Source organism: Macrotis lagotis, chromosome 3 (assembly GCF_037893015.1).
Source record: "Macrotis lagotis isolate mMagLag1 chromosome 3, bilby.v1.9.chrom.fasta, whole genome shotgun sequence".
NCBI classification, from domain to species: domain Eukaryota; kingdom Metazoa; phylum Chordata; class Mammalia; order Peramelemorphia; family Peramelidae; genus Macrotis; species Macrotis lagotis.
In genome coordinates, this window is record NC_133660.1 from 238,200,248 (window position 1) to 238,304,768 (window position 104,521).

General features: G+C 44.8%; 1 protein-coding gene across 1 annotated transcript; it reads right to left on the reverse strand.

The window, feature by feature from the left end:
- Positions 1–6,640: 6,640 nt before the first annotated feature.
- Positions 6,641–91,176, reverse strand: DENND5A (DENN domain containing 5A). Its single transcript, XM_074230274.1, is given in 24 exon segments — positions 6,641–7,906; positions 9,418–9,586; positions 11,157–11,280; positions 11,775–11,857; positions 12,455–12,636; positions 13,017–13,135; positions 13,973–14,118; positions 15,609–15,730; positions 17,888–18,016; positions 18,405–18,489; positions 19,440–19,524; positions 20,994–21,146; positions 22,254–22,385; positions 29,555–29,648; positions 30,611–30,761; positions 31,757–31,991; positions 33,534–33,749; positions 36,842–37,159; positions 43,563–43,750; positions 53,816–54,485; positions 58,522–58,631; positions 59,426–59,497; positions 91,061–91,158; positions 91,160–91,176. Coding segments are annotated over 24 exon segments (3,882 nt in total). The 3' UTR covers positions 6,641–7,722.
- Between the last annotated feature and the right edge of the window lie 13,345 nt (positions 91,177–104,521).

Genomic DNA, 104,521 nt, shown 5'->3' on the forward strand with positions numbered 1-104,521 from the left:
AAAGAAATAACTTGAAAATTACTGGACTATCTGAAAGCCACAACCAGGAGAAGAGCCTAGACTTCATTTTTCAAGAAATAATACAGCAAAATTGCCCCGAGATCCTAGAAGCTGAGGGTAAAATAGAAATTGAGAGAATTCATCAGTCACCCCCTGAAAGGGATCCCAAAAGAAAAACTTCCAGGAATATTATAGCCAAATTCCAAAACTCCCAAAGCAAAGAGAAAATTCTAAAAGCTGCCAGAAACAAACAATTCAACTACTGAGGCTCCATAGTCAGGATTACATAGGATCTGGCAGCAACTACATTAAGGGCTCGTAGGGACTGGAATATGACATTCCAGAAGGCAAAAGATCTTGGTTTACAACCGAGAATCAACTACCCAGCAAAACTGAACATCCTCTTTCAGGGAGGAAAAGATGGATTTTCACCGAAACTTTCAAACTTTCCTAACGAGACAACCAGAGCTGAACAGAAAGTTTGATCTCCAAGTACAGGACTCTGGTGAACCATAGGAGTGGAAGAGAGGGACTAACTATGAGGAACTTGATGATGTTGAACTGTTTGTATTCCTGCATAGGAAGAAGATATTGATAACTCATATGAACTTTCTCATTTATAAGAACTGTTAGAAGGAGCATATATAGACAGGGCACAGGAAGGAGCAGAATATAATGGTATGATGTGGTAAAGGGATGGAGTCACTGAGCGATGGGGGAAAGTACTGGGGAGGAAGGAAGGAGATGAAGAAGAAGCTGAGAGATTTCACATAAAAGTAAAAAAAAAAAGCTTTTTCAATGGAGTGGATGGGGGAAGGCAAGGGGGAATGAGTGTACCTTCATTCTCATTGGAAATGGCTCAGGGAGGAAATGACATACACACTTAATTGGGTGAGGAAATCTGTCTTGCCCTGGAGAAAGATGGGAGGAAAGGGATGGGATAAGGGGGAATGGGGGGAATAGGTGATAGAAGAGAGGGAAGATCGAGGGAGAGGGTACTCAGATACAACACAATTTTGGACAAGGCCAGGATGAAAGGAGACAGAGAATAGAATAAATAAGAGTGGGGAGTAATAGAGTGGAGGTACAGCTAGTAATAGCAACTGTGTGAAAAATATTGAAGCAACTTCTCTGGTGGACTTATGATAAAGAAAGCAACCCAGCCCAGAGACAGAGCCATTGGAATTCGAACACAGACTGAAGTACATTTTTTTCTCTATTCTTGAGGGTTTTTTCATCTTCTTTGGGGGGGAGGTATGTTTATTCTTATAACACATTCAATTTACATCAATGTATGTCAACGGAAACAATGTAAAGACTATCAGGCAGCCTTCTGGGGGGAGGGAAGAGGAGGGGAAATTGTAAAATTCAAAACCTTACAAAAAATGATAGGCACATATTTCTATTGCATATAATTGAAAAATAAATAAAATGTTAACAACAAAAAAAAGAAATGATAAGTGGCTTGGTTTTGCCCCCACAGTTCTAATTCTGCTTTCACATCATGACTAATATGTAAACATGATTTTACATATGTGTGTGTGTGTGTGTGTGTGTGTATCCTCCTTTATCAAATTGTTTGCTGCCAGGAAGGGGGAGAGGGAGAGGGAGAGTGGTAGAAAAATGTGGAACTCTAAAAGCTTGCAAAATGATGAATGTTGAAAACTATCTTTACATGTAATTGGAAAAAAATAAGATGAAATACAATTTAAAAAACAAATTTATGAGCTGACAGACCAGAAAAGCCTGGAAAGACTTGCATGAATGGATGCTGAATGAAGTGAGCAGAATCAGGGAAACATTATACAAATAACAGCAATGTTGTGTGATGATCAACTGTGATGGACTCAGATTCTCTCAGCAGTTCAGTGATCAAAGACAATTATTAAAGACTTGTAATGGAAAATGACATCTGCATCCAGAGAAAAAACTAGAGTCTCATGCAGACCAAAGCAAATTCTTTTCACTTTTTAAAATTTGCTTTATGTTTTAAAAAAAATAAAAGATGGGAGGAATTCAACAAGAGAAAATGGAAAAGCAGAGCAAAAGGAAGAGTCTAAAACAAAAAGTGTGAGAGCACAGAGAGCATGCTTGGAGCCAGGGATTCCATTTTGACTGGGAGCCCAGAGAATATGGAAGAAGAGGGTTAAGATGAGACTATACTTGAAAGGTCCAGGGACAAATCAATGATTTGGGGCCATGTATGCCAAGTAAAGGTATCTCAACTTTATTCAAGAAGTAATAGGAAAAATAAAGTAATAGGAAAAGGATTTTTGAAGGAAAAGAGGGACATGACCCAGATTGATGTATCAGAAAGGTATATTGAGAGTGATATAAAGGATTGGGTTGGAAAGGTCAAGGGCAAAAGAGAAGAAAATCTATTAGGACACAATTACAAGAGCCAAGGGATAACAAAGGTCCAAATTTAAGGTAGTGGCAATGAGAATTTGAGAGATGGTTTGATATTGAAAATTTACATATTACAGTATACAAAAGAAGAGTCAAAGGTACCAGAGACACAAGTAAATTCCAACTAATACACATAGTTTGGGATGTATTCAGCTTGAAGTGCAGGTAGGTAAGTGGGAGCAGGGAATAAAGGGTTGGAGATCAGAAATTAGGACTAGAATAAAAGATCTGGAAGATTATTGGGAAAAAAGTGGGAGCTGAAATCCTACACATGAATGAGCTTGATAAAGGATTGAGTGTTTTTTATGTTATCCAGTTTGAGCCTCACAATTTGTAGGATAGGTCCTAGAGGTATTCTCATTCCCAATTTTTAGATGAGGCTGGATTCACACCCAGGTCTTTCTAATTCCAAGTCCAACACTCTATATACATGGCTAGGTGGTATGGAGAGAGTTAAGAGCTGGAGCCAAGATGACCTAAAACTGCTTCCTGTGTGACCCTGGGAAAGTCACTCAACCTTTGTCTGCCTCAGTTTCCTTAACTGTAAACTAGGGATAATAGCAGCTCCTACCTTGCAGGGTTGGAAAGTGCTTAGCATTGTACTTAGTACTTGTTTAAGAAATGCTTATTCCACTATCGCTGTCTATGAAATCATGAGCAGGTAGACTTAAGAAAAAACTGGAAAGACTTACATGAAATGATGCTGAGTGAAGTGAGCAGAACCAGGAAAACAATGTTCACAGTAATAGCAACACTGTGTAGTAATCAACTATGATGTTCCTCTCAGCCAGTGCAGCCATCCCAAAGACAATTCTAAAAGATTTGTCATGGAAAATACTACCCACATCCAGAGAAATAAGTATGGAGTCTGAATGCAGATCAAAGTATGTATCTCTACCTTTTAAAATTTGTTTTTTCCCTTTTGTTCTGATTCTTCTTTCACAACATGACTAATGTTGGAATATGTTTAACATAACTTTATATGTATAACCTGTATCGGGGGGAGGGGAGGGAATAGAGGGAGGGAAAAAATACAGAATTCAAAATCTTACAAAAAATGAATGTTGAAAACTATTTTTACATGTAATTAGAAAAAATAGCAAAAAATGCCTATTCTTTCCCCCTACATGCTATTCAGCACTGTAATTATCTCCATCTTGGGGCAGCTAAGTGGCATGGGGATAAAAAAAAAAAACCGGCCCTGGAGACAAGAGGTCCTGAGCACTTAATCCCAATTGCCTCAAAAAAAATTATATCCATCTTACAAAATGAGGAAACCGCCTAAACTGGAGTCCTAGCTCCATCACTTTTTGGAACCTGAACAATCTTATTTCCCCTCTCTGAGAACCTGTTTCTTCATTTGTAATATGAAAATAAGATTTGACCTACCTCCATCCTCAAAGAATGTAACCTTGAACAATTTACTTGAACTCCTTGGGCTTCAAATTTCTTCATCTAAAAAATGTTTGGCTCATTTGGTGTCTATAAAACCTCTTTCAACTCACACTTCTTTGATCTCTTCCTTTGTAATAGTGATGATGATGATGATAACAATTACTAGCATTTATAGAAATAAATGCTTTAAGGTTCACAAAGTACTTTTCATATATTATCTCATGCCCTATTAAGGAATATCGCCTTTTTACACATAAAAAAACTGAAACAGAAATTAAGAACATCTGTTTTAGTTGGCCAATTTGACTAGAATGAAGTGTGCATGAAGGTGAATAATATTAAATTGGAGAAGTTGCGAGGCACAATGGAAAGACCGCAAGATTTAGAATTGGGGCCTGGGTTCAAATTTGATTCACCACTTATAAGTGACCTTAAAAAAATTAATTCATCTTTTTGGGAAAGACCTGGGTTCAATCTCTATTTATTAGCTATATGACCTTGAACTTGGAGCCTAGGGCCCAAGATTTAAATCCCATCTTTATCATCTATTAGATGTATAACCCAGGTCTTTCCCAAAAAGAGGAATTAATTTTTTAAGGTCATAGAATGAATCAGTATGTGATCCTGAAGCTGGTTCAGTTAAGTCCTTTTTTTTTGGTCTTCATCATCTCCAGATCCTGAAGTCCAAGACTTTCCTGCTAGGCTCCTAGCCTCCCGTTCTTACTCAGTTCCTTCCATCCTCTTTCAGACTCCTGGTCTTAAGCCCTGCCTGCTTCTCAGTGACTTCTCATTAACTGATCTTTCCACCACACCCTTCTTCCCTTTTTCCTCAACCATTCCTAGAGCATGTCTGTTTATTAACACAAATGAATCTCCAATTGGAAGAATTTCAAACATAGGAAGGGAGATTTGGGAAGCATTGAAGTCTCTTCTTTAATTCTATCATTCACCCTACTCAAATGAGGTGTTGTGGAAACAAAGAGCAGAAAGGATCATTTGGAAACCCTCAACAACTTCCTTCCAAGGTGGACATTTTCACAAGCTGTTTTTGTTCCTGCCATCTTGGAAAAAATGACCTCATCCATTTGAGCTCCTCAGTTTTGTGATCCGTAAATCAAGATTAATCCTTTCTATGCCTCCCCCCGAGGGTCATTTTAAAGATTAAAAAAACAACTTAGCAATGTGTGTCTCAATCTATGTAAATGTGAGGTATGAGGGAACATTTATGAAAATAAAATAGATGAAGCAAGCTAGGCTCCTGTACTGTTCCAAGGGGTGATCAAGGCTCACCTGACTTTCTTTGGTCCTTTCCAGCTCTGCCATCCATCCTGTGTTTTTACAAGACCCAGAGCAACCTTGAAGATTATCCTGTACATCCTTTATTTTATAGAAGATGAAACTGAAGATCAAAGGAAGAGAGTGACCTGCCCATAGTGCTAAGTACCAAAACCAGAATTTGAACTTGGGTCCTTTGACCCCAAAGGACAGTTAGGTGGCATGGTGGATACAGCCCCAGGGCTTCCCCTGCCTGGAGTTAGGACTCATGTTCATGAGTACAAATCTTTTACCCCCCCCTTTGGTTTTTTCCAAGGTCCAAATCCAGATTTGAACTCAGGTCCTCCTGACTCTAGGGCCCATGCTCTAGCCACTGTACCACCTAGCTTCCCCCATCTGACCTCAGATAGCTACTAGTTGTGTGACCTTGGGCAAGTCACTTAACCCTGTCTACTTTAGTTTCCTCATCAGTAAAATGAGTTGGAGAAGAAAAGGGCAAATCACTCTAGTATCCCAAAACAGATTACAAAGAATTGGTCATACTGAACAACTGAGTAAACCCTCTGACTCCCAATCCTTTGTTCTTTTGAACATTATGCCCAAGAAGGCCCCTTTCTAAGCTAGGAATCCTACATCCTTGATCCACCTATGACCTTCTATCAATGGGGTCCTAGATATGGAGCCAGAAGAGATGCATAGGGCACCTAGGTTATCCCTCTCATTCTAAGGATAAGGAAGCAGGACAATAAGTGATGTGCCCCGGTTATTGGAAAAAGCAGTCAAAATTTTGACCCAGACCTTTAAACTCTAATTTCAGCCCTATCTTCAAGTTTTAAGGTTCCTCTGAGATCATAAGTTCCATAGCCTGTGCCCTAAATGACTATCCCTGGCCAAAAATGTTAAGTTGCACAACTGAAGTTAAAAGGCCAGTCTTGTCTTAGAGCAGGTCCAATGGTCCTACCCCAGAACAAGCTAGCCTCTAGCCAGGCTCTGCTGCCTTCTGCTGTCAATACTGAAGCCTGTAGCATCCTCAATACCAAGAAGAGCCTTCTCAGTCCTTCAAAGAAGGTAAGATTCACCCACCCTTTAGCCTGCTCTGTGGGAAGGACAAGTCCAGCTCCATTGCCCCTCCCCCCCCCAGGCAGAGAAGACCCTTCTCAGACCCATGCACCTCTGACTTGTGTACATTTATCACATTTTAACTCCTCTCATCCCTCTATCTCCGGACATTTCAATCCTCTATGGCTGCTAATAACAAGTCATTTCTATAATGCTTTAAAGTTGCAGAGTAGTTATTTTTTTTTTCTTTACAGCAACCTATAAAAATAGGCAATGCAAAATCTATTATCTATTTCACAGATGAAGTAACTGAGTCCAGTTGAACCTATCTGCGTCTGACTCCAAAACTCCAAGGCTCTTCCCACTACTCTGCATTAACTTTCTGGGCTCCAAGGTTCCCATGGGTGAAGTCTTTCTCTTTTTCTCAGCCTTGGGCAGCAAAGAAAGTAAAGTAGATCCTGGTCACAGCGGCCTCCCACCTCCCTGCCTCCCCCACCCCTCTCCAACAAGCTCAAGGCGTGCAGGCAGGGTGAGTTTCCAGGTGTTTTATTGATGTGGGCTGTATGACCACTGGTTTCTAAAACTGCCCAAAACAACAGAAATGGCACAGTTGCTAATAAACACTAACAGAGCAGTTAGACTGTAAGAGGCCTCACCTCTTTTAAAAAAAAAAAAAGACGACTTACAAAACACACAACGGGAGGTTAAATAAATAAAATTAAAAACTAGAGACAATGACACAGCGGTCCAAACCCATGCTTGGTTTTCTCCTGAGCAGGCATGATGGTGCACCAGAAGAAACTCTGCTTCACGCTCTGTCCCAAGTCCTAGGGCCAAGCTTTCCTTCCTCCTCAAATAATACTGATAACCAAAAGGAAAGGAAAAAAAGGGGCTGAGGTGACTGAAAACAAAACCCAGCGGGGCCAGGGCACTCCCCAGCCAGCTCGCCAAGGGTGGGTGGGCTCCATCCACGCACAAGTTGATAATGGTATGAATAGAGAAAACAGGAGAACCACAGAATTCCAGAATGTGGGGCTGGAAGGGACCTTAGAGATCATTTAGTCCAGCCCCTCATTTGACAGATGAATGAAGAAACTGAGGCCTACACAGAAGAAATGACTTGGCCAGGGTCACACCAGTCCATGGCAGAGCCAGGACCAGAAGGCAAACGTCCTTGCAGATACCAGCCATGGGATGCAGCCGCTGAGTTTTCTGACCCAAAGGCCCCACTGAAGGCCAAGTTCCAAGGACACCAAAAAGGGTCACTGAACATATGGAAAATACCACAGCTTGAAAATAAGCTGCTCAAGACTCATCTCTTCCTTCGCTCTCTTTCACATGAAAGTGTGAAAGCAATTCTGCAAATAGACTCTAAAATAGATTATTTATTCCAAAATCCTTTTTTTTTCTTTTTTACATTGAGGTTACACCTCCTATCCATTTCCTGCACTATGCTGGAGTCTCTTCCAGGTTGCAAAGTCCAAGTTCTTTGCAGGTCCCCCAGCCTCTGGGGGAGGCTATGCCAGGCAGGGTCCTTGGGTCCCGAGGCTCCCAACAATGACCCTCCCTCACCCCTGGATGGGGTCAGATGTCAATCCCTTTGACCAGGGATGTCTCCAGCGTGATATTGAACTCCTGCAAAGTCTGCAGTACCCGGATCAAGGAATTCACAAGCGTGTGGTCCTTAAGGAGCGCCACATCCTCGTACATCTGTGCTGTGATGGGACAGTCTGCGAGCAAGGCAATCCAGTGGTGTAAGAGGTGATCTCTGCCCAAACCCAGAACAAGCATGGAAAAAAATGGAGAGGGAGAAAATCATAAGAATTAAGAGTCACATAGTCAGGCTCACAGTGCAACTCATGGTGTCAGGACTTCCTGGGCACAAGATGAAGCATCCCACAAGACGGTCAGTTGGTTTTTTGGTTTTTGGTTGTTTGGGGGTTTTTTTGGGCAGAGGGCAGAGGGCAGGGAGGAGGCAGAGCAGGAGACTAGTGAATACTTATTTGCAAAGCTGTATTAACCATTCCTTCCCTTTAGGTTCTACTCTGTAACTCAGGGTTCTAAACAACTATGTCAATGGAGTATAAAAAGCTGAGAAAAGATCCTACCCAGACCCTGCCAGGCTGGAAAGAACCAGCAATGATGTCTGTCAATCAAAAGTTAGCCTAATTAAATTGGGAGAGGGTCATCACTCCATTTGATGGTAACAATAATTCACAGACATAAAGGGGCTGTGGTCTGTACCCATGTCCATGAAATCACAGATCCTTAGAGTAACTAAAGTCTATGCCCCCTACCACAAGGAAAGCTGTAGCAAGAGACAGCAAGGGAAGAAGACAAGGCTCAGAAAAAGAGCTCTTACTCAAATCCCCACACTGGGAAAAAAGTTCTAAAGGGTTAGATATCACTCAAATTATGGACAGCCCAAGGTGTGGTCTTTTAGTATTTCTATCTTAAATGGAACTGCAGATAGATGGTGAGACGGGTCCAGATGAACAGGAAATAGGAATCAAGCTGGGTGGCATCTGGGAAATCACACAGGTTCTCAAGGATCCTCAGCTGCTCCTAGCATCACCCTTTTTAAACGCAAATGGTTTTCTAGTGTCATTCAATGGCCACAAATCATGGGACCCCATGGTCTCAGTAAAATCAAAATGGCAGGGTGCCAAAGGGCACTGGTAGATGCATCAGTCAATAGGTAAAAGTATAACAGCAATAACTCATGTGCAAAAAATAATAGAGAAGACAGCATCATGGGCATATTGGACCAAAAAAAAGTGAGAGAAAATGGATGGACCAGCTGGGTGCTGGCCTGGTATCCATAATATGCCATAAGAATCAGAGGAAGGCTTCTAGTCTTAGGAATGATTTATCTTATGGAAGATTTATAAACCAATAGAGATAAGGAACATATAGAATAAGAAGGCGTGAATGGCCCAAGACAGGTATAATCCAGTAAGACTACAACCCCACCTATGTATATAAGGAAGTTATTCTGCTCTCCCCTCACTTCACCAATGGGGGGGGGGGTCTTTTCCAATATGAAAAACCAATAACAAACTCTTAGACACTCAGGGGAAATATGTACTGCCTGAAAAAGATCCTTTAGTTTGCCTGTCTCTGATAGCTATTTTTCCTGGCATCTATAGGATATGTGTTATGACAGCCAGGTCATAGTCACAATTTTAAATAGCTATCTTTGTGCTTTGGCTATAGTTACAAAGCAGTACTATGGAGAATATGGTGGAGGGGGGCATGCATGGTTGGTCAAAGGCATACCTGGCTCCCAGACACACCAACATCTGGAACTTGCCATCTTTGCCGATGTTGCGTGGGGTGTTATTGATGGCGGTGACAAAGCGGCAGAAGTTTCGGGCCCTCGTCTGCCAGTTCTCCTCAGGGACGAGATCACTCTGGTCAAGGGTCTCATAGTAGGTTTGTGCTTTTTCTTTAAAGAAGATAAGAAGGTTTTGCCCTCAGCACAGACATTCCTCAGTGATACAAGGTTCCTGGGCTGTCTGGCAAGAGGCTAATGACTAGTCTCCCTACAACCTGGGGCCACCTGTCAGACAGAAACCTCCAGGCAGTCCATCTCTGAACCTTCTACCCAACTCCTGAGCACCTTTCTCCTAAATGAATAGAATGCAGTACTGATTTTTTAAAATGATCATCATTGCTGTGGTATGGTTTAAACATTAGCATTTTTGCTCTCTTGAAATGATTTCATTTTACCTTGAGGATGCTCTAATGTTTAGCAGACATAAGTTGGACCTCCATCTCTCCCAACCCTAAGAACAATGTAAGCTTCTCAAGGACAAGATTGTTACTGACTTTTTATCTCCAGGGTTAACACACACTAGGAGCCTGAAAACTGCTGAATAGGTGGATGGTATGCAGAGCTGGGGTCACAGCTAGTGCGTAATAACTATTTATTTGACTTTAAATAGTTTTGGGTCTCCTGTTCTTAATTTTAAAAGCTAAAGGAAACAAACACTTTCTATTTAAAAGAACCATGAAATGTTAGCACTGGAAGTCTCTCCCAATCCCTTCATCTTACAGCAGAAGAAACTGAGGCTTAGGGAAAAGAAGGAAACTGCCCAGGGTTGCCCTGTGAAGAGAGTGCCAGGGAAAGTGTTCTCCTTCTTGTAGGATGAAGGGAGGGGAGAACTAAGTAAAATAGAAAAAAACCCAAAAATGTTACTTTTTCAATTCAATTAAACTACCAACACTGATTAGGAGCCTGCCTGACTAGGCAGACAAGAACCCTGGGGATGAGGTGGTGGACTCCTGTGGCTCTCAACAAGGGAACTCTGCTACATGTTGGGTTATGAATCAACAATATACTGCTTTCAAGAACTTGTTCTTTTTTAATGCTATTTCCCTAACCCTGTTCATTTTTTTCCTATGGATCTGTAACTCTAAGGAAAAAAGATTTGACTCCTCCCCATTCCCAACACTTCTCCTAAATAAAGCAAACAAACACCCTCAGACAAAAATACCCAATTAAACGGAGCCAAACTTGGGATATTCTCCCTGATGCTCCATCTTCATGGGGGACCTACCTACTGCTCTACCTTAAACCACCAGTTGGTTCCTGGGTTTTAGTATCAGTCTGGGGGCAGCTGAGTACATCCCATCCTGCGGCTTAGTACCCATCAGTCCTCATGTCTCCAAGACGGAGGAAACTAAGAAGGCATCTAGCTACCACCTCCATGAGAATCTTTCCTACAGTGTGTCCAATACTTGACCATGTACAGTGTGAAGGAGCTTACTACCTTCCTAGGAGCCTGTTTCATTGTAAAATATGTGCAGTTAAAACTGCTTCCTCTCAGTAATCCCTCTTCCTCCCACCTTCCCTAAAATGGTCTTATTTCTGGACTTTGGGGTCCACAACATAGAAGATGCCACAGACACTGGTTAAGTGGGAATAGTTTACCAAGGAGGCAGCGGTCTCACCCCAAATGAGTACCCCTGTACCCTCTCTTCTATGTCCCCCCACCACTCTCAACTCAACTCACCCAGAAAATCCCAAATGAAGACATTTTTGAAGAGCCGGGGTGACTTAAATCCATGCTGAAAGACTTGCTCCAGGGCAGATACCAGGCCACACTCGCCACAGAGCAGGAGTGTCAAACTGCCACGCTGCAAAACAACCACAAAGCTCTTGGGTCCCAGGGATGCCCATCTTCTTGGGGGCTGGGTGGCAGCAAGGCCCAGAGCCACAGCTCCGCTCGACTGTGGCCTCCAAGAGTTGACAAGGCCATCCCCCGGGGAAGGTGGGTAAATGAATGGATTTCTAGCTGGGGCTGAGAGGGAGGGGGCCAGAGGCAGAGGAGCAGCTGGGCCTCCCTGGACTTTGAGGTCATGTTTCCTTCTGGGGGAGTACAATGAGACACTATGACTACTGAAGTCCCAGTAACAACAACTTCCATTATTGGATTGTCTTTGCATCATCCCATAAGGTAGAGGAGGATGCAGGTTATGTATCTCATTTTATAAAGGAGGAAACGTAAACGCAGGAAAGTGAAGTCAATTTGTCCACCCTGGCCCAGGACAAAGTCAGGCCTCCTTCCCCTGTCCAGCTGCCTCCACCAATGCTGCTCCCGTAGTGCCCGGGTCACCCAGGGGAGTCTCACCTCTTTCTCTGGCTTATGGAAGTGCTTAACAATGCCGTTGACGGCCTCCCCGATGGACTCCTGGATTTGGCCCGTGTTTAACTCTGCATATGATAGACCCAAACCCAAGGTTTGTCCTGGTCATTCTCACAGCCCCATGGGTTAGCCCCTCTGCTCCACCCATTCCCCCAACAGAGGACCCCAGGGCTGCAGTCATCCAAGATGGAGCCGCCCCATCCAAGGGAGGCCACTGCTTCAGCAAAGGGGGGAAGGTCCAGGGTCGAGAAGGTTCATCTCATCCAGCCCCCTGCCATTAGCCAGACCCAGCCCAAGGTGCCACTCAGCAGCCTTGTAGGGGTCAGCTCAGAGGGTCAACTGGTCCCACCCTGTCACCTCCAAATCCCCCTCAGCTCTGGGCCTCCACTTCTAGGCCTTAGGCAAGACAGGCCTCCTCAGCAAAAGTATCAAAAGAGTTTAGGCTGGAGGGCGAGAGAGGGCAAAGCAGGACTTGTCTGGGAGTACAGAGTGGGCTGAGGGGAAGCAGCTCTGGGACTCTAATACCTGTGGGTTGGGGGGAGGGAGGTGAGGACCAGGCTGAAAGACCCTCTGGGGGGACCTGAAAGTTCTTGCAGGGCAAGGCTCAGCACCTGCCGGTAATCCATCTTGGCCAGCTGGGTCAAAGTTCCTCCCTTCCCACTTACTTGGCTTGTTACTGGGAGAGATGGTGACAAGCCTCCGGATCATGCTGGGAGACGGCTGCAAGGGAGGGGTCCGGCACTGCCTCTCATCAGCTTCCGGGTGAGAAGTGAGCAGTTCCCCAACTAGTATCCTCTCCAGGCTCCCGTCGTCCATCCCTTTACCCAGCCACCTACCACAGGGGAACCTGCAGGGCAGCCAAGCCACACCTGAGTCACCAAGGAGATCTCACACCTACACACAGACCCAGACACCCACACCATACCTACACACACACACCTATACACACACACCTATACACACATACACACACACACACACACACACATACACACCCAGGCCCGGCTGCTCCCCAGGGTCCCTCCCACAACCCTAAACAGCCCCCAGAAGTCTCCGGTCTTCCTCAGTCACCAGAGAACCACTTCAACATGGTGATTTAAGGCTTACAAAGCACTTCTGATACCCGGGTGAGGCAAGGACCACGAAGATGACTGTCTCCTTGTCCCCTCACCGCCTCCAGGTTAGATGGGGTCAGCCCACCAGGTCAGGGGCTGGGAACATGCTTACTTATAGGTGTGTCCTGTGATCTCATTTCTGACCATCACATGCTCCACGAGCCACTTGGCATACAACCCCGAGTTATCGTGGCCGATCTGAACAGTGGTGAGCTTTCCCAGGTTCTGGTACTGCCGAGTCCAAACGAGAGGCGTGGGTAGGGACAGAGAATGCAGCAATGTAATAGGAACCCGAGAGAAATAGGCCTCAGAACAAGGGGCTTCCCCAACCAGCCCACCAACTGTGCCAGAGCAACTTTTCACCAAAGTTTGTGGGGACCTCTGAGTTGGTGTGCACCCCCACTAGCAGCCATCCCTGCCCAAGTCCACCTCCTGAGCCAAATGCCTAATGAGCTTTCTGGATCACCAATACTATAAAAAGCATGTGAGATTATACATGTGCATACATATGTGCATATTTACACATGTGCATACATGTACCTATACAAGGGCGGCTGTGGTGTATCCATGAAAATGTGTGCACATGTATGCTGAGCTGTCACCTATCTTATTTGCTCGTGATGCTGCAGTATGTCGTGTTGTAATGTGTCGTGTTATGTTATGTATTGTGAATCCTGACTTACACAGAAAGAAATTTTGTGAATCATCAACTGAGGGGAAACTATTTTTCTCTCCATCTTAGATACTGTGGGGTTAGGGAGGTGGGGGTGGAGTGGCAAAGAGATTCAGTGGGGGGCAGCTAGGTGGCGCAGTGGAGACAATAACTGCCTAGCTGTGTGACCTTAGGCAAGTCACTTAACCCCACTGCCTTAAATAAATTTTTTAAAAAAAGAGATTCAGTGGACGCATGGGAAGAGATGTAAGCTTGTAAAAGATCCACAAACTCCTTAGGCTTAGCACATTCACAACTTGGGTCTTGGTGTCTATCGGAGGAGACTGGACTTAAGAATCTCTAGGGTCACTTTGGAGTTCTTACAGGGCGACAATCACCCTGGGGTGAAAACATACCTCAAAGGTCATCTCCAAGACGTTCCTGGGGACCTGCAGGATCTGTGTCTCCCCCAACTCTCCCGAGATACAAATCCAAGGATTGGCTGTGAACATGGAGCCGCCCAACTTCTTGCTGGGAACAATCAGGATGTGGTATGGGATCACTGCACAGGGAGAACCCACAGAGGCCCTTGAAGCCAGGCTGAAGCGAGGCCCGGGGACACTCAGGTCCCAGGCAGCTGTTCCCAGCCAGGCATCAATGACAATGGTGATGAGCCCATTTTTATGTCACTTGATGGTTCCTCTACAACTACCTATGAGGGCTTCAGCCCTAGTGTCTGTCCACACCAGCATCCTTGGTGCCTCTCAGGTGCCCCAGGAGGTTCCCACCCATGGACAGGAAGGGGACTCAAAGCGCCCCCACTAGTGGCTCTCAGAGTTGTGGGAGCTCAGTGGAGCTCACCCTCAGCTACCATGGCCCAAACTCAGAACTGAGAAGCTAAGGAACTGTTCTGTCTTGGGAATCTGACAAATCTGCAGCACAGCAGACAGTTCATGGGCTACGGCACCTCTGACTTTCCCCAGTTTCACACTGGGCAGAGTGGTGAGAGACTGTGTGTAAGGGACAGAAGACTGGGCCAGGGGCCAGGAAGACCTGTGTCTAAATCCTGCTTCTGATTGAATGCTGTCTGAACCTAGACAAGCCATATGATTCCTTAACTGTAACACAGGGGTGATTCAGAGCATCACCTTCCAGAGTTGGTGTGAGGATCAAATAAGGCAATTCCCAGAGCCTGGGGATCTGCATTCATTCCCTTCTGATACTACCTGTGCAACCTCAGGCTTAACCGAACTTTGCCTGGTCTCAGTTTTTCCATCTGTACAACGAAGAGGCTGGACTAGATGCCCTCTGAAGTCCTTTCCAAGGACACAATTTAGATCCTAGAATCCTAAGAACCACATGGTTTTTATTTAAAACATCATGTAGGAATTTAGAAGTCCCCCCAAGGACACTCCTGGACCCCAGAGCTCCTGAGCTCCCAAAATGAGTCAGGGGCCAAGCAACATCCAGGACCCACAAGGAGCTTCCTTGCAGGGAACAGGGTAGAAAAGGTGGAAGTCTGCTGGTCCAGAGTCTGAAGGGTACTCTAGGCAGAGACTGAGGGAAATTGTCACCTGGACTCCCAGGTGAAACAACTAGGGTCACCCTGGTGGCATGTGGCCCCCAAGGGCTGCAATGCCAACCCACAACAATGACAAGTCAAAGAGCCTCAGGGACAATGGGCTGCCCCCACCTACAAATGCACATGTGCACATGTACACCCCCACACCCACACAAACTCACACACTCACAATACAGGTGAATGAGCATACACAGACATCCACATCTACATGCACATGCTTGCTTCATGCAACATGCATCCTCATGCTCATACACACCCCGTAAAGACATCTGCACAGACACAATGTCTTCACATATATACATACTGGCACACACACAATACACATAGACCCACAAAGATTCAAAAGATCAACAAACAAGTCAACAGAAAATAGGCTGCCTTTGTCTTAGAAAAAGGAAAAAAAATGAGAGATGTCTCCAAAAAGTTCACCTGAGAAAGTAGGGCAGGGATGGGAGGAGAGAGTTACTCACTGATTGTCGTGAAGACATTGGTGAAACAGAAGTAGTCCACAGCATTGAAGGACAGGAGGTGATAAAGGAACTGCTCCTTCTCATCATCACAGCGCAGGAAGGCGTAGCGCTTGTACAATTTCCTGCCAAGGAAAGGCCACACGTGAGCCTCCGGGAGACAGCGGGGCCAAGAGGAAGAAGGGCTGCAGTCTTCTGAAGGGTAAGACTGGGCAGGACTGGGCTCAGCTGCTGCCTGTCCTCATTAAGGACGAGGGAAGTAGGTTCACATTGGAGCATCCCAGAACCCAGAGTGGGAAAGGACATTGGGGATTTGTAGTCCAGTGCCCTCACTTTACAGAAAAGGAAACAGAGTCGGAGTGCCTAAGAGATTTGTCCAGATTCTCCCAGATAGCAGTTATCAGGTCAGGTTACATAGAAGGATCCTGGCTTCGCATATCTGTGAGGCCCTTTCCACCATCCACATAAATTGTCAGACCACTGAGAAGGTAGCCGTGCCTTCCCAGGGTTCTCTTCTAGAAGCTAAACATTTTCCAAATCCTGGAGGTCTAAGAGACCCTGGAGGCTGCCTTCCCACCCCTGACCAGAACCCATCTCATTCTACTCACCAAGGGACAGCCCAATCTTTGCTGGAGGAGCTCGCTGCCTTGGACGGCTCTAAATGTTCTAAAGTATTGACCTGGAATAATCTAAATCCTTTTCCCAACTTTCACCACTGCTGATAGCTCTGCCATCTGGAGTCTGGCAGAGCAAACCCAAATCCTCTCCCTCTTCCATAATAAAGACTTCAACCTCCCCTACTTCCAAAGCTTCCCTTCTCCAAGCTAAATATTTCCAGTTCAATCAAATCATCCTTATATTTAGAACTCGAAAGTCCTTCACCATTCTAGTTGCCCTCCTCTGAACAACCTCTTTAAAATGCCATCAATATAACTGACCACAATATCCCAGAGGCGGTCTGACCAAGGAGGAGTATGGTGAGGCTGGGTCTCCTGGGTCTTGAAGACCAAACTTCTCTTAAGGCAGTTGAAGACAACACCCCCAGCCATCTTGGCTACTATATTCCACTGTTGACTTGTAGTGTTCGTCTGGGACACTAAAATCCCTCATCCTTTTTCAAATGTTGTCAAGTAATATCTCCACCATCTTGACTTGAAGTTGAAAGGATATTTTTTAGTTCAAGTGAAGATTTTACACTTCTCTGTGTTAAATTTCATCTTCTCAGATTTGGCCCCAAGTTCTGGCCTGGGATGAACTTTTAACATCATCGTATGGTTGGATCACTCACATTCCTCTCTCAATAGCCTTTAGTCACCTTTATGTTTTATTTCATAACTTCTGCCTCCTTTGAGGGCTTTATTGTGGAGGACAGAGAAGGGTTGGATTTGTTCTTCAAGGCTCTCAATGGCAAAATGAGCAGTTACAATGGATGAAAAAGTCAAATTAGGTTTGTTCTAAGACGATACTTCTCAACACTCAGAAAGACTCAGGCAGAATGCGGCACTTGGGGGTGGGAGGGGCCGTGGGTTCCCCCTTCACTGGAGAGCACCAAGCAAAGATTGGATTGTCATTTGATGAGTAGGATGTAAAATTGCTTCTAACCTCAACAGTTCATAGTCCCAGAAATGCCCACCCCTCCCCCCAAAAATTCAAGAATTTAAAACAGATTTTTGATAGTTCATTTTCCAAGAATGAGATTTTCAATGCCATGTGTCCTGAGCACTTGGTAAATATGAATTTAAAGAACTGACAATTTTTACCTGGCTTTGATAAAAACCTACCAAACCAGGGGCAGCTAGGTGATGCAGTAAATAGATGACAGGCCCTGGAGTCAGGAGGAACTAAGTTCAAATATGACCTCAGACACATAATACTTACCTAGCTGTGTGACCTTGGGCAAGTCACTTAACCCCACTGCTTTGCAAAAAACAAAAAAATTAATAAAAATATACCAAACTAGGTTGTTCTTAATTCTTAAAGATCAATCTAATGATTTACAGAGTATTCCTGTGAAAAGTCAGGGTTTCCTATGACAAACAGCTCTGAATCTCTATCTGGACAAGGTGGGGAGAACTTAATAAAAAGCCAGATTCTATGGCAGAATTCACTGGAAGGGGATATGGAAGGAAAGGAGGGGACATCGCGAAACCAATACCCCGAGTAAATGCAACAGCAGATTCTGCACAGTCCCAGATGAAAAGCTCACCCACTCGCTTGCAAGCACATCCCTCCCGTTCTCTGACTCTCCCTCACACCCATCATCCGCCTTCCCTTCCTCTTACTTGGTGAGCTCATGATCTGAAAGCAACTGCTTCAGGTGCCGGGAAAGTAATTTCTTCTCCATGCTCAGTCGAACCCAGGCCCTGGCCTTCCCAACATCGGTTTTGATCTCCCCGATGTTCTGGATGTGCCTAGAAGGAAGGGAAACCTGCATTAGCGATCAGCCGAGGGAGGGAAGGAAGCAGCTGCCGACAGAGCCCAGCTGGCCTTCCCCCTCTTTCCAGGTCCTCTGTATCTACAGGGCCAGGAGACCCCAGATGCAGAGACTGTAGGGATGAGAGTCCCCTCCTGTACCCAAGGACTTGTTTCAGCAGCTCAAAGCTGCTCCTAAGGGCCACTGTGGGTCCTTATAGCACAAAGATAAAACAAAAACCTCCCAAATAGCTGAAGGACCCAACAACCAGCTCATAAAAAAAAAAAAAATAGTGATGGAGAAAATATCAGGGATGGATCTGAACCCCACCCAATCAAGAGAAAGTGAAGTATCTGACAGAAAACCCTTTGGGAACAGAAACAGACCTCATGTCCTGGATGAGGGAGACCCTGAGGGGAGGCATGGCAGAGCTGGCATCCGACTTCCTCCGCTCTGAATCCAACAGTATTCCTAAAAATAAGGAGAAGAAGATGACAACTGAGCATTTCTCAAGAGCTTTGACTAGTCACTGATCCAAAGAGGAATGTGCACAAATCTGTATACACATGCACAGAGATGTCTCCCCAGATGCTTGGAAATGTGCCAGTGTGTCAGGATGGGGTCCTACACCCCCTCCTCACTGGCTGTGCCTCCGTCTCTCCTCCCCTCAGTCTATCTTGTCCCAAAGTGCTCAGCTCACCTTGGGTCACACATCAACAAATCCCTCAGTTGGGCACTGAGCCCTTTGCTCTCTGACTCCACTTTTCCATTCTCATTTCCCATTTTTTCTCCTCTTCACACCTTCTTTGTTCCATCCAAACAGGCCTCAGCTCCTTCACCAGTCCCTGATCTACCTTCTACCTACCTGGGAAGGTGGTCTGCACTGGCTCTGCCTGCTGGCATCTTCCAGCTCAGGTGACCCTTCTCCAAAAAACCTTCCCCTCATCCTGTCTCCCAGCTACAAGGTCCTCTCCATCCTCAAATTCTCTAGGCAATTATTCTCTGTCCGGAGGACAAATCTTGCAGACAAATCATGCACTCTCCCATATTCTTATACACACACACACATATGTATATATTCTTACATATATATATATATATATATATACAAATATATGTGTTCTTATATATATATTAGATAGATAGATAGATAGATAGATATAGATATAGATATATCTCCCCTACCCTACCTTAGTAATGATAACAGCAGCAGTAGTACCAGCTAGCATTTATATAGAACTTGAAGTTTTATAAAGTATTTTATAAATGGTATTTCATTTAATCTTCACAACAACCCTGGGAGGGAGGCGCTGTTGTCATCCCCATTTTGCAGATGAGGAAACTGGGGCTCAGGGAGGTTAAGGGGCTTGTCAAATAGCTAGCAAAAGGCAGGTTCTCCCCAGAAAGAAAATTCCCCTTACCAGAGGTACTCAAGCTTCCAGATGTCAGCTTTCTCTGTCGGTTTTCCTGATAATGCAATAGGTGTGACCACAAGGCAGATTTCCCCTGAAGGACAATAAAAGGAGTGGAGACAATAGCTTGAATTCCAAACCACCAAGAATGAGAAAGGGACAGAGAACTACCCCAGAACTGTGAGTGGGGATCTGCATGCCAAGATGTGCAGTCCCACCCTGATCCTGGCCAAAGGAAAGGCCTTCCAGCCTGGCCTGACCATGGACAGGGGCTCCCACTTCCCCCTCAGGCCAGCCAGAGGCCCCTTCCAGCTCCAAAAAGCCAGTGCCTCTGGCAACAACTGGTCAGGGAAGTGACAGGAGCCTGGGCCAATCTTTCTTTTTACTCCTTAGAATGGGAATGAAAAGAGCTGAGAGAGTCTGGTAAAGGGGCGAGGCCTCCTGCAGGGGTTTCTCTCTGTCTCTCTCTTGCTCTCTGTCTCTGTCTCTCTCTCTGTGTCTCTGTCTGTCTCTCTCTCTCTCTCTCCCCTCCCCCCAAGCTTCTTTTGGGCCCCAGTAGAGCAGGGAGTGGAGGCTGGGCTCCTCTCCCAGGACACAGCTCCAAGGCCTAGCCCAGAAAGCATAATCACAGACTCTTAGGAGAAGAGACTGAAGCTGGGAGGGGATGATCCAAACCACAACTTGGAAGACAAACCCTGGTGTCCCAAGAGATCTGAAATTCCAGCCTGGTCAGAACTTAATCTCACTTAACATGCTAGGAACAGGAAAACTTTCTGGAGGCTGAAAGGTAAGAAACTGAGATCTGCCTGCAAGACTTAGGTCCTTAAAAAAAATAAAATAAAATAAAATAAAATAAAATAAAATAAATAAATATATATATATATATATATATATATATATATATATATATATATATATATCTGGTCCTACCCTCACCTTAATTCAACTCAACAGACATGGCCCAGGTTAGCTCAGCCCTGGGTCCCCCCCCAGCCCAAGAGTATCCAGGGCCAGCCTTCCCCCTAGGGAAAGGATTGTGTAGGCACTGGATGGAACTTTCAGCTGCTCCCTAGGGCAGAGACAAATGACTAACAGGGAATCTCCAGAGGCAAGCCTCATTTTTCCCATTTTTAAAAGGGGGAATAATACTTAAATTAGTCACCTCATAGAAATGTGATGAAATCAAACTATAATGTGAAATCACCAGGCAAACCCAGAAGAGGAATGCCACAGAGGATCACAATAGCTTTCTCAATTTTTTTCCTACTTCTTTAATGCCTCTAAGTCCTCAGAAGAGATGCCGGCAGAGCCTGAGAAGAGGAAGGTGCTTGACTGGGCCAGACATGGGACTTGAACCCAGATCTTTTTGAAAGAGAAGTTGGCCCTTTATCCGCTGCCTCTCAGGAAAATCCTACTTTTCCTTAAAAGACCAACTCATTCTCCATCTCCTCTAGAAGGTGTCCCTTGAGCCCCTCACCTAGTAATAATTATCCCTCTTACAAACACTGTGTAACTTTCAAAGTCACTTTGACTATCACCATACTTCCTGGGCTGCTTTTTCACCTGTTTGACCTGCAGCCCATGGCTCCAGATCCTTTCCAGTAGATCGCAGAGGCTGGCAATCAAGGTATTCTCTTCCACCCCGGTGATGTTGACTTCTCCATGGCCCAGCTCCACAGCCTCTCGGCCCATCTTCTCCACCAGCATTCTCTTGGTCTATAGGGCAGAGGAACACTGGAGTCAGCAAATTCAAGGCGCCCAGAAATAACCCTTTACCTGGAGCACCCAGCATCTAGGAAGGGAAGCAGCTGGGAAGACACACAACAACTGTAGCCTGCAAGCACATTTTCTAAGTAATGAGTTCCCAAAAAGACAGTGAAAAGAAAGGCTGTCAGCTACTTTTCCTACAATGTCTTTTCAAAGAAAACTGGGTGCCAGTATTTTCTTTAATTACCAATTGGCCAGGTACCTGGAGTAAATCACTACTGGGTGAAATCACTTACTTTGGGTCTTTTCAAGGGCCCTCCCCCGACACTGGGAACCCATCCCTCCTTACCCCTTCTAATCACTTATTTCCTTCAAGCCTCAATTTAGATGCCAAGAAAGAATGTTCCTCATCACCCTCGCTGCTAGTGCTCTCTTCCTCCTCAAATGATCTTGGACTAACTTACCTGCCCATAAAACAAATGCTCACTCATTGATTGATACTGTACCTCCCCCCTCCACAGAAGGGTAGCATTCCTGAGTGACCCAACCATGCCTAGCCTAGAGTGGGTAATAGATGTTTATTTAATTGACTGAATCAGTGGAATGTAATCATGACCAAATTAGAAGTGTATCAAAAAAACTAGAGGGGCAGCCAGGTGGCCCAGTGAATAGAGCACTGGCCCTGAAGTCTGGAGTACCTGAGGTCAAATTTGGCCTCAGACACTTAATAATTACCCAGCTGTGTGGCCTTGGGCAAGCCACTTAACCCCATTGCCTTGCAAAAAAAGATTAATGTTAAAAAAAAAAAGAAACTAAAGAATTATATATCCCTCTTAGGCCATAACATTCTTGGAGGATGGGGATAATGGGGTCTTATTCATGTTGCAACAGACATAGGAGGGATGTCATACATGTTACCTGGACTGAATCTCATGGCTGCAATTTTAATTCTTCTCCCAGTAGACTGGCTATGGCAGGCAGCTAACATACACACACACACACTCTCTCTCTCTTTCTCTCTCTCTCTCTCTCTCTCTCTCTCTCTCTCTCTCTCTCTCTCATACACACACACACACACACACACACACACACTCATACCACTACCATGGGCCCTACCTTATTGCGACACTCCTTCAGTAAGCCCTCCACAAACTTCCAGTTGGTTTGGGCGATCACAGAGGGCGAGAGGTTGGACAGCTTGGGCTGCCGGATGGTGCTGCCCATGTTCCTGGCTTCCTGGATATACTTCTGCAGGGGTACAGGACATGGGGGTCAGTCAGGAGGAATCAGTCGACCTGATGTCGGTTCATGCTGGGGCCTGCAGAGGGCAGCATCCCCCCATCCCCAGGACCAGCAAGGGCAGGTCCAGGAGGGGGAAGGGAGGAAAGCTAGGCCCAGGGTTAAAAATGTCCCTGGTAGTTCAATCCAGTGATTGAGAGAACTGCAGGAGCCTGAAATCAGCACCCACAGAAGAGTCTCACTAGAGACTTGAAGTTTCAACAAGGATCCCAACCCAAAGCCACATCCCCACCCCAGCCCTATCCATCTAGACTATCCTGCCAAGAAGATGCAGAGGGCTCCTCCTGGGTCCTCTGGGGCATCAGGCCAGACTTCAGGGTCTCTTGTGGACCACTCTCTAGCCTGGCAGCCAAGGATCTCTACCACTCATTCTACCTCACTACAGCTGAGCTGCCCAACTCTGTCCCTCTAGGGCTCAGTGTCCTTGCTCAGAAGGGAACGTTGTCTGACCCCATACCCCTCCCAGGCTTTTGAAGCCCAACTTCATTGCCATCATCTCCATGAGGCCTTCCCTTCAGGCCTCCACTGGTCAGGAACCTTCCCAACCTGAACCTCACAAAGAACTTTGTGGCATCCCAAAGGAAGTGGGCCAGTGGAAAGAGCTCTAGCCCTCATGTCCAAGGACAAAAGTCCATCCCTGCATGACCCTGGGCAAGTCACAAACTTCCTGGAGCCTTCAAGCTATCAACTAAGAGCTGAGGACCTCAGAGGGCCTGTCCAGCTCCAAACATGATATAGTACATTAAATGTTGGTGTCTTATCCCATAAGTCCTCTCAAAAATACCCAACCCCAAATCCCCTCTCAGGTATAGCAGGTGTTTTGTGCACAGAGGGGTTTAATCAATATTCCTACCCACTCTCCCTTTCTCTCATTATGCTAGAAGAGTCAGGTGCTGAGATGAATAATTCACTTAAAAAACAAATTTCCAGGAGGAAGCAGACACTTCTGATAAATCAGAACAAACCCTTCCAGGATATAAAAACACTATAAAAACACCAGCCCTAATAGCCCCCACCTGGCCAGAATCTTTCTGTGCCCTTGGAACAGGTCTGAAGGGAGGGAAGGGGAAGGATTTGGGGTAAGAAGCAGTAACCTTGGTCACATCAGGTGGGATGGAATTCAAGAAGTTTCAGCAGCTTCCCCCTAAAGGTGATTATCACCTTCTTCCATTCTATTCAAGCCCTTCTGTACAGACTATTAGAAAAACAAAGATAGGTCCCTGTTCTGGAAGACTGTTCAGTCTCCTCCCTCCCCACTAACCACAACAGGGGCACCAGTTTCAGATAATGAAAGACCCTCCTGCTGACACTGCTCTGAAGGAAGCCCCAGACTTGAAGCTTCAGGGCAGAAAACAATAGGAAGGTTTGAGGGACCCAAGTGATCAGGCCTCAAGCCATGAAGGAGAATAATATATATACCAGGAAACAGAAAGAGAGGCCCAAGAGTCCAACTCAGGAGGGCAAATGACTTTTCAGTGTCTATGGCTTTAACATGCTAAGACCATGAAACAATTTTAAAAAGAAAAGAAAAAGCTCTTTTCTGAATCTGCACCGAAGGCTTGAACCATTAATAGCTGGTTCAGACAGACACCTTGGAGCCATCTTTGACTCACAATCATCAAAACTGATTGTAGAAAGAAAACTTCAGGGGACAAACAAATCCCTCAGACTTATAGATGAGGAAAATGAAGCCCCCAAAGAGGAAACAACTGAGTGGATCATGTTCTCTGACTCTCACAAAAACCCTGCACTTTTACCCATGAAGAAATGAGCCTGAAAGAGCCTCACCAACTTGCAGTGTCAGAGACAGGCTTTGAATTATGATATTCTATTCCTGACTCCATCACTCTGCCACAAAAAAGGTAACTTAAACCCAGAGACTAAACTGTCCAATATCAGATAGCCTGCTGATTGGCAGAACTTTTGGAATTTTATCTTGCAACAATCTTCACATTTTAAAAATTATTTTTCATTAAGAGACCTTTGCCAGTCATCTAGTCCAATTCTCTTTTCCTTCAAAGATGAGGAAACTAGGGGTGGCCTAGGTGGCGCAGTGGATAGTGCACCAGCCCTGGAGTCAGGAGTACCTGAGTGCAAATCCAGCCTCAGTCTAGCTATGTGACCTTGGCAAGTCACTTAACCCCATTGCCTTGCAAAAATAAAAGTAAAAAAATACAGATGAGGAAACTAGAGCACCAGCCCTGGGCTCAGGAGTACTTGAGTTTAAATCTAAGCTCAGATACTTAAAAGCGGCCTAACTGTGATCTTGGGCAAGTCACTTAACCCCACTGCCTTAAATAAATAAAATAATAATAAAATAAAAAATAAAGATGAGGAAACTGAGATAAAGAGAAATTAAAAGCCTTAATTCTGTCCTACTCCTAGCCATACAGCAAGCAAACGACAAGAGACTCAAACCCCAGACCTCCTGGCAGGCTGACCAGATCTTGCTTTTGCCCATCACAAGAGCCAATTGGACTTATTCAATCACCAAGAAACAGGAGATCCAAAGCTTTTTACTCACTGTCAAACTGAGACAACTAGCAGGATAGTGAGGTCTAGAGGCCCGCTCTGGAGCCAGGAAAACCTGAGTTAAAGTCCTGATTCTAATCTCCCCATGACCCAGAAAAGTCTCTGATCAATTAAGATTTTTGTAAAGCACTTAGCAGAGTGCCCAAAATGCAGTAGGGGCTTAATAAATTCTTGTCTCTATTCCCCAAAGACTAAATTACAAATAACTTGTAGCTTTACATTGGTGAAGGGAGTTTTCATATCAGAAATTTCCCATACCCATGAAATCTACCCTAAAAAGTAAACATACACACATATATGTATATATATATATATATATATATATTTATAATAACTACCTAGGAATTTATTCCACCAAGCTGAAATATGCTTAATATAAATTACATTTTTCCTTTAACCAGACTAATGAAAAACAATCCTGATGGAATATAATACCATATCATAAATGTTTCCATTCTGTTCATCCCCAAAGCATGATATGCCTAAAGCAAAATGTTCCTTCCTCATTCTTTCCTCTGAAACAGGTTTTTCTGTACTCCACACAAGTTTAAGACCAAGATCTATCTGGACTGAATTGAATTATCTACTGAGCACTGTTTCCTGAATTAAGATCCTGCCACTTCTCCAAACTGGCCTTCAAAGAAGTCAAGCTCAGGGAAAAAAAAAAGATGGAGGGAGGAGAAAGGTCCTGGCATAGACAAGGACATATTCTAAGAAACAACTGTTATTCAATGGAAGAAGAGATGATAAAACCTAACTTCAAAACTTAGATGTTAACTGGGTCATGAAATTTAGGCAGGATGCCTAGATCCTTTCACCAAAAAAAAAAGAAAAAGAAAAAATGGTAAGAATTCGAACTGATTCCATAATATTCCAAAGTAACTGAAAGGAAACATGATGTAATGGTTCTACAAATAAAGAAACTACCATGAAGGTAGTGTATAGTCCCTCTGCCTTCCAATGAGGAAACCCCTTCACCAATTCAAGATTTCACCTTTTCTATAACTCATAGTTGTAGAGAGAAAGAGAGAGTTGCCTGGAGAACTAGGGACTAAGTTTCCCAAAGAATGAACAGCCAGTAAGTGTCAGAGGTGGGATTTGAACCCAGATTTTCCAGTCCTGGGCTCTCCAACCACTACAACACAATGCCTCTCAGGAGAAGTTAGTGGGGGTTACAGTGGATAGAGTACCAATCCTGCAGTCAGGAGAACCTAAGTTCAAATCCAACCTCAGACACTTAAGATTTATATAGCTGTGTGACCTTGGGCAAGCCACTTAACCCCTTTACCTTGCTCTAAAAAAAAGAGAGAGAAAAATTAGCATTTAGACAAGGTAATGGATTCATCAAAGCCATGAAGTGCCCAAAGCAACTAAGGTCCAAGAAGATAACCATAAGAACTGTATCAACAGATGCAGAAGGAAGTCATCAAAATGAAGAGAGCAATGACTACAATAAAGTAAATGAACAGAGCAGTAAAGTGAAACTGAATATTAAATTATAATGAATGACCCAATTGGACCCTGGAGAAGTGATGAGAAAGATACTGAGTCTCTAACTGGAGAGGCAGGGGAAGGTGGGAGGAGAGTGTTATGGCCACAGTTCAACATTGTTGTTGTAATGGCTGGCTTTACATAACATTTTTGAGTTCTATTTTTTTGCAAGTTAAAGCTCACTGGATAAAGGAATCAGGGTTGAGATGTTAAAACAAAAAGCATCAATAAAGCTTTAAAAAAAATAAGATCATGACAGATTAAGCTCATTTCATATTTTGACATTAACTAAAATGGTTTCTAGGAAATGTTGGTAAGAGTTTCCTAAGGTTAAGCAAAGTATTTAAAAATATCTGAGAGGGGCGGCTAGGTGGTGCAGTGGATAGAGCCCCAGCCCTGGAGTCAGGAGTACCTGGGTTCAAATCCAATCCCAGACACTTAATAATTACCTAGCTGTGTGGCCTTGGGCAAGCCACTTAACCCCATTTGCCTTGCAAAAACCTAAAAAAAAAAATCTCTGAGAGCCCAAAAAAGATTTTGAAAATCAAGTAAGGGAGATAAAGGAAAAATTGGGAAGAGAAATGAGAGCATTGCAGGAAAATTATGAAAACCAAGTCAGCAGCTTGGTGAATGAGATACAAAAAAATACTGAAGAAAATAACATCTTAAAAACCATTTTAGGTCAAATGGAAAAAGCAGTCAAAAAAGGAGAAGAATGCCTTAAAAAAGCACAATTGGGGGGCAGCTAGGTGGCACAGAAGATAGAGCACCAGCCCTGGAGTCAGGAGTACTGGATTTCAAATCTAGTCTCAGACACTTAATAATTACCTAGCTGTGTGACCTTGGGCAAGTCACTTTAACCCCATTACCTTGCAGAAACCTAAAAAAAAATTGACCAGATGGAAAAAAAAAAAACTCTCTGAAGAAAATAATTGTTAAGGAGCTAAGGGAAACTGATGACTGTGTGATAAAGCAAGAAACAATAAAACAAAAGAATGAAAAACTAGAAGAAAATATGAAGTATCTCACTGGATAAATAACTGACCTGAAAAACAGATACAGGAGAGATAATTTAAAAATTAAAGTGTTACCAGAAAGTAATGACCAGAAAAAGAGCCTAGACTTGACTTTTCTTTTTTTCTTAGGTTTTTTTTGCAAGGCAAATGGGGTTAAGTGGCTTGCCCAAGGCCACACAGCTAGGTAATTATTAAGTGTCTGAGGCCAGATATGAACTCAGGTACTCCAGGGCCACCTAGCTGCCCCTTAAGACTTCATTTTTCAAGAAATTCTCCAGGAAAATTGCCCTATATTCTAGAAGCATAGGGTAAAATAAAAATTGAGGTAAATTTACCACATCTGGGTTAAATCTTCTCCTTCCCAACTTCTCCTTAAACATAAAGCGGAGGTAAGTAAATAGTTAAATCAAGACAGGTTTAGACAAACCTCAAGAGGAGTCCTTCATTCACTGATTGTTGTCAATTTGGAAAGGTCTCCACTGGAAGAGTTCCATCCTTGGCCCTGTGCTGTTTAACATTTTTATCAAGGTCTATCTTAGATAAACTCATCCAGAACATCCAAGTCTGATTCTCTATCGACCACATTGGGTGGGCTATCTCTCAAGATAAATGTCAACCAAAAAAGCTAAGTCAATTTTAAGCTGCCTTAAAAGACCTATGCTATTAAGTGGCTTGCCCAAGGCCACACAGCTAGGTAATTATTAAGTGTCTGAGACCAGATTCGAATTCAGGTCCTCCTGACTCCAGGGTCCACTGACCACACTATCCACACTATCCACAGTGCCACCTAGCTCACCTGACTATCTGTCTTTTGCCCTGTTCATCTTGACTATTATACATCTAGACATTGTACATTGACTCCATCTAGAGTACTGTGTTAGGTTCTGAAATCACACATTAAGGAGGACATTAACACACTGAAGAGCAACCAGAAGAGGCTGATCAGGATGCAAAGGAACTCAGGATCATGCCATAAGGCAACTGCTTAAGAGGAATGAAGATATAAAGGCTGGGGAAGATGATACTTGAAGGAGGTAGAATGGCCTTAAGAACTTGAAGGCTGAAGGAACAAGTTGCAAAGAGGTAAAACTAGGCTTGATGTAGGACAAACTTGCTAATAGAGCTACCCAAAATGAAATGGGATAGAAGAAGGTGGTGTCTCCCACAATCCAAGTCTTCAAGCAAATGCTGGATGACCACCTGTCAGGGTATTCCATGGATGGGTGGACCTTGGCAAGTGTGGAAGCAAAATATCAACTGGAGACCAATTGATAAAAGAGACTGAAATTGAGCAATACATTACCATAAAACTTAACTAGAAACTTATGAGTCCTCTAAATTTATAAGCTGGCACAAACAACATGTGAAACAAATTGTAGCCACCCTAAAAGGTATTAGAAGACACTACCACTTAAAGAATGTATGTGTATTAGATAGAATTCAGTTTATTATCACGAGACTATTATTGTTTGAATCTGTAATTTGTGCTACATTTCCTTCATTCTGAAAGTCATTATTATATAAATAATAATGAATGAGTTTAACATTTTATATATTAATAATACAATTTTATATTGTTTGACTGATAATACTGACATGAATAAGACCACAAAATGTAATTTTTATTTTTTTCCTTTCCTGTTTGATAAACCATTCCTAAGTTGTAACTTAAATGTACAACTCTCTAACATAAGATACTTTCTAGAGGATTATCAGACTATATTAAGCGCCAGACTTGAAGGGCACTTGGTTGATGGAGAGTAATGTCTGCCTAAAACAACCACCCTTCAAACAGCTATTTGATGACTAATAAAAATCCTGTTTCTAATAGATCTCATCCCCCTACTGCACATGGAGTGATTCCTTGGTTTGCATGAATCAACAAGAGGGATGAGTGGGACTCAAAGGGCTCTCCAGACTGGACTCAGCTGTGAAAAGCTTTGGTCCCAATCACACTGCTTAGGAACAATCTTCTGGCTTCCCAACCTCTCTCTAGACAAAAAATGGAGGTAAGCAGTATTTGCTCTGCTCCCCTCGGGGTGTTATACCTCTCCTCCCCTAGTTTCATGCAGTTCTCACCTCCCTCTGGTCATTATCCAGGCGTAGGTGCTCTGTGTGCTGCTTCTGTCTATCCTTTCGCCTCCACTGGGCAGGCGCATTCCTCTTGGTCCACCTGTCAGAAATAAGAGTATTGCCAGGCTCTCAGGCTGGCCTGAAGGGCTGGGAGAGGGAGGGGAGAGCAGAAATACATCTATCTGCAAAGGGAACTGCTGTTCTGGAGCAGAGGGATCAAGGCCGGAATGATTTCCTGGGTAAGGCTGAGGACACCTCCACTGATAAGTACTCTGGACAGAGAGTCGAGATCATTGATACTTGCAAAGACTTTCTCCCAGTCCTTTTCCATTTCCAACGATTGAGACAAATAGTACAACTCACTGCCATAACATCGTGAGCAAAATGCAGCAGTTCTGCCTACAAGTCAAAGCTTAGTTTCATTTGATTTTATAGTTTTTCAGGGATCTAATGTCCTTGGCTAAAGTAAAGAATTAGAGCAGATGGTTAATACTCTAGAAAAGATGGATGTCTTCACCTTTTGGGAATCATGGGCATCTTTGGCAATATGGTTAAACCTCATGGATCCCTTTTTGGAATAATATTTTTACATGTATATGACAAAATATATAGGAATACAAGGGAAACCAATTATATTGAAATAAAGTTATCATGATTGTGCATGTATAACCTAGAATGGATTACTTGCTATCTTAGGTAGGGGGATGGAGAAAATTGAATGTTGAATGTTGAAATGAATGAGGAAACCTATCTTTTCATAAAATTGGAAAAATAAATAATTTTAAAATTTTGTTCTAAATAAGAAAAACAGAAATAAAGTTATCAAATAACTAAAAGTTTAAAATTCAACGACCCTGTTATAGCATTAACATTTTCTTTGCCTCTCAGGTGAATGAACAAGGCCTTCTTTATCTTTAGTTTACCTAACTTAGAGACCTGGGAATTTGGAAACAAGGTACCATATGACCAATCCCCTGATCCCCTACACCAACCCCCCCACCCCGGCATATATAAGCTTGATTTACAGCATGCTTGGCCTGGACAGCCTCAAGGATTACTAACTTGTTGCTGGCTGGCCCAGTTGAAAGCACATCAGCCTGCAGTTTGGGGAAGAAGCCTGGCTCATACTTCCCCTGTCCAATCTTCATGTCCAGCAAGTGGGGGTGGATAGCAGTGTGGTCGATTTTTGCCAGCCTCAGCTCAATGGCTTTCTCTGCAAGGGATACAGACAAGAACAAAAACTAATGGTAGAGGCCCTCCTGAACATCTGGCCTGTCTCAAAAGCTGCAAAATAGCAACCATAGGCCTATGTGAAGCTAAACATCTTAACTCACTCAACTCATAGGTAAGAGACTCCCAAAAAGAAAAACCATTATCAGAGCATAACATTCCCTTGCTACTTTAAGTGAGCCACCTTCTCCTACTTTACCAGTTGGGCCTCTCCACAGATCAGGACTCCAGAGCTCAAGTAAGTAAGGTAGACATTCAGGGCCATCCCACTGACAATATCTGAGCCGGGCCACTGCCCATCCCCCAGCAGCCCAGATATTGTTCTAAACACTCTGTCTGCAGCTACCTCTTTCAAATGATCTGAAAAATGATTTTGTCTTATCTGCATTTTAGCCAAGTTAAAGGAGGTGGCCTCAAAGCCCGGCTCCATAACTTGTATGATTTGGAACAAGTCCCAGCCTCTCTGAGCTTTGATTTCTGTTTCTCCCAATCTAGATGACCTCAAAGACCCTTCTGGCTTTTGATCTATGACCCCTAGATGCTCACATGCCTGGGGATATTTGATAAATGAACAAGATCTCCCAGACACACCAAGGATGCCTCCACAGCACAGGAAAAACCCAAGAGCTGCCCATGAGCTAGCCCCAGAGTGTCATCAGGAATCTGAATGTTGACATACTTTGAAAGCATTATGGTCTGTGTTAAAGACAGGGCTTTGTGGAGAAATGTCATCTCAATGAAAGGCCTGTCATGGGAGCTGAAGTTTGAGGAGAGAGGCCTAGAGAAATGCATGAAGGGGACCAGATAAGTAGTCCAGGTGTCCTCTCCAGAAGCAGACACTCATTTCAGCTAAGGCACCTGGAGCTGGGCTATCCTCAGGTTGCCATGCCCAGGCCCACTGGCCTGTTACAGGTCCAAGAGAAGCAGGAGAGGAGGGCTGAGCCAGATGAAGGCACATGCCCAATGGGAATCTCTCACCTGCTTCATCCACCGTAGTGCACTTCTGGTACATGGATGTTCGCAGGGTTGGCGTCCTCACATTCAGTAACCTTATCTTGTCCACTCGAGCATCAAATACCCTCAGAACAGGGTCTTTGTCATCATCATCATGGCACATGATCTTATTGTCAACAAAAGATGCAAACATCTGGGTCTCCAGGAATCTTGAGAGGAAGGGCAGGTAGGGCTCAGGTTGGTCTGATAAAAAAGAGGCCTTCAAGACCCCCAGAAATAGGACAGGGAAGAAAGAGACAGAGACAGTACTTTAGACATGAGCAATAGCAAAACATACCAGGCCATTTCATCCCAAGAGGACTAGTAATCTAGGATTTCACTGGGCTTCCCCTTCTGTCCATCAGAGAATAGATTTGCTCCTTTTGGGGACTGTATACATTATTCATTATACATCACATATCTCTGACCTTTAGACCAACTAAAAGTTCCTAATTCCACATCTGTAACTGAGAAACAGAGACTATGAGCGAACTTTTAGGCATGTGATCCTGGCTGATCAGATGAGCCTCCTCAACAGGAAAGACAGGAGGAGGTCACAAAGCTACCAATTCAGTTCGGACATTCATGATCTGTCACCTAATTATTGTGACATCTCTTGAATGATCTCCCAGTTTCATCTTCCCTACTCTGGTCCATCTACATGTTGTTGCCAGAAGATATGACTGTGCAACTCCCTGACAGAATCATCCCCAATAGCTTCCTAATACCCCCAGAATAAAATATAAACTCTTCTGGTAAGCTTGTCCATCTCCCATCACTATGCTTTCTCACTGGTCACCCCTCCTGGGTGCAATGTCCTCCTCATCTGCCTCTGCTTCCTTTAAAAAACAAGTGAGGTGCCATCTTTTGCAGGAAGTCTTTTGTTATTGCCCCAATGAGTAGCACCCGCTTTCCAAATTCTCTTTAACTTCTTTGTAGATATATGTATGCATGTATGTATTTATTAACTCTACTTTTATTCCATATCAATAAATGGATATAGAGACAGAGAGATTACACAAACTTGTTATCTTCCCCACTACTGAGTAGAGATCCTTACAGTCCTGGCATCTCTCCAACAGCCTGTATATCATCAGTGCTTAATAAATGTTTCACCAGTCTGTATCTGCTGCCCTGCCTCACTTCCACACCATCAAACAAGACGCTCCCATGAGAGGCATCCCTTAGCTTCCCACCCTGGCTTTCCTGACTCTTTGTGTGTTGCCCCCCCCTTTAGATTGTAAACTTATTGAGAGCTGGGACTGTCTTTATTTTTGTTCATTGTAGCTTAGTATACTGCCTGGCATATTGTAGGCTAGGAACTTAATAAATGTTTACTGAATTAAATTGGATTTATTGATGGGTAAGAAGTGCCCATGCCAATTAATGGAAAAGACTTTGGGGGGGTTAATTTATTTATTTTGAATTTCACAATTTTTCCCCTAAACTCACTTCCCTCCCCCACCCCTCCAGAAGGCAGTCTGTTAGTCCTTACATTGTTTCCATGGTATACATTGATCTAAGTTGAATGTGATGAGAGAGAAATCAAATTCTTAAGGAAGAAAAATAAAATATAAGAGATGGCAGAATTACATAACAGACAAGACTTTTAAGGTTTAACCAATATGTCAGTAGGGCCACTAATGCTGACTTCCAGAGCACAGGTGGTACACCTTAGAGTTCCCTCAACTCAGAGCCAGACCTCTCCTTTACCAGGCTCCACTGGTCTGCCATGACACCTGCAACTGCTTTTTACACTCACCTTATCAAAGTTCTGCATCTGCTCCCTATTGGTGAACCAGGACTCCTTATCCTGGCTGGGCTGGATGACAAATACTTCATAGTCAGCAAACATCTGGGTGAAACGGTTGGCAAAGACTTCTCGGATCTGGATGTTCAGCTGATAAACCCTGAGCTCCTCTTCTTCACACTGAACTTTGAGATCTTTATTGCTGCTGCTCTCTTCACGCATGTCCAGCTGTGGAAAAGAACAACAGCTAGTTAAAGAATTCCTTTTATACCCCCACATACTAAAATATTTGTAGCAGCTCTCCTGTAGTGGCAAAGAACTGTAAAATGAAAGGATGCCCATCAACTGGGGAATGGCTGAACAAATTGCAGTATATGACTGTGATGGATACTATTGTTCTGTAAGAAACCATAAAGCAAGTGAAATTCAGAAAAACCTGGAAAAATCTAAATGAACTTTTGCTGAGTGAAGTGAACAGAACCAGGAGAACATTGCATGCATCAAAAACAACATTGTGATGATCAATTATAATGAATTTAGCTCCTCTTGGCAGTTCAATGATCAAAGACAATTCTCAAAGACTTTATGGAATAAGAAAACAGATCAAAACATTATTTTCACTTTTTTAAAAATTTGGGGTTTTATGTTTTTCCCTTTTTATATTGATTCTTCTTTCATAACATGACAATATAGAAAAATGTTTAATATGACTGAATATGCATAACCTATATCAGATCTGAGAAGAAAGGGAAGGAGGAAAGAAAAATGTGGAATTCAAAATCTTACAAAAAATGAATATTGAAAAACTAGATTTACATTTAATTGGAAAAAAATAAAATTTAAATATTAAAAAGGGGGGAAAAAAGAATGCTTTTTTCCCTCTTCTACCCAAAATGAGAAGAAACTTTCTTCATGACTCCTGAACAGAATCAGGGGGTCAGTAGCTGTACTGAGTACCCCCAATATAAGCCTAGGAAACCAGGACTTGTTAACAGAAGGAAACAACAGAGCAGGGATGTGGTGCCTAAATGCAGAGCCTTTAGCAACAGTGAGTATTTAGTCCAGTGATTCTCACCCTCATGGCTCACTTGCTCCAAATGGGGGGAGAGAAAAAAAGGAAAATTCTTTTCTACTCAAAGTTGTTGGAAGGCAGACAAGTAACACTAAAATCAATCTAAACTCAAGTTCTGGGTAATGAAAAGAACCCTGGATTCTAGAGTTAGGGTTCCTGGTTTCAAATCCCTGCTAATTGCTTTCAGTTATTCTTGGGGAAAATCCTTAACTCCCCTGGGCCTCAGTTTCCTCATCTATTAAAAAATGGGGGGAAGGGAGGATCAGACAGCTCTGTACAGTCAGGAATGTCCTTCCAGCTCTAGCCCTGGGATCCTATAATCCTGAACTGATTAAGAGAATAATCAAAAAGATGACTACAAAAATGTACAGAAAAAATAACCCTAATATACAAAAGTACTCAGATCAAAGGATTCAGTGAATTGGCCAGTCTTGACTCCAGAGAGTTAATGATGAGGAATAGGAGGGAGGGAGGGGGTAAGCCACAGGAACAAAATGAGACTACACTGTTAGACATAATGAATGTGCTGGCTTTGGTCTGCTACTTGTACTTCCTTGTCATGAGGATTCCAATGGGGAAAGAGGAATGTGGATTGGAAAATGATGCAATTGAAAACAGTTTTTAAAACACATTAAAAAAAAAAAAAAGGAAGCACATGATGTGGGCAGGGCCAGAGGACAAATTCAGAACCCCAGAGCAGTGACATCATCTGTCCCAAGTTGGAAAGGATCTTAGAGAACCCATCTTATCAAATGCCCTCTTTTTAAGGGTAGGTAAACTGAGGTTCCAAAGGGAAAGAACTTGGCCAATTTGACTCCTGCCAGTTGCCATTAAAGACAAAAACAAGACAACTTCCCAATGGCACTTTAATTCCAAAAGACTTTTTGTCTGGAGCAGCTAGGTGGCGCACTGGATAGAGCACTGGCCCTGGAGTCAGGAGGATCTGAGTTCAAATCCAGCCTCAGACACTTAATAATTACCTAGCTTTGTGGCCTTGGGCAAGTCACTTAACCCCATTGCCTTAAATAAATAAAGAAAAATTAAAAAAAAGAAAAATACAAAATAAATTTTGTTAAGTAAAAAAATAAAAAACTCAGAAGGCATAAGTAAACAATTATGCCACAAAAAAAAAAAATTTAAGGTCAATGGGTAAGAACTGATTTTGGTCTCAGGCCAAAAGGAGCCAAAATCCACCCCTTCATCTGGATCCAAGAAGAAGTCCTTGAGGCCCACTCAGGAATCTGCCAGTATCAGCCCTAGCCAGAGATGCAGAAACTCACAGCTGATTCCCAAAGCCAGCACCGCTGCCCAGAGCACCTACCAATCCCTAAGCAGCCCTAAGTTTCATGGGTGCTTCAGCCATTCTGGCTGCTGGTCACCTTTGAAAAAATGTTTAACGATTCTTTTTTTTTTTAATTCCTCACTATCACTTCCTAATGATTCCTCCCTTCGGCTCTACCCCCAACCCTCCTTTGTACAAGTTTAGTCAAGTAAAATCCAAGGGACTGGTTATACTGAAAAGTTATGCCTCCTTCCACAACCACAGTCCACCACATCCCTACCAGGAGGCCAGATTGGCAGCTCTTTCCACTGGCTCTTGTCAAGCATCCAAAGTGGGAAAATCCACTGAAATATGTCAGAAAAAGTGATGGATGTGTGGATGTCATGAAACACCACTGTGCTGACAGAAATGAGGAGAGGAACCATTTCAAAGTAACTTGGAAGACCTGGAAGAATTGATGAAGGAGGCAAAGAACAGAACCAAGGAAATTTTATATAATCAACATTTTAAAGACAAACACCTCTCTTGAAAACTCTGATTAATGAAATGATCAACTACAAGTCCAGAAGCCAGATGATGAAGCATGCTACCCACTTCCAGCAAGCAAGGGGAGGGACTTAAGGGGCAAAAGGAGATCAGGCCAATGCAAGATCTTGCTTTGCTTGACAATGAATTTTTTTTTTTTTTTTTTTGGTTTTTGCAAGGCAATGAGGCTAAGTAACTTGCCCAAGGAAACACAGCTAAGTATTAAATGTCTGAGGTCACATTTGAACTCAAGCTGTCCCAGAAAATGAATATTTATTACAAAGATTAATTTTTTCCAGTGAGGGGAAAGAGGGAGACACAAGAGATTTTGGATGATTAAAAAGATTTTAAAATGGCAGCACCAAAAGAATAAGCCAGGTTTTTGGCAACGCACCCCCACCCAGCTACCTCCGGGAGCCACAACCCTGGTACTAGGCTCACCTTTTCCAAGCTCACACCAGTCCTTTGGACCAGGGCTTGCAACCTGGCAATGGTCTCATTCTCCTTGAGGAGTTCATAAGTGTGTAGAGGGGAGCTGGCGATGTTCCCATTCCGTTTGTCGGAGGCGATGTCACAGGCCCTAAGGCTCTTCAGTTTGGAAGCACTCTCACTGCAGTGCAAGTTCCCTTCCGGGGGAATTCCAAAGGCCATGAGAATCTCAGAGATCTCCTGAACAAACTCTAGCTTGTTGGGAAACTGAGGCAGGTCCTCAGGCAGCTCAATGAAATGGTTGTCAATATCCACAAAGCAGAGATTGGCCTGTAATGGGCGACAAGGGGGTGATAGTGAAGAAAAGGAAATAAAGAGGAAGAAAAAAGAAAGAGAAGAAAGAGAGAAAAAGAAAGGAGGGGAGATAGAGAGGAGAGAAGTAGCATTCACAGGGAAGAGGGCTCAAGAAATGAATAAAAATAACTCTACTAATATATACATCTGTGGTGCTTTAAAGTTCACAAGATAAAACTTACCTTGTTACAACTCTGGAATGCATTGTGTAAATGATAATGCTCCCCATTTCAGAGAGGAGGAAACGAGACTCAGACTGAGGAGAAAATTTGCCCTAGTCGTGTGACTAGGTATGGTACACAAAATAGTTTGCAAATTTTAATAACTAGCTATTGTTATTATTGTTGTGGTGGTGATGGTGATGATGATGATGGTGGTGGTGGTGGTGGTGGTGGTGGTGGTGGTGGTGAAGATGAGGATAATGACTATCATTTCTGGCAGCCAAAATTTGGACTCACGTCTCCTGCCTCCAAACCCATGCCTTCTTCTCCACACAACCCCCGCCCCAAACTGGCTACTCCAAGAATGGGAGCTCCTTGGGCTCAAAGGTGATTGCCTATTTTTCCCTTTCAGCCTCTGCTGCTGGTATTAAGCAAATACCCGAGATCACAGATTTAGAGCCAGAAGACTTTGTGGCCGTTTTATCTGCTCTCCTCATTTTCTTTTTGAGCAAACTGAAGAAGACAGCCATTAAGAGACCTGACCACAGTCCCACAGCCAATTCCCCCCTGACTCCAAGGTCACCCCTGATGGATTAAGGAACAAGCGTTCACCCTTCACTGACAAAGTCAGGGAAGGATGCTCTCAGATTCTACTAGGGTGGTCTTGGAACTGCTGTGGGGACAAAAGAGAAGGGTGACAGAGGCCAGGAAGGGGCCAGCTGAGGAGTCTGGTTCGGGAGCAGGTACAAGGTCAAGTATTCAGCTATGAAAACCACCCCATCTGCAGCCCCAGGGCCACCAATCACTCAATTCTCTGAGGGCCTGGCAGCCAGGGCTTATGGTCACAGACACAACTGGGTGAATTCCATCTGGCCTCTTTTTTTTCCCAAATCAGCCAAAGTGGAGCACCACAGAAATGTAGGGGACCATCTCATGCTCTGGGGAAGATGGTGGTCAGGTTGGCTTCAGGCCCAAAACAACTGAGGATCTGAACAACAAAGTCTTGCCTTGCTAGTTCATAACAAACTTGTGGCAAAATAAAACCAACTGTTGGTATAAACACTCCCTTATTCCTGCAGAGCCAATGAGAGCCAAGAGAAGACTCACCCGCCCAAGGGACTTTAAAAGGCAGGACGTACTCACTAGGTAGGATAGCTACTGGCCCAGACTCCACCTGCAGAACACACTCATCTCGTGTCTCTGAGAAAATCTTTGTAGGAGCTGGCAATGAGAAGGGGCTTGTAGAGTAAAAGATTCAGGTTGCTCACTAAAAGAGCAGGGGGCTTTTGACTTCTTACCCAGAAATTCCCACGTGTGGACTTGGCAGATTTGGGGAAGGTCCTAAGAGAATTCTGGGAGCTAACCTATCCAGGCAGATCCATCCACTATTCCACACCAACAGTGACTGATGGAGCAGATGGGAGGGGGGGTCTTTTGGCTTGGTTTGTGGGTACTGATAGAAAACAGCCAGTATTCCTACACACCAACTCCCAAGCCATAGAAATTGTAGATCTTGAAATTAGGATCAAAAGAGATAAAAAGTGTCACAGTCAGGAGCCCCTCAAGAGCCAGCGAGCCAGAGAGCCACAAGGATGGTCAGGCGCCAGAAATATTTTCTCTCAGCACAAAGCTTTGCCAATGGCAGGTGCTGCTGGAACCTTTCTTGGCCACAGGACCTTTAAAAGTATCCAACACCTTGAGGATATAATTCTAACCCACTGTCCCTTAAATACTGCTTAGTTACCAACAATGCCACACCGGCATTCAAAAAAGCTACAAGTGTACAGATCTAAGTGCTGGAGCTGAGCGGTCCACCTTGGGTTTCCTCAGATAGACACAGGAACAATCGAAGCCTCCCAAAAATGACCCACCCGGAAGGACATGAAGCCACCAGCTTTCTACTTTGGGCTTGTGGGGAGGAGGAGGAGGAGGAGGAAATCACAGAAGGCTCAAAGAGCCCATTTCTCCAAGAGGAAACAAACAGGCAGCTAAAAATAGAGTGTATTCACTCAATAATGGCGGGCGGGCTTCTCCCCTGCCACTCCGAACCAAATATAGAAGGACAACTTGAAAGAATTTCATAAACTACAAACCCTGGATACACACGCTGCTGATGCCCTTGGACACAGTCAGATGGAAGGGGAAGCCAGTTACAGAGACCTGATCTATCCAAGCAGGACCGCGGGCCAGCAACTCTGCGAGGAAGGGGGCAATTCTGGAAAGGCAATGGGAGCAGCGGGGGAAGAGGCAAGAATAGATGTGGACTGAGAGGACAAAGATCACCATTCAGTGGCTGCTGAGGGGAAGGGGGAAGGGAGGATGGAGATGGGAGAGAGACCCAGGAATTAAAGCATCACTATACTCCATGTTACTGAGAGGAAAGGGAGAAAAGAGGAGTGAACTGAGGGTGAATGAGGGAGGAGAAAGGGCAGAGACGGGTCTAGAGTGTTAACAGGTCACTTGTGGGGGGAGGAATAACAGAGACAGAGTGGAAGAAAGGAGGGGGAGTGCGAGGATGAGGAAAGAAGGGAAGAGGGGATTCTGTAGTTTCCTAGTACGGAAGGGAGGAAAAGATGAAAAACTGCGGGGGAACAGGAGAGGAAGAGGAGAAGAGAGAAGCAAAGAGAAAGAGAAGGGATAGAGAGGACTACTATTTGACAGGGTACTGAACTCACCAAACACTCCCCCAACCTCCTCTCCAGAAACAGTCAGGGTCTGGGGCGGCTTGAGGCTCAACCCCTCGCTCCAGAAAACAGTGTAAATGACTAAATGCACCCCTTTGAGAAAAAAATCTCACCCCCCCACAACACCCCCCCTCAGTTTAAGGGTCTCACGGGGGGCTTGGAGGAAAAATGGGCCTCTCCTCCCTCTGGGGCAGCTTCCCCTCTGATAGCACTTGGCCTCATTCTCTCTAGACTCAAGGGAGGTCTAAATTTTCAATGGAAGTGACCATGCGGACTTCAGATCTAGCAGAGTCTGGCTCTCTTCCTGCAGAAGGCCCCAGTGCCTGCCCTGGGCCCTGCACACTGACCCGCTGCCAAACCACAGCTCATCAGGGGCCAGACAGAGGCTTGGCAAGCAAGGCAGGCCCAAATCAACAGACATTCAAGTGGTTGTCTTCAAAAAGGAGGGGATGGATCCCAGAGGAGGAGGCGTGACCCCTCCTGCCCTCCCCCTAAGGTGACCAGGTTTCCTGCTTCCTAGACTCAAATAACCCCAGCCCCCCCCCCCCCCGAGAGAACAAAAAAGCAATGCATAGCACCCAAAGGCAGACCAGGCCTCTGGACCCCATGGCCGGTGAAGAACCCACAAGAGGGGAAACCACTGACAAATTCTGATTTGGGCCAGGTGTACCATCCCCCATCTTTCTCAAGGGCTGTGCTCACGACACAGGTCTCTGGCAGAGCTATCTCTTGGCCCATTCCCTGCCCTGATGCCACCCATCTCAAAAGCTCTCACTGCTCAATCTTATTCCCACTACCTGAGCCACCCTAGACAAATCCCCTAGTCTCCTTGGGACTCAGTTTCCTTGTTTGTAAAATAAGGGATTGATTTGACGACAGTCTTTAGAACTGGAAAAGAAGTTACCTAGTGTAACCTCTTCATTTCAGGGACAAAGCAATGGAGGCCCCAGAAGATACATGACTTTCCCAAGGTCATACAGGTATTAAGTGGAGCCAAACCTATGTCTCTTGTTGCCATTGTTCTGGGTTGCCTTTGGATGATCTTGATGGGTCCCATCTGGTTCAGACATTCTATGGTTCTATGTGGGTAGGGGAGGAAGGGAAAAGGATCTGGGGAGATGAGGCAAAAGCCTTCCCTTAGGACAGATACCCTCCCCCTCCCCAGCCTGGCCAAGGGTAAAGAGGTTGGCAAGGACAAAGATGATACCTGCAAAGGTTGGCCCATAGGAGCACAGAGTACAAGGAAAGACAGAAGCAAGAGTGGGGGGCACACACAGCACAGGCCCCCACCACAGAGCTCCTTGGTCACCTACAGACACTCAGCCAGGGACACAGAGACTGGCCATTGTCCCTCTACGTCAGGTCCATGCTAGACTGTCTCTGCATCTGCAGGAGCTGAGACCCCAGGAGTCAGCAAGCTCTGGGCCAGTGCCCATCGTAGGCTGAAAACAGACTCCAAAGCCTGGATTTCTGTCCAGTGACCTCCTGACCCCAGCAGATCTTTCTGGAGTCAGAAGACTGGGTTCAAGTGTGGCTGTCTGTCCTACAGTCATGGAGGCTGGTGGTCACTTCACCTCCAAGGTCACAGCTTCTCATCCTTAAAAGGAGGGGATGGAGCTGGATGGTCTCCAAGCCCCTTTCTGCTCTGTCATTCCAGGCTTACCAAGGCCTTTTTCTTTCAGTGCAGGGTTTATAAGACTGATCAGGGGACCTGGCAGAGTTTATGTTACATTACTGGTGTCCTTTCAAACCACCAAGTTTTCTCTAGCCCTTGCCAGGTCCACTTCCTGCTTCAAAGCAAAGGAAAAGTCTATGAATGAATGTGCTCTCTCTCTCTCTCTCTCTCTCTCTCTCTCTCTCTCTCTCTCTCTCTCTCTCTCTCTCTCTCTCTCCTCCCCCCTTCCTTTCTCCCTGTCTTTCCCTCATTTCTTCCCTTGCTCTCTCCCTTCCTCCCTCTCCTGTTTCCCTACTCATTCTCCCTCTTCCCCTCCATCCTTCCCTCGTGCCCTTCTTCTTGTTCTGCCCCACCTCATCCAGCAAAGACCCCTCCTGATACAAATAAGAAAAGGGAGGACAGAAAGAAAAAGCTGCATGGACAGACATGTTGGTGTCTAAATTGAAGGGGAGGAAAGGAGAGCTACAGAGAGAGATGCATTTCTCTGCAATTAAGGACTCACAGGGTGGGCTAATTATCAGGGATGCTCATCAAGGCTGCTGATGACACCCGCGGCTCCCCAGATCCTCAGCCTGGGCCAGCTGAGGATCCAAGCACTTCCCCTCTTTTGCTATTCCTTCCCTCACTTCAGAGTGGCACCTGGAAACTCCCAATGTTCCTGGAGGGGAGGGGAAAGGGCTGCCCTGCAGGCAGGCCCCACTCCAACCCACGCCAGCTCCTGCATGGCTGTCACTTGGCCTGGCACTGCCACTTCCTACATGTCAGCACAGGGGGGGCAGGCCAGGAGTGAGCAGCCCCAGCTGGGGCCGCCAGCAATCCAAGTGACAACTGACCTCTGCATAGTTGTCCCGGTTCTAGCAAATGGAGCTAACCTGGGTATGGCGCCTCAAAGTCTGCAGAGCACTGTAAAGAATTTATCTCATGGGAGCTGATTCTCCCACCAACCTTAGAAGGGCAAAGGTCACAGCTCCATTTTCCAATGAAGGAATCTGATGAAGCAACTTGTCCAATCACTGACTCTATAGCAAGATTCAAATCCAGGTTCTCCTGTCTCCAAGGGTCACCCTCTATCACTATACCACCACCACCACCACCATTCTTCATCATCATCACCATTACCATCATCACTCATTGTCATCATCACCATCACATTTATTTAGCAATTTATGGTTTACAAATTACTTTATGAATCTTATTTAATCCTCCCAACAACCCCCTTAAAAGGTGGGAACTATGAATATCAATTCTCCATTTTACAGATAAAAGAACCAATGCTCTTGCTGCCCATGATGACACAGCCATTAAGTGCCAGGTCTCTCCTCATCAGCAGCTCTTTCCATGACCTGTTGCCTATCTTGGAGTATAAACAGAACAAGGGTCTACTCTCCCCACCTTCCCCCCCCCACTACAAATCAAAATTCCTAAAAGGCAGTAGAGCATGTAATTCCAAGAACATAAAACAGTGTCCAACCTAACCTCTAATTCTGCCTCCTGCTACAAAGCAACAGAATCAGAGAGGGAAGGACAGGTGGGAAAGCTGTCTTCTCAAATTAGGCAAGCCCACCCTGGTTGTTCCCAAAGGACGACACTGGTGTCCAGTGAGATGGTAGCCAGTTAGGGCAGCTAGGTGATGCAGTGGATAGATCACTGGCCCTGGAGTCAGGAGGATCTAAGTTCAAATCCAGCCTCAGACACTTAATAATTACCTAGCTGTGTGGCCTTGGGCAAGCCACTTAACCCCACTGCCTTTCAAAAACCTAAAAAATACTGTATGTTCAGAGATGGTAGCCAGCTGCTCTCAGGCCCAGGGTTCAGCTCTCCCCCTCCCACCAAGGTGACCCCCATCTTTCTCCTCTTACCTCCTGAGGCAACTCCAGTTTGGACCGATCGTCCAGACCATTGGAATGCAAGCCCATAAGATAGGGCACAGGAGCATCTAAGAAGTGCAGGAGAGAGGCAGGGAGAATGGGAACGTAGACATGCTGCCACTGGAAGGGAAACATGAGCGCCGTGATCGTCTCTGCCACAGTCATCAGTCTCTGGTAATCTGAACCAAAAACACAAACACACCATCAAAGAGAGGAACCTCCCCAGCCAAGGTACCACACTGAGTCCTTCCACTAACACCTTCCTAAGATCAAAAACAAACACTGACTCTGACTTTTGTAATTGAGTTCAGAAATTCCAGCCCCCCCCCCCAACATGTCCAGATTTTCATTTTGAATCCACAAGATTCAATGAACCAACTGTGGATGTACTGGGCCTGTGAGATGAACAACATACAGTCCTCACCCTCAAAGAACTTACAGTCTAGTTGAACAGGAGATGAGGAATGGGCAAGGACAACTAGAAGCCAAAGTGCTTAGAGAGATGCAAGGAGGGCAATAGCATCCAATGGTGAAATCAGGGAAGGCTTCACAGAGGTGAGTGGCTACTATTTTGGGAAGTATTTTCCAGCTAATTTCTAACGGTTTTTCAGCAGGAAGTGACATGGTCAGTTGGATTACTAAAGGAAGATAAACCTGGGCAGCAGCATAAAGATCTGGGGTTACTGGGAACTCAAAATTGAAATCTATTTACAAACAGAATTTTCTCCTTGGAACATCTAATTCCTAAAGTGCCATCAAAATACCCAGGAACGTCTTCCCCAAAGGGAGGGGGGGGAATGACAAGACAGGGAGGCTCTCCCCACAACTGGAATCACAAAGGACTCAGCTCCTACAAGGCAAGCCTAGTTGCCACTCAGGACCAAGCACAAATAGTATGTCTTTGTTCCGGCATCCACAATGGGCTGAGAAACCTGTCCTCGTCCCTCCTTCCCTCCACCTGCTGTGATGGCCAAGTCCTTCCAGCATTCCCCAGCACCCAGCCCCAGGCCATGCTCCCCTGATGGCCCCAAGCACAGGGAGGAAATCATAGGCCCAAGAGGGCCAACTTGTCCTGAGACTTTCTGGCTTCCCTCAAGAAGGCAATTCTAAGAGCAATCGTTTAAAAATGACTGAGAGAAAGCAGCAACACCTGCTGCTCCCCAGATCCTCAGCCTGGGCCAGATGAATGAAAAAGCCAGGTTTAGGAAACCAAATATTCTATGTAGAGTGAGAATGGTGGCTTCTAACTGTCTTCTAGCTTTGAATCTCTGACCTTGAGTCTATAATGACCAAGTTTGCTCCTGGGAAGAGATGACAAAATGTACTTCGCTCCCTTCCTTTGCAAAGGTGAGAGGCTATGGGTGAGAGAAATGGTGGGGAAAAAAAAAGAAATAGCATCCAATCTACCAGGTGAGGTTGATGTGATGGTTTTGCTGAATTGATGTTTTGTTTTGTTTCCCCTTTTTTCTTTTTTATTCTTTGTAAAAAGAGGGGTGAAGGTAAGAAGAAAGTGTTAAATTCAGAAATGAAGATTATGCAAAAGCCAAATACAGCAAGGTGAAGTTTTATCAAGTGATTCATCACTGAGCATACAGTGATTTCAGGTACACAAGACAACTTGAGCAAGACTGCTTCCTAGACCTGAGAACCATGAGAGGAGTTGGCAAAAATCCTTTCTGTGCAGACAGCTTTCACCAGAAAAGGATTCTGAGGATCAAGCGCTGACAAAGTCTCTCACAAACCACAGCCACAGTCAGAAGAGTGCTTCCACCAAGTCTGCCATTGGGAGAGTGAATAGCTCAGAGGCTGAAAACTTAGGTAGGAAATATGACCCAGCATCCTGGTTCTGAGCATTGGGTGAGGAAGCTTTGGCACCTGGTATGGCAGTGGGGCGTGTGGAGGGGCCAAAGGCACCTAAAAACACTGGGGCTGGGGACTGAGAAGGGGCCACAGGCTAGAGGGGTCTTGCTCTCCCACAGCTCCATGGCAGCTAGCCACACAGTCCAGGGAGTCATGGAGATTGTGAATGGCCAGCTTGGATGAGCCTTACAAACTCTTCTGGGCCAGGGACTATATGCTCATTTTCTTTTAACCTGGTTTTCTCTTAGGTCCTCATGAAGCCCTTTTGGAAAAACCTCCACCTCTCTTGGCATACAATGATGAAGGATGAGGGCATTGGCACTTAAGCAGGTGAAAACTAGAATCCAGGGGGGCTGGAGCTACAGAAGATCATCAACAGGGGCAGTTGTGGGGGGGGACGGGACCTGGCTGAGAAAGAAAGGCAGAAGAATAACAAGATGATCATGTTTCAGAGTGTTTTCCTCAGAATAATCCCATGAGGAAGGAAGAGAAAACCCCTAGGCCTGGCTTCCAAAGCCTACCTTCTTTCCGCCTTTCTACCTTCTTTCTACCTTCTTTTCTGTCTTTTCTTATGACTGTCAATTCCTATTCCTAATTATCCAGGGCCATCTCCAGTTGTCCTGATCCATATCTGGTCACTGGAGCCAATAGGCTCTGGAGAAGAGAGTGAGGCTGGTGCTGACCTTGCACAGCACCCCCTCATTTAAATTCAATTCATTTGCAAGTCATGACATCATCTTCCTGATGTCATGGTCCTCCTTGAGAAAGAAGGACAAACAGCATCCTGTCCCTACCAGGTCAAAGCAAGACACACTAGGGAGAAGAGAAATTACTCAGAACTTGTAATCCAAATAATCAATCATGAATGACTGGAATTTTGTCATCCCCCCCCAAAAAAAAGACAACAATCATAGGAATGACAAAATTGCTGACAAAATACTTTTAAGTTTGCAATGGATTAGCTCATTTAAGCTTCACAAGAACCCTTATTTTACAAATGAGGCAACAAAGGCTCAGAGACAAGAAGGAACAGTATTGCTCCTAAGGGTACATCCTGAGTACCTTGGGGGAAGGGGCAGATACTCCTGCATAGACAGTGTATGGCACAAGGACTCAGGTGGGGTCTGTCAACAGGGGAGAGGCTTTAGTGAGTGATTCAATTCAAGGACCAACTGTGAAGGGCCTATGGTCTACAGAGTCTTGAGCTAGGAAAAGGGAGAGGTGCAGAGTAGAGCCACTGTTCAGACTCAGTCTGAAGGAGGATGAACCACACAAGTATCTGGACAATGGGCTCCTTGAAGTCTAAGGAAAGAATTCTGTGACCCACAAGGTCCTGGGAAAGCATTACAGAGGAGGTTACAAGTGAACTGAGTTTTAAAGGATGGGCAGGAGTATGAGAGACAAAAAACAGGGAAAGAAAAGTCATGAAGAGCTGGGGAAAAAAGGCTAATAAAGGCTTGGCAGCAGGCTAGCCTAGGGTATGTTCAGGGGGCAGAGTAGAGTAGATGGAAAAAAATAATTAGAGATATATCTGGAAAGGCACAGTAGTATAAGACTATACTAAGCCTTGAATGCCGAGCAAGAGCCTAAACAATGTACATAGCTCACATCAGAGAGCCATGGAAGATTAGCCAGGAATAGAAAATTTGATAATGTTCCCAAATAAAACTGATGGGACAGGAGGGAGAAAGAATGAAAGTTGTTCCTAGTCATCAAAGGCTGATACAGGCTAGGTTGGGGTGTGAGCCATAGTCTACGTCATCTTTCATTTTGCCCAGATGGGTCAGATCCAGCCGAGAGAATTCTTTTAGCCCAGATTCCTCATTTGTCTCCTTATAGAAACCGAACCTAGTCTCCATCTGTGTCAAACCTAATTCCTTCTCTCTTCTTGTCCCTTCACTGAGAAGGCATGCCAATTAATAGTTATCTCAAAAATCTGAGTCATCTTAGGAATTTTCTTTTTTTGACTCTAAGATGAAGATGAATCAAAGAGAATTTCAAAAGCGTGGGAGAGTGAATGGGGGAGGAAGAGATCCTTCAACTGACATTTACAGCCAAATGCACAGTCATACTACACCCCAGCACTGGTTCACAAACACGTATTTAGTAAAAATCCCTGGCTGAAAAATCCCCCCAACTCCTGGCAAGCATGTACACCCCGGCTGGCATTGTAAAGAATGCCAGCCATCCATGTGGGGAGCTAAACCACACAAACAAGAAGGTCCCAGAGAGACCTTCGATCACTCTCCTGCACTAAATGACAATCAAGCTTAGAGGTAGAATCCTCTAGAAGCTGTGTGACCCCAAGCCAAGGCCTATTCTGCTCCGAGTCTCAGTTTCCTCATCTGTAAAAGGGGATAATACCAATATCTCTGTTCCTCCACAAGGAAATGCTCTGTAAACCTGTAGAAAGAGACAAGGACAATGAGAAATCCAAGCACTCTTTCCAACTTTGTCCTGGGCCCATAAATGGACACCCCAGAGAGGGGTGACACAACTAACAAGTTTATCTGCTACCAAAGAAACTATCCTGTGCTTAATGAGCTGAGACTGAGGATGACTCTGCCTTTACTTCTCTCTTGCCAGAGGTTTACAATGTTGACCTTCTGAGAGGTTGGTGACAAAAACTGAAGGGGGAGGGGGAGGGGAAGAAGAAGGAGGGGTTCCAAAAGCAACTATCACCTCACCAAAACAACCAAAAGACAGTCCAACATCCCCCAAAGAGGGACATTTCCTCTGCTTTGGAAAAAAAAGGTTTGCGCTTTACTCCCTCCTCCTGAGGATACTATTGGGCTCTGGAGCTCAGGTTGAGATTTCTCACAACCAAGAAAGGTATTTCCTTCAGCTTAGAAGCACTTGTGATGCTGGTGGGAGTGAGGATGAGATGGGGAGAAGCTTGGGATACAGTGAGAGGTCACAGGAAGCATCAAATAAGACTTAAGTAAATGATGTCTTTTGAGCAGTTTGGGTCAGTCAATGCCAGAGAATTCAATCTGTAAGACTTTTGAGTTGGAGCTGGAGGTTTATCTCCCCCCCCCAAAGAAAACCAAAAATCAAAATCATGGTAACAACAGTAGCAAAACTATTATTTGAAAGATCTAACAGGCTGTCCCTCTGAGGCCCGAGCTAGATCATCTGCCTGCAGTCACCCTCTCAGAGCTAACAGCTTCAGTGTGATGCCATCCTCAAGGGCAAGGCTGGAGCACCCAGACCAACAAACCCCAAGCATGCCACCTGCCCCATGATGGGCTCCCCGTGGCTAAAAGATGAACACAGTGAATAGATTGTGACTGAAGGTCATTTGCACTGAGGGCACTTAAACCAATCAAATTCAACTGCAGACACGTCAGCTCCTGGCAATGGGCTGGGTTTGCCCACGGCTCTCATGATGTTATAATGAGCAATTACTTCTGACAAACGGAGGCAGAGAAATGTTGGCATCCCAACCAACACCACCTTCATAGCCTGGGTGGGGGTGGGGAAGATCAGCATTTTTCATTTCTTTAAATAATTTATCTACAGGCAGAAAGACACAAGTCCACAGGGTAGTTGTCTCCACATACAAACTGGAACTAGGATCCCAATACAAAACTAACTCTAAAGTCAGTGGTCATGCTGTGTGAATGGATCGATAGGCCAAATACACGTGACTTTATGTTTTGAAAGATGTCACTTCAACACTATGAGGACTCCCTCCACCAACACGCATCATGGCCTTCCTGTCCATGGTCTCCTTGAGTAACCTAGAAATTCAGTGGATCCAGTGCTAAGCTTAGAAGTTTGAAGACCTCAATTCAAATCTTGTCTCAAGACATTTTCCAACTGAGACAGGTCATAAAAGGGGCCAAGTCCCTTCTTTCACCTTGGTTTCCTCCTCCTTAAAAACAGGGGAAGGGGGTATGTGGAATAATAGCATCTATCTCAAATGAGATTTACCAATGTATTTATCTAGGTGAAGAAGGAGTTTTGCAAACTTTCGAGCACCATTTAAATGTGTGCTGTCCTGGTGAATGTTGTCACCATAACCTTAGAGACCCCTCCCTACCCCCCCAAATACACACACACACACACACACACACACACACACACACACACAGAAAAAGTATCAAGTATCTCTAACTTGGCAGAATGGTCCAAAGCTGTCTCCAGCTCCAAAGAAGTCACAGGGGAAATCTCCATTAAACAAAAGGAAAGACAATGAGGCACAATGGTAGAGTTGGCCTTGGAGCCAGAAAGACCCCAGCTCAATTCCTGCCCCACCGTGTGACCTGCTTGACCTCTCAGTAATCTCTACAACTCTATACAGAGGTGATAATCTTTATAGGCATAAGGGGTTTCCTCTTCTGGGAGTTCCCTATAACAGTGAAATCACAGCTCCAAGACCCTGTCCCTGATGTAAACAAAGGAAACACCTCTTTCCTACCAAAGCCAGTCTCATCTTCTAAAGGATCAGATGTTTATATACCAGATCTCATCTTCTCAACCAACATGGAACAATGAAAGACCAAAGAATGGGGGCTCTAGAGGCCCAAATCTGATCTTGACTCTGCACCTAATTCTCTAGAGAACTTTCTGCAAGTTGAGGCTCCTTGGCCCCCCCCACGTACAGTTTTCTCATCTTATAAAATGAGGGAGTGAGCACAGATCGCCCCAAAGGACCTTCCTGGCCTCCTCCTTCTCTGTGTTCTACAAACAGTATGCTGCAGAGGGACTGCTTCTGTTTTGCTGCAGAGAGAAACGCCCTGGAAATGTCAACTTTTTTTTTTCAAGGCAATGGGGTTAAGTGGCTTGCACAAGGCCACACAGCTAGGTGATTATTAAGTGTCTGAGGCCGGCTTTGAACTCAGGTACTCCTGATTCCAAGGCCAGTGCCCTATCCACCGCTGCTAGAGCAGCCCCAGAAATGTCAACTCTTAAGAAAAGTATCTTTGAAAAATGTGCAAATTGTTCTTCCCGGCTTACTTTCCTTGCATCTGTTCATACAAGTCTTCCCAGATTTCACAAGAAAACGAGCCTGAATCATTCCAAGCACCTTATTCTTCAGGACAACATCTACCACAAAGCACTTTTCCTCACAATATGAAGTGAAAATATAATCCCCATTTTACAGAGGCCTCCGAAGTGTCAAGCCCAGGTCATGAGCCCAGGCCTCTTGATTCTGTCCCCAAAGCTCTTCCCACTCCACTAAGCTGGCTTTCCCAAAGGGAAATATGGCTCTCACCAGAGAGGGACTTTTGCTCTTGAATACTGAATCTCCTTTGGCAACAGAGACTTTGGGAAACACTCTCCCTCTCTCACGATGAACTGGATTTCCGGGTCAAAATTCAATTCTGAGCAGACACATTCTCAACTGTGTCCTCAACAAGGGGGACTCTCACTGCTGACCTTGTGTAGAAGAGGCACCTTGGATGATTCCATCCATTGCCTCTCTCCCCCTTTCCCTGCTCCCCTGGGACAAGGCAGCACCCTCATTTCTGATTCCCAATGCTCAACCCTGGGCAGCCCAGTCTGCCCCACTGAATTAAAGAGGCCCTAGAAAAGACAGGGTCTATCTCCTCTCCAATGGTATCTTGCCTGGCCTCCCCCAGCCCACCTTATAAAAGCAGCTTCCCATGTCTGGAAGATGCTCCCTCCTCATTGCCTGTGGAAATGTTCCTTTTCCTTCAAGACCCAAGGGTAAAAGCTAACATTTACAATACATGTAAAGGCTTCCAAAGGACTTTTTTACTTACTGTCTCATTTGATTCTTGACAACCCTGTAAAGCATTTTTACCACCATTTTGAAAATACTGAAATGAGAAACTGAAGCCTGGGGGAGGTTATGTGACTTGTTCAGGGTCATAGAATCAGGTAGTATCTTGGAAAGGTTCTGAAATGAGGACTTCTTGACTCCAAGTCTACCTTCTCCAAGAAGCCCTGCCTGATTCTCCCCAGACAAAAGTGATCTCTCCTCTTTCAAACTTCCTACAGCTTTTGTTTATTGTTTATTGCCCCCGCCCCAGCCCCACCATCTACTTTCCTTCTGAGAATAGCTCCCATTTACATAGTGAGCTTTAAGGTTAAGAGCACAGTCCTCAACACTCTTTCAGGGACAGAAAGTGGAAGGACTGGGACTTCCTTTGTCAAAAAAAGAAAATGAGGGGGGCAGCTAGGTGGCACAGTGGATAGAGCACCAGCCCTGGAGTCAGGAGTACCTGAGTTTAAATCCAGTCTCAGACACTTAATAATTACCTAGCTGTGTGGCCTTGGGCAAGCCACTTAACCCCATTGCCTGGCAAAAAAAAAAAAAAAAAAAGGAGGAATATCCTCCAGTTGTCACTCTCTCTCACCCCACACATCCAATCTGTTGTCAAGACCTCTCAATTTTAACCTTCATAATCTCTCCTGATTTCTAGATCCAAGGTTCTTTGCCTTCCATGATGATGACTTTCAAACACCACAAATACCAGATTCATTTGCTTCCTCATTATGCTACAGTTCCTAGACTGCAATCTCTCTGAAACCAGGATCTGTGTTTCTGCTTTGCCTATCTTTGCATCCTTACCCAGGACCAAGTTTCACTTACAATGTATGCTTAACAAATATTTGTTGTTGCCAGTCTAGGGAGATGATGCCATAACTTTCAAGTGAATTGGATTTTAATGAAGAGGTCTGTGCAAACTCACCAGCCTCATTCTCTCTACTGGAACCTTACAGGTCCAATGGTGAGATCAATGATCAATAGATCAGAACAAATGGAATTGCCCCAGATGAAGTGATGTTTTTTAAACTAAGATCTTTCCCAGGTCTCAGTTTGACTGAGGTAATGCCCACTCAGTGATTAACACTAGGTAAGAAATGAGACAAAATGGTCAAAATATAAACAAATGCTATTTACATTTACTCTGAGCCATCAAAATCCAATGATCAAGGAAGACTTGGGCTGGGACCTAATGCTGACCAAGTCAGTCAGAGTAATTTGGGTTTAAGGTGTGTCTTTTTTTAAATGATAGAAAAAATAAGTAGGGAAGAGAAAAAAAATCAAGCTCATAAACCCCAAGATATCTTGTGAGGTTTCAATGACCAAAATTTATATTCCTTTAGGCAGAGCACCCACAGATAAGAGTATGATACCTTATGTGAACAGAAGAAAAGTACAGAGAGGATGAAGAGAGGAGCAAGAGAGGGAGAAGAAGGCTGAAGGGAGAGAAGAGAGGGAGGGAAAGAAGAAAGGAAAGACAGAAGAAAAGGAAGGAAGGAAGAAGCATTGCCCAACTGAAACTGGCCATTTGGATCCCCAGAGGGACAGTTACTCCTCCTCTTCATAGATTATTGTCTGTCCTTCATTCTTGAAGAGGACAAATGACATTAGGTCTTTTTTTTTTTAAGTTTTTGGGGGTTTTTTTTGCAAGGCAGTGGAATGGGGTTAAGTGGCTTGCCCAAGGCCACACAGCTAGGTAATTATTATCTGAGGCCGAATTCGAACTCAGGTCCTCCGGACTCCAGGGCCGGTGCTCTATCCACTGTGCCACCTAGCCGCTGACAATAGGTCTTAATCACTGAATGGGTATGGTCTCAGACAAACTGAGCCCTGGGGAAGACTTAGCTCAAAAAGGCCACACTCTCCCACTGCATCCAGTCACCTCCAGTCATCCTGATCTCTATCTGGCCCCTGGGCCAGATGGCTTCAGAGAAGAGTGAAATTGGTGACTTAAATCCAATTCACCTGCAAGTCAAGACATCCCCTTCCTAATGTCCTTGGTCCTCTTGGAGAGCTGGAGTCCTCCTCGATGGAGCTAATCAGATTCCTTCTTTATACCCATGGAGAAACCCAAGGCAGAAGGGGAAGCTTCCTGTCCAAAATAGCTAGAGCTGGAACTGGGGGCTTGGACTCAGGTTTTGGGCCCGACATCCACAGCACTTCTCACCCTGCCTCTGGTCTTTTGCTTATCTCTTCTCTGCTTAAATCTCTTAGCCCAACTTTTTTTCTTCTTTGTTACTCTAACTAAAAGAGAAGTTTATCCTTCTTCATGCTCCCCCCCAAAACATAGGCAAACTCCGTGACTCTCCAAGTTACCAAACATGGTGCCAGTTCTGGCCCTTTCAACTCAAGCCAGAGCATATCTTGGTCCAGGACAGGATGAATGCAAAAGCCAACTCCTCAACTCCCAACTACTGCTGCCCTCAGCCCAGCCTTTCAGGAGTTAGTTAAGAGCAGAGGCCGGAAGACAGCATTCTTATAAATCAGCGCATCCAGCATGACCACAGTTGAACAGGGCCCATTCCCTTCACAAAAAGGTGGCCTTGGCCACCATCACCACCACCCGGATAGTTTGCTCCATCAGTGAGAGCCCCCAACCCGTAATATCCACAGTCTCCGGTGGTCCATAGAAGCCACGACTTACGCTGGGAATAGAGCAGGATCTGAAACTCCAGCAGGGCACACGTGAAAAGCTGGAGAACATTCTCCACCCCAAGCAGTTCAAAGACTTCCCTGACGGGGAAGTCAAAAAGTGGCAGCTCGCTGGTGCTGGGCCTCTGACAGACAATGGGGCCGTAGACCCCTGAGAACTTCAGCGACCTGCCCGGCGGGGGGAGGGGCACCTCATAGAGAATGTTGTAGATGTAGCTCTCGAGGGGCAATGGCGGGGGCTGGGGGGATGTGACCGCCTGGTGCAGCTGCTCCAGGGCCCGCCTGCACGCCTTCATGAAAGACATAGGCGTGATGAGGCAGATGCACTTGGAGACATAGAGTGTGTCGCGGCTGATGTCATATGAGTTAAAGCGCTGGAGCTTGGAGCCGGGGGTGCTGTCACAGCAGTCCTCAGGCCCACCGCTGCCGCCTCCCTCTCTGCCGTCGGTGGACGGTGTGTGTAGCACGTCATACTCTGCGTTGTGCATGTGGTACAGCGTCTGCATTGCGCTGCAGATCTGCTTGCTGGTCACCTCTTCATAAAAGGTGAGGGCAAACCCAAATGTCCGGGAGCCATCCTCTCGCGTGATGATGAAAGCATGAAACTGGGGGCTCCTGGGGTCGGCCTGGGTCTTGAATGCCAGCCCTTTGGGCATACACAACTGCAAAAAGAAAACAAGAGGTGAGCAAAGCAAAGCTGCCCCCCAGCTCCTGGCTGTGTTCAGAGTGGTATGGGCACACACGTGTGCAAGGGCCAACATACCAGAGAGAGGAGGCAAGACTATAAAGTGGCCTTGATGACTGAAGTCAGGAAGGAAAACTTTTGAGGGTAAAAGGTGGCTAAACCTCTGTGCCCCCCAACCTTAAGGGCTGGGCCAGCCCTGGCTTCTGGGCTTTACCGTAGATATTCCTGCAGTCATTCTCTGTAGCCTCCCCCTGCCTGCGGTCTAGCTTCCCACCAGCCGACCTTACTTCCTTCTAGGGTTTCTACAGCACTCATATCTTATCTTGGACAAATCATTTCATCCCTCACTTGTGGTTTTTAAAGAAAAAGCCTCTGTAACCCTTAAATCAATATAGAAATGGGAAGCATGATGATGATTACTGGCTGGAAATCATGAAGGTAAAGGAGTGTGCTCCAAGACAATTGTCTACGAGGATGACAGACATGTAGCTTTTGGGGCTTTATGTCTTATGACCCTTTCTATTCAATGTGCCAGTGGGTAGCTTTATGATGTCAACAAACATTTATTAAGCATCAGCTAGGCAAGGGACATTATACTTGGTCCTGAAAGACAAAGAAAGATGAGGGGGTGGAATGAGAAGGGGGAATGAGACACAGCCGCCAAAAACACATGAAGAAAGTGCTACGGGCAAAATGTACTAAGAAGTACAAGAATGGAATGTTCCTAGGCTAGAGGAATCACCAAACAAGAGGGAAGCACGAAAAGACTTATATGAACTGATGCAAAGGGAAGGAAGCAGGGTCAGGAAACAATATACAGAGCAACAACAACAACGTAAATTCAAAGACCAATTAGCACAAAACAACTGAAACAATGATAAAGAACAAACTTGGCCCTTTCAACTGGAGCCCAAAAAATGGAATATGAGAAGATTTCTCTCCTGGTACCTTTGCAGGAGTGGTGATCCATAAGTATGGAACACTGTACATAAAACTAGATTTTTCTGTCAATGCATTGATTAGTTTTAACGATTTTCTTTTTCCTCATGTTTCTTTTTTTTAAATCAATTTCTTTGTCACAGGATTGTATATACACATCTATGATTAAAAATGCATGAATGCATTGATGTATGTGTGTTTGTATGTTTATGTGCACATGTGCTGAACAAAAAGTCCAGGTGATCTGTGGCCCTTGAAGGACCCCACCAACACCCAGGGGGAAACATTCCCCTACTAGCAAGGCTCCTTGTCAGTCATCTATGTATCTAAGATGCATGTTGTGAAAGATGCCACAGGCCTTTGGGGTGTCTCTGGCAAGTAAATACCCTATCAAGGTCCACAGATTCAACCTGGGGCTGCCTGACCTAAAGTATCTTTCAAACTGAGATGCTGTCTTAAAAACAAAGCACAAAAACCTGAGAAGCCCCCTCCCCCAGCCCTCCCCATCTAAACCCAAAGCACTGGGGCCTGGGAGCCCAGACTCATTTAGTGCTGCCCTTTCCGCTCCAGGCTGAACGTCTGACATCACTCCCTGTGGTCTCCAGAGCATGTCCTGATCCTCAGTCCCACACTACCACCGCATCCCCCCCCCCCAAGCATCCTCACAAACAGGCCTCCCTTTCATTGAACACATCCGTCTTCGGTGGGGCCTCAGGCTAGCTGCCAAGGGCAGGATATAAATCCCCCTAAGCGGGCAGGTCTGAGAACACACCCCTCCTGTGGAGAGGTCCCTGGAGAAGAGGGGAGCAGCAGCCCCAGGGCCCCAGTGGAGCCAGGAAACCCTATCTCCAGCCCCCTCCCCTACCAGAATCCTTGTTTCCCTCAGGAGCTACAAAATGCTGCCACCAGATCACATGGGGGACAAGATGACATTCTCCCACAGTCTCTGGAAGGGAGCAGTCAGAAGAAGCAAGGGCAAGAGACAAAAAGGAGCCACAGCCCCATCAGAGATGGGCTGGGGCCAGCCTACTGACTGGGCTCTGGATGGTTTTTAAATTGTCAGTTAATTCTGTATAAAGCCACAAGATCACAGGCCAGGGAAGAGGAAAGCACTCCTCTATCTTCTCTGAAGGAAGCCCAGGGGTGACTAATGAGCCCCCAGACCCATGGCCAATTCCTCCCCTTTTCAACCCCACAAGACAAGGATTCAGAGCCTTCTAGGGGCTGGCATAGGCTATTTCTGAAAAACACAATGCCTTCAATAATCCCTGTTCCCAATGGCCCAGAATTTGGCTGTTGGAAGATTGGACGAGATAGGGCCTTGGTACACGGGATAGAGCCCTGAATAGGGGAGTCCTAGGACTGAAGGTCCTAGACCTTCAGACTGGATCCAGGGTCAGCTGCCTATTAACTGTTTAGGTTGGGGCTGCCTCAGTTTCCTCAACTGTGAAACAAAAGTTATAGTCTCTTGTACCACCAACCTCATGGGGCTAGCTGAAGAACCAGTCATAATATAGCTGAAGGGGGTCTATGGTTTAAACTCTCAGAGAGTGGCCACAAAGAACCCTGAGGGTGAGACTTGCCCAGGGTCACCCAACCAGAATGTTTCAGAGGTCTTCCCAATTATAAGACCAGCTTCCCATCAATTAGGCCACACTGCCTGTCAGGCTTATTCAAACATTTGATGTCAGTATTACATATCAGCCTTGAAAAGTCATCAAGAGTGTTGATAAGGCTAAGATTTCCATTTCAGCTGTTCCATGATGCATAAGACAAGGAGAAAGGGAGGAAAAATCCCCATGTGATCTTGGGTTCACCTGATCCAGTCAGAAAACATTATCTTAGAGAACTTAGGAAAGATCATAATCCACCCTCCAAATATCACAAAAATCATTATTTAGAAAATGACTTCTAATCTATGTCTCTAAAAACTTTTTTTAGTAAGTGAATTCTTTTATAATCCTGGGTATTTTGTTTTATGTGTTTAAAAACATGATTCTGAGGAGAGTTGGCAGGCTTCACCAGACTGCTCACTGGATTCAGGACATGAAAAGCAAAAGATCCCTTATGTAAAAAAGGGGTGGTTTCAGATCAGTAGAGGGAGGAACTTTCATAAACTCATAAATTTAGGAAAAAAAGTCAGGTCATCCAGTCCAATCTCCTTGGACCCAAAGTGGGGCCCCAAAGTCACCCAAAAGGGAGAACCAGGATTCTAACTTGGGTCCTGACCCCAAATCCAGTGCTCTCCCCACTGTGCTATAGTACTCTGGCAGTGGACAACAAGAGGATGAGGCATGAGTTCCAATTACAAGGGAGTGAGTTTCCCATCAGCACAAGTGTTCATACAGAAGTTAAATGAGCCCCTTTCCCAGGGGACAGTGTAGAATGGCTTTGTCCACTGGCAGGAAGTTGTGCTAGACAGCTTGTCAGGCCTCTGGCAGTCCTAGGAATGCATGCTAGACTTTATTCACACTTTAGTATTTGTGTGCTGTTCTGTTCCCCCCACCCCCACTAGTCTGTAAGACCCATCAGAGCAGGGCCTGGGCCTTATCCAGATCCGGCATCTCCCCCAGGATCTAGCACAGGTCACTGCACTCAGGAGGCACTTTCTGGACATCACTGTGATCCACAGGCATACTCTATTCTGGTTCGAGTCTGAACCCATGATTGCAGCAGGGTGGAAAACTCCCTCCACTAATGCAGAATAGCAAGTACGCTGTAGTGGATGGTCATGAAAGGGAAAGAGACTTGCCCAAGGTCATACAGTCAAGGCAAGACTTGAACCCAGGTCTTCCTGGCTCAAAGGCTGGTCCTCTAATCACTTAGCCAAACTACCTTTCAAAGCACTGCACAAAACTGTCTGCACGATGTATCTGGGTCAACACGTGTCAGCCATCAACAGATGTGGTCTGTGGTCAAAACACCACCACCACCACCACCACACCACCACCACCACCACCTCCTCCTCCTCCTCCTCCTCCTCCTCTGATTACTAAAACCAGATCAGCTTCCCCTAACCCTCAGTCCTCATCCTCCCCTCAGCATCTCCAGAGCTCTCCATGCTTGGTACTCACCATTCCCACGGCATCTTGGTCAAAAGGATTCCACTCTACATTCTCTGGGTATCGGGCAAGAACCTTAGATTTGAATGTGCGTCTCAGGGGTGTCTGCTCAAAATTTTCTCCTGAGGAGGGAAAAAAGGAAGGTGAAAATGTCTTGAGGATTCCCTTGGGGCCACCAGTTTGGCCTAGTCAAACCCCGGAAGGAAGGCAGGAGGGGGGTTAGTGGGCCAACATCGAGCCAAGAATAGGAGAGCAGCAAGGTGATTAGGGCAGTCAGGAAACGGAAATGTTTTAACAGTGGTGGTAGAGGACACCACTCTCTATCTGTCTGTGCTTTTCTCTATAGTAAGATGATTAATACAAACCTAGTAATTATTATTTTTTTTTTGGTGTGGAGGGGGTGGGGTGACAGAGATTGAAGGAAACCCAACCCCCAATGAACACACATTGCTTGAAGCTGGTTAAGTTTTGTTTGGTATTCCACTGGTGACAAGGCAAAACAATAAATTGCTTTGCATTCTAAATGCAATCTGCATTTCTAATATCTTTGAAAAGCACAAAGAGACAAAAAAGATACAAGAGTCATAGCAAAATAGGTTTTTGGTGTGCTGTCTTTTTTTTTTAATAAGCAAATCAAATGAGGCTTCTTGTCAGTTTAGAAACGTGAAATCCCACGAATTCCTCTTTTGTCCCCCCCTTTCTATTTGGGTTAGAGGTTTTTAAAACTTAAAAATTAATAAATAAATATGAAAATAGAGGAAAGAGGATTAGAGCACCCGCCACCTAGAGAGAGGCAGATGGACAATTCTCAGAGGAGCTGGAAAGTTAGAAGGTCAAAGGGCACAAGACATCACAGAGAGCTGCCTAGAAGAAGCACCAGAAAGCTCTGGTCATTCTGGGCCAAGGTGGTTTTTACCTTCTGCTGTACTGGCAATGAAAGGGCTGGTGCCATCCCTGGCTTTAGAAGCCCGTATGTACTGGCATAACGCTATGTGACAAATGAAACAACAGAACGTTACAAGAGAATGTAGGGTGAAGGCTGCACAGCCAGACCAACATCCACCTCCAGGACAGCCATGCTGTACGTAGCCTCATGCCTCTCTCCGGACAGGGCCTGGCTCTCCCTCCCCATCCTGAGGCACAGGATGGAGGCCCCTGGCTGACCCAACAGCTTTGCCTCATCCTACCATGCACACCATACATGGGGAGGAAAGTGAGGACTCGGTGGGCAGAGAAGAGCATAGTAGGCCAGGGAAATCCATAGATACCCTGGAGAGGAAAACACGGACCAAGACCTGGAGGTGACCCATAGGAAGCCAGGAGCTAGCCAAAGGAAGTCTCAGAGCAGAGTCCTGGTGTGGGGCAAAGCTGCCCTCTCACCCATGGGGACAGTCCTGATGGGGAGGAGCAGCTTCAGACCAGCTCAAGCAGACCTAGTGAGGGTATCCTTGGCTAACACCCTCCTCTGATACTCTTCATTGGAGCCTGGACGTGGCCCAGGCTCTCAAAGACAACACCAGAAGAATCTAAGGTTGATCCCATCCTCCCAATCTCAGAAGGCTGAGTGCTGGTCCAAGGAGACACAGCCAGCATCTGCTAACTGCAGCCTGGCACAAGTTGGAGCCCCGTGGGGAATGAAATTGGGCTTTGCCCCCCCCCGACTCAGCCAACTCCCCAAACCATCCTCTAAGACTCAGAGCGAGCAGCCCTCTCCAAGGTTAAGATCATGGATCGCCCTCTGCACCCCAGGCAAGGGCAAAGAGCCTTTGTAACAAAGAGAGGACCGTTATCCACAAGGCCACTGCTAGGCTGCGGATAGGCCTCCTGCAGGGAAACAGGGGTCACCAAAACCAGTGGTTACCTAGCCCAGAAACCAAAAAGGCTTATATGGGGAGATCCTGCTTTGATTGAACCCAAACCCTCCCCTTATTCTGCTCTCCATGAAGAAAAGAAAAAATAAACATCTCCCTCCTCACTATAACCCCCAGACTGCTTTCACAGATCAACTTCCGTAATTCCAAATGCTTTTTTATTATTTATTCTTTTTCCTTCTGCTTGAGTTCTTCTGAAATCTCCCATTTCAGGAAAATTTTATGCCTCAAAATAAACTTGGTATTCTTCCCTGCAGAGGATGGGTAAATGAGCACACAGCTGCTGACAGCTGTGGCAACAATGGAGCCAAATTACAGCAAACCAAGAGGGGACTCAGCCCTGGGTCACGTGGGGCCGGGCCCCAGGAGCAGGTCCCTGGGCTTTGAGGAACACCTGCAGCGTAGGCCAAGGCGCTCAGCCCCGCGGGGAACCACGTCCAGGGGGACAGTGACATCACCTGGATCTCAAAACATTTTGCCTTGGTTCAGAGGGAGGGCTGTGTGTGTGTGTGTGTGTGTGTGTGTGTGTGTGTGTGTGTGTGACAGAGAGACAGATTTAAGGGGGAAATTAAGGAAAAGAACAATACCCTTAACATACCCAAATAAGTCACAGGATATTGGGGACAAATAAATTTGTAGGTTTTATCAAAGTCTAGTTTAATTTTTAAAAAGACACTGAGAAATAAAACTCTAAAGTGAGCGAGCTTTTGAGCAGGTGCTGATCTGCAGTGATAAAAGGAGGAAATTCCCCAACCCCAGGAATCACAGGTTTGATTCCCCCCACCCAATGCAAATTCTGCCTCCTCCTAAACAAGGGTCCTGGGACTGCCTTCTGTGGGCACAGTGAGAGGAGAAGCAAGATTTTTATTTCATCAGTTAGCAGAGGCCTCCCTCCTGATGCTCCCAAAGAGACAACCTTGGCTTCCCTCATTCTCTAACCAACCACTCCAGTTGTCCAAAGGCCAGGCACAGGGAGGAGGGTTCATTTCCCAATTGTCTCCTTTCCTCTCAGCTCTCCTGCTTCTAATTCAATACAACTTGATAGAGATGGCAGAGAACTGGGGGAAGGGAGGGAGGAAAAGAACTGGGTTTCTCCGCTTGAGCAAGCTGACCCAGGATGGAAGCTAAGGTCCACAGTCCACTAGAAAAGCACAGGGGCGGGGAAAAAAGGATGTGGAAACTGGGAAAACCGAAGTTTATGAATCAAGTTGGCAGTGCAATTCAAGGAAGATGAAGCATCAGAACAATACCTAAAAACAAGAGGAAAGTTAAACTGGGGATTTCAAAGGCCAAGTTTGAGGAACTCCAGCCAAACTGATGATCCCAATAACCTGTAAGAGATTGTGACCTAAGACTGAAGTCAATGTACATGAGGTCACCTAGTGACCTACAGAACTAAGAGACAGCTAAAGGGTAGAGCAGAGACAGCATCAGGCCCAGAGGCAAGAAGATCTGAATTCAAGTTGGCCTCAGACACTCACTAGCTGGTGGCCCTAGGCCACTTCACCTTTCTCAGCCTCAGTTTCCTCATCTATTAAAATGGGGATAAAAAGCACCTACTTCACAAGGCTGTTGTGAGGGTCAAATGAGATAACCTGTGTAAAACCTCAAAGTGATACATGTGTGTAGCACTTTAATAATTGCGATTGCTCTTGGGTTGCCAGCAGTGTGGGTCTCCCTGACCAAGACCACTGCCCCTTCAGGACACCTTGTGCAGATACCAGCTCTGGAGACATGCCTATGGAGAATGTGTCATGTGTTCCTGTGCCATCCCCAGCTGGTCAATTCTCCATTGATAGGTAGCAGCCTGTCACAGAAAAGCACTAGACCTTAGAAACCATAGCACTTTCCATTTATAGAGGAGGGAAGTGATTTGGTCAAGACCACGCAGGTACTAAGGGGAACCGCAGGGCCTCTGAGCTCATCTCCCAACTCCACACCTGGTGCCCTTAACATTGCTCCACTCCCTCCCAATTTCTGGTCCCACATTTGCCACCAATGTCATCCATGGCCTTGGGCAAAATGGTTGCCTACTCTTGGCTCATTTCTCTCTCTGGAAAAATCAAAAGCCTGGGCAGCCACTTTCCAAAAGTCCTTTGTCTCAGATTTTAGATGATGAGGTCCTGTCCAACCCTCTTTCCACCTTGCTTTTCCTGAGGAGAGGAAGACCAAAAGTCTCCAAGATGCTTCTGGCATTGCCTGTCTCTGAAGGTTCCTCCCAACTCTAATATCTCCTCTTCTAAAACCCCTTCCAACTCTGACACTATCCATTCCATGCTGTCAAGCCCCTCCAGCTCTGCAACTGTACAGTCTGTGTTCTGTGACCCTCCCAGCTCTGCCATTGTACAGCCCATGTCCTAAGGCTCTGACAGTCTATAATACTAGCAGTCTAGGAATAGCTCAACCTGAACACACAGAGGATAGGCCCTCTGGCTGTGGTAGGACAGAATCTCAAGGGGCATCCTGGCAGGCTGGGACACTTGGCCAGTTTTGGGGGGAGGGGTGGTAAGGCAATGGTAAGGCAATGACTTGCCCAAGGTCACACAGCTAGGTAATTATTAAGCATCTGAGGCTGGATTTGAATTCTGCCCCCACCAGTTTTTACCATTTACTGTCTGGTCGAGGACTGGAAACAGAAATGAGCAAAGAGAAAGAAGTCTAAACAAGCCAAGTTCTGGAAGGCCTCGGAGACCTGCAGATTCAACATGGCGTACAATGACATCCCATAGACCTCCACCACTGCAAAAGGATGATGATACAAAAACATCTTCAGAATGTGCAGAAATTTTTTTATAAACCATCAAAGTCAACAAGTAGAAACATAAATTGCCTTCATTTAGGAGATGATGTAAAAGTTTTAGAAAGTACACAGGTGCATCTCACAGGCTATTACAGAACAGGAATTTTTATTCTAAATGACAAACTGGAGTGCGTCCAGAGGAAAATGAGTAGAATGGCAAAAAGACTGGAGACCAGCTCATATATAAGGATGCAGGAGAGAAACTGCATGTGTTTATCCTGGAGAAGAAAAGACTTAGGAGGTAACATGACCCCTGGTGAAGTAGTCTTTTTATGAAGGTCTATCAGGCTGAAGAGAAACTAGCCTGCCCCTATCTCTGGTTCTAAAGGGCTCACAGATTTCAATTCAATGAATTAAAAAAAAGCCTCATAATTTGTTGCCCAAAAATAGAATGGGTGATTTCAAGAAATAATGGGTTCTCTGGTCAAAACTAGACAAGTTCTCGCCTGGGTTGAGTGGCAGAAAGGCTCAGGAAGGAGGGGATGAAAAAGGAGACCTAAGTTGGACAAAGAAGTCCATTACCTGGTAGATTCCTATGTAACTCATTAATTTTATTAAATTGACATTAAGCTGTTTCTTCCCTGAAAAAGGACTGTATTATCAGCACCCTCTAAATTCAGTACCCCTGAGAAAAAGGTCAGATGACCCTGCCCAAGTTACAACTCTATGAAGTCCCTAGCACCAAAGTCTTCACATGGAGGCTGAATGGATGCTTGTCATACTGGAGAAGGATACACTGTCCAGTATGTACTGAACAGTATGTACTGAATTTTAGCTCTAACATTCTGTGATAGGAATAGATAATTCTGTTCCTAACTCTCAAGTTGTTATGAGTTTACACATTCAAGTACAGCAATGGAACTGTGAACAATAAAAATGAACTTCTACATCTTCATTGCTCATTGAGAAAATTAATCAGTCCTAAAGCAAAGACCCCCAGGGGTTTGTGGACCCAGTAAACCCTCTCCAGGAATTCCCTGGATCCCCAGAACTTAAGCGAAAGTTGTGTCCTCAAAACCACAGGTCCTTACTCTAAATTCAATTCAAGGACAGAATAACTGTGGGGGTGTCCTGACTCATGACCTACTCTTGGGTTTACATAACTTGTTCTTTTGTGGGAATCACACGTAACTTTGTTACTGGAATCCCTCTCAGAAGGAAGAACAAGAGGGAGAGAGGGGTGGAAAGGAGATAATGTAAACACCTAGCACCACCCACAGTCCAAGACAAGCCTTCCAATCAGTCTACCACACCATCCAATATAAAACAGAAGTCACAGTGATTGACCAGAGCAAGCAAAGGGTGAAGCTTTATCTAAGGTCTCCATGGTGACAGTGCCCATAAACAGACTTCCAAGACAGCAGGGTCAACACAATTGTTGGCCATGGCTTCTGTTGACTGGGCCATTGACTCAGGTAGTGCCACCTCCACCTGAAGCGAGATGGGGGTGGGGAGATAAAGTGGGGAGGACCTTTGGCAAAGTTTTGGAAAAACGTAAAGTCCAAGTTCCTACAGAATATTAGTTCTATGAGGGAGGCGACTCCTTTATCTATGCCTCATCCTCTCAGCTAGCACAGTGCTCAACACCCAACACTCCACAAATGTCTAGGGAATTTAAATAAGCTCTACTCCTCCAAAAGCTGGAAGATCTCTCGGATTCCTTTAAATAACTCACAAATCCCTTCACACTTTCCCCTATTCCTTGAGCTTTATTTAGAATGCCACAGAAAACCCTGTCAATACTGCAAAACTATAAAAATGGAGTCAGTTTATAAACATTAAAAATTGGAACAATAACTTTTTGTTTTGTGGACCTTAAAACACTCCACATTGGTATATGTATGTGATGGAATACTATTGTTCTAGTGGAAGCCAGGAAGGATGAGAATTCAAGGAAGCCTGGAAGGATTTGCATGAACTGATGCTGAGCGAGATGAGCAGAACCAGAAGAATACTGTACATCCTAACAGCAACATGGGGTGATGATCAACCTTGATGGACTCACTCATTCCATCAGTGCAACAACCAGGGACAATTTTGGGCTCTCTGCAATGGAGAATACCATCTGTATCCAGAGAAAGAACTGTGGAGTTTAAACAAAGACCAAAGACCATTACCTTCAATTTAAGAAAAAAACCAAAACCTGCTATCTTATTATGTAATCTTGCTATCTCTTATACTTTTCCTTAATGATATATTTTCTCTCTCACCACATTCAACTCAGATCAACATATACCATGGAAATAATGTGAAGACTAACAGTCTGCCTTCTGTGGGGTGGGGGGAGTGAGGTTAGTGGAAAAATTGTAAAATTCAAAATAAATAAATTAAATGTAAAAAAAAAAAAACTACTCCACATTGTGAAGAGGTGCTATTGCTGCTTGGAAAGGCATCATGGTAGTAGTAGGAAAAGGGTTGGATGTGAATTCTCAAAGATCTGACTAAGACATCCCCTTCAACCTCACTTATCAAATGGGGTTCATGATCACTGACCCACATCCCTTACAGAGCTGTTGGTGGTGGGGGAGTAACATCCAAAACTCCAGCTCCTTGAAATAAAGCTCTTCCTATGATTTATATAGCACTTTGTATTTACCAAAACATTTTTATACCCATGGTAGATCTGATCAGAGAAGCCTAAAGTTTCTGATTTCAGGGATTTACAAAGTGTTTTCAAAAGCATCCTGAGAGTTAAATTGGGGGTTCCATAATTGACCATTTTACAGATCAAGAAACTGAAGTTCAGAGAGGGGAAGGAATTTGGTCATAGTTCCCTCACTAGTGAGTGACTGAGCTGAGACTTGGGACCACCAATCTCATGATCTCTGAACTTCTCTGAGTCCCCTTCTCAGTTCAATTCAGGAGCAGAGCTTCTTACCCTGGAGGCCATGAACATGATTTTGTCAGCTTGTAATCCTGTATTTCAATATAGCTGGTTCCCTTTGTTATCCTATGTATTTTAGTCTATTCATTTAAAAAGCTGATTCTGAAGGGGGAGGTCTCCAGAGGCTTCACCAAGACATTACCAAAAGATGTCCACAAACCAGAACAGGAAGCTGACCACAGGCTGCCGAGAGACTGCTCCAGAAGCCAGAACCCAGTCAGGGCCTCGTGGAGAATAATAGCTCAGGCATCTCTTTCTCTGGATGTTTCACTAACCTGGAAAAGGCAACGTCCAACCTCGGGGAAGCTCCTTGAGCGCAAGGGGTCGGGTCCTCTCCCTCCCTCCATTCCCAGCACTTAAAAGAAGTCCTTCATAAACCTTTGTGGGAAAGAATGGACAAAAGACAGCCGCAGCTGTCTCCAGAGCCTCGGTCCCAGACGGGAGCTCCCAGGCCGCTGGTCACAAAGGGACCCCTCAGATCGGAGCAGCAGCCCTGAAAAGAAGGCTGATCTTCCAGAGCCGGCCTCTGGCCTCCAGCCACAAGGGTTCATTGTCTTCCCCAACCAGTCACCAGCTTCCCCAGTTCTCAGCAAGTCAACATGGTCAGAGGCGGGCCTCAGAGAGTGAGCTTCAGGGAGGGCTCGGGACCCCAAGCCGGCAAATCACACAGTAGTCTGGAAGTCCCATTGAGTCAGACCGGCCTGGAGGAGCTGGAGGCGACTCAGTTTGTCTCAATAAGCATGTTAGGGGTCCAGTTGTGTGCCAGGCCCTGTGTTGCGCTGAGGAGTGCGCGCACACACACACACACACACACACACACACACACACACACACAGTCTTCGAGGAGCTTTCATTTCATTGAGGAGAATTTGCTATTTCTCCTAGGATCTTAAAAGTCCATCATGGCCAACCCTGCTCATTTGACTCCAGAGTTTAAGGGGCTGCAGCAGGGTCCCCAGAGAAGCCCCGAGGGAGACCACTGGGGGTCCCACAGCTGGTAAGGGTCAGAGCTGACACTGAAAATTGTATTTTTCTTGGCAGACAAGCCGCAATAGCCGCCACAGTAATCGTGGTCCAAGGAGACAAGGGCAAACTCCTCTCTTCCCCTCCCTTCTCTCTACCCTGAGAGCCTGGAGATCATGGCAGGATCGAAGTAAAACTGTCCCCACTTAAGGCACGAGCCCCGCAGGTGCCTCTATCCTGTACTGAGCCCCAGGGAGTCACTGGAGATGAACAAAGCCAAGACAGCCCAAGCTGGGAGTATCCATTCTCATGGGAGCCAGGAGCAATGTCCCAAATACCATTTTACATGTCGTATCTCCTTTGACTTTCACAACCACCCTGGGAGTAGATGCCACAATTATGGCCATTTTAGAGATGAGGCACAGAGACAAAGAGAGGTGATATGACTTGCCCAGGTCACACAGCTAGGAAGGGTCCAAGGCCACAAGCAAAGTTAGGTCTTTCTGCCTCAAGACCAGGTCTCTATCTAGGAGTCACCCAGCTTTCCTAGAAGAAGGGACCTGGAGAAATGGACTCCCTATGGCTAGAGTTCTACCAGCAAGCCTTTGACTTCTTTTGGGAAAACAAAGACCCCAAGAGCCACAATCATTTATTAAGTCCCTTCAAGTACTACTGTTATCTCCCATTTTACAGATGAGGACACTTGAGTCTCAGAGAGGGCTGGTGGGCCTCCTGAAGCCATTCTATACTAATGGTTGAGCCACGACACATTCTTTCCCCTGGAGTTCTTCTGTTTGCATCCATCTAGTCTCTGCCAGCTCTACTATCTTATGGCCCCTTTTGAAGCACCCCCAGTCTGGTCTATTTGGCAGAACATGAAGAAAGCAGTCCAAGACTAACCAAAAGGACTCTGTCTCTGCTAAGAGGCCAATACCTTTTGCTTAAGGAATGGGGGTGGGGGGTTGGTGGCACAGTGGATAGATCACTAGCCCTGGAGTCAGGTAGACCTGAGTTCAAATCTGATCTCAGACACTTCATTATTACCTAGCTGTGTGACCTTGGACAAGTCACTTAACCCCATTGCCTTAAAAAGATTTAAAAAAAAAAAAGAACGGGGGGTATATATATATATATATATATATATATATATGTATGTATACTGGCTTAGTGAACAGAGAATTGATTCTGGAGTTCAGATGATTTGAATAAAAATCCTGCCCCAGACATTTATCATTTCTGTAACTTCGAAAAAGCTACTCTGACTCAATGTCCTCATATGTAAAATGAGAAATAACAACCTATCTCACTGGCTCTTGTGAGGTTCAATGAGGGACAGATATAAAGATACTTTAAAAAACCTTAATTACATATTTAGATGGCTCTATTATATAAATGCCTCAAGACTCCATGCTGCCTTCCCAAATTCCTTTTTCCTTCCCTTATAGATCTCTACCTCCAAAGACCAAAATGACCACAAGGAAGGATAGTGGGGGGGAAGCACTTTTTGTTCCTCTAACCTACCAGATAAAGAACTTTATTAATAATGGGAGATAAATAGGGCAGGGAAGAGTCTCAAGGTGTTGAGACTATTTAGCCTGGAGAAGAGATCCAAGAGTCATGATAAATTGTAATCAAGGGAAAAAAATTGTAATCAAGGGAATAGAAAAAGACCAGCAAGAATCTTAGATAAGCTAGACATCTTGGAAAGTGATATGCTGAACTGATTATAGGTTTGAAAAGAAAAGCAAACTACAAAATATGTTATTTCCCATGCAAATTTTTTTTCTCTTCTATTAGGTATTTAAAATAAATGCTCATTTTATTTAAAGTCAAGTTCAAAATAAAGAGAATTCATATATATGTATGTCTGTATGTCTGTATGTTTTCATTTCAGGTATTTGAAGAACTGCTAAGAGATTGACCTTCTTGTATTTGGCCTCCAATGATAAGACACAGAAGTTACTGAGAGGCAAATTCTGGCTTGATATTAAGGGAACACTTTCTAATGAGTAGAGCCATCCCCAAGTGTCTGAGACTGCCTTGAAGCAGCTAGCACCCTTTACTGGATGGAGATCTGTAAATGAAGGCCTAATGGCCACTGGAAGGGGATGGTCTAGGACCAGGGTGGCCTAAGAGGGCTCTGAGGTCCCTTCCAGCTAGGACATTCTATGAGACACAAAAAAAGGGAGTCTCCATAGTCATCACAAAAGGATAAAGTTTCTTTATGTTGGAAGTCTCCCTTTTTAAAAAAATTATTTTTGCTTAAGTTTTAAATTCATATACATTTTTTTGAAAAAAATTATAGTTTCAGCTTTATAAAAGACTGCCAGTAATTTTAGCTTTTAAAATCTGTATTTGGGCTAGAGTCAGTGTGGTAGAAAGAACAATGAGTTTGGAGGGAAAAAAATTACCTTGGAGCTCAAACTGTCTCTCTGACACTACTTTGATGACCTTGGACAAGTCCCTTTTTCTCTTTGGGTACTGCTTTTAAAATGAAGGGCCTGTGGCTGAACACCCTTTGACCCCTTTTCCCACCCCCTACCAGGTTAGGCCCCCCAACGTCCCCAGCCCAAGAGGCCCCCAAGAGGCACAAAGAGACAAGTCTAAGTCCAAGGCAAAGAGTCATCTGTATGTTCAATTCCAGTTTACTGGGATAAATGTAAAGAAGAGCTTCCGGCTCATGCCCACCTCTGGAGGTTTTGAAAGGCTTCTTTCTAGCAGTGTTTCCATTTCTATACTTGGCCAGAGTTCTGTGTGGCCGGCCTTAAAACCCCAGCGTCAGCTGAGATTTTTCTTTTTTAAGGCATGGCAGTTAACCAGAGAAAACTCACTTCCTGAGGAAACTTAATATAGTAAAGAGGCTCCACGGGATCATAGATTTCTAGAGAGAAAGGAAGTTTTTCTGGCCAAACCATCTCCTTTTACAAAGGGGAAACAGAGGCACAGAGAATTGAGGCCACATAATAGGACTGGTGAATCCAAGTCCCTTGACTAAATCTAGCGTTCTTTCCAATTTTTTTAAATTCCTAGGGCAGCTAGGTGACCCAAGGACAGCTAGGTGGCGCAGTAGAAAGAGCACCGGCCCTGGAGTCAGAAGGACCTGAGTTCAAATCCAGCCTCAGACACTTAATAATCACCTAGCTGTGTGGCCTTGGGCAAGCCACTTAACCCCATTGTCTTAAATAAATAAATAAATTTCCTTAGGAAAAAAAAGAACACCACCCCCTCCATCTCTAGCTCTCTTGGCAAAGCAGCATGCTCATCAGAACAGAGCTTTTTTCCCCACAAAGGATGTGCCAGCCTCCAAAGCAGGGCTGAACATAATTGGATTTAATAACCAATGAGTGAGTGCCTACTCTGAGCTAGGCACAGGGCAGGCACTAGAGACTTGCAAAGACAACACAGAACCCAGTCTGCCCTCAAAAAGCTTTCATTCCACTAGCCTCAACTAAGACAAAATAAATATAGAATGATGAAGATGGGGTGGGGCAAGATCAGGAAAGGTTGGTGAAGGGCACCACACTGGAGGGAGGGGCTGGGACTGGAGGCAGACATTCCAGGAGCAGGCACAGCTCGTGCCAATGCACCCCAGCAGGAGATGGGCTTGCAGAGAAGATCCAGTAGAGGCCAAAGGGGTGGGAGGGCAGAATGCATGCAGGAAAATAATATAAATATAAATAAATATAAATAAGAGGGAATCAGGAAGCTTCTGAAACAGGAGTAGGAACTCATAGATGAGAAAAGAGAGAGTCAAAAACAGGGAAATGAGGAAGAGACCACCACAAGAGCCCAGGTGAAAAGGGAGGAAGGACTGACCAGATAGGGGACTTAACAAGAAGGAAACAAATGGGGCAAAAGCTGTAGGACAGAATCCCTGGGGCCTGGTCTTTTACTCAGGAGGGAGGAGAGGGCCAGAGAGGGCCAGACTCAGGACCTCAAGGCTGGGCCACCTTCTGCTTATTCCAAAACTGAGTTCAAAAGGGCATGACAGAACCAAAGCACTCTTGCACAGACATCATTCACAAAAACACTCCCCCAAACCAAACCACAGTCTATAAAATGGTCTGTTTTCTCCTCCTATCCTGCCAAAAATACACACAGTCAGCATCATGTTTCCACCACAGTCCCACCATGGGATCTGCAGAAACCTCATTTTCCTCCATCAAGGGAGGAATGTGAAACAGGACACAAGGCTCCTGCCCTCCCTGAGCTGAGCTCACACAGCGCCTCGGTCAACCTGGCCTCTGGTCAAACATGGATTCCCATTCTGGTGAGTGCAAAAGAGACCTCCCAGTTCATCCCTCAATCTCTGGGAAGATGAGAGGGCAGAGAATGTCCAAGAGGTCAGATGTTCCCAAACCTTCTCAATTCAACCCTTTAGAAAAATCCCTCCAATCATAAATATCACACCCCTCCTCCCCACTCGAGGAGATGTTCAAGAGATGCTCAAGGCAAAAAAAAAAAAAATTTCCCTTTCATGGTCAGCCTCCCGATATGAGTCTCTCTTGTCTTCAACTGGTCTGCAGGTACCCTGCAATCCCAACTGGGTGGAAAGAGTTTGTACTCTGCTTACCCAGCTATCAAGGCCCAGGATGGTCACCCAAGGAAGTCAGGAAACTCCCAAAAAATGAACCCTCTACTCAAAGGTTTGGGATCACATCCTTGCCCAACTTATACATCAAAGATAAGATATAGAAAAATTTTAAGGGAAAAAAACATCCAACTGGCATGGCAGTCTAACGGATAGCCCCATCTCATTAGTTTGGAGCAAGTCCAGTTCCTGCACCTCCCACTCCCATTAATTCTGAAAGTCACAAATTGCTGCTTGAGTCAAGATAACCCAAACCTCCACATTCCAAAAGATCCATAAATCCAAGAGATCCTTTTACTTCTCTGCCCCCAAATCCTATCTTGCCCCTGCCAAGGAGACAACTACAGGAGCTTCCACCTGGTCCTTAAGTCTATCACACTCATCTCCAAAACCCCCTTAACTACCCCATTCCCTCCTGTCTCCTGCCCTTCACAAGCTCAACACGCCCGCTCAGACTTACCTGTTGGCTGGGCCCCATGTCCTTTCTCTCTTCCTGGTTTGGACCATTAGAGCACTGTTTGGCTATCTCTGGGGCTTGGACTATTTTCTTTCATTGCCTGTCCCTTGTCCCTTCAAAGCTCTCCCTGATCTCCAGTAAAGATGTCTCCTCCTCTTCTTCCTCCTCCCTCCCCTCCTCAGATTGCCCTGGGTGCACTGTGCCCTGATCCAGTCGACAGAGCACCAGGGCTGGAGGCAGGAAGACCTGGAGTTCAGGGCCAGGCTGGTACTAGGGTGAGCCTTGGCAAGTCACTCACCTAGCTCTACTGCAAAATGGAGACTAGCACCACTTCCCTCCCTGGGCTGTCCTGTGGCTCTAAGAAGATACAGACCTGAATGCCCCTGCCTTGCCCAACCCCATAATACAGTCAGCACCCCAGGGACATCACTACCACACAGTAACTCAGCACCTCACCTTACCTAACAGGGTGAGGATCGCCACCCCCATTGCACAGAGGAAAAAACTGAGAAGAGAAGTGATTGACTGAGACCCAGGCAGGTGGGAGACCAACAATCTAGCCTGAGCTTCAAAAATCTTGTGGAATGAGGGATTCCTAAAACTCAGAGCTGTCTTAACAGTGGCATGAACTCCTTCAAGAGGTAGTAAGGTCCCCATCCCCACAAGTCTCTGAGAGAAGAACAGATGACTTCTCCAAGAGACTGCGAAGTGGAGCCATGCCTCAGTTAAAGACTGGATCCCTTCCACTTGGTCTCTGGTCCTCCCAACTTGCTCGCCTGTCTTGGTCTGGATCACCCCCAAGGGTCTTCTCCCTGGACACTCTGGGAAGCCCGGTCTGGACTCTAAGTCTTCCCCAAGTCCAACAGCCTCCTGGAGCAAGCCTGAACAACTAAAATCTATACATCACAGAATGGAGGGAACATACGGATGACTTTACCCAGGAAACCTATTACAAAATCAATGTGGAATGGGCAAGAAAGGTCTACAAGTGTCCATCAGATCCTTATAGAGATTTCAAAGCCTGGGAGGTTGAATTCTTTGTCTCCTCCAAGGGCTTTAAAGAATGTTGACTGACCCATCAGTACCCAAGTCACCACATGGAGCCTCCATCAGAGCAGTGCAGAGCCTCAGCAGAGAGGGGTTTCCAGGCACCCACCATCTCCACTAGAAAACTTTTTTTCCCCAAACAACGGATGACTGAGGACTAGGTAGGTGGCTCAGTACATAGATTATGGGAGTCAGGAAGACCTGAGTTCAAATCTGGTCTCAGGCACAGATTAGCTGTGGGACTCAAGGCAAGTCACTTCATCTGTTTGCCTTAACTTCAGTGTCTTGCCAAGAAAGGACAAGATAACACAAAGAGTCAGAGAGGAGTGAACAACTACAGTGTTAGACTCACACAGGTGCGATGATTAAGATTCTGTTGAATTATAAAAACAATCATCAGACAGTTACAAAGCATCCTGAGCTCTGGCTTTAAAACAGTCCTCCTACTCTTGGGTCTGGGGAATGGGGCTATAGAACAAGAAAAATAACCAGAGTAATGATCACAATCCTTCACATAGGCTCCCCAGCCACACAGAGACAATCTCATCTTCTCAGAGGTTCTGCTAGCGGAGCTGAACAAGAATTCAATGGTTAACTGGAGCCCACGGTCAAGTTCCAATGGGCTCATCAACAACCTGGCCCCGGGGCTCAACATGCACATCAGCTCAGCAACTATGGAAGACCCTCACCCAGGCCCAAGCCCGCCTACAGTGTGTTGGTGGAGGGAATATTCCCCTAGTGAAATTAGGGGCAGCCTCACTCCTGCCCCTGGAGAGGCAAGAGACCCCAAATGTGGAGCATCACATATACCAACAGATCCAATGTTCTATCATGTTCCCAGCTTCACCCTGCTCTCCTCCCCACTTTCTGTCTTTTTGTAAGTACTATCTCAAACTTGTAAGCTCCTTGAGGGCAGAAGTTTACAACTGTACAAATTAATTATATCACCAGAGCTTAGCACAGTGCCTGATAGATAAGAGCTCAAAAAATGTATATTGGATTGGACTAATGTGCTCATTAATTTGGCTGGCCTGCTTTTATTTTTCTTCTCTTTACTTTTTGTCATGAAAATGGTTCAATGGAAAGGGAAATGGAATAAATATACTCATAAACTAATCCAATCTAAAACAAAAGATAGCAACAAAATTAAATTTCATTAAAAAAAAGAAAGATAAAGTAACAATAAAATTCTGGTTTCTACAGCACTTTATGCTTATGAAGTTTTCACACAATTTATCTTACTTAATCCTATAAGGAAACTGAGATGAGAAAGAATCTATCAAGAAAGAGGTCACATAGCTAATAAAAGTGATGGCAGAGACAGCTGGGTGGCACAGTGGATAGAGCACCGACCCTGGAGTCAGGAATACCTGAGTTCAAATCCAGCCTCAGACACTTAATAATTACCTAGCTCTGTGGCCTTGGGCAAGCCACTTAACCCCATTTGCCTTGCAAAAACCTAAAAAATATAAATATATAAAAAAGTGATGGTACCAGGAGCTGAACCCAGACCTCCTGACACCTTCCTTCTATCACAAAAAGATGATCTAATTTGAGCACCAGCCTAATGATCAGGAAACCCAGGGAATGTCCCCAAACCTGCCACTAATCCACTGAGGTCTGTACCTCAGTATCCCCAGCTGTAAAAATGAAGAGCTAGGTTAGTCCATTTTGCCTCTAAAATATGATTCTATGAACTAGGATGTTTTGTTTCATACATTGAGGAACCTCTACATATTTCATCAGAACAAACTATGTACAAAAATCAAAAGAAAGAATAAATAAGAACCTCAAGTGGCAGAGGAGGGGACTCTTTGTTGTATGCCTACCAAGTCTGAAAGGTTGCAGAGGGAAGGGATTTCTGCTCCAGGGAAGGCCTGGTTTGGATGTTCCCCAAGTCTCTTTCCATCCTGAGACTATGGGATTATTGTCACCTCCAGATATGATTGGAAAGCAAAGCAGCTGACAAAAGGGGGTCTCCCCATATTGCCTGGGCTGGGCATGCCTGTGGTGGTTTTGGGGGTTGGGTTTTTTCTTTTTTTTTTTGGTCTTGCACATCCTGGAATTAAGACTGGTCTCTGAATCATTTCCTCTTCTTGTTTCCTGTCTTTAAAAACTCTGAAAGGTCCCTTGTCACTTCCCTGATCCATGTTTCCTGGCACAGTTTCCTTTTATTCAAGAAGACACTAAGTCAGAAGCCCCACCTGCCTCCAGGCTGCAGCCTCTTGCACTGAATGAAGGAAGGAAGGGGCGGAAGGAAGAAAGAAAGAGGGCTCTTTAAGTCTGGTAGCAGCAAACCACAGTGTGAGTTTTCTTTCCATTTTCAAAGAAACTAGACCTCTGAGAAAAAACACGTCACCCCAAAAAGAACCACAGCAAAGGAAAAACTTATCAGCAACAAGTCCATGGATAATTGGGGGCACGAGTGAGAGGCAAATCCCTGATTCAAGTCAAATATTTATCTCCAGAATGACGGGGGGGGGGGGGGGGGGGGGGGGGAATTAACCACATTAGAAAAGAAGAGCTAATAATCAGGCTTCATCCCCCACATACATCGAGGTGGCAGAAAACCCAAGTTCAAATTCTGCCTTTAAACACTCATTCAATGTGAGCTCATGGACAAGATAATGAACTTCTTAGGCCCATTTTCCTCTTCATTAAAATGGAGATAAAAACTTCAGAACTGTTGTGAGGATCAAATAAGATGAACTGTACCTGGCAGATGAAAGGCTGAACAGCAATGCCCTCAAGGAGCTGCCCCTCCAACCCTTGGATCCTGAGCCAAAGTCCCCTTGACCTCAGAGTCAGTCTCTCCCCTCATCACTGCAGATCTGTGACAGGCATAATAGAATCAATGCACACTTAGTCCAGTGCATTTTACAAGAACCAGCAGAAGGCTTGAAAACCAGAGTCCCAGATGCCACTGCTACCAGCGGTGGGAGGCTAGGAAGGGAGAAACCTCGAATTCTAGTTCTTAAACTGCTCAACTCTAACTCCACCCAACCCAGGATGTCCAGTGTGCAGGTGAAACCACCCACTAAGCATGGGGTTGACACCAGGGACCCCATGTGTCCCAATCTCATTTGGGGAGCAATGAGGAGAGCTGAAGGATTCACCATCAAGAATTTTGGGCCACCAGGCCACATGACCAAGAGATACTAAAATACAAAACAGCTGAATAAACAGCTGACCTCAAATTTGCCCTATTTGAAGACTTTTAAGATCTTCAGACTGTTAAATCAAAACCTCTACCAGATTTTCAAATCATATCCAGAAACCACAGGTGGCTCTGGCAGCCACTGAGCCCCAGCTCCAGCTACTCAAGAGAGGGAAAACTCCCATCTCATGAACACATTTTATGTTCAGTGCACTCAAGAGATGCCCGTAAACGAAGAATGTTCACACCACTGCCAGGGCCTGGTAACAAGGATCACAATCCAACCTCTGACCTCCAGCTCACTAAGCCCAACCCAACATTTGAAGGGACCCTGAGAACTGGACCAGGACCTATGGCCACAACCACAGAATCACAGCTTAGAGCTGAAAGGGACAGAACAGGTCAACAAACCTCCATTTTACAGAAAGAAACTGAGAACCAGAAAAGAGAAGATCAGAACCAAAGTCACATCTTCTAGGAAAAACTTCTTACAAAAATAAACAAGTAAATGAAAGAAAACAACTTTCATGTCTGTAGCTCAGGAAGTTCCACAAAAGTTCTTCACTTAAAACAAGGCTGAACACATGTTGAATCCCAATTTTAAAAATGAGCAAACTGCAGCTCTGAAAGAGGAAGTGGCCACAAGCAGCTAAAGTACTAAAATCCAGAGCCTGGAATCAGGAAGACCTGAGTTCAAATCCAGTCTCAGGTCCTCACTCACTATCTGTCACCCTGAGCAAGTCACAGAACATCTCCCTCAGTTTCCTCAACTGTAAAGTGGGATAATAAAAGCACCAACCTGCCAGGTTGTTTTAAGAACCAAATGAAAAAATATGGGGATGAAGTGGATAAAGCACACAGGCCCTGGAGTTCAAGAGGACCTGAGTTCAAATCTCTCAGATACTTGATACTTACTAGTTGTATGACCCTGGGCAAGTCACTTAACCCCAATTGTTTCACAAAAAAAGAACAAAGGAAATAATATTTGTAAAGCCCCTGGCACAAAACTGATGCTTAATGGATATTTTTTTTTCCCCTCTCCCTTTCAAAAGAAAGTAAGAATCAGGGCCAAGATAATAAGGCTCTAAAACCTGAATCCTCTCCATTACACACAAGGTCAGGGGATGACCACAGGACAGTCGGGTGCTGGTCACTTGAGATTTTGATGTCTAGGTTCCAAGCAAAGTGTACGTGGTTTTTATTTTGGGATGGGTGGCAAAAGAGCTAAGTAACACTAAGCAGAGCCGGACCAAGTTTGATATAAGCATGAAATCAAGCCCAAATACCAGCTCCAAAACAAAACTCAATGACCTTCAAGCTGTCAGCTCAGCAAAGCCCTCACCACGCCCCAGGGATGACCACTGCAGTAAGATATTTCATGGGCCACACAATCCAAACAAGCTTGGAATGAAAACAAGCCTCATCCAGCTTCATGAGGACGCCTCTCAGCTCCCCAGAAGGCACTGGCATGGCTTCCCAAAGGCAAGGCCACAGTTTTGGATTTATCTTATAATCTCCTCCATTATTATCTATCAGCTAATTAGCTAACTGACTGCACAAAATCCCAAAAGTAGAAGGCTCTTGCATATCGGGTCCAATCTCTTTCCCCCCAATACAGAAATTCTTCTAGAGCAGGGATTCTTAACCTAGAAGGCATGGATAGATTTCAATGGATCTAGGAATTTGGGAAAATTACATCTTTATTTCAATAGGGTTGGTTTCCTTATTTATGTTAAATGCATAACCATTTTCTGAGAAGGGGATCTAAACAAAAATGTTATATATATATCAAAAAGTATGACGTATACATATGAAAGTATGAATTACAAAAATGACTACAAGGTAAAAAAAAATGATGATGATGATGATGTTTGTACATTCTTCTTGAAGACCATGACACCAGGGATCAGGATGGATGGAGATGGCCCTGGATGTGAGGCAATCAGGGTTAAGTGACTTGCCCAAGGTCACACAGCTAGTGCAAGCAAAGTATCTGAGGCCTGTCCTCCTGACTCCAAAACCAGTACTCTACCCACTGGACCACCTAGCTGCCACAAGCTAAGTTTCCAAATAGCTCCTTCCTTTCAATGTAAAGGTGTGAACTATAGGTGTAAAATGAGGCATACATGTTTTGTTTAAATGCATTTTGTTGTTGAATGGAGAGTTTTAGAGAGAATGGAGGAGAAGCCACTGGGAAGTGACAGCAATGTTTAAAAAAAAATCAATTAAGCTTTTTTAAAGAAAGAGACAAGAGACAGAAAAAGACAGAGACAGGGAGAGAAACAGACAAAGACAGAGAGGAGTGGGGGGTAGAGGGGAGGCGGGGAGGAGAGAGAGAGAGAGAGAGAGAGAGAGAGAGAGAGAGAGAGAGAGAAGAGAAAGAGGAGACAGAAAGAGGAGAGAGGGAGGGAGGAAAAAGATGCTTAATGGATATCAAACTCTTCTCAAAAGCAAAGTTGCCATTCAGGTTTCAGTTCTGTACAAATGTCTGGAGCCTTGAAAAGGTGAGCCAAGCTTGCCCAGGGTCCAGGAAGAACTAGAGTCAGGTCTTTTCAGGACAATTACTTGTGATTCCCCACCACACACTCCATCACTCCACATTCCAACCCAGCAGGACTTGGTACTGTCCCACATCCAGGTGCATCCCACCGCCTAGAGGACTCGCCCCTGATCTTCTACCTCTGGTTCACTGTCTCAATGTCATCCAATCCAGATTCTGGGGTCCCTGGTCATTCTCCTTCCTTCCTCAGGGAGTTTCCCTGATTCTACCATAACTCTGGTCTTCATTCTGTGGAACATCCTACCAAAAGACATTCTAATATCCCTGTAAACACCCTAAATTGAGTTTCCTTGATTCTCCTTGACCACCCCTTGTATGGCTTTTAAAACCCTTCACAACCTGCCTCCAACCTACCTTGCAACCCTGTTCTAGATAACTGCCCATCCACTATCCAGTCAAACTGGCCACCTTGCTGCTCCTCACAATGACGAGTCCGATCCTACCTCTCTGCCTTTACCCTATGCCCATGTCCCCCATGCCTGGAAAGCACGCCTTTCATCTTCTCTTAGGATCCTTTATATCCTTCGAAGCTCAGCTCAACCAGCAGTGACTCCTACATGAACTTTTTCCTGAGCCCCCAAGCTACTACTTCCCTCCTATGCAAAATTACATTGTATTTATTTAAAATATACTTATGGACATTTCCCCACAAGAATATAAGCTTTTTGAGGGCAAAGTCAAAGAAAAAAAGCTATAACACTGTACTATAGAACAATTTAGAACTATGCCCAGAAGACTATATAACTATCACTAGGTCTTATGCCCAAACAAATCAAAGGAAAAAGAAAAGTAAATTGTTTTAACATGTAATTGAGAAAAAAATTAAATATTATCTTAAAAAAGGAAAAAAGACCACATAAACAAAAAAATGTCTATAACAGTGGGAAAGAAATGGAAACTGAGGGAATGCCCATCAATTGGAGAATGACCAAACAAGTTGTGGTACGTAAACATGAAGGAATATTATTGTGCTATAAGATATGAAGAGGGGAATGGTTTTAGAAAAGCCTAGGAAGACTCAGATGAACAGATGCAAAGAAAAGTGAGCATAACCAGAACAATATACACAGTAATATCAATATTGTAACAATCATCAATTGTAGAAAACTTAACTACTCTGATCAGGAAAATAATCCATAATTCCAAAAAACGCTATCAACCTTCAGAGAGAAAACTAATGGACTCTAAGTACAATAAAGCATACTTTTTTCCCCTGCTTTATTCTTCTTGCACTTTTTTTCTTAAGCACAACTAATGAGGAAATACAGTTAAATTACTTCATGTGCAAAAATGGGTATCCTGTTTCTTGTCTTCTTAAAAGGTGAGGAGGGATTGAGAAAGAGGGAGAAAAACTCTGGAACTAAAAAATAATTTTAAAAAACTACTGTACTCTGCCATTTTAGATGAACTGTCAGAAATTATTTTTATTAATTTAGCATTTTAAATCCAAGAATTTCTCACTGAGAAAAAAAATCCAAATGGGCAATGTCTTCCCATGCCTTTGGCATTTCTCTAAAACATAAGGAAAAGATCTATTCTATCTAACAGAACAAGAGTCACTTAATCTTTTCCTAAAACTACTCAATTCCTCCTTAGACCACCTCTTTCAAGTGTACTCCAGAGATAATCAAAAGGACCCACTCTCTACAATCAATACCCTAATCCCTTCAGAATGGGAAAAGAGGATCTGAACATCACTCTCACTCTTTCCCTAGAAGGGGAAGGCAATGATCATAACTAAGAGTTACCTCTAGTTCTGTACTGAGACATCACCCTTAATCCATTTTCCCCTTGTCTTGGTATTTGACCTTTTAACACACTTTAGACTAGAATAATATATATTTATCAATACTTTCAAAGTAAATAGGGTACTGAACTTAGAAGTCAAGAAGACAGGTTCAAACAGTGGATGGTTCTTGCTATGTGACCCTAATCAAGTCACTGCCTGCTCTGATCCTCAGTCATAAAGATCCCAGTAGTACTTAATCTCAAAGTTATGGTAAGGAACAAAATCGATACTATATTAAAGTGCTCTGCAGACCCCATAGCGACTAGAGGGATAGACAGGAAAAGGTACTGGACCTTGGGTTAGCTGAGACAGATAACTCCCAGATGAGGAAATTCCATCTACCAATGTAGGCTGGCATCTTCTCCACAATGTGCCAGTCTTGGAGGGTATCCTAGAGTACTAGGCAGTTAAAGGCCTGTCCTGAGATTAGTATGTGCCAGAGGCATGACATGAAACAAGGTCTTCCCATCTCAGAGCTTGAGCTCTCTATTTGATATACCAGGCTGCCTTTAAAGTACCAAGTAACTGTCTATTATTGGTATTATTATCACTCCCACCTTACCTGAAGGAGGAGGTGGTTGTGAAGAGCAAACAAGTAAATCTAAGCCAAAGGGCTCTGCAAATGTTAGCTATTATCAGTACAGACACAAGTGCCCTCAGAGGGTAATGAAAACTCTATGAGAGACTTGGGGTCTAGAAGTCTGACTGGAGCACTCTATGAGAGCACCTACATCAAGGAGGAAGGCTGGGCCACAGACTTTACTCCCTAGACAGATGCAATGCCTGTCAGGATGTTTAACACAGAGAAGAATTTTTTTAAATTATTTTTCATCAGGGGAAGCTAAGTAGCACAGTGGATAGAGCACTGGCCCTGGAGTCAGGAGGACCTGAGCTCAAATACAACCTCAGACACGTAATAATTACCTAGCTGTGTGACTTTGGGTAAGTCACTGAACCCCATTGCCTCAAATAAATAAAATTTTAAAAAACAATTATTTTTCATCTTTAAGTTCAACATTTATATTCAAATACTTTTGGTTAAGAGTTCTTAACAACAACAAAAAAAACCCTCTAAATATGGCTTCAGTTTAAGATATAACAAACACAAAAACATCCCAGTCATATCTTCCATCACTACTTTAAGGAAAGCCATTTATAAACCTTTAGGCACTACATTTAAGTATTATTGTTTTAGAGTTGAGCTCTTTAACCTGGGATCTGTGAACCTGTTTAACAGCTTTGATAATAGTGTTTCAATATAAGATTCCTTTGTAATTCCATGTTTTAAAATTCACTTAACTATTATATTCATCACAGATGACTAATGATCCACCCTTCACAGCAGGAGCTTCTTCTTCAGTAGAAGGGAAAAAAAAAAAATTAAACCAATTCAGGAGAAGAAAAACTTTCTAAATTAAGAAATCATTTGGGAACTAAAAAGGCAAGAAAGCTCTTCTTTTCGTTCATTCTGAGAAAAAAAAACCAGGAAATTATCTAAAGAATAACTATATCCCTTAGCTGTAGTGTGTGTAATGATGAGTTTCATCATGCAGAATCAGACTGCAATACTGTGGTGTTTTAAAGAATCATTTCAGGTTTGTAATTAAAATTGTTAAAAAAAAATTTCAATCTATATGTGTTCATTCTATTAAAAACAGTTATCAGGATAACATGGTGAAATGAACATCAGATTCTGGAGTAAGAAAATCTGAGTTTGACTATCAATTCTGTTTCTTCCAAAATGTTTGACCTTGAACAAGCTGCTAAATCTCCCCTCAGCTTCCTCCTGTGCAAAAAGAATGGGTTAGACCAGATGATCTCTGTGGCCTGTCCCTCTCCTATCAGTCTAAAAACTATCACGAAGAAGTTAACAAACAAAACCAGAGACCACTCTGTGTCCAAAACAGGAGAATTATATTCAGAAAATGCAAATGTTGGAATTGGCACCATTTTAACTGGCTATATAGTCCTGAGCAAGTCAATTAATTAACCTCTTAGTGACTTGTGCCACTTTCTAGGGCAATAAATGGGAGAAGAGTTGCCAATCTGCAATGATAGAAAGGTTTATCTCATCTCAATTCATATCAAAAATTAAAAAAAACTCCTAATAGAGCTGATTAGAATAAATTACTGATTTCATTAATACCTACTATATCAAAAATCAGTCACGTTTACTTCCCAATGACTTAATAAATACTTAAATTAGTATGTAAGTAGTAGGAGTAGAGTCTGGTTCAAGACCCCTTATTAAAGCTGTGTGACTTTGGAGAAGTCACTTAACTTCTCTGAGATTTCATAAAAAAGCAAAGTCTTGGGGCGGCTAGGTGGTGCAGTGGATAAAGCACCGGCCCTGGAGTCAGGAGTACCTGGGTTCAAATCCGGTCTCAGACACTTAATAATTACCTAGCTGTGTGGCCTTGGGCGAGCCACTTAACCCCATTTGCCTTGCAAAAACCTTAAAAAAAAAAGTCTTTGAGTTACCAACCTCAAAATATTACTGTTGATTAAATGAATGAACCATTTGTGAACATATTTTATAACTATAAAATCAACAAATTGATTAATTTTCCCTTAATAATCATTCAAGTGATCTGAAAATATATCCTATAACACTTATGATTTCTATCTCTAGTCTAAACCTGTGATTTCACTGATAATTTGAGACTCCCAAGAAGTAAACACATTCCACCAATGAAGACTGTGACAAATACTAAGCAATTTAAAGTCTTCACTGCCTGGATCACTGCTGGTTAAGTGACTTGTCCAGGATCACAGAGCCCTTAGGAAATTCGAACCTAGGTCATCCTAACTCTGAGGTTAGTTCTCCATGCATTGTTTTTGCTTTTTTAGATTTTTCAAGGCAATGGGGTTAAGTGGCTCTCCCAAGGCCACACAGCTAGGTAATTATTAAGTGTCTAAGGCCGGATTTGAACTCAGGTACTCCTGACTCCAAGGCCGGTGCTTCATCCACTGAGCCACCTAGCCGGCCCTTCTCTATGCATTCTGACAAGGAACTTCTCATACCTCTATCAAACCTGCAGTTGAGACTGACATCTTTAGTAGGAAGACTATGAACTCAATTCAATGCCTTCTGGCCTTTCCTCAGGCTATATTCCCAAAGACCCAACTGTCTAGCCTGCCTCTTAACTTGCTGAATTTCTAATTCATCCAGTGCCCCTTCTCCAGACTAGTTTCTGAGCTGCAAGGGAGTTAGGACTACATCTTATCCACACTTGACACCTCCCCTAGCTCCCAGTACTATCCACTCACATCTTTGTCCCAGGACCTAGAAGTTGGTAATATCTGTGCTTACTTTACATCATTTCCAACCAGTAAGAAAAGGGAAGATTTCCATTTCAAAAGCAAAGTGCAATTTCTTTGAGACAGTCATGTTGCCTGACTATGCCTAATAAATCCCTAAATCTGAGGGCCTCTTCTCAGGTTTCACCCTTCTGACTTTGGTGACCAGGCTCTCTACAGCATGCTCCTCGACTTGGATTCCTCCAGGTTCTCCTGTCCCTTCTGAGTTGGCTCTGCTGGTTCATCCTTCCTGTCTCACCCTACAGAGAAGCCAGGAGGCAGAGAAGAGGAGGGAGAGCCTCTGAGGCACAGGTCCCACCAGAGAGGTTGCTCCAAGGCAGGAAGTAGGAGTGTCTTAGGTGAGAACCACAGCCCAGAGGCCAGGATTACTGAAAGTTGAAGGGGAATGATAGATAAGGTCATAATAGTCACCAGGATAAGAGCATCTAGTAAGCAGCTACTATAAAATGATTTACATAGATTATCTTCTTTGATCCTCACAGGGGGACTTTAAATGCCAGACTCCTGAGGGGTAGAAGAGAGCCACTGCAGTTCACTGAATGGTCAAACCAGCTCTCTACAAAAATGAGTAGGATGGTCTGGTATGGGGAGAGAATGGTGATGGGCAGATCCCCACCCCAAGTAGGTGACTGCAATCTCCAAGTAGGAAGCAACAAGGGTCGGCAACAAGGGGATGGCCATGTCAGAGGAGAGAAGGAGGTCAAAACACAGATGCTATAAAGGGCGAATCAATTTGTTCAAAAGCCCCAAGTCACCACAGAAACAAACCTAAAGTGCTTCAAATATGCACAAGCTTGTTGTCCACAGAGGAAAAAATATATTTGTAATATAATTGGGCAATTTCTTAATGCTGAAAAGGTCATTAAAGAATTCTAGCAACAACCCCTTGGGAATTACTGTCCTTCAGGAATCAAACCCAACACATTTATCGCAAAGTGCATTATCTTTTTTTTCTCTAGACCAAAATGTCCTGTTTCTCCTAAAGGACAGTGCCATCAAGGTCATGCTCAACTCCTCCCTATCTCTCATCCCCAAAGGGCTTCTCTCTGACAAGTCTTCTAACTCTTAAACCATCTCTCTATTCAGGTGGCCACCACTCTGGTACAAGCCTCTCCTGGGACCACAGGCACAGCCCAAGGATGTTCCCTGTCTCTGGTTTCTCCCCTTTTGAACCCATCTTTTACAAGGGTGCCTTATTTGGCATCTTCCTAAAAGATTGATCTAACCCTGTCACGCCTTGACTTCTCAAGATTTGGTGGCTTCCCATTGACTCTGGGAAAAACCAGCAGCTTTCCAACTTAGCACTGAAAGCTCATCAGTCTGTTTTCTGCCAGTCTTCCTTGCTGGATACTACTGCCCTTCCCTCATTCTTTATTCTGGCCAAACTCTCCTATTTTCTCATCCCTAAATTTGCCCAAGCAGATAGCCTCCCCCCAGCCCCCTTACACACCTAGAATTCAGGGCCCTCTCAGTCTGTGGCCTTAGAGTCTTCCATTTCTTTCCAAGCCATGTCAGTCTCTCCCTGGTTAACTGCTCTCTCCCTCCTTAGGTGACCACACACACACAAAATATTCATCATCATCACTGCCCAAAAGTAATCCAGATCCATTAAATTTACAAACAACATTCTTAATAGATTTTGGAATACTAAATATTCATAACCTCCAAATCACCTGGAATGAAAAGTTCTCGAAATATAGGGCCCCATGGAAAGAAACCAAAACTGCATAGGAACAAGATGAACTGCAAACTATTCCTGTCATCCCATATGCTACTGGGGTTGTCCCAAAGCTACTGACTGTGGTGTGGCTCAAACCTCAACACTTCTATTCAGTTGTAAAAGGATGGTATAACTATCATTTATATTGTGCTTTAAAGGTTGCAAAGTGTTTTACCAATATTATCTCATCACATTATTTGATCTTCACACTAACCCTGCCAAATAGGGGTTATCATTATTCCCATTTTACAGATGAATAAACTGAGGCAAACAGAAGTCAAGGGACTTGCTCAGGTTCATCCAGCTAATAAGTTTTTGAGGCTGGATTTGAACTCAGGGATGCCAGACTCCAGGCCCTGTACTCTATCATACATCATGCCACCTACTTGTCTCTTTAAAAAATACAAACGGGGTGGCTAGGTGGTGCAGTGGATACAGCACTGACCCTGGAGTCAGGAGTACCTGAGTTCAAAGCCAGCCTCAGACACTTAATAATTATCTAGCTGTGTGGCCTTGGGCAAGCCACTTAACCCCATTGCCTTGCAAAAAATAAAAATAAAAAAATAAAACAATAAAAAATAAAAACAAAATCACTTGATCCATCTGGGCAAGAACATTCAACAAAAAAAAGAACAAATAAAAAAATAACAATATAACAGTGATTTGCCCCTATTGAAACTCTGGAATATTAGATGAGAACAAGAAAAAAACATTATGATGTTTATACTTGTCTGCTTAAATTGTCTAATTTCCCAAGAGAATGTAAATCCTCAGAGGACAGGGAATGTTTCTTTTTTGTCTTGGTATTCCTTTGTTGAGTGCTCATAAGAAATTTAATAAATGTTTCTTATTATCTGTTAAACTAAACTGAAAATAATACTTTAGAAAAAAGGGGGTGGTGGAATCTTCCTGCTTACTGATTGAAACCTTCATTTTGTTATCCAGATGCAAGTCGGAGCTTACTCCACCCTATCAGGGGCAGCATGGTTTACCAGAATGAATGGAGTTTAAATCCCAGGACTCACCTATAAGACTACAATGACTTGGATAAGACACTGGACCTTGTCTGGTGGGCTCTGTGAACCTGAAAGTACTAGATAAAAAGTACTGTTACAGCCCAACTCAGGAGTGGGCACATGGGGGTAAATAGATGGCATATTCAAGAGACACCAACAAAGCACTGAGGAGATAACTGTTATGCTTCGCTTTTGAAGTCCCTGTTGAAAAACCCAGGAAATGAGTTTTAAAATAAATCCGACAAGGTCCTACCAGGCTGGTCCCTTTCCCCTTATTCCACATGAATACAAATAACTGTACTGAGGACATCTCCCTTTTGCCTAGACAGGCTCTAGAGGATCAGCCAGCCTCTCCTTCTCTGTCCTGGTCGGGGTCTTGATGGGGCAGCCCTTCCTTTGCTCCCTTAGCACAGAGGAGCCCTGGTACCTGGAGGCAGGGCTGCCCAGTGGTAAAGGGCTCAGGTTCAAGGGATCCCAGCTGCGACACTCCCTGCCTGCTTACGTGGGCTTCAGGCCCAAGTGTCATCTCCCTTCCACACAAAATGGGGATAACAAGGTTTGCGTGAACAGAGCTGCTGTGAGCAAAGCACTTCTGTCAACCCTGAAAGGCTACAGAAATGTCATTGTCTTGCTGACAACTGGCTTCTGTGGTCCCCTGACATGACACCCATCCAGGAAGATGAGGGAATGCTTTGATTTTAAGTGAAATAAAATGTCTTTGAAGACATTTTGACTTGGCATGTTTTCCCAACCTGATCTAGAAACCTGAGTTCAGAAAAGTATGCTGCCTTAGAGCGTGCTATCGTCACAGGGTGAGCCGAACCAGCAATTCCCCCGTCCTCCATGCTCATCAGATCACTGCAAAGCTGCAATCAGGGCAGGGGGTGTGGACTGGAGGGGGGGTGGGGAGGAGAACGAGGGGTGTGAGGGAGGAAACTCAGCAGACATGGAGATGAGAGAGGATGGAAGAGCTTACTTTCCACTTCTCCAGGGCAGAGCGTCTGCATACAGAAGAGAACGAGGAAGGGAAGGGAAGAGATTAGCAGGATACGAAGCAGGGAGAATGGAAAAAAACACCAGACTTGGGAGTCATATCCGCAATTAAATTCCAACTCTGCCCCTTATTAGCGATGACCTCAAACACGTCATATCACTGCCTTCCCATAGGCCTCAGTTTCCTCAACTGTATAACGGGGATAATAAGATGTACACAATGAACCACACAGGACTGATGTTTTATAAATAACCTGTCAAGGCAGGGGGTTTGAGGTCCATGAATTATTTTTAATACTATGCTAACTGCATTTCGATGAAATTGGTTTCCGATATAATCCTATGTATTTCACTGGATCATTTTTTTAATGATTACTGTTCATTTTTATTGAGGGCATAGAGTAGGAGTGCCTTTTGCCTGCAAGCTCACTGGATCATTTTAAAACACGATTCTGATTAGGGGTCCAAAGACTTTCCTCAGATCTCCCCAAAGGCGTCCAGGCCACCCAAAAGGTTTAAGATCCTCAGACCTAAGGAAACAGGAGTGGTTCCGATTGGAAGCTGGACTGCTGCAGCCTGGTCTTGCCTTGCAAAGGGAGCGGAGATCCTGAAGGCTGATCTCAGAGCCTCCCTGCTCTTTCCACCACAAAAAGCCTGCCTCCTCCAATCCTTCATTCTCAGTTTAGTCACAGTGCTGGCAAAGAGACCATCTCCACGATGCCAGCGAGGGGCAAGCCCAGGCCCGGGAGGCTACCTGGGGCCCAGAAGACCATTTACTCAGTGAGAACAGTCTCCCAGGGACCTCTCCAGAGGTCCGGGAACAATTCATGATTTCCTGTAGTTTCCGTTACTATGACATCATCCTTTTCGGAGAGAAGCAGACCTGCAAGAAGCCTGTGGATGCCCTGGAACTGAAAGTCGGGCGAAATGACAGAAGGCTGGCTGGGTTTTTCTTTGTTTTATGCTAGGATTCCCCCGGCTCTCCCCCACCCCCCTCGGGGATATCAGGGTCCCCTACCAACTGACAAGAGAGGAGACTCGCCTTTCATCAAGGCCTGTGTGTGGATACAAAGACTGCAGGCTGGACAAACCATTTGGGCTTTTTCTACCACTGCCATCAAATTTAAAAATCCTCCGGCAACACAGGGAAACTACCCTCCTGGACACGTTCTGCAACTCCTTCCCTTCCCCGATCACCCCTGCAGCTTAATTATCAGGGAAGCCTTTTGAAGCTCAAGAGAAGCCAGATCCTATGGCAAGCATCAGACAATTCACAAACCAGCAGCCAACTTTATTGTCTGACTGCTCAGATACCACCACAAGCACAAAAATGATTCCTGGGTCCTCTTCAGGAATGCCCTGAAAGCCCCTCTCTCCTGGGGAGCTGAGGGTCTGCCTAATGTCTTATGGGTGCAAGTCTGCAATCTGCCACACCATTTAACTGTAATCTAAAGTCAGGTCAGGCTCAATGGGAGGAAGCTAGGGTAAAGAGTGAGAGCAAGAGTTCAAATCCTCTGCAATTTACTCCCTGTATGAACCTGGGCTAGTCTTTTAAAATCTCTGACACTCAGTTTCTTCATTTGTAAAATGAGGTGGTTGGACTGTGATCTCTAAGGTCCCTTTGTGTTCCAGATCTATGATTCTCTGAGGGATGTGGACCAGGTTGGCACTGGAAAGATCAAGGGGTAGCACAATGGAGAGGGCACTGGACATGAAGACAAGAAGACCAGAATTCAAAGCCAACCTCAGTCTATAACCAGATCTCTAAGCGAGTCACTCAGCTGCTGTCCGCCTCAGGCTCCCCCTCTGTAAAAAAAGAGGGCAAAAGCAACTACCTCTCAGGGCAGGATCTGACAAGGATCAAATGAGATAATATTTGTAAAGCACTTTGCAAACTAGAAAACACTATCTAGAAGCCTGTTATTATTAGTGCTGGACTAGATGCTTCAGAGTCACCTCTAAATCCCAAGTTCTACCCCTTCCCAATTCTAGCCTTGTCTCTGCCACTCACTGAGCTTGGAGAACCACAAGGGGGTACCATCCTTTTTAAATAAAGAAGTTAGATTGGATCATCCTCAATCCCTCCTAAGGTTCTTTCCAAGCCTTAAGCCTATACAAGCCCTCCACTCTCATACATATTAAACATCCCAAAGTGGAACATTAACATCTACATTAGCAGTAGCTCACAACCTGGGGGGGGGGGGGGGGGGGAAGAAGAGGGTGAGGGGAGAGAGGAAGTTACAGGGTACTTGGCCCAGGGCCCCGAGCATTAAGCATCACTGGGCTCAGGAAGGAAGTCTTCAATTAAGGGCCTTCTCTCTCTCTCTCTCTCTCTCTCTCTCTCTCTCTCTCTCTCTCCCTCAACTTCAAACTAAAGTGTTTGCATTCTCTTTCCAATCTATTCTAAGTTGAAACCTAAGTTTGAGTTTGTTGTGGGTTTAACAAAAAAAAGACTTTCAACATTTTACTTCTTGGAATATGCATCTCTTATCTTTTCGGAAGACGTGCAGTCCTTGGAATCTTTCTTCTGACCAAAAAGAAAACTGTCCTGTCATCACCAAAGACATGCAAATTGAGTCACCAGGATGAATGAAACCTGAGGCTGTGATCTCACTGCACTTTACAGGGAAGCATCGGCTGCAGAAAAAGGGGCAGGGGTTTCCAGTCCGTATCAGCCATCATGCCAAAAACCCCCAGGAAGCCCAGGAAGCCTAACACAACAGACCACGAGCCGGGGAGCAGCCGGGAGGGGCAGGCTTCCAGGTGAGGGGGGCCAGGTGCGGCGTCCCGAGCACGGCTGGGCCAGCGAGAACTAGGTCAGACACACTCGTGTTTCGGGCACGGCCCTCCTTGGCCCCCCACATCCCCCTCGGCTGGGTCCACAAGACATCGCCCTTCCAGGCTTGGGGAGGGCTGGAATCTGGGGGCGAAGCCGATGAGGGAACCCGGGTCACGTCCGGGGCGCCCCCACGGGGGCTCGTCAGCTGTGGAGCCGGGGGGGCCCCGGGAGGCCAGGCCTCCGGGACTGAACTCTGCAAAGTTGGGAAGCGAGTTGGGTGGGAGGTCCCCGGGGCCCGGGGGCAGCCAGGGGCGGCCCGGCCTCCCCGCCCTCCCCTCCAGGGGCGCAGGGCCCCCCAAAACGGCACGGACATCCCCCCGGTCCCCGGGAGCGCGGCTCTGGCCAGCCCCGCGGCTGGGTCGCCCGGGGCCCCGGGCAGGGGGCCGCTGCCCCAGGGACCCCCGCCCCCTCCTCCGGCCCGGGGGCAGACAATGGGCCGCGGCCCCGACCCGGGCCGGCCTCGCTTCCCCCCCGGCCGGCGCGGGGAGCTCGGGCCGGGCCCCGCGGTCCCGCCCGGCCCGCCGCCCCCGGCCCGCGGCTCACCCGACAGCTCGTCCGGCTCCAGCCCGGTGTCCGTGTCCAGTCCGCAGATGACAAAGTAGTCGGCGAAGCGGCTGGGGAGCGGGCCCCCGCCCCCCCCCGCCGCCGCCGCCGCTCATGGCGCCCCCGCGGCCCCCGCCCCGCTCAGGCCGCCCCGGGCCCGGCGCGCCGCCGCCGCCCCTACCGCGGCCCCGGCTCCGGCAGCCGCCCCGGCCCCAGCCCCGGCCCCCGCGGCCGCCGCGGCCAGGACCGCGCGGGGGGAGAGCGCGCCGCCCCGCGCGGCATCCTGGGCTCCGGCCGTCAGCCCGCGCGCGCGCGCCCGCCCCGCCCGCCCGGCCCGCCGCCCCCCGGCCGCCCGCCCGCCCGCCCGCGCCGGAGCACAGCCGGCCCCCGCCCCGCCCGCCGGCCGCAACGCGCCTGCGCCGCCCCGGGGCGGGGGCCGGTGACGTCATGCTGCTCCGCGGCGCTGCCGCCCCCGCCCCCGCCCCTCCGCTCCCGCCCCCTCCTCCTCCTGCTCCCGCCCCTCCTCCTCCTCCTCCTCCCCTCCTCCTCCTCCCCTCCTCCTCCTCCTCCTCCTCCTCCTCCTCCTCCCCTCCTCCTCCCCTCCTCCTCCTCCTCCTCCCCCCCCCTCCTCCTCCCCTCCTCCTCCCCCTCCTCCTCCCCTCCTCCTCCTCCCCTCTTTTTACCTCCTCCTCCTCCCCCTCCTCCTCCTGCTCCCGCCCCTCCTCCCCTCCTCCTCCTCCCCCCTCCTCCTCCCCCTCCTCCCCTCCTCCTCCCCCTCCTCCCCTCCTCCTCCCCTCCTCCTCCTCCCCATCCTCCTCCTCCCCTCTTTTTACCTCCTCCTCCCCCTCCTCCTCCTCCTCCTCCCCTCTTTTTACCTCCTCCTCCTCCCCCTCTCCTCCCCTCTTTTAACCTCCTCCTCCTCCTCCCCCTCCTCCTCTTCCTCCTCTCCCCCTCCCCTCTTTTTCCTTCTCTCCCCCTTTTCCCCTCCTCTTCCTCCTCCTCCCCTCTTTTTACCTCCTCTCCCTCCTCCTCCTCCTCCCCCTCCTCCTCCCCTCTTTTAACCTCCTCCTCCTCCTCCCCTCCTCCTCTTCCTCCTCTCCCCCTCCCCTCTTTTTCCTTCTCTCCCCCTTTTTCCCTCCTCTTCCTCCTCCTCCTCTTCCTCCTCCTTTTCTCCCCTCCTTCCTCCTTTCTCCCCTCTGCCTCCTCTTTTTTCCTCCTCTTCCTCCTCCTCTCCCCCTCCTCTTCCTCCTCCCTCATCCTTTCTCTCCTCTGCCTCCTTTTCTCCTCTGCCTCCTTTTCCCCTTCTCTTCCTCCTTTTTCTCTTCCCTCCCTCATCATTTCCTCCTCCCCCCTTTTTTCTTCTCTTCCTCTTCCCCATTTTTCCTTCTTTTCCTCCTCCCCTCCCCCTCTTTTTACCTTCTCTCCCCCCCTTTTTTTCTCTTCCTCCTCTTCTTCTCCTCTTCCCTCCCTCATCCTCTCTTCTCTCCCACTTTTTTCTTCTCTTCCTCCTCCTATCCTCTTCCTCCTCCTCCTCTCCTCCCTTCCTTTTTTCCTTCTCTTCCTCCTCCCCTCTTCCCCTAATTTCCTTCTTTTCCTCCCCCCCTCTTTTTCCTTCTCTTCCTCCTCCCCTTTTCCTTCTCTTCCTCCTCTTTTGCCTCCTTTTCTCCTCTTCCCTCCCTCATCCCCTCCCCCCTCTTCCTTCTCTTTCTTCCTTCTCTTCCTTTTCATTTCCTCCCCTTCCCTCTCTCATCTCCCTTCTCTCCTCTTCTCCCTCCTTCTCCTTCTCTCCCCTTCTCCCCCTCCTCCCCCTCTTTTGCCTCTCTTCTTCCTCTTCCTCCTCCTCCTCTTCTCCTCTTCCCTCCCCCCCAACTGAGCTGAACAGTCAGGGCAGCCACCAGCCAGCATAGACTAGAGCCCCCTTCGGGGGCAGGGTGCCCCGTTTTCCGCCCACTGAGTGGCCAGGGCTGCAGGCAGAGGCCCCGCCGGCAAGGAGCCAGGCCGGAGATCCTCCCCCAGGAGTGCCAGCCTGTGGGGGGGGGGCTCCCAGCACCAGCCCTCCCCCCAAACAGGAATCAGAGCCAGATTCTTAACCCCAAGTTTGTTGGGGGGCAGAGGGAGTTCTAACTTTAAATTGATTTCTCTTCGGCTTCCTTTATGATCCTACATTTTAATCTGTGCATTTTAAAACATAATTCCTAATGCTCAAAGGTCCGTGGCACAAAGGAAAAGCATGTGAAGAACCCTGCAGGGGAGGAAACGCAGGAAATGGGGGTTTGCGGCCAGTTTCCTGGGCCCGGGTAAGCTAGCACTCAAAAGAGGAAACGAGACTGCTGCAAGTAGATTGAATGCTTTGGGAAAGGGCCCTTTTCGGCCTTTCTAGCCCAGCCTGGGCCCACCGTAGGTGCTTCATCAATACGCCTTGACTAAGGAACTCCCCAGCCCTGTAAAGTGCTCTAACAGAATGCCCTCCCCTAGCCTCAGCTTCTTTCCTGGCCAACATACTTTCCCAGGCCCTTGAGCAGGGTTAAATAAACAGTCCTGGTCAAGGAGGAACTTGGCTGCTTCTACGTGTCACTTTTAGAAAGGCTTTTTAGAGTGTCCAGCCTGGAAGGGCCCTCCAAGATGTCCCATGAAACACCCCCGGATGATGGATGAAGACGGCATTGGACAAGGGAAGGATTTCCCATGGTCACCTGGCTGGTTAGGGGCAGAGCTAAAGCCTAGTCATCATCTCCCAGGGAGAGCCAAGGTAGTCAGTGGGTTCCCTGGGAACACATCTGGGGGGCCCCAGGGTTGGCAGAAACTATGCCCAGGAACCTCCTCTCCTATAGGAGAGCTTTACTTTTTATGATGAATGTTCTCAGCCGTGTAACTCAGAAGAGTCACGTCATCTCTGATCTTGTCTGCCAAGGACTACAGGGCAGGGTGGGGAATGGGGAGCCGCCAGATCCTCTCTCTGGACTACTCAGCCGAGCTAGAATATATGGTTCTGGCAAAAAAAAATGGCACAGAAGAGAAACAATATATCACTCATGACTTCTGATCAGGAATCAGAGAAGACTCCTCACCTCTGGCTCCCTGCAGAGCTGATGTGGAAGAGAGATCTCTGTACCATATAATTAAAAGGCTTCGAGGCATAGTTTCTGAGTGACATTCATTTTGTTAATAAAGCCAGTATGTTATTAATAAAAGGATGATCGTGTGACTTCCTCTCTTAGACCAGAGACCCCCCATGGCAGTGGGCCCATAGTTTTTATGCCCTTCAAAGCATCCATGTTCCAGGAGCCTGATCACCTCTGATAAACACAATGGGAAGGGGCTGTCTTGGAGTATATAAATTAAGATACTTAAATCTTGGTCAAAGGAATATCAATTTCCATACCATCTGTCTTGATAATAAGGAGAATCAACATTTTCCCCAGATATGTTAGAGCAAATATAATGAAAAGAAATATGTCCAGTAGTCCAAACTAAAAATATCTTTTACTGTCTGCTTAGATCTTGACCTGGTGCATTAGACTATGAATGCTTTGGGAAAGGGACCTTTTTCAGCCTTTCTAACCCAGCTTGGGCCCATTGTAGGTAAGAGAAATTTCCTACAGTGGTTGGTTTCTAAATAAGGAAGTAGAAAAAGGGAGAAGCTTTGGTCCTAATACAACAATTAGTTATGAAATATAAAACTTCATTTCTCAAAATACTAAGGGAACCTATTAGGGTCTTGAGGGGAATCTTGCCCCACAGTAATGCTTTTTCCATAACCTGTGATTAGTAAGCTAGGCCAAAAACAGTGACTTAGTGAGCAGCATTGATTTTTCCATTCTCTTAAATAGAAGTATTCTTTCTTTAAAATGTGTCTTATGGAGGACCCAGTTGAAATCCAGCCTCAAACACTTCATCCTTACTTAGCTGTGTGACCTGTTTTGCCTTGCAAAAACAAAAACAAAAATATTATATATCTTGCATCAATCAATCAAAAGACATTGAGGCAGGCTAGACATAATAAGTGTTGGTGTTATGAAGACTTTAATCAGTCCCTGTCCTCAAGGAATTTACATTCCATCAGGGGAGATAGATTAAGTATAGACAGGTAAATAGATAGATAGATAGATAGATAGATAGATAGATAGATAGATAGATAGATAGATAGATAGATGATAGATAGATGATAAATAAATATTCACACACATATCTATATGCATATCTATATATGCATAATACATATATTGTACATAAGGAAATATAAAATACAAATAAGCATATTTTATTGTTCCTAACTATTCATTGACCCATTTAGGGTTTTCTTGGCAAAGTTCTAAAGCAATTTGCCAGTTCCTTCACCAGCTCATTTTATAGATGAGGAGATTGAGACTTACCCAAGATCATACAACTAGCAACTATCTGAAGCAGGATTTGAACTTGGGTCTTTGACTCCAAGCCTTGTGATCTACTTTAGCACTTAACTGCCCCAAATAAGTCTGTGTATTACTTCAACCCCCCCCCCCAACTGTTAGCCTTCTCTTCAAGGTACTTTGTATCTGTTTATATACTTTATATATAAACAAACTTAGTTAAGTTTTAAGTTATTTAATATAAATGTTAGTAATTAAGTTTTTGTTTAATATTATTATTTAATAATTTTAATTTACTTAGTAACTTAAAAGTCTTAATAATAATCTAATAATTTTGTTAATAATTATATCATTATTCAATATTGATGTTAATAATTTGGTGGTTTATTATCAATGATTAAGTTATTATTTAATATCTTAAAATGGAACTAGTTTTGGAATAGTATACTAAGCAGATATAGAATAACCTTGAAAAGGAGGGTGATGCCAGTTGGGAGGAGGGAAGGGAGAACCCTCCCCCCAGCTCATGCAGAAGGTGTCTGAGCTGAATCTTGAAGGAAAGCGTGGATGCTAAGAGGCAATTGGGACTGCATTGGGGATGATCTACATAGAGTGATGAAGGCAGGAAATAGAAAGTCATATGGGGAACACCAGGCAGGACAATGTGGTTGTACCATGGAGAATGTGAAGGGGAGTCATGTGTAATCATGGCTGAAAACATTAGACCCAGGCAGTGAAGAACATGAACTGCCAGAGAAGTTTGATGATGGGATCAGATCTGCACCCTGTGAAAATTGTTTTGGCAACTCTGGGAAGAATGGATTGGAGAGGAGAGACTGGAAGCAGGGAGATCAAATGGAAGACCATTGAAATAGTCCAGATGAGAGAAGATGAGAGGTTGAAGCAGGATGCTAGCTGTGGGAGGAGAGAGGAGGATGGGAGTGAGAGATGTTATCAAAGTACAAATAACTAGATTCATCCTGTTTTCTGTTCCCACATCTCCATCCTCTTTCTTCAGGTTCCCTTCACCTTATTCCAGGTCCGTTTCCATGAACTCCTAGTCTCTCCCCTCTCCAGTCTATTTTGCACTGGCAGCCTTATGTTAACCCTCCTAAAATATAATCCTAAAATACCTCTTTGCACCTGTCACGTATAAGAATCAATCAGTTAAGTGCTTACTGACATGCAAAGCCCTGTGCTAAGCACTAGAAATACAAATGGAAAAGTAAGACAGGTCCTGCCCTTAAGAGTTTGCATTCCAAGGAAGAAGACAATACACAAGGAAGAATTCAGCTACAAATCAGATAGGAAGGTCTCCTGGTCCTTGGGGTACATACAGCAGCAAAGCAGATAGTTACACATCATCTTCTTTCGCGTTATTTTTATTGGAAAAATGGGGAGTATGAGGTGTTAGGAGAGGACTAGCACCTCTGATGTGGTGCACCTTTTCAGAGCTGCTTGCCCACCTTTGATGCCTACATTCAACCAACTCTCATTGTTCCAAGAAGTGACCACACCCCAGTAAACCATATCAGCAGACAGGCTAAACCAGGTTGAAGGTTAACAAACAGCCCTCAAAACCATCAGTGAATTAAAGGGAATATCTACTCCAAGCACATGAACAGTAGAATAGATGAATGAGAACAATTTGTTCCAATGGCCACGAAAATGCTTAGTGACTGGTCAGACGTGGAAGATACCAGGGTCATCAACCGCATCCTGAACCATCACCAGTAATCCTGACTTTTGTCTTGCTACTGGACTTAGATGACTCTGGAAGAGGGAGTGAGACTGAAGACTTTGTGCAACTCTGTCTCACTTAAATCCAACTTATGTATAAGTCTTGATTCACCCACCATGTCATTGGCTCTTTTTGAGATGAAGGACAAACAACAACTAGTAAAATCATATCAGTTTCCAGTGTTGAACCTTTGGCAATGCCAAAGATTGAGTGGAAAGTACTTTCTTATTAGGATCTTTAGGCAGCTGAGGCTATAGTACCCACAGAAGCAGGCTGCTCCCCCCCCCCCCAGAGACAGCTGCCCAGGATGACAGCAGAGGGTACTAGATTGGAAGCCCTGTTATTCTCAAGGCTCTCATATTCAGGGTCCTGGGTTGTCTTCATCAGGGGCTCAGGGGAGATGGTAGTCAAGGTGATGGAAATGTGGTTTGACTTGCCTATGCATAAGAAGGTACATAGATATGACTATTTTAAAACCTTCATTAGTTCTATTTGAGGGGGAGTTGCAATGGGGTTAAGTGACTTGCCCAAGGTCACACAACTAGGTAATTATTATGTGTCTGAGGTTGGACTTGAACTCAGGTCCTCCAGCCACCTAGCTGCCCCACATTGGTTCTTTATTATCTATACCCTCCTGACATCCAAGGCTGCCCCTCTCCCTGAAAATTTAACTCCAAACCTATCTTTTTGCCCCTACTCATTGTTCCCCAGCATTGGATCTGGGTCTAGAACTGGACCATACAGTGAGTTGCCTATGAAGAGAATCTTGAGAGAATAGAAGAGACACTATGACCAAAAAGTCATGGAGACAGCCAGGTGGCACATTGGATAAAATGATAGGCCTAGATCAGAAAGACTTAAGTTCAAATCTGCTCTCAGATACCACCTGTGTGACCTAGGTAAAACACTTAATCTCTTCCTTCTTCAGTTTCTTTGTCTGGAAAATAGAGATAAATAGCACCTATTTTCCATGTATATTGTGAAGATCAAATGAGGTGATTATCACAAAGCACTTTGTAAGCCTTAACATACTACATAAATATAGCTATTATTATTATTATTATTACTAAAAGGACTATAGGAAGAACATCAGTGGTCCTCTACAGGGCACTTAGAAGACATTAACAAATGGCCAACCGGAATTCAGAGGACCAGTGATGTGATATGCTGCCACCCTGCCACAAAGCAACACAGAATGAGACATATATTTATGGACACGGCCAATATGGGAACTTGTTTTGTTGATTCTGCGTATTTGTTATAAGGATTTTGTTTATCTCTTCCCCCCCCCCCCCCCAGCAATCAGGGAAGGCAGGAGGGAGGAAAAAAGATAAAGAAATGTTTGTTAATTGAAAAAAAAAGTAAATTTTAGAAAGACTAAAAAAATAATCACTCTGGAAAAGAAATTTCATCAGGCTCCAATATTCATTGGTGGAGGGAGGCAGTACTCACACTAATTAGAAATATATAATTTGGGTGGGTGGGGGGGCGACTAGGTGGTACAGTGGAATAGAGCACTGACCCTGGAGTCAGGGGTACCTGTGTTCAAATCCTGCCTCAGACACTTAATAATTACCTAGCTGTGTGGCCTTGGGCAAGCCACTTAACCCCATTTGCCTTGCAAAAACCTAATATATGTATAATTTGGGGCAGCTAAGAGATATAGAGGATAGTCAGAAGGACTTGAGTTCAAATTCAGCCTCAGACACTTAATATATATTTGATGATCTTGGGTAAGTCACTTAACCAAAATAACATGTATGAAATAATTGAATGAAAATACAATATGCATGGATAATATTAATCTGTAGTTTTCTAATCCAAAAAAGTGAGTGCAAGGGTCCATTTCTATTTGAGCTTGATTCCACTGTATTAGAGGGTCTGTGATTTAGGAAGACTTGAGACAAGATTGCCTCTCAAAAATGGTTTTTTAAAAAAAAGAAATATAGAGTTTTTAATGTCAGAAAAGTCCACTCCCCATGGTCTTCAGTGTTTTATTTTTTTGTAAGTCAAGTCTCAAACCATGTGTCATAGGCAAGGCTCAAAGATTGGAGAAAAGGAAGTTAGATAATATCACACTCTATGCTTTTGTATATAGAATAGTAGCCAAAGGAAAGGAAAGAGGATATGGGTAGACCATACATGAATAGGAAAGATAGCCATTAAATTTCAGTTGTTTCCATCTATAAGGTGGAAAGACGAATACTTGTGCTAATAACATTACAGAATTGTTCTGAAGACCATGATTTGGAAACTGTCAGTTGAGAGTCATCACAATTACTTTGAGCTATGCCTCACTCAGCATGAAGGTAACCCTGAATTCTTGAAGCCAAGACAGTGAAATGCAAGCTTTAATAGCTGCAACCAGACTAAAAAAAACTTTGAGGAGTTGTTTGACAATTAACTTATTTAGTTTGGTCTTCAGATAACAGAGAACCAAAAGACTTGGCCATTGGGTGTTGCATATTTTTGGTTAAATTCATATAACTGCCTACAAAAATATGGAAGACTGCAATTTGCATTTGTGAATGGACTACTACCTAGAGCAGATCACAATTCCTTGGCATATTTAATTATTTTAAGTAAAGGTTATCATCATACAAAATGTGAAGCCTCTGTCCAATATGCCTCATGTCTGCCTGTTTCATTGTCTTTGTTTACATTATGTTGCCTACTCAAACCTTTCTCGCCTCTCCTCTTCATCTGCTCCTCTCAAGGCCCAACTTCAATTTCCACCTCTGGCTTCAAGTCTTCCTAAACCACAGACCCTCTAAAACAGTGGAATCAAACTCAAATAGAAATGGACCCCTGCACCTACTTTTTGACTTAGAAAACCACAAATTAATATTATCCATGTATCTTGTATCTTTCTTTAATTAAACACTTCATTCACTTTAATTTGGTTTGGTGGCACTTGGGAGTTTCATGAGCTGCCTGGAGTTTGACTCTTCTGATAAAGCAACAATTTCATTTTAGAGAGGAGAAAATGGAGGTTCCCAAGGGGGAAAGGGCACAGAGCTAGTTTTGGGAAGGGGGGGGGGGTGTTGTGTTTTCTGGTCCACAGTCCAGACTCATCATGGAAGATTCCAGGGGTCTGGATCCCAACAGCTCTGACCTCCATCTAATTAGTGCCTTTGATCCACTTCTGGAATATCTGACCTCTGATGACTCCTCTCTCACCAAATCTTGTGCAAGCAGTTTTACCTAGGCACAAACCCCTACTTCTAGAATTGTTTTGCTGATTCTCAGACCTCTGACATAAAGCTCTCTTCTCAAACTGACCCAAGTGGGGCATGTCTCTTTGTTTAAATATTTAAATATTTTCCTACCAAGTACCTCCTAGGTTACTGGCCCAACCAACCAACTTGACCTCAGAATTCAGAAGAAGAAATGAGGGTGACTAAAGCAAAAAGCAAGAAGAAAGGAAAGAGGATTCAAGTAAACCTGAATTTCAGTAACTTCCATCTTTAAAGAGGGAATAATAACACAAACCTTACAAAATTGTTCTGAAGACCATGCTTTGGAAACTTGTGAGCTATCACAATTACTTTGAGTTCTACTTCACTCAGCATGAAAGTACCCTGAATTCTTGAAACCAAGACAATGAAGTACAAGATTTCATGGATCCTACCAATTTAAAAAAGTTTTTGAGTAGAGATTTGCCAATTAACCTATGTAGGTTGGTCCTCAGATGACAGAGTGTTTAAAAGACTTGATCACCAGGTGATGAATATTTTTGGTTAAAGAAATTCCTATTGAATCATGGAAAAATTGTGATCTGCATTACTGACATTAGCCACACAGAGAAGATCCTTGGAATATTTAAGTATAGGTTATCATCATTCTAGTCCCACCGCAATGGTCAATTAGATAGTCCATTCTTCTGGTGATCATTCACCAGTCTCTACCTTAAAATGTTGAAATATAATAATAGTAATAACAATAAAATAACTCAAACTTAATGGCTGTTCTTAGGATTTAGCTATTTAAAGCTCTGTAAATATATGCCTACTTCATGCTAACCCAATGAGGTTTTCCCCTTTAATTCCATCAGAGAAGGGGGGGCATAATCATAATTATAGTTCATTGAACACTTTGTGATTACATCCTGAGTCTTCTGGGATGGAAGATTGGTCAAATATTTGTAAGGTGCTTAGCACAGTACCCGACAGAAAGAAATTGCTTAATAAATATTGTTCCCTTGCATTCCCCTTCCCCTACATAAAACAGTATTATTCTCACAAGGCTGCACTGCTACAAGTCATGGAACAGTACAAATCTCTGAAGAACTGAAATTAAAGGTGATCTATGAGATGATAGTGAGGATCATGGTGGGCATGAGTAGACAGAAATATATTCCCCCAAAAAAAGAAATTACAAAGGAGAAGAGAAGTTTAGGTTATTCATCAGCTACTTGTGTGATAGGAGTAAGAGCTTCTTGACGGACTAGACTAGGTTTTCCCTAAAAAGCAGGAAAGATATCTCCAAGAATTGTTTGGTCCAGGAAATTAGGGGTCTGATCCATTGATGTGCCTTCTTGGTCACATAGAAGGATAGTCCATGAGAATTCGGTGTCCCCCCTTTTGGTAGATACCCCACTTCTGAGAAAGTCACCATATCCAATTGATCTAACACCCCCTATTGACCTAAAACACTTCCACTTATTGATGTGGCATCTACATCTACTGGAACCAGGACTGCTATCCTTGCTGAATATTTTTTCCGTACTCTAGCTGGGTAAACTTCTTATTGCTAATTATTAGATGGTCTACTTATGTCTCATTCCAGTTCCAAACCCAAAGCACCTGATAGTCCAGAGTCAGGTCTGTCTGATCCACAACAATCTATATGAGCAAAAAAGAAGGCAAGAGACAAGTATCAGGTAAACCTCATGTTCCATTTGTATCTTCAGTGATGCCAAGAGAAATCAAAGAAGACCCATAGCAAGTTAAATCAATCCACTGTGGCAGACTTCTGGGAAGTTATGGACCAGAGTCACACAGGATGGGCAGAAATGGATGGGTTAAGGAAAAAAGGAAAATAGCTTTTATTAATGACCTAGAATGTGTCAGACATTGTGCTAATTACTGAGATCACAAATAAAAAACACAAACCAAAAGAAAGACAGCCTGACCTTCAAGGAGTAACCTCACATTCTAATGGGGGTAGACAACATGCCAAAGGGGGCTCAAAAGCAGAGAAAAAGGGCCAGGTAATTCAGGAAGGGAGAATAAGCTGAAAGTCTGGAAGCTAGGAAAGGATTGATAAGGAATTGAAGGCCAACCTGGATCCTTCCACAAAGAAGAAGCTGCAGGAAGAACTCACCTCTAAGTGAAAGAGGCAAGTGTCATGGAGACTTGAACCGTGTCTTGAAAATATGGTAGGGGGGGCAGCTAGGTGGCATAGTGGATAAAGCACCAGCCTTGGAGTCAGGAGTACTTGGGTTCAAATCCGGTCTCAGACACTTAATAATTACCTAGCTGTGTGGCCTTGGGCAAGCCACTTAACCCCATTTGCCTTGCAAAAACCTAAAAAAAAAAATATGGTAGGGATGGTTGGCTATTCCAGGTGAGGAGTTCCCTGGCTCTGAGGAAAGTTCCAGAATGAGGCAGCATAGTTTGGATATTTAGGATTAAGATAAATATGACCAAGAGAAAGTCTATAAATTTCTGAAGGGCATAAATGGTTTTACTTTTGTTTTTGATGAACCCTAACTAGACTGTCTTTTGCCTCAATTCTTACCCAACCTTTAATTACAAAATGGGCTTTATCTCAGTCAATCTGAGACCTGGGAAAACCCTTAGCTTAAAAGGTCCAGGTCTCCCTGGCCATCCCAGGCCATCATGAGTCATCCTGACCTATGTCTTAGAGTCTGGAAGAGAGAATGAGGCTCATAATTCTGCCTCACTTAAATCCAATTCAATAGCAAGTCAAGACATCACCTTCCTGGTGTCAATGGTCCTCTTTGAGAATGAAGGATGATGGATGAAGGATGAACAACAATAATAACAAACTTTGGTCTTTGCAGCTTCAACACTCAACCCAGAAGCTGCCTAATAAATACATATTGGACCTTGTTTACAAAGCACTTCCATATATATTGCCACAAAAAGAGACCTTAAAGGGAATTATAACAATTCACATTACTGCAGCACTTTACACCTACTTGTTGGAGAAGCTAGCTGTGTTAAAACAAGCTCTCATTACACACAATTGTTTACACTGCACAAAATTAAGAGGAGGGGGGAGAGGGTGATCTGACTTCACTTGTGGTATATCTAAATATCTGTAACCATGAACCACCTCATAATAAGCATCCTGTGATCATTATGATATAGCCCCAAATCAACACCAGCTCACAGACTGAGAATCCCTTATAGCCCTGCTCCCCAGTGGTTGGGACAAGAACACATCCATCCTTCTGTGGAATAAGATTCTCAAGACTCATCTCCTCCCTCAGAGCTTTGGAAAGTCCAGAAAGAATGAGATCTCCCCAGTGTCTTTCACTGTCATCATTATTTCTCTGACTCAGGTCTTCAGAAAGATGCCTCCAAACTTTCCTAGAAACTGATAACATCCTTTGAGATCAGAGAAGCTACTGCAGGATATAAATCTTAAAACCAATTTTTTCCAGGAAATATGTTGTCCAGAAACTATACTCCCTTCCCCCATCCAGTATGACTAACCCTCAGGATCACTGCCCTGTGCCTATTTCTCCCCAAAACTTAAGGCCCTGAAAACTTATCACTCTTTCCTTCCATAGCTAAGTTATTAATAGCAAAAAAAAAAAAAGTGATCACATAGCTTATATTAGGTTGCTTTCTGTCAGGAAGAGGGGGGAAGGAAGGGAGGGAGAGAGGGAAAAAATATGAAACTCAAAACTTTGCAAAAGAAATGTTGAAAACTATCATTGCATGTAGTTGGAAAAATAAATAAATAAAATATTTTTTAAAAAAGAAAAAAATAGGGGCAGCTGGGTGGTACAGTGGATAGAGCACCTGCCCTGGAGTCAGGAGGACATGAATTCAAATCTGAACTCAGACACTTAATAATTACCTAGCTGTGTGACCTTAGGCAAGTCACTTAACACCCCTCCTTGCAAAAACAGAAAAAGAAAAAGAAAAATGTGATCTCTCTCATAGCCTTTTGTTTGCATCTCCCTTGACTACTTATATTTTCTCTGAGTGATCTTTGTTGTTATAATTTTATATATACATATATTATATATATAAATATAGAGAGAGTCAGTCTTTTTCAACATATTGGTGAGGTTTGTTGAACTTTTTTCCTCTTTTTTAATTCTTTCTTTTAAGTGATGACTCTTGGGAAAGGGAAGGGTAGAGGGATACTTTGTGTTCTGTAGGTGATATT